Here is a 144,179-nt window from a genome sequence, read left to right as displayed (position 1 = left end):
GGCCTCATGTTCGATCCCCAGAGCCCAGGAGGGCAAATCCAATCTGTCAAGGACATCACAAAGCCCCGGGCACCCCTCACAGATGGACAGGGGATGGATCCCAGCTCTGTCACTGCTTCAGACTGAATTGTTGGTTTCCCTTCAAAATATCACATGTCAAAATCCTAATCCCCAACATGACGGTATTTGGAGCTGGGGCCTCTGGGAAGTAGTTAAACCCTACGGGTGGACCTCTTGTGAATGGGATTAATGCCCTTCAAACAGAGACCCCTCACCCCTCTGCCAAATAAGGTTACAGTGTGAAGACAGCATTCAATTAGGAAGTGGACTCTCACCAGAACCCGACTAAGCTGGCACCCTGATCTCATACTTCCAGCCTCCAGAACTGTGAGAAGTAAATTTCTGTTGTTTATAAGCCTATTCCATTGTAGCAGCCCAAATAGACAAAGACAGTCACCCTGTGTTAACCCCCCTCCTCCAAAAAGAAAAACATGGCTGGACCTCCCCCAAAGGGGGGAAGGATGATGATCATCCTTGGGCTCTTCTACTTCTCCCCCCACTTTTGGTTCATTTTCCAATTTTCTCTCTTCTACACCATCCTGTTCTCCACCAGAGTCTGGGGTGGGCGGGGACTGTAGCCAAGAAGGCAGCGTGCCTGTGGGGCTCCCTCTGGGCTTGGGCTTGGCCTCCTTGGAACACTGGCACAGTTTCTTGCCGGACTTGCCTCTGCCCTACCGTCCTCCATGGAGCCCTGTGGGGTCACGTGGAAAACCTGGGTTTGGAGTCAGGAGGGTCTGGGTTTGACCGTACCCGCTCACCCTGCTTGGCAGCTGACACAGGCAACAACAGTGGAGAAGGCCTTTTTGTTTTTATTTTTGTTGTTGTTGTTGTTTTTTGCGGTACGTGGCTCACTGTTGGGGCCTCTCCCGTTGTGGAGCACAGGCTCCGGACGCGCAGACTCAGCGGCCATGGCTCACGGGCCCAGCCGCTCCGCGGCACGTGGGATCTTCCCGGACCGGGGCACGAACCCGTGTTCCCTGCATCGGCAGGCGGACTCTCAACCACTGCGCCACCAGGGAAGCCCCGAGAAGGGCTTTGTTTAAGACCCAACCCAACTAACGCCTCAGGACACACCCCTCCAGAGCACCTGTGTACCCCTCCTCAGGACCCAGGCAGTGGAAGAGGCCCGGTGGTTGGGATGAAGCGGAGGCAAAGCTGAGATGGTGGTGGGGCCGGTGAGAGCGGTGGGCACAGGGCCGCCTGATCCTGGCTGGGCCTGGGACCCCTCAGGTGAGGCCCAGGAGGACAGAACGTGCCCTGAGGCCGGACGCCGCTCTCCTCCAGCTTCCCCCAGCAAAGTCACGCCTGACCGGCGACCGGCGAGGGAAGGGGGGAGGGGAAGAGCTTCCCCAGGCACCCAACGGAAGCATTCACCCAAAGCGACTGCATTTTAGTGAAGTCACAGACTTACCTCAGGTTGTCACAGTGTCGCTCTCTAGTGGAAACGGGGGCTGTGAGCCACGCAGAATTGTGTCGTAGAGAAGTAACAAGACTATTTTGATACACCCAAGTCCATGACGGTCAAATTCACGTCTGCCGCGTGCTGGGAAGGAACTCAAGCAGCAGAGTCGACGGGTGTGCCCGGGCTGACCACTGACTGCACAGAGGGTGGTCGGGGCACCGCTCGGAGGGGCACTACGGGCAGAGACCGGAACGCCCAGGGCTCCTCCGGCCCATGTGTGCAGGCGCTGCGGGGTCGGAAAATGAGAGCTGAACGGTCTGCAAGGGAAAGACCCACAGCACCAGAATAATGAAAAGTGGGGATTTGCTCATCAGCGGAGCCTGGGCATTGGAGCTGCTCCATCACGGACCGGCTCGTGTGCCCCAGGGACCTACCTGAGCCAGGCAGGAAGTGAAAGGGCCTGTGGGCACGTGGATGCCGGCCTTCCGGCGCGGAGGAGGGGCTTGGGGGGCACGCGGTGACCACGGCCCCGCCCACTCCTCCCACCCTCCCTGCCGCTCAGATGCGCAGCCTCTCAGGTGCTGACAGTGTTTGGGGCCTCAGGGGCCTGTGAGAGGGAGGCCCAGCCCTTCCACCTGAGTGGGAGTCGAGCATAGAGTTTGTGAACTCTGCTGGCCAATCCTGGGAACGGCACGGCTCAGCCTAGAATGGACGTTGGAGGCGGGCGACATCTAGAGGCTCAGACAGGAACTGACACCTGGAAAGCCAGGGAAGCCAAGGGCACAGAACAGAGGGCCCAGCCTCCTTTGCCCTAAGAGGTCGATCAGGAGCCCACGGGCTCTCCACGTGGCTCCCCGCAGAACAGGCCTGGAGTACAGAGGGAGAAGCACTTTGGAGTCATTTAGACCTGAGTTCGAATCTCAGCTCACCGCTTCCAGCCAAGTGATGTGGATTAAGTATTTTTTCCTCCCTGAGCCTCAGTTTCCACCTCTGTAAAATGGGGATAATAACACCAGTCTATAGATGTGGTCTCTGCCATACAAGTCACTCTGTGACAGCCCCTTGCACCCCTTCTCCCAGAAGCAGCCCTCTCCTGGCTAGTCACAGTCAGCAGTTCCTGGATGGCCCAATCAGAGCCCTCCCTTGGGATTCCCACACTAAGGCTGGAAAGCCACAATGCCCAAGGGCCAGGGAAGAAGCCCAGAAGTAGCTGTGTGAAATTGAGATGCCCCAGGGCCAAGTGCACAGCCCTGCAGGAACGTAGCATCAATCTGAAGGTCGTCAGAGGTCATCTGCAGATTGGCTATAGGCTACAGATGGGGAGGCAGGCAGAGACCTAGGGAGGGTGTCTGGTCCCCCAACAGATGACCAGCCTTCCAGGTTTTCCCAGGACTGAACGGACCTCTCGGGTGGTGAGACTTTCACTCCTAGAGCCAGGCCAAATCAGGACAAGATTGTCAACCTCTGGGCAGTCAGCAGAGCACTGTGCCAGGACCTGGCCTCTGGAATCTAATCACACAGAGATAGGCACTTGTGCACATACGGCTGGGGCATCTGCCTGCCAAGCAGACAATGAGAACCGTGCTGGCTGGGAGCCCTGACTTCCAGGGCCACCACGGGCTGACCCCTCACAGACCCATCCACAGGAGACCTAATGAGTTCCCGAAGCAGGACTCTGGGGACACACATGCGTCGGAAGCCTTGCAGCTGCCTCCTCAGCACATTAACTGGCAGAACTTCTAATGATTTTAAATAAAACACTTTATGAAAGTCAAATTCCACATTTTTGCCCACTGCTATCTAAAGTTTTAAATTCCACGTTATCATACAGTCAGATATATTACAACTGTAACCAGCTACTCGTCTAGAGGACGTTCACCTTTTTGTCGATTTTCTTGTTTCCATGTCCCTGGCCTTGTTTTTACAGGAAATGCTGTCTCTGGAGCCTTTGAAAATATAACCCATCATTTTTCTACAGATGTCAATGCTGAGGACTCTGGGGGGCCCTCAATATGCACCCCATCTGCACCAGGGCTTGTAAACTTGCTTCTCCAGCCCCTGCAGCCTCGGGTCAGAGGGTGGGGTCACTTGGTTAACTGCACGTCCCTCAGGGATTAAGTGAAACGGCATCTCCTCAGTGAGGCCTGCCCTGGCCTCCCAATCAAAAACAGAATCACACACACACCCTCACACAAGCTCCTCCTCTCCTGTCCTGCTTCTTTCTCTAGCACACATCACCATTTAAAGGTCCATGTATCTTCTTTTCTGTCTTTCCCACCAGAATGTAAGTTTCATGAAGGTAGGGATTTGTGTCTTTTTTCTCCATACTGGTGCATCCCTAACACCGTGAACTGGGGCAGACATAGAGCAAACACCTTAAAAATATTTGTTGAATAAAGAACTCCAGACTTTCACATAAAACACGGAAGAATCCCCCGGGAGTTATAAGACACCTCCCTGGTCCTTCACAAGTGGAATTCTTTTTTTTTTTTTTTTTTTAATCATGAATTGAAGTATTTATTTTTTTTTTTTTAGGTGAACTCTTTTATTTTTTATTAGTTTCTGCTTTATAACAAAGTGAATCAGTCATACATACACATCTGTTCCCACATCCCTTCCCTATTGTGTCTCCCTCCCTCCCACCCTCCCTATCCCACCCCTCCAAGCGGTCACAAAGCACCGAGCTGATCTCCCTGTGCTCTGCGGCTGCTTCCCACTATCTATCTACCTTACGTTTGGTAGTGTATATATGTCCATGCCTCTCTTCCGCTTTGTCACAGCTTACCCTTCACCCTCCCCATATCCTCAAGTCCGTTCTCAAGTAGGTCTGTGTCTTTATTCCCGTTTTACCCCTAGGTTCTTCATGACATTTTTTTTTTTTAATTCCATATATATGTGTTAGCATACGGTATTTGTCTTTCTCTTTCTGACTTACTTCACTCTGTATGACAGACTCTAGGTCTATCCACCTCATTACAAATAGCTCAGTTTCGTTCCTTTTTATGGCTGAGTAATATTCCATTGTATATATGTGCCACATCTTCTTTATCCATTCATCCGATGATGGACACTTAGGTTGTTTCCAGCTCCGGGCTATTGTGAATAGAGCTGCAATGAACATTTTGGTACATGTCTCTTTTTGAATTATGGTTTTCTCAGGGTATATGCCTAGTAGTGGTATTGCTGGGTCATATGGTAGTTCTATTTTTAGTTTTTTAAGGAACCTCCATACTGTTCTCCATAGTGGCTGTACCAATTCCCATTCCCACCAGCAGTGCAAGAGTGTTCCCTTTTCTCCACACCCTCTCCAGCATTTATTGTTTCTAGATTTCTTGATGATGGCCATTCTGACTGGTGTGAGATGATATCTCATTGTAGTTTTGATTTGCATTTCTCTAATGATTAATGATGTTGAGCATTCTTTCATGTGTTTGTTGGCAGTCTGTATATCTTCTTTGGAGAAATGCCTATTTAAGTCTTCTGCCCATTTTTGGATTGGGTTGTTTGTTTTTTTGCTATTGAGCTGCATGAGCTGTTTATAAATTTTGGAGATTAATCCTTTGTCAGTTGCTTCATTTGCAAATATTTTCTCCCATTCTGAGGGTTGTCTTTTGGTCTTGTTTATGGTTTCCTTTGCTGTGCAAAAGCTTTGAAGTTTCATTAGGTCCCATTTGTTTATCTTTGTTTTTATTTCCATTTCTCTAGGAGGTGGGTCCAAAAGGATCTTGCTGTGATTTATGTCATAGAGTGTTCTACCTATGTTGTCCTCTAAGAGTTTGATAGTTTCTGGCCTTACATTTAGGTCTTTAATCCATTTTGAGCTTATTTTTGTGTATGGTGTTAGGGAATGATCTAATCTCATACTTTTACATGTCCCTGTCCAGTTTTCCCAGCACCACTTATTGAAGAGGCTGTCCTTTCTCCACTGTACATTCCTGCCTCCTTTATCAAAGATAAGTTGGCCATATGTGCGTGGGTTTATCTCTGGGCTTTCTATCCTGATCCACTGATCTATCTTTCTGTTTTTATGCCAGTACCACACTGTCTTAATTACTGTAGCTTTGTAGTATAGTCTGAAGTCAGGGAGCCTGATTCCTCCAGTTCCGTTTTTCGTTCTCAAGATTGCTTTGGCTATTCGGGGTCTTTTGTTTTTCCAAACAAATTTTGAAATTTTTTGTTCTAGTTCTGTGAAAAATGCCAGTGGTAGTTTGATAGGGATTGCATTGAATCTGTAGATTGCTTTGGGTAGTAGAGTCATTTTCACAATATTGATTCTTCCAATCCAGGAGCATGGTATATCTCTCCATCTATTTGTATCCTCTTTAATTTCTTTCATCAGTGTCTTATAATTTTCTGCATACAGGTCTTTTGTCTCCTTAGGTAGGTTTATTCCTAGATATTTTATTCTTTTTGTTGCAATGGTAAATGGGAGTGTTTTCTTGATTTCATTTTCAGATTTTTCATCATTAGTGTACAGGAATGCCAGAGATTTCTGGGCATTAATTTTGTATCCTGCTACTTTACCAAATTCATTGATTAGCTCTAGTAGTTTTTCGGTAGCATCTTTAGGATTCTCTATGTATAATATCATGTCATCTGCAAACAGTGACAGCTTTACTTCTTCTTTTCCAATTTGGATTCCTTTTATTTCCTTTTCTTCTCTGATTGCTGTGGCTAAAACTTCCAAAACTAGGTTGAATAAGAGTGGTGAGAGTGGGCAGCCTTGTCTTGTTCCTGATCTTAGTGGAAATGGTTTCAGTTTTTCACCATTAAGGACAATGTTGGCTGTGGGTTTGTCATATATGGCCTTTATTATGTTGAGGAAAGTTCCCTCTATGCCTACTTTCTGCAGGGTTTTTATCATAAATGGGTGTTGAATTTTGTTGAAAGCTTTCTCTGCATCTATTGAGATGATCATATGGTTTTTCTCCTTCAACTTGTTAATATGGTGAATCACATTGATTGATTTGCGTATATTGAAGAATCCTTGCATTCCTGGAATAAACCCCACTTGATCATGGTGTATGATCCTTTTAATGTGCTGTTGGATTCTGTTTGCTAGTATTTTGGTGAGGATTTTTGCATCTATGTTCATCAGTGATATTGGCCTGTAGTTTTCTTTCTTTGTGACATCCTTGCCTGGTTTTGGTATCAAGGTGATGGTGGCCTCATAGAATGAGTTTGGGAGTGTTCCTTCCTCTGATATTGTTTGGAAGAGTTTGAGGAGGATGGGTGTTAGCTCTTCTCTAAATGTTTGATAGAATTCGCCTGTGAAGCCATCTGGTCCTGGGCTTTTGTTTGATGGAAGGTTTTTAATCACAGTTTCAATTTCAGTGCTTGTGATTGGTCTATTCATATTTTCTATTTCTTCCTGAGTCAGTCTTGGTAGGTTGTGCATTTCTAAGAATTTGTCCATTTCTTCCAGGTTGTCCATTTTATTGGCATAGAGTTGCTTATAGTAATCTCTCATGATCTTTTGTATTTCTGCAGTGTCAGTTGTTACTTCTCCTTTTTCATTTCTAATTCTATTGATTTGAGTCTTCTCCCTTCTTTTCTTGATGAGTCTGGCTAATGGTTTGTCAATTTTGTTTATCTTCTCAAAGAACCAGCTTTTAGTTTTATTGATCTTTGCTATTGTTTCCTTCATTTCTTTTTCATTTATTTCTGATCTGATCTTTATGATTTCTTTCCTTCTGCTAACTTTGGGGGTTTTTTGATCTTCTTTCTCTAATTGCTTTAGGTGCAGGGTCAGGTTGTTTACTCGAAATGTTTCCTGTTTCTTAAGGTGGGATTGTATTGCTATAAACTTCCCCCTTAGAACTGCTTTTGCTGTGTCCCATAGGTTTTGGGTCGTCGTGTCTCCATTGTCATTTGTTTCTAGGTATTTTTTAATTTCCTCTTTGATTTCTTCAGTGATCACTTCGTTATTGAGTAGTGTATTGTTTAGCCTCCATGTGTTTGTATTTTTTACAGATCTTTTCCTGTAATTGATGTCTAGTCTCATAGCATTGTGGTCGGAAAAGATACTTGATACAATTTCAATTTTCTTAAATTTACCAAGGCTTGATTTGTGACCCAAGATATGATCTATCCTGGAGAATGTTCCATGAGCACTTGAGAAAAATGTGTATTCTGTTGTTTTTGGATGGAATGTCCTATAAATATCAACTAAGTCCATCTTGTTTAATGTATCATTTAAAGCTTGTGTTTCCTTATTTATTTTCATTTTGGATGATCTGTCCATTGGTGAAAGTGGGGTGTTAAAGTCCCCTACTATGATTGTGTTACTGTCGATTTCCCCTTTTATGGCTGTTAGTATTTGCCTTATGTATTGAGGTGCTCCTATGTTGGGTGCATAAATATTTACAATTGTTATATCTTCTTCTTGGATCGATCCCTTTATCGTTATGTAGTGTCCTTCTTTGTCTCTTCTAATAGTCTTTATTTTAAAGTCTATTTTGTCTGATATAAGAATTGCTACTCCAGCTTTCTTTTGATTTCCATCACAAGTGGAATTCTGCACCATGGGTCAGCCTTTACTCTGGGCCTAGACCTGCCCTAGGTGTCTTACAAGAAACTCATTTCACCCCAGCAGTGCTGGAAGGTGTAGGTGGTGTTAGACAAGGATGCTGAGCTCAGATAGCAAGCCTGAGAAGCTGCCAGCTACTAGGAGAGCAGGGATTCAACCCTCGGGTGAGTCTAGGTCCTGGGACCTGCAGTGGTTAAGGTCAGACCCCACAGCCCTGTACCCCCTACAGTTGGATAGCTGTGGGCAAGCTCCTTAAGCTGACTGTGCTTCCTTTTTCTCACCTGTAAAACCAGGACCATGAGTACCTATGTCCCTGAGCAGGATTAAATGAGGTACCACGTGAGGCGTGGAGTGCTGGGCCTGTAGTGAGTGCCGGGCGCTGGAGCCGCTACTGCGCAGGCCCCAGCCCCTCTGTCACCGGGTCTGTACCTGGGCAGGGCCCCGTCGTCCCAACCTCTCCTTTGAGAGTCTGGAGGCTGATCCCCTGTATCACTCAGGACAGGACTAAAGGTCAGGAACCCCCGCTTCAGCTGTTAACTTTATGGCCAGCCCAATTCTCTCATCGTGCAGGCTCCCCAGCTGGGGGCAAAGACTGGGGCCCTGTGAAACACAGACAGAGAAACAGACCCATGCCCGGAGGCGGGGAGGAGGAGAGAAGCGGGGACCGCAGAGGGTTCCTGATGGAGCCCCCAGCCTGCCTGTGGTTCCCAGGCCTCCGCGGCGCCCTGTCTCCGGCTCTGCTGCCCACCCCGCCGCCAGGACGAACCCCCAGCACAGACCCCCGTCAATCTCCCCTGCACTTGAGAAGTACTAATTGGGCCCTGTTAACATTTTCCATCTCTCAACAACCCTGCAGCGAAAAGCTACTGTTCCCGTTCCCGGACGATGAGCGGGAACCCAGGCTGCACCAGCTGTCCCCGCCTGGGCGTCCTTGGAAACGAAGTCGGAGGAGACCTCCAGGTGCAGCGGCGTCCCCCTTAGATGCTCAAGGGATATCCCGCCCTGAAACAGGCGTACAAGGAGGGGGCCCAGGGACCCTGCGACCCTAACAGGAGTCTTCGTCGGTCCCCGGCCTGGCTGCCTTTCTGGCTACTCTCCCGACCCAGACCCAGACGCTGCTCCGGAACGGGAGCCGCGCGCCCCCGTGTGGCCATTTCTGGGAACGCAGGTCATGGAACTTGGCCACCCCAGGTCAGAACCGGCTGGGAAAATGCCCTGGGGAGCAAGCACCACCGGGGGTGGGGGGGTGGGGGGGGCAGGAGGAGGAAGAGGGGAGGAGGTCCCTGCAGCACTTCCACAGGCCTTACGCAAATTGGAAGACACTTGATGGAACAGGACCTCCTATGATAGCCACCCCCTGAGGAGCATCCTCTTCTCTTCCTCTTGGCCCTCCCATGAGAACTTTAGCCTAAGCTGGGTGCAAGGCCCCTCCAGGGCTGCCCTAAAGATGTGGGACAGAACAAAAGAAGTGGCCCAGAGTAACAGGCAGCAAGACTAGCACTGCTCACTCAGCTTCATCCCTGCAGTCATTCAGCAGGAATGATGGAGTGCCCCCCAAGAGCCAGTCACCTTCCTGGCACCAAAGCTGTGTCCTCTACAGGCTACTAGAGTCTTTTAGATCTATCCCCAAAATTCAGACTTACCAAAGAGGCAAGGCCCCACAGTGAATCCTGTGGACCTCAGCAGGAGGCTTCTCATCATTCCCTGCCCTCCTTCCAGCCCCAGGTGGAGGCCTCCTGCACATCTGGCTCCCCTAATGTGGAAACTCATATGTAAGGAGAAGTTACTGTGTGGGAGGCATACACACCCCTCCAATAACTCAGGTGGGCACTGGTCCTACCTAATCTTTTTTTTTTTTTTTTTTCTGCGGTACGCGGGCCTCTCACTGCTGTGGCCTCTCCCGTTGCGGAGCACAGGCTCCGGACGCGCAGGCTCAGCAGCCATGGCTCACGGACCCAGTCACTCCGCGGCATGTGGGATCCTCCCGGACCGGGGCACGAACCCGTGTCCCCTGCATCGGCAGGCGGACTCTCAACCACCGCGCCACCAGGGAAGCCCCCGTCCTACCTAATCTTATCTAAGATGGAGTATGCCCTTAAATGCATTAGGAGTAGACCAGAAAGTTTGAAGAAGTCCATCCAGGCAAGTTGCCATCACATTTTGGCCAGTCTGCCCAGGGTACATGGAAGAGGTTGATGCCATCTTTTGGATTTTTCCAGAGATTCCTGTTGTCCTGCAACAGCGCTCTAAAGAAATTTTGCTTCATTTAGTCATTATGCAGAGCATGGCACACTGGGATCTGTTGACATTCACTTGACGTGACTGTGAGGGTTTGTTACTGATTGGGCAGTCAGAGAAAAGCCATTGAAACTTCTGGGAAATTGACTCAATATTGTAACACATGATGTAGAAAAAAATGGAATCACAGTAATGATGAGCTCAGTTATGTGATTGGGGACTTGTGGTTCCTTCATGGTTGAAAGTGTGTGCACTTGTATGCACTTGGGATTTTTATAGTTTACTAAAACATTATGCTCGCATCTCCCTGACTCTAGCATTTTCAAAATCCAGAGGAAATCTGCAGAGATTGGCATCTTAAAGCTATAACCAATGCAAAAGCAAATCAGAGTGTGCTAGAGGGTGGAGTCCAAACCCTGGCCCCTGGACCTAGACCCTGAAGAGGACTCACCAATATATACCTGGAAACTGAAGAATATTTTACAAAGGAGAGACCTACTTCAGGTACATGGGGTTGTTCATTTTGGACTTCAGAAAAACAGACCTGCTTTCTGCTTCTTCCTCTCCCGCTGTTGGCAATACACCCACACCCCCATCCCAGGACTATTTACACACATACAGAGAACCAGATGTCCCAACTGACAGAGCAAAATTGTTTGAGACTACTGAACATTTTAGTCAAATTCTCCAACTTGAACCCAGCTTTGGTATGGTTCATATCAGGGTCTTGCAAATCCCCTCTGGAGCCAGCCTGTATTTGGAAGACAAAGACAAGTATTCTTCTCTTGATAGCACAGAAGATTCTTAAGAGTCCTGGGCATCACAGGGCAACCACACTGCCAAGTCCACCTGCTCTCTGGTAGGAAACAGGAAGAGGAGGGTAAATGGTCTGGACCAGCACTAACAGAAATGCAATGCTAGCCACATATGTGATTTTAATTTTTTTAAAAGACACATTTAAAAATTGTAAAAGAAATAAATGAAATTAATTTTAATGACATGTTTTATTAAACCCAATATGAAAAAATTTATTCCAAATGTAATGAGTATAAAAATTATTAGTGAGATATTCTATATGAAATCCGGATTTTATACTTACAGGACATCTCAATTCAGACTAGCCACATTTCAAGAGCTCAGTAGCAATGTGTGGCTCACAGCCACTTTACCGGACTGTTCAGGTCTAAAGTTCATTTCTGCGAGTCACGACACAACTGAGCACCATCATTGTCATTCTCCAAAGTCCAAACCAGGGTGTCAGGTCCTCAGTGCTGCTTCTGAAATATAACTGGGCCAAAAGTACCAAACCTGTGGGTACCGGGGCCTGTAAAATCTAGTGGATAGGAGATTGGTTCAAGATGGCGGAGTAGAAGGACATGCTCTCACTCCCTCTTGTGGGAGCACTGGAATCACAACTAACTGCTGAACAATCATCGACAGGAAGACACTGGAACTCACCAAAAAAGATACCCCACATCCAAAGACAAAGGAGAAGCCACAATGAGACGGTAGGAGGGGTGCAATCACAATAAAATCAAACCCCATAACTTTTGGGTGGGTGACTCACAAACTGGAGAACACTTACACCACAGAAGTCCACCCACTGGAGTGGAGGTTCTGAGCCCCACGTCAGGCTTCCCAACCTGGGGGCCCGGCAACAGGAGAAGGAATTCCTAGAGAATCAGACTTTGAAGGCTAGCAGAATTTGATTACAGAACTTTGACAGGACTGGGGGAAACAGAGACTCGACTCTTGGAGGGCACACACAAAGTAGTGTGCACATTGGGACCCAGGGGAAGGAGCAGTGACGCCACAGGAGACTGAACCAGACCTACCTGCTAGTGTTGGAGGGTCTCCTGCAGAGGCAGGGGGTGGCTCTGTCTCACTGTGAGGACAAGGTCACTGGCAGCAGAAGTTCTGGGAAGTACTCCTTTGCGTGAGCCCTCCCAGAGTCCACCATTAGCCCCACCAAAGAGCCGGGGTAGGCTCCAGGGTTGGGTCACCTCAGGCCAAACAACCAACAAGGAGGGAACCCAGCCCCACCCATCAGCAGACAAGCGGATTAAAGTTTTACTGAGCTCTGCCAACCAGGACAACACCCAACTCTACCCACCACCAGTCCCTCCCATCAGGAAAACTGCACAAGCGTCTTAGATAGCCTCATCCACCAGAGGGCAGACAGCAGAAGCAAGAACTACAATCCTGCAGCCTGTGGAGCAAAAACCATATTCACAGAAAGACAGACAACATGAACAGGCAGAGGACTATGTACCAGATGAAGGAACAAGATAAAACCCCAGAAAAACAACTAAATGAAGTGGAGATAGGCACCCTTCCAGAAAAAGAATTCAGAATAATGATAGTGAAGATGATCCAGGACCTTGGAAAAAGAATGGAGGCAAAGATCAAGAAGATGCAAGAAATGTTTAACAAAGACCTAGAAAAATTAAAGAACAAAGAAACAGAGATGAACAATACAATAACGGAAATGAAAAATACTAGAAGGAATCAATAGTAGAATAACTGAGGCAGAAGAACGGGTAAGTGACCTGGAAGACAGAATGGTGGAATTCACTGCTGCAGAACAGAATAAAGAAAAAAGAATGAAAAGAAATGAAGACAGCCTAAGAGACTTCTAGAACAACATTAAATGCAACAACATTCACATTATAGGGGTCCCAGAAGGAGAAGAGAGAGAGAAAGGACCCATGAAAATATTTGAAGACATTATAGTTGAAAACTTCCCTAACACAGGAAAGGAAATAGCCACCCAAGTCCAGGAAGTGCAGAGAGTCCCATACAGGATAAACTCAAGGTGAAACACACTGAGACACATACTAATCAAATTGGCAAAAATTAAACACAAAGAAAAATTATTGAAAGCAGCAAGGGAAAAATGACAACATACAAGGGAATACCCATAAGGTTAGCAGCTGATTTCTCAGCAGAAACTCTACAAGCCAGAAGGGAGTGGCATGACATATTTAAAGTGATGAAAGGGAAGAACCTACAACCAAGATTACTCTAACCGGCAAGGATCTCATTCCGATTCTATGGAGAAATCAAAAGCTTTACAGACAAGTAAAAGCTAAGAGAATTCAGCACCACCAAACCAGCTCTACAACAAATGCTAAAGGAACTTCTCTAAGTGGGAAACACAAGAGAAGAAAAGGACCTACAAAAACAAACCCCAAAACAATTAAGAAAATGGTAATAGGAACATACATATCGATAATTACCTTAAACATGAATGGATTAAATGCTTCAACCAAAACACACAGGCTGTCTGAATGGATACAAAAACAAGACCCATATATATGCTGTCTAAAAGAGACCCACTTCAGACCTAGGGACACATACAGACTGAAAGTGAGCATATGGAAAAAGATATTCCATGCAAATGGAAATCAAAAGAAAGCTGGAGTAGTAATACTCATATCAGATAAAATAGACTTTAAAATAAAGAATGTTACAAGAGACAAGGAAGGACACTACATAATGATCAAAGGATCAATTCAAGAAAAAGATATAACAATTATAAATATATATGCACCAAACATAGCAGTACCTCAATACATAAGGCAACTGCTAACAGCTATAAAAGAGGAAATCGACAGTAACACAATAATAGTGGGGGCTATAACACCTCACTTACAACAATGGACAGATCATCCAAACAGAAAATTAATAAGGAAACACAAGCTTTAAATGACACAATAGACCAAATAGATTTAATTGATATTTATAGGACATTCCATCCAAAAACAGATTACACTTTCTTCTCAAGTGCCCATGGAACATTCTCCAGGATAGATCACATCTAGGGTCACAAATCAAGCCTCAGAAATTTAAGAAAATTAAAATCATATCAAGCATATTTTCTGACCACAACGCTATGAGATTAGAAAACAATTACAGGGAAAAAAAACGTAAAAAACACAAATACATGGAGGCTAACCAATACGTTAATAAATAACCAAGAGATCACTGAAGAAATCAAAGAGAAAATCAAAAATTACCTAGAAACAAATGACAATGAAAACACGATGATCCAAAACCTACGGGATGCAGCAAAAGCAGTTTTAAGAGGGAAGTTTATAACAATACAAGTCTACCTCAAGAAACAAGAAAAATCTCAAATAAGCAATCTAACCTTACACCTAAAAGAACTAGAAAAAGAAGAACAAACAAAACCCAAAGTTAGCAGAAGGAAAGAAATCATAAAGATCAGAGCAGAAATAAATGAAATACAAAGAAAACAATAGCAAAGATCAATAAAACTAAAAGCTGGTTCTTTGAGAAGATAAACAAAATTGATAAACCATTAGCCAGACTCATCAAGAAAAAGAGAGAGAGGACTCAAATCAATAAAATTGGAAATGAAAAAGGAGAAGTTACAACAGACACCGCAGAAATACAAAGCATCCTAAGAGACTACTACAAGCAACTCTATGCCAATGAAATAGACAACCTGGAAGAAATGGACAAATTCTTAGAAAGGTATAACCTCCCAAGAGTGAACCAGGAAGAAACAGAAAATATGAACAGACCAATCACAAGGAATGAAATTGAAACTGTGATTAAAAATCTTCCACAAGTAAAAGTCCAGGATTAGATGGCCTCACAGGTGAATTCTATCAAACTTTTAGAGAAGAGCTAACACCCATCCTTCTCAAACTCTTCCAAAAAATTGCAGAGGAAGAAACACTCCCAAACTCATTCCATGGGGTCACCATCACGCTGACACCAAAACCAGACAAAGATACTACAAAAAAAGAAAATTAGAGACCAATTATCACTGATGAATATAGATGCAAAAATCCTCAACAAAATACTAGCAAACAGAAGCCAACACCACATTAAAAGGATCATACACCATGATCAAGTGGGATTTATCCCAGGGATGCAAGGATTCTTCAATTTATGCAAATCAATCAATGTGATACACCATATGAACAAATTGAAGAATAAAAACTAAATGATCATCTCAATAGATGCAGAAAAAGCTTCTGACAAAATTCAACACCATTTATGATAAAAACTCTCCAGAAAGTGGGCATAGAGGGAACCTACCTCAACATAATAAAGGCAAACCCACATAATACGACAAACCCACAGCAAACATCATTCTCAATGGTGAAAAACTGAAAGCATTTCCTCTAAGATCAGGAACAAGACAAGGATGTCCACTCTCACCACTACTATTCAACATAGTTTTGGAAGTCCTAGCCATGGCAATCAGAGAAGAAAAAGAAATAAAAGGAATACAAATTGGAAAAGAAGAACTCAAACTGTCACTGTTTGCAGATGCCATGATACTATACATAGAGAATCCTAAAGATGCCACCAGAAAACTACTAGAGCTAATCAATGAATTCAGTAAAGTTTCAGGATACAAAATTAATGCACAGAAATCTCTTGCATTCCTATACACTAATGATGAAAAATCTGAAAGAGAATTTAAGGAAACACTCTAATTTACCACTGTAACAAAAAGAATAAAATACCTATGATTAAACCTACCTAGGGAGATAAAAGACTTGTATGCAGAAAACTGTAAGACACTGATGAAAAAATTAAAGATGGCACAAATAGATGGAGAGATATACCATGTTCTTGGATTGGAAGAATCAATATCGTGAAAATGACTATACTACCCAAAGCAATCTACAGATTCAATGCAATCCCTGTCAAATTACCAATGGCATTTTTTACAAAACTAGAACCAAAAAATCTTAAAATCTGTATGGAGACACAAAAGACCCCGAATAGCCAAAGCAGTCTTGAGAAAAAGAAACGGAGCTGGAGGAATCAGACTCCCTGACTTCAGACTATACTACAAATCTATAGTAATCAAGAAAATATTTTACTGGCACAAAAACAGAAATATAGATCAAGGGAACAGGATAGAAAACCCAGAGATAAGCCCACACACCTACAGTCAACTAATCTATGACACAGTAGGCAAGGATATACAATGGAGAAAAGACAGCCTCTTCAATAAGTGGTGCTGGGAAAACTGGACAGCTACATGTAAAAGAATGAAATTAGAACACTCCCTAACACCATACACAAAAATAAACTCAAAATGGATTAGAGACCTAAATGTAAGACCGGACACTATAAAACTCTTAGAGGAAAACATAGGAAGAACACTCTTTGACATAAATCACAGCAAGATCTTTTTTGATCCACCTCCTAGAGTAATGGAAATAAACACAAAAATAAACAAATGGGACCTAATGAAACTTAAAAGCTTTTGCAAAGCAAAGGAAACTACAAACAAGATGAAAAGACAACCCTCAGAATGGGAGAAAATATTTGCAAATGAATCAACAGACAAAGGATTACTCTCCAAAATACACAAACACCTCATGCAGCTCAATATTAAAAAAACAAACAACCCAATCCAAAAATGGGCAGAAGACCTAAATAGACATTTCTCCAAAAAAGACATACAGATGGCCAAGAAGCACATGAAAAGCTTCTCAGCATCACTAATTATTAGAGAAATGCAAATCAAAACTACAATGAGATGTCACCTCACACCAGCTGGAATGGGCATCATCAGAAAATCTACAAACCACAAATGCTGGAGAGGGTGTGGAGAAAAGGGAACCCTCTTGCACTGTTGGTGGGAATGTAAATTGATACAGCCACTATGAAGAACAGTATGGAGGTCCCTTAAAAAACTAAAGATAGAATTACCATATGACCCAGCAATCCCACTACTGGGCATATGCCCAGAGAAAACTATAATTCAAAAAGACACATGCACCCCAATGTTCATTGCAGCACTATTTACAATAGCCAGGTCACGGAAGCAACCTAAATGCCCATCGACAGACGAATGGATAAGATGATGTGGTACATACATACAATGGAATATTATTCAGCCATAAAAAGGAATGAAATTGGGTCATTTGTAGAGACGTGGATGAATCTAGAGACTGTCATACAGAGTGAAGTAAGTCAGAAAGAGAAAAACAAATATCGTATATTAACGCATATATGTGTAACCTAAAAAAATGGAACAGATGAACCGGTTTGCAGGGCAGAAATTGAGACACTGATGTAGAGAACAAATGTATGGATACCAAGGGGGGAAAGCAGCGGGGGTGGGGGTGGGGTGGGGGGTGTGTGTGATAAATTGGGAGATTGGGATTGACACATATACACTGATGTGTATAAAATTGATGACTAATAAGAACCTGCTGTTTAAAAAAATAAATTTAATTTAATTTAAAAAAAGATCTAGTGGATAGTTTGCTAAAGCCTTCACAGGGCATTCCCATCCCAGGAGTGACTGCCTGAGGAGAGTAGGAGGCTGAGCCAGGGCTCCTATATAAACAGGCACACCTGTTCTATTGAGACTCTATGCTGGCTTTTCCAGGTAAATGAATGTCCACACCGAGGGAACCTCCAGCATTTTTAGTGCTGTTGTTGTTGAATTGCTGATGAAGTCCAAGACCAGTAAAACCCTTGTGATGTATTGATCTACTTTTTTTCTGGCAGTGAGAAAAAAGGAACACATGTAAGTTCCTCTCTTTGCCTTGGCTGCCAGGAAACTCAGAACCAAGTCTGCTCTCAGTTAAAAGATATTGCCTCCACCATTATCATGTAGTTGTTGTCCCTTCACTCTTATTTTAATGCTTTGGGGATTTTACAGGGTTTCTGTCTTCTGAAATATTAAGCAGCTTTGAAGTCTTTTGGAAACGGGGCAAGGCAATGTACGTGTAAGGATGTTTCCAAATTTTACCACTAGATGGCGGCATAATGCAATAAAAATATATTGGCTTCAGCCCCACCCCCCACCCCACCCCCCAACACCCGAACCAATTCTGCTAGTTAAATGAGTGTGTGGCTTTGGGCAAGTGACTTTTAACACCCTGAGTCTCAGTTTTATCACGTGAGAAAGGAAGGGCTGTTGTGAAAATGAACTGAGATGAAATATACCTTGGGAGGCGGTAATGGCCTTGTGATTAAATTGCATGGACCCTGAACCAGATGGCCTGGTTTCCAATTCTATTGTGCCACTTAATAGCTGTGAAATTCTAGGCCGCTTATTTAACTTCTCTGAGCCTTACCTTCCTCTCTGTAAAACGGAGATACTACTGCCTGCTTCATAGGATTGTTGCTAGAATTAAAAGAGTAGCACAGGGCTTCCCTGGTGGCGCAGTGGTTGAGAGTCCGCCTGCCGATGCAGGGGACGCGGGTTCGTGCCCCGGTCCGGGAGGATCCCACGTGCCACGGAGCGGCTGGGCCCGTGAGCCATGGCCGCTGAGCCTGAGCGTCTGGAGCCTGTGCTCCGCAGTGGGAGAGGCCACAACAGTGAGAGGCCCGCGTACCGCAAAAAAAAAAAAAAAAAAAAGAGTAGCACAGAGTGCTTAGAATGATGACTGGCACGCATAGGACACCAAGGGTTATTAGCTATCATGACTGTAATGGACACATACAGCACATATCAGAGTACTTGTCACAGCTATAAACTTTGTGTTACTATGCCTGTTAGTATCTAAGATGTTTGAAATAGGACCTCCACTTGGCCCACAGGCTCTTCTGTGTGTGAGGCTGTAGGATTTTTTTTTTTTTTTTGGTACGCGGGCCTCTCACTGCTGTGGCCTCTCCCACTGCGGAGCACAGGCTCCAGACGCGCAGGCTCAGTGGCCATGGCTCACGGGCCCAGCCGCTCCGTGGCACGTGGGATCCTCCCGGACCGGGGCACGAACCCGCGTCCCCTGCATCGGCAGGGGGACTCTCAACCACTGTGCCACCAGGGAAGCCCCTGAGGCTGTAGGATTGACTCCTGGCCCTGCTTCTGTAACACAACACTGCTATAATCCTATAACAGGACACTGTGAATTAAGACTGCTACCTCAGTGGCTGGGCCCCTGTAAACAAGACATCTATGGGCTGAAGTCAGAAAGGGAAGGCAGCTTAAGATAGCTGAGAAACCTCAAAACTAAATTTTGACCAAATCACCTATGGAAGAGAATGCAGAATACTTAAGACTATCCAGTACAGCTGAGAAAGGAGTTCTTGAATGAAATCAGGTTATTACAAAAGGCCAGGTTTTCAAAGGGGAATAAAGAACTGTAACCAAGAAAGGTAACACAGAAGCAAAGATGAGAATAGTGCAAGGGAATTAAAGCCCAGAATGAAATGAAAGGAGTGGAGAGGAGTTTTACTGTTATGCTCCGAACAAGATGATGAACTGGATGAGAGGGTATTAAAAACCACCTGTGGGTTCTTCGGCTCCAGGAGGCCGAGACCACGTGGCCTCCCTCTCTGCCCACCCGGCAGCCAGCACAGTGACAGCATACATAAGATACCCAGCAAAATTACTTAAACCCGATCAACACAAGAAGTTAGAACTTCTACTTGTTTTCTCTGTTGGGGAAGAAAAAGATTTTCAGAATGGAAAATGTGGGGAAAAGACATAATGGGAAACAAATGACTGCACTTGATGAAAGACTAAAAGGAAAAATTTTGAGTTAATCTAAGAGAATACTTGCTAACAACTCAGAGGGCCTTAAAACTGATATAGGTGTCTTAAGACATGGTAAATGCCATTATCACATTTATTACTAATAAAATTTCATTCACTCTTTTTCTGGCATTTATGGAACCATTTTCGGTAATAATGTGATATATCACTGAAGCAACTTCAAATATCCTATTATATAAAGTCTATCACATATAGCTAAATTAGAAAATAAAATAAATTATAAATTCCCTATTCCTTTTACTCAATCAGGGCTGGGAGTGTGGTGTGTATGCTGAAGGGAGTGTGTGAAATGATACAGAGTTTGAAAAAAAAATCAACGAAATGAATATTTTAGATCTTTGTGGAAAAAAAGGTATGAGAAAAAGTACACTGTGGACGTCAATGTTGAGAAGGACAAGGAAACTTTTATAATTATGAACTTTATTTTTATTTACTATGCCAACATTTTCAGGAAAGAGACTTTACATCCAGTTTTTGTAATTCATTTTACAAGCAAATTCTAATATACAGTATTTACTCTGAACTGGTTTTGTAAATCAGTGGGAAAAACAATACTGCAGACATTAAAGATGGTGGTGTTTCTGTTTTTAGTCAGCAGTGACTTAAGAGATTTTAAATTCTTAGGGTCAGTATTATTTTGTTACGGCGATGCTTTACCAAGGAGAAAGTGGGTAGCTTTCCCCCAACAAAGTTAAAACATATGACGTATCTTTAACAGCAAAGTTGTAGATTGGTGCTCACCATCATAATCATTTACCCAAACATACTCTTTCAAATTGCTGCAGCAGAAAAATTGAAGGGAGGTGTGGAAAGAAAAATTTAAAATATAATTCAGGCATCAGAATTAAGAAAAACAGCAAGGCCATCATCCCCAAGGAAAAATATCAGGTATCTGTATTACAGCTATAATTAATGTTCAAATGTGTGCATAAGCATGCAAACATAACCACCCCAACTAATTCATAAACACGAAAACTATTATGTAAGATTGAGAGTAAACTGAAACTATGCTGCAGTCTTAACTGCTCTTCACTGCAAGCCTATTTGATGATTCCAAATTACATTCTCAGTGCCCTAGAGGCCAGGAAACCATCATGACAACTCCGCTCAGAAATGAAGAGTGCATCTCTGTGTCTGTTACACCATCCATGCTACAGGAAGATTTAGAAGTGACAGCTCTAGGGAGACCATGTTCTCTCTGATGCATCTGAGTAAAATACTTAAGGGGACAATGAAACATTCAAAGCACTTAGTGCTTTAATGGAAAAAGTGACATGCTTAGAATACAACTGTGAAAGGCGGTACTTCGAACAGCAACAATTATAGAGAAATTCATTTCAACAAAGAAAGCCACACCCAATAGGAGGCATTTCGATATTTCAGGCACAACTCCAAGCAATTAAGCTCATTTAAAGTGCAAATCTGATATTTTCTTTCATATTCAGATTTTTACTTGTTAAAATACTTAGTAAAGTTCCCTAACATCTATATAAATATGATGAACAGTAGTCTATATGCCTGAAAATATTGCACAAATTAAAATGAGACTCCAAAAGAAAAATGCTAGAGGGTCTCAGTTATTAGAAACATTCTAAATGATATTACTATACAATCCTTTAATGCCTTAAAATCATCTGCACCTGTACTGATTAACTCCTTAGCCAAGCTGTCTTTAAGGAATTTTATATGCACCCCATTAACAGCCAAATGTATAATTCTACATACTCTATTTTCTCTTTCACCAATGTGAAACTTAACCAATGCCCGTAAGACTTCTTCCTCGGGATTTAGAATTCATACACTGCCACCATCTTCACCGAAATCACAAGAACCAAGGAAAAGAGTGATCTGAGTTCCTGTGCAGGAGGATTTGGCACAGAGTTGACTTACAGAAGCACTAAAGAGAGATCGAGCCAAATCTGAGAGTGAGCTCTGATTATTCAGGTGAGATACAGCCTCACCTCATTTCTGACTTAACACTTACTAAGGAGCAGACTAGCATAATATTTTTGCAGTTTTTAAAGAAAACTGCAGGCAAATACTTTGTTGTTTCATGCAAGCATCCTAGATTTTTTTCTCTTAAATGTAATAGTATGCTTCATAATTATATTAATGAGCCTTCTGCCAAGATTAAGGCTCAACAAAGGTACAGAGAAATTGAACTGATGGATTAACATTTCTGCAAATTCATCAGGGATAAAAAACAGAGCAGGAAAAGGATTAGAATAAACATATTGCAGGAGTCAACATTGTTAATAAAGACATTTCCCTCACACTAGGGGGTTAAAAATAAAGTAAAAATTTAAAAATTTTCCCCTAAAGATAAAGGCCTACTTGTTAATAATGTTTCACAAGAGTTTATATAATTTCTAAATAAACCAAGACCTACTAATCAGTATGTTTTACTTTAGGGAAACACCCCATTTGCAATATCTGAGATCAGTTTTCTTTCTCCTTCAAAATAAAAACCACAGGTACCCACTTACAGCTTCAGCTATTACTGCTTGTCCCTATGAAGAAAAAAGAGCCTTCCTGATAGGTCTGATCGCTTAGCATAGTAACAGTATCTGGACTATGTGAAAAACTTTCTCAACTTTAGTGCTTCTCTGGCAGAAGTGCTGTCAGATGAGAGTATGATACTAGATTTGTGTTGCTCACCTCTTACCAAATCCAAGAATGGCTGATAGCTGGTGAATGGCAAATTCACTCGAATGGTTCCTTATAGGTAAGGGAAGACTGCATCAAATGGTAGTAAACACTTTTCAAATTTCCGCTAGAGTACTTGCTGTGTTGTTCCTCTAAAATGGGGCGATGTACATTTTTTTAAAGGGGTCCCTAGGAATTTGAGTGACTGATTTTTTTGGCCATAAACCCTTTTGATAAATTTTTGGTCAGCTGATCACAACAATACTATCTGTGTGAAAGACATTAATTCTAACAAAAGCAGCAACAGTTGAACAGCCTAGAGATGCCATGATTTGGGAGAACAGGAGGGCAAATTTACTGAACCACCCGACAACCGGCCTGCAGCATAATTAGGTTAATGCATATGGTCCCTTGGCAGTTCCACAGCTACCTTCCTAGCACATTAAAATAAATAAACATATTGCCATTGAAATATCTTTTAATACCTTTTAATAAAACATAATTTCCCCTTTCTGATTTGATTTTTCTTCCCAAATCTACTTTCAAGAAATTGTCTTTCAAACATACACCAACATAAAAGGGAAACTTGGAAAACTCAAAAAAGCACAGCTATTATGAATTCCGGTTTTCTCAAGATAGTCTTACTTAAATTTATAATTATACTCAAAATACTTTAACTCGCTTTGCTATAGAAAATAGTTTTAAATCCCTATATATGGGATATTTATATCCCATCAAAGTTCTGTGCAAACATTTCAAGTCCATTATTCCAGTCTTCGGATATTAGCAGAAAGTCAATAAATATAAACATTACAATAAAAACTTAATTTAAAATATATACTGTGGAACCTCAAAACAGCTATCATGGATCCATAAGTCGATAGGGTTCAAAATGGAATTACCAGCAAAACTCTAGCACCAACATATGTTACAAATGAATACATCTTTACGTCAGGTTTCAAGATGTATCCTCACTCAAGCTTTCCAAAATTTATTCAGTAACAAAAACAAACACAAATGGGGTGTGTGTGTGTGTGTGTGTGTAAAACAAGATGTTAAAGCAACATATAATTGGTTTATATATATAATATGAAACATTTTTAGCCAGGGGAATTTGTCTGGTAAATAAATATTGAGACTATAGCAAAGAAAAATAAAACTTACATAAACTTCCCAATAAAAGCCTGATCTCCTGTATTCATCACAGAGCTTTTGCATAGACCTTTTAAATATACAAATCACTGGCCAGAACTCTACGTGCAGACTACCATCTTCCATTATCACCAAATCTTTAGTTAAAATAGTAACCATACTCACAGGAGGGATGAGTGAAAAAGGGTGAGGCTCTGACAACCACCATTAATACAGACCTTAAAAGGACTAAATCAGCAAAGCACATTTGTTGCTTGCTAAGTGGAATATTATGAATTTTCTGATGTGCAGAGGGATGGATAACATGGTTAGAGCCTTCTGTAGACCTCTGAATGGGTAAGCAAACTTTTGTGTTTACCTGAGACAAATATGCTCAAATACTATGTACTTCAACCAGGATATAAAATGGAAGAGCCAAACTAGTAGAAGCTTCCACATTTTAATTTTTAGATTTGCAAGCTTTCAATGGAACCTCCATCACAGTAGCAAACTGCACATAAAGCTATTACAGACTGTTTTTTAAAAAAAACAAATTGGCAGGTGATGGCTATGCTTAATGTATCTTTGGTTTAGGAAGTCGAGAATATTGATTAGAGGCCAAACAATCCCCAGAATTCAAATTGTCATAAGGATTCTGCATGATTTCTTTTCTTCTTGTTAGTGGCCTTGGGATGCTTGTCTTGGCCTGGAAGTTTTGAGGCTCTAGCTGGGGGCTGCTTATTTGTTTTTGTTTGAAAGAGCCAGCAGGGGGGCGGAGCTTAGATGCTTTTGGATTTGGATTATTTGCAAGATTTGTTTGACTAGATGTTGGCTGGAGTTTTGCAGAATTACATGGTGTGATTATTGGTGACTTCTTACAAGTGGGATTCCCACTTGGACACGTTTCAGGAACTGGAGGAGGTACCACAGAATTCAAGATGGATGGCTTAAAAAGCTTCAAGGACTTGGGCTGAGATGTGTAGCCCTCTGGTGAAGACTGATTTCTTCCAACTCTCTTAGCCTGGTCTACTATACTTGACTGGGGAAGTGTCTGAAGAGAAGTGGTCACAAATTGCATGTCACTAATTTGATTATTTGCCAAATGATAAGGCTCTTGAGCATTCATGGTCATGTTCAAGTCTGCTTCAGAAGGTGTACTCTTCACCACATCCTTAGTGAATTGTGGGCTTGATGAAAAAGGCCGGTCTTCCAGACCACTGCTGCTTTCTTGTTGCAAGCTGTGTGTAAAGCTTTCATCCAGAGGTGCAACAGCCTGATGTATGCCCTGGATTATGCACTCACTGTGGGCCTCGGTATGTTGTGGCTTTGCTAGTTTTCCCTGGGCGTGGTCTGTGGGTCTGGGAAGGCTGCTGGAAGGCTGTAGTACTTGAGGCTATTAGAATTAAAAACAACATTAGCAACAATTCATTTTAGAAATAACACCCAGAATTAATATAAGTTCCAATTAGGCTGTGTTGGTACTTATTATGTTTTAATATGAGTAGCATGTGGGGGTTTTTTAATTAAAAAATAAGTTGCAATACTCAAATAATTCATGAGACACATACAAGAGTGATGATGCAAACAAAAAATGGTACGGGCAGTAAACACTAAACAAGATCCAAAATCAAACAGGAGAAAAGAAAAATATTAAACTACTGATTTACTGTAAAAAATGATTTCTACCTTAATTGATTCATTAATTATTTAAAACTTTATATACAAGACAGCTTGACAGAATGATTTCTATAGTCCTTTGGTTTAATCTCCATATAACATTCAAATAGCAACTATGACCTTCAGAATATTACCCATTTTAAAGGCTTATTTTTTAAGGAAAGCTCTATACCACTTCAATACACTTCATCAGAGGAAGCATTAACTTCAAAGTGTCAGGTGCTGTACCTCTATCGAGAATTAAAATTACCAGCAGATAAACAATTTAGAATGAAGATTATATTCTCAGTTGATGTGAAATTCTAATTACTTAAAAAAAATAGGTCAACATCTTTAGCTAATGTTAACCTACCTTTAATATTCTTACTGAAAAGTTTCAGAATAAAATGTTTTCACAGCTTATTTGTTCTGTCTCACTGCCATTTGAGGGATCAACCAAGGTTCTGTTATGGCTGATATATGAAAAACAGATTTACCTTCCCCAAGAGCAAAGGTCCATTAATAAAACTAAAAATAACCAGCCTTTTGAATGGTGTCTGAGATTAAAACAGATTTCAAGTTGCCTGTAACTTGAACTAAAGCTCAGAAGCCTACAAAAGTAAAGTTCTTAAGGCTCACATGCCTTGCACACACTTCTCTGGAGCTTACTGTGTGATTATATTCTATACAAATCAGAGGAAACATACAATTTCCATTACTTTGGGGCATTCAGTAAAGAAATATGAATCTTAAAGTTATCTTTCAATGGCCCAAACAGTTAAAAGTTTATGGGGCAGAGCCTATTGGTCATATCATGATACAGGAATAGTTGCTCTAAATGTTTAAACACACACACACACACACACACACTCATATATACGTTCTATTAAATAATGTGGGCTGAAAATGTCAAAAAATTTGGCAAAGGGCTTTGAAACATGAATGTTTTTAAAATACCTTATTTTACTAATAATTTTTTTACTATGCTAATCCACAAACAAATCTACACAGTATCTCTAATTTCCCCAAAAGAAAGGGTGAATCTATTTATGTTGCATCATTTGTATTTTGCTCCTTTTTTCACCTCCTTGACCAGCACACTGGATGATGGCTACCAGAGTCAGAAATCAGGGATTAGATTATGGAGGGGTTACAAGTGACTGAGAACAAAGGTCACCAACTCATGGAGGGATGGTTGGTCGTGATGGCATGGGGTTGACTTGCTATTTATAAGAATAATAAAAATCAAGAAAATGACTACTCAAAGTTAATCCATGCAGAATATGTTACATTAAACTTTTATCTTAGAATATTTAAAATAAATAAGTCATCTCAGTTTTTGCTTCAAGATAAATGTCCTAGTTAAAGTCACTGGGCATTTTCACAATATATCACCATAGAGATGATTTAGAGGTACTAAAATCATCAAGGAATTTATTCAAGACTCTCCTTGGGATTCCCCAGAAAAAAACTGGCCATGCCAAAGTGATATATTCTTTAGAAAGATCAGTAAAAATATAAAGCAGGGCCCTATTAAGCAAACCAAAATCTACCTAAGGGAAAAAAAAAGCAACCAAGGAGGAGAAAAGTGCAACATCAAACGGTTAATTGAATGGGGATCTGTTTTCCCTTTTTACCTCTTTTCACCTTTAAAAACAATAAGATAGTCTAGTCTCGAGTTAAAAATCTTAAAACAATTTAAGACCTTTGAAAATATCAGTGACAATCTAAAAAAATGATTTTATTGCAATATGTTTATTGCCCATAAGGAAAAAAACGGTATAAACATGCACTACCAGCTCAAAGCATAAACAGGTATAATTTTCTAAGTAAGATCAAACTGATTATTAAGATAATCAAGCCTCCAGAAAAGGGGCACTATGAACCGTAGATAAATTATCCATGTGCATTGTTCTGATTACTTATATTACCCAAATGACCACTGCTTACCAGAGAACTAAATGGAAATACAGCAGAGTGTCATGTCAGAAAGATGTTCTGCTTGTATTAAAGGCAATAAAGCTCAATAACAAATATTAAAGAACTAGAAAATAATAAAATTTTGAGTCTTTTAACTGAGAGGAGTTAGACTGACCAATTATACAAAAAGTGTCCATACTATCACTTAATTACATTAAATAAATCAGTGATTTCTAAATGCTGAATAATATAGATTTTATATTTTTATTAAAAGTTTATTTTAAATAAAAATTTAATTTCCCTATCCCAAAATAAATGTCTTATTTTATTATTTATTTGAAAACTAGTTTGTAAATCAATTCTGCTACTTGATCTTCTGTCTCTAGAAGAAGATCAAGAAATGACTATAGTGAGGACCAAGGAAAGGCTTACTCCTGATTTGTGGAAGATTATGTAAAACTGGTTACCCACTAAAGACCGGGTTGCCGTTAATTACCTGTTGACAAGTAGAACAACAAGTTGCCTCTTAACATCTAGCAAGCAAAAGCAAAGATGTGTTCGGACAGCTTGCTGCTTGCAGTTCAATTCCCCAAATTCTAAACACTCAGCTGTATATTAACAATTCATCTTGCCCACGTTTAGTACTGCACTACCACAGGTGTTTTCAGAATGAATTTTAAATATAAAAAGAAAAATCCCATGTAATCAGGGATAGTAAGATCAATAGGAAGGAATATCAAAACCATTCATTCATTTAAAAAATGTCTGATATATCATGCACTGTGGTAGGTGTAGGAAAATATGAACCTGAACACAATGCTGTTCCTGTGGTTGAGAGGCCTCATAAGAAAGAGGCAGGTAGACAAATGATGAGACCATGTCTCAAGCATAACAAAATGTAGAAGCAAGAAGAAAATATATGCCTGATTAGAGAGGTCACAGAAGGCATCCGAGAATTGCAAACATCTGAACTGAGTTTTAAGATGAGTAGGAGTTTGCTGGGAAGAACATTCAGGGTAAAGGGCCAGTACATGCAAAACACAAAGGCAAAAAAACCGAACATAATGATGTTCTAGTAACTTCAAATTGTTAGACTGAATTGGCAAGCACAATGTTGGTAGGAAAGTGTAGGCAAGGGCCAACTCATAAAGGAACTCGCATCAGGCCGAATAGTTCTGACTCTGTACAGTAGATGATGGGAGACACTGATGAATTTTAAGCAGAGGAATTGTAAGACCCAATGTGTATTTTAGAATGTCACTCTGGTGGGATCAGTGAGGAATGTAACAGTAGGGGATGAGACTGTTAAGCATAACACCCTGGTAGTGCGCCATTGCTAACAGCCCAGGTGATAAATTATAAGGGTTTAAAATTAGGATATAGGAAAAAAAACTGGAAATGATTGGAAGAGTTTTGAAGGAGATAGAGAAATTTAAGATGAGTTCAGGTTTCCGGCTTCGAAGATGAAAGACGAGGTATTGCCCTGTATCAAAAAAAGACCTCTGGGGAAGTTGCCCACCAGCCCATTCATTACAGAGCCTCAGCTGCCCACAAGACTCAGAGGGCAAAAGGAATTCCCCCACTACTGCAGGGACCTCTGGAAACTCTCTGTAGTCACAAATTCGTAGAGCTTTAGTACTCCATCCTTGCAACTTGTAGAAAGGTTGGTTGCTAAAGCTTAAATATGTGGGTCCATTCCTAGACTGAAAGAACTCAGGGCTTCTAACTGGACTCAGCAACTTCAAGTCTTACTTTAGTAGTTAAATACATATACTTCAGCACACTATTCTGAGAATTCTCAGATGTAATGGCTACAGATGTTAAGGTCAAGAGTGCCAGCAATAGGCACTACTGGGTAATTATGCAAGGGATTGATAGGCATCTTCAATAATAACCTTAAATGTCTATTCTGTGCTGCTTACAAAGATAACCAGAGACTGCGCTTCTTAAGGCACGTACCGTGCTTTATTCATTTTTTGTTGTTGTAGTTGGTATCCTCAGTATTTGGCACATAGCAGGGATTAAATATGTATTTACTAGATAATAAATAAATGAATATTGGTAAGTGGTATATTCCAGCATGGCTTCTTTGGTAATAGACTAGCAAAATGATACTCCCCTATTAGGTCAATGATGCAGCACTAATTTAAACGAGTCTTAATAACTGATGGAAAAGAAATCTTATAATTAAAAAAATGTTTTCTCTAAATAAGTTTGGGGTCAGCTTAATGATTCATGTTTAGAAGCATAGCATGCAGGATTCATTACATGTTAGCTTGAACACAGCACCTCCCATTATGACCTGCACCTCCCATAATAACCCACCAGCTACGCCACAGATGTTTTTTAGTTGGAGACTCGACATTTCTGGATGAAATATGTTAGGGAAACTGTCTTAACAAGCATTCAACTATTTTTCATTTCTAATTCTAATAATTAAAAATGATTATAACATGTAAAACACTTAGGATAGAACCTCCCAGAGCACATCAAAATTGCTCAGTAAATGTCACTCACGATTATGAAAAGGTGTGAAAGTGATTAATTCAAGCCATTGCCTTTTTGTAACTACATCTTGTGGGGGGAAAGCAAGTTCTATAATAGTATTATAATAAACTAGTTGCTACAGATTGCAAGGTCTCTAGGCTCCAAATACATATCTCAATAATGTCAGTCATATCTAAATGTTTTAAATCCACAGGAGGCATATCTGATATGACACAGAAGTCAAGATTCCTCAAGTGTCCTCCTGGAGATAAACCAGAGCTAGGACATGCAAGGCACTTTAATGTTTAGAGAAAATTTACATGTGGCTACATGAAGGAGCTAGTACAACACAGTATTGAATCACTGAGCTTTTGAAGTCAGACTGATCTGGGTTTGAGTTCTGGCTCTATCTCTATCAGTGAGATATTGGGTAAATTATCTTACTACTCTAAGATGGAATTTTGTAACTTGTAAAATGAGGATAATAGTACCTACACCTCATTGAATTGTTATAAATCACAATTGATAACATGCAGATAAAGTGCTTAGTATTATGCCTGACACATTACAAATACTTGAGAAATATTATACTCTAGACTGTAAAAGAAGGGTTTCCCTTCTTTCCAATGGTAGACAACCAAACTCTACACTCACGTGCATAATCTCTAATTATCACAAGACCCTAGGTGGAAGGTACTATCTTCTTTTTGTAAATGAGTAAACTGAGGTTAAATGAAATTAAGTAGAATCTCCAAATTCACAGACTTTAGTAAATGGCAAAGCCAGAATTTGAACTGACAGAGAATTTAAAATGCAGCACTAAAATTTTATTATTCTGTGATATTTGGGTTAAGTCCAATGAGTTCACAGACTTTCAGAATATGCAATATAGCCAGATGATTGTTTTAAAAACTCAAAAAGACAGATTCAATACCAACATTCAGGTATTAACTTTCCTAGATAATGTCCTATTTCCTTCTCAGCTGATCTGTCCTACAGAAGATAACTCTCAGACACCAAATTCAAGCCACATGGTGAAGCAGTATTTCCAGGGAAAAGTGGTTCCAAGAGACCCACTGGAGGAAATATACTGAACACAAGGAAATGCAAATTAGCACTCATCACAAAAATTCTTCACCTTCACCATTTCATAGCACTTCAAAGATTTCTAGCATTAACATAAGAAAAAATAGTCATATCTGTAAACATACAAAGGAAGTTTCTGTAAACATTCTTGTTCTAAAGTCACCAATAGTAAGACAGCAGCTAGAAATATCAAGTCCTGATGGAGTAAAAATATGTCAAAGTGTGTAAGGTAGAAAGCAGAAAATGTTCTAAAGCATAAAAATGCTATTGCATAACAGACACAGGAATGACCTACTATTATTTTCTTGATACATACAAGTTTATTATCATTATTAAATACATTTCAAAGGTTAAAAGGAAGATGGTAATGGAGCCATTTGTAACATGCCTGTAATTTCATGCAAGCTCTGACATGCATCATGCAAACTGGGGGGAAAAAAGTTACAGTGAAGAAGGTGGTAGGAAAAAATCTGAAATTGTACTGTACCACGCTTTGTCAGAGAAGTAATGGACTAACTTCTCAACTCCTTGCCAATGGCATAATGGGAGAGCAGAGACAAGAAAAAGACAGGACAGTGGTGTCAGAGACCACATACAACACCAAGGAATAGCCATGACTGGGCAGCAGCAAACGGTATTTGCTTTTCTTTTGTTGTATTTTTCTAGGCATTATTATTTTAGTATATTTCTATAAAATGAAAACATTCTTAATAGATTTATACTTTCTTGCTGAAGTGGTTTGCAAGTTAATACAAATATTCATATCCACCGAACAGTGTATATAATCTTCTTACCCTTAAAAGGAATCACTTGAAGAATCTTACCAAATAAAATACTGAAAATAATTTTGACACAATTAATATTCATATTCCAAAGATCTAAAAAGGTTTAGCTGCATGTAATCCCTTATAAAGGAAGTAGAAATTATTTTTAATAATTTCAATCTTGCATATTATAAATACAACTGAATGTTAGTTTACTTTTAACTGCTGCTGCATTAAAGACCAATAAAAGAATAATCTGATTTTCACGTATGTCTTAAATATAATGTTCTACATTATAAGCAAGGCTCCACACATCACTATAGAGATGGAAGACAGGACTGGATCCCTAGTATAACTAGATTTCAAAGAATTCTGGTCTATAATTCACATGAACCCAATCAAAGCTTCCAAGTATTCCTGAGGACCAGGAATGCTCTTATTCCCTAGATCTCAGAATAGTGCCTCTAGATCTCAGAGAACTTAGGGAAGATATCTGACTGATAAATATAAATTATAAATAAGCAATTTCTGAAATAAGGAGTTCAATGACTTTTCTAAGTTGATCAGTTAACTGCTTTTAAAAACTATCAACACCACACTGTAAAGCAACTATACTCCAATATAAATTAATTAAAAAAATAAAAACTATGGACGTGAATAAGAGTGACTTAAGTAAGCATTTACTGCACAGGCATAATTAGTGTGAAATGCTTAATCTTCAAGAGTCTATATCTCTAAGACAAAGAACCCATCAGCATCTACCCCTGGGATGGAGAATAGTTCAGGGGAAAAAAAACCAAACTAAACTAAATAACATCATAATAGTACAATTCCACTAGTGTGACCAATATGCACGGTATATTTATCCAGAGTAGGATACTGCAGGCACTATAATATGGCAACAAATACAGCTAACAAGACAATCCCACAATCTGCAGAGCAGGCTGTTATAAAAGGCTTATACAGATAACAGCAATTGCTTTGTTTCTCATAAAAGCAAGGTGTTGAGAAAGAAACTAACCCATGCCTACGTTTATGGAACGGCCTCCTGGACCATGAGTTTGATGCACATTTCTAGTCAATTAACCAATGACTAATCTGCACTTGAATTAACTGCAAATATGGACACAGTGCCATATTCTATATCAACGACACTTAAAAAAAAATAGCTTACTGTAAAATCGAATTGTTCAGTTTTTACTGAGTTACTCTTTTCCACTTCATCAAAAATATTTTATTTTTATGAAAAGTCACTCTCAGAGCTAATTTCTCATTAAAGCACTGACTGATGCTATCTTTACATGTACAATTGATTACAGTCACATGGTGAAGCCAATCGGATTGAGCCATGTTAATGTATACCTTATGAACATGTTTGACAGTTCAACAATACACATCAAGCATCTCTAAAAAGCACACACCCTTTAAGAACCATCCTTCTAGTGCTGACACTGATCTAAACACAAGAATAAATTGCACTACAATAGTATCTCTGTTTAATAGGGGAAAATGGAAACAACATCAATGTCAAACAACAGGAAAACAGTAAATAAATGATATCATAGTCAATGATAATGTATTATCATGTAGCCATTAAAATGTTTTCAAGAAATATTACTATATAAAAAATACTCATATAATAGTATGTGAAAAAAAGCAAAACAAAAAATTGGAAAAAAATATGAGAGTATCATATGTCCTAAGAGAAAGTACTGTTTCATGAATCTTTAATCTGAATTTTAAATATACACACACGTGTGTCTTGGGTTGTAAATATATAGTTTCATTCAGTAAATATATACTGGGTTATGATGTAAAGTGAATTTGTCAAAAAAGGTTTGTGAAACAACCCCTGAAGGTTATAAGAGGAGGAGGAAAATATAAGACAATATAATTGCCATTCTTAATATAATTCTGGTGAATACAATTAGTGATTATTATAATATAAATTTAGAAATCAGGCAGCACTGCATCAAGAAACTGCTGGGCTGGATTGGGAGTTTGGGATTACCAATGCAAACTATTATATATAGGATGGATAAACAACAAGGTCCTACTGTATAGCACAGGGAACTATATTCAATATCCTGTGATAAACCATAATAAAAGAGAATATGAAAAAGAATATATATATGTATAACTGAGTCACTTTGCTGTACAGCAGAAACTAAATACAACATTGTAAATCAACTATACTTCAATAAAAAATTTTTAAAAAGAAACTGCTGGGCTTAATATGGCTATTAAGACATAAACATGTATTTATGTTATTTTTGTTGCTTAAAAACACCTTTTTTCTTCCAATTTAAGTTACTGTATGTGGAAGCTAAAGGAAGTAAGATTTCTAAATTCTTTCAAGAAAGGTGTTAAACAGCAAATTTTAAGTCTCTTTAGGCATGATAAGAAATAGGTATTATTTCAAGATATACTTTTTGAAAAGTCAGGTATTCCTGAAAGCATATGCTCTGGCAGGAAATGTTACTTGAGATTACCATTAAGGCTTTTACTTGCCAAAAGTAATTATTTTTATTAAATTTTCATACTGTGAGGTAGGTTATATATTTATCATTCCTAATTTTACACAGTTGGAAATCAGAAAGACTAAACCAATGCCAGTTAAGTCAGTTGGACAAAAGCTGAAGTGCCTACTGACAGCAGGAAGACCTTTGAATGTTTACATGTAGATATTTTCTGGTAACCTAGAGAAAATTTAATTTGAAACTGGAAGATAAGCATCATCAAGCAGAGACTAGTAATACACCTGAGAAAAGGAATGTAAGTCAAAATTTCCTGAGAAAGTTAAAAAAAAAAAAAACTTAGAAGACCAGGATTTTCCATTTATCTCCATTTTTTTAGAGTTATTCTTAAATTCACCAAGAACATCCTTGGCCACTGCAGCTTTCTGGAGTTACCAGAGCTAAATAGTCCCTGTAAACATTAGTTATTTCACTCTCTGCAATATCTAAAACAGGCTATCTCTTTATGCCTGTTTTATTAGGTCCACTACTCTTACACATTTTAAAAAACAAAACCAAAAACAGACTACCTTACTGAAGACTAATAGCCAAGTTTATCTGGCTTCTGCATTTACAAAAAAAGTCAGTTCGCTTAAGTTGATATTCAAGAGGGCATCAGAAAGAACTTATTATTGAAACACGATAATGTAGGAGAACTCTCTCAACTACACACCATCACTTACAGAATTAACCTCTCCAAAATTAAAATCAGCACTAGAAATCACAAACTGACTAAATGTGGAGACAAATATTGTTTCACTGAATACATAGCAGTTTAGTGCAGGAAAAGGGGACACCTATTCCAAAACTCTCTGGAAAACTACTGGATTTACTCCCATAATTTCATACCCTTCTCCTTCTCTATATTTTATCATTATCAAATAATAATCATTATTATTTTATACTCCTTTATATTATTATTTTTTATACTCCTTCAGGCGTTCTTGGGGTAAATTCAAAACAGTGTAGTAGTTTAAACATATTTCCTTTAAAGGAACCTTCAAAGCTCAATAAGAGCTGTCAAAAAGCTGCGAACAAGTCCTCTAGTTATCACTTTCCACAGAGTCCTACAAGTCTCAATGATCAAGTCTCAGGGCCAGTTCTCTTAGCTGCATAAGCTATGAGAACTTACCCAGTAAAAGACTCCAATGTATACACCTTCTCCTAGGTGGCCAACACATCCAAACTCTGGCAAACCAAACTTTCTTTTTGCTAACTTGGAGATGCAGAGAAAGCAGGTTTGATCTAGAAAAGCTAGAAAGACGGTTCTTGATAGTAGTGCTGAAGGACAGACGGTGCTGCTTCATAGTTGGAAATGAAAAAAATACCTCTGAACCCAAAGGAGAAAGAAGCATTTGGAAATGGAGAGCCAACGATTCAGGTGAGGGATAAGTAATTTCTAAAGCTATACTAATGAGAAACTAGTGAAATGGGTGCTCCTGGGAAACATGTTTTAAAAATAAATCTAAACTATTTGTAATACTGAATAATTAACCTTAAACTCCAATTCCATATTACATGTAGCTGAGAAGGAGAATGGGGAGAAGAACAGTGGAGAAAAAGAACAGGGACTATAAGGGGGCTTCAGAAAAGTTAAGGTAGGTGTGTAATTTACCTCAATCTGAGGTAAATCTGTCAACCATGCAGTATACTGGCTACAGCTTAAGAATACATTATCATTTGTTATAATTGCCCTTTGAAATTCAGATTAGTTCACTAGCAATTTAGTATAATTCTTTATGTGCTAGCCATCTTTAAATAGAGGAGAAAGCAACCTAATTGAAGCAAGGGAAGTAAAAAGGAGGACTTACAAAGGTGGTAGGAGATGGGAAAGGAGGAAAAGGGAGGAACGCTTTCACCCAACAAACTAAATTGCTAGCAAATAAACTTGATATAAAAGCCTATGCAAACTCTACTCCATTGTTCTTTAAAAAGTGCAAAAGGGAAGGAAAGGCATGATGGCCAAAAAATAAACTTCAAACCTTGTCTCAAATTCATGTTGATACTTTATAATTGACTGGTTCAAGAAATAAATTTTTATTTGAATAAATCACATTTTAAAATTTTAACTGCTTAAAATTTCCCCCTTTTGGACCTTCGATACTTCACATGATTTTGATAAGAATAATTTATGAAAAAATTGATATGAATCACAAATCAGGGCAAATCCATGGAGAAGGCATAAAAGTGACTGACAACATTTATATCTTTTTCATTAACATTAGCTTTTTTGGGGTGACTTTTCAAAAAAGATAAAATATAACCAACTTACCAGTTATATACTTAAGTACATAACACAAAATAATAAACACTGTTTTGGAAAGCAGATTTAATGTAAACAAAGATTTTTTTTGAAGTCAAACAATTACTAAATCATTAGAAATGTTAGTAAACCATGCATATTCAAAAGCCATTTCTTCTGTACTGTAAAGCAGCTGATAAATTACAAAGAAATATTAGTTATTAAAAAACACTCTTAAAATGATTTAAAAGATTTTTGTATTAGATGACAGTGAAACGCAATCAACACCTTTTGATTAGAAAATATTTAAAGAAATGTGCAATGGTCTAGTAAGCCTGCTCCCTAAACAATATGCATCTGTCCATTATACTACTGCAGATAGTGTATACATTTTTAACATGACTAGATTTAAAAAACAATTTTTATTCATATATCTCAAGGTCATGAAAATAGAAAATATATTAATGACAGATGCATGTCAGTAGGTATAGGGTCACTGGCAATAGGTTTAAACGGCATTAGAATGACATTAACTTCAGACAGCTTTCCTAAGGCTCTAAGGAGAAAAGTCTATTTACATGCAGTCAAAGGGAGTATTAATTAAGAGAGGAGAGCCCAGGGAGTGCTGGTTTAGCGTGTGCCTGCAGGTCACTCTGGAGGGAGAGGAGGTGCTGGGGAGGAATAGTCATGCAGAAGGGGAATACCATGAACGGGAAGCCAGAGCAGGATAGGAGTGAGAGACACAGACTCACTCTGTCTGCGGTGCGGTGGAACAGTCCGTGGGATGCCTTGGAAGGAGCCCTGCCAAGGAGAGAAGGAGGGGGCAGAATACCCACCCTGTGCAGAGAGAGATGGGGGTAGGGAGGTATAATAAAAAAGGGAACCAAAAAATAGAGAAACCACAGTCATACTTTAAAAAAAAAATAACAACAGTGTTAATGAGAAGACAGATTTCATTTTTTAAAATATAGGCAGCCCAAATTACTAAAAATACATCATAATCCAAAACTAGTTATTTTTCATATGTTAAGAAAAAAATTATTTTCCTCTAATATTTGTAGTTAATGCATATGAAATAATATATTTTTTCTGGCATACAATTACATTTATCATCATGTATCTCTTTGTAAAGTAGCAGATTCCAGTTTTTTTGCAAAAAATGAAAGCATTTAAAAGGGGAGATAGACTTTAAGTGTTAAACACACAGAAACTGCATCAATAATAAATTAGGCATTAAAAAATTACCATACAAAATTTTTTTCTTTTTTAACTCATAGGTTTTCAAAGGATTAGCAGCTAAAATAAAGAACATTATCTGAAGATAGCAGAACCAACAGAGCATTCAAAAGACTTAGGATGTTGTAAGAGTGAGTACTATATCAAGAATGTGACATACAGGCCACAGGTTACACATGCAAACTTTTTAATTTTATTAACTTGTGGCTTCTTAGCTTTACTTATTTTGATCAGATTATCAGAACTGGAAAGCAACAGAAATGTCATTTACTTCGATTTCCTCACATTCCAGGTAAAACTGGGTCTTCAAGAGAGAATTTGTTCACACAAATAGAACCAGATTGGGTCTCATGTCTCTCTGTTCCTAGCCTCCTCACTGATGAGATATATCCACACATAAAACTATAGAAACACTCATGATAGCATCAAGAAAAATGAGCTTGTAAATCATCATCACACCCAGCTCAATTTGCAAAATAAAGTATGCATAATTTTCCACACCAATTAATCTGATATAGAAATGATGTACTAGAAGATTACTAATGTATTTTACTGATGTTTAGATATTTCGAGAACACTGATCCAAATAAAAAACTTATGTCCACCCCTGTATCAACATTCCTTGCCTCAGGTTCAGTATAATCAGACACTTATTTAAATATAAGAATAATCCTACATTGCTCACTATAAAACAAAAACCAAAAAAAGATCCATTTTCTATGTTGATTAAGGAAACAAATAGCTACAAGAAACTAAATAAAATTAATGATCTTTAGAGTATCCTAGTAAATAAAGATCCTGTCTTTTGAAATTATTGTAACTTCTCCACTAATTTAGCCATGGATGTTTGTGAAAACACATTAGGAAATATTTAACAGGGTGATGACCCCAGGTGCTCTCCATAGATATTACCTGATACAACTCCATTTTGCTGTTTCCGAGATGTTTTGGTCCAAAACCTTTACACAAAGCAAGTCCTCAGCCAAGAAGGGGCATGTACTTTTCTCCCTATGGGTTTCACCAGGCAGGACCAGCTTCTACTCACTGCACTGGGTAAAGAAACTTTCAGATAGGGATTTTGTATATAAACTAAACCAGCAGTCAGAGATTCCTTCTCAAAGAAATAAGGTCTCCCTGGGGGTTTATGGAAATAGTACCCACTGGGAATCAAGGAACTGTGTTTTTCCTTGGATCTTCTAAGAGCCTATAACCTTGAGAAAGCCACTGATCTTCTCTGAGTCTCAGTCTCTTCATTTGTAAGATGCAGGATTGGAATGTGCTACAGACTAAGTCATCTGTGTCCCCGCCCCCAAGTTTCATATGTTGAAACCTACTGCCCCAGTGTGATGGTTTGGAGGTGGGCCTTTGGGTAGTGATTAGCTCATGAGGTTGGAGCCCTTACGAATAGGATTAGTGCCCTGTGAAAGAAATCCCAGAAAGCCCCCTCAGCCCTTCCACCATGTTGAGGACACAGGGAAAAGACGGCTGTCTACAAACCAGGAAGCAGGCTGGTGCCTTGATCTTGGAATTTCCAGCCTCCAGAACTGTAAGAAATAAATTTCTATTGTTTATAAGCCAGTCTGTGGTATTCTGTTATAGGTGCCTGAACGAACTAAGATAGAATGGTTCATCTCTAAGAAACGTCTCACTTTTAGTTGTAATTCAGTTGGCTCACACACCCCCACTCCAGAGTCATTGTTATCCTTTAATTTTATAACTCTATTTATATGGCACTTAATCAACTGTATTAAATTGTCTCTCATGATAAATCATTAGTTCTTTAAAATAATTTAAGTGAAAGTATCTGTAAGAATACCTAGAACCTGTCAGGAGTTTAAAAGATGTTAAATGTCCCACATTCTCTGCCTAACCGTCCCCAGCAAACGGGAGGCTCTGTTTACTGATTCAAACTGAATTAAATTAAGTTATTGTGTTTACCTAGAGATGAAGATATAACATCTGCCAGGCCTGGACACACACTACAAGCACCTAAAAATCTTAAAAAACAAATACAATGATACCCATTCTTTACTCCCCCAAGACCAACAAATCAATGAGATATCAACTACACACCTACCAGAATGGCTAAAATTAAAAAAATAATAATGACAACACTAAATGCTAGTGAGGATGCAGAGAAACTGGATCACTCATACAATGCTGATGAGAATCTAAAATAGCACAGCTACTCTGACAGTTTGCCAGTTTCTCTGAAAACTAAACGTACAGTTACAACATTACCCAGAAACCACACTACTGGGCATTTATCCTAGAGAAATGAAAATTTACATCTACACAAATATTCATAACAGCTTTATCTGTAATAGCCAAAAACTGGAAACTACCAACATGTCTATCTATTATAGACACAAGTGGTTAAAAAAACTGTGGAACATCCATATTATGGTCTACTACTCAGCAGTAAAAAGGAACAAATTACTGATAGACACAACTACTTGGATGGATCTCCAGGGTACTATGCTGGGTGAAAAAAAGCCAATCTCAAAAGCTCACACACTGTATAACACCATTTATATAAAATTCTTGAAATGACAAAATTTAGATATGGAAAACATTAGTGGTTGTCAGGGGTTAGGAATGGTAGGGGAAGAAGTGGTTGTGACTATTAAAAGGCAGCGCAGAAGAGAGAACTTTGTAGTGGTGCAATAATTCTGTGTTTTAAATATGGTAGCTGTTGCAGGAATCTACACAAGTGATAAAATGGCACAGAACTACGCATACTCTAAAGTCAATTTTGGTTTTGACACTGTACTACAGCTATATAAAATGTAACTGTTGTGGGATATTGGGTGAAATAAGGGATCTATTTTTGCAACTTCCTATGAATCTACAAGAATTTAAAATAAAAAGTAAAAACATAAATAGAGGAGTAAAAACAATGCACATTAGAGTGATACTGAGGAAAATTATTTGAAATGCTAATTGTATTGGTAGGATCATATTTTCTTGGGGAGAGAAGGAAAACATGTTTAAAAACCTTCTCATCTCTATATACTAAAGGTAATTTCCCTGATAATAAAAAGATAATTATATATTCCTTTCAATAGTAAAAAAAAAAAAACAACTGAAACAGCTATAAAACATGACTAACTAAACCTTGAGACCAGGCAAGTTCAGAGACAGCAGACATGTGAGCAACACCAAGCAGCAGCGCTAAGAAACAGCATGTGCTGGCTCCCCATGATTCCATGTCTACTGGAAGTGTTTCTACCAAGAAGGGAACTTGTACGGAAGACCCTGACTTAGAAACTTAGAAGACGTATGATTTAAAAGATGTAAGGAAAGGATGGGAAACATGATTTTGAGCAAAAAGACAGTATTAACAAAGAAAGAAAAAGTTCCCAGACGGATAGATCTCTTCCAGCAGTGAGTGCTGGAATACACTACACTCCTGAACTGAAGACTGCTGGAAGTCACGGCCACGTAAAGATAGATTTGAGAGCCAGAAGGTCTAGTCCCCATAACTGGAAGACATGTCCACCATCCTCTGGTCCAGAAACAAGGCCTCACTGTCCTATCATCTGATTTACACTTTGCTGACTGTCCATGAGTATCATAAACTAAGAATAAAGCAATGTCTTTTATTTAGTATCCAAAGCCCTTAGCACTGGGATTGAAATATAGAAAAAACTAGTCAAAGTTCAATGAATGAATGAATAAATGGACCTATGGTTTAAAACCTGAAGGAATTTTCTATTTTGTGTTTTTTTGGTCAATTCCTGCTACATAGTTCAGGTTTAAAGCCAAACCCAGTGACCTCCATTCAGAGCCGCACTGTCCAATATGGTTGCTAGCAGCTATATGGGGTTAAGCAGATAGTCTCAATCGAAATGTGGTATAAATGTAAAATACACACAAGATGTCAAAGACTTCATACGAAAACAAAAACTAGAATATAACGTATCTCAATATCTTCTTTATATTGATTACATGTTCAAATGGTACTACTGGGTTAAACAGAGTATTTTATTAAAATTAATTTTGCATGTTTCTTCTTGTTTTAATTTGGATACTAAAGCATTTATATTATATATGTAGCTCACATTACATTTATATTGGAGCACTAATTAGAGGGCAGGAAAGTGCATAATTCTTTCCTAGTTGATGCTGTGAAGATCACTAAGCTCTGCCCAGGAAAGGGCCTTTTGCTCATCTGAGTCTACTTTAAATCTTCTGCTGACTTTTAAGATGAAGATATGAGATGCTTTCTGCTGGAGAAATCACAATGGTTGTATATAAAAACAAAAAGCAGTAGGAATGCATATGAATATATCACATCCAAGGGGGAAAAAAATCTACTTGCAGGAAAACATAGGATATCTGACATATAGTTTAACCATATGCATAACATTCTAGTTACACTTTAAATCGGTGGGACAAAACACATACATATGCAAACAAACAAGAACAAAATAAAAGAATATGAAAACATTAAAAAACAAGAGTATATGGATTCAGGGTTTTAGAGGAAATTTCATTTCTCTCAAGATAAAGCCTAGGGAGACCAAGTAAAAACATCTTTCTGTGCACTCGAACTTTGTTGGGATAAGATAAAGAACAGTGAGCCAAGTTCTTCAGAACACTTGCAGCTCTTCCCTCAGCAGCTGCTTTTTCTTAAAGCAAGGGATGAGAACAGATGAGAGTTACCACCTGAGCTTAGAGGATGGAGAATTTTTAATCTTAGCACTGACGAGATAAAACTTTTCCTGATTCAGGAAGATTAGTTTGCTTGTGTCTCCCTCTCTGGGAGAGCTTAGGAAGCCTCCTGGAATGGTCTAATTTGCTCTGAAAGGGGTCTGTGGCAGTTGGCACTGTAGCACTGAGCTTCCTTAGTGGATGAAACTCTTTACTAGAGATTTCTGTCTTCCATAAACTCATTCCCACCTCCCACCACCCCACTTTGAATCTACATCTGTATCTAACTTCTCCGGCACCTTTCAAGTTCCAATCCTACATATTCAAACTCCTCTACCCTTCTGTCCTGCCAGAATCTCAATCTCAAGTGATTAAAATATATATCTAAAGCCTTTAGCAGTTTTCTTACCTAATAAAATCCCTTCTCTTGGTTCTCCTATTTTCTTAACTGACATGTCATATTCCCAGTCATCCACATTTGAGAACTTACATCCATCTTCTTCCCATTCATCACACCTTTTCATCTAATCACTTTTCAAGACAACAGATTCTGCCTCAGTGATTTTCTCTGCATCTCCATGAGAGATCAAAAATCATAGGTTAGCCTCATCTCCTGGGCTATTATAATAATCTTCTAAGTAGTTTTCCCTGCCTTCACTATGTTCTCACTGGAATTGATTCAATCCTACTGGGTCCTGTGCTAAGCCACTAAGCACAGATGAAGGAATGAGACACAGCCCCTGCCTCAAGACAATCACAGTTTCTCCTCTCACATTACTCTCCCTGTAACAAAATATAGTTAAGTCTGGCCCCTGCTAGAAACTTCTGGCTACAGAATTAAGTTGAAAGTTCTCAGTCTAACATCTAAGTCTCTCCATAATGTGATCCAACTGTAACTCTCCAAACTTCTCTCTTTCCTCATAATAATTCTTATGTAATCATTACTACTACCACCACCAATAACTACACTAAAACATGGCAAAGTATAGTAAATGATTTAAAAAAACAGAGAGGTAACAATCCAAATGTTACAGAGTTACAATAGTAAAAGAAATTTCATCTGGTTGGTAAATTTTTATTTAATTCATGCCCAGGTATTCCTTCTGAGAAAGATAACAAGCAGCCCCTAGTGCCCAGTGATCTCATAAACAATCTCACAGAACACCATGGTTACTCTGAGACCATGGTAAGATGAAACAAAATAAGGTCACTTCATAATTTTGCCTAAGTACAGATAAAGGCAAGGTCACACTGTGCCATCCAGAAAGTACTCTAGACTTTTCTACCTTCTGATAGTATCCAATCTGAGCAAACCCATGATTCTTTAGACCCTCCCTCAAATCATCCAAGAAAAGCTCAGATCCTATAAAAGGTTCTTCCTGATACAATCTTGGTATCATTTTTCACAATGTGTGTTCTCCCTGGCTGCAACAAGTAATCTACCCAACTTGTTGTACAGATATATTCCTGGTGGGCTTTGGCTGAAGGTACATTGACACTTCCCTGCTCTGAATGATCAGGATAGCTATATTTGCTTAGAAATTTTAGGACTAGGTAACAGAAATGGTATTATTTTCTGCTATATCAGGAATATCAATGTAACTTTTTGAAAGAACCCTCTGAGCATAATACTAAAGAGACATTCTCTAGGAAAAAAATTTAGTTACATCTGACATTTAAAAAATAGTAATTTTCGAAAACATCTGTAAAAATGTTTCTGTAATTACCTAAGAACAAGAGAAGTTAAAATGCTCCAACAAATAAAGGCCTAATAAGTTAGCACTCTGCTAGCATAAACTAAAAGAGGAGCAACTTTTATTACCTCTTATGGAAGCTGATTAATTTCTTCTAAAAGACTAATTTGATCATGCTGCTTCTTGGAAACCTAACAGGATCATCCATTTCTCACTGATTGCTATCTAACATTAAATTCTAAGAGTAAAATCTCTCTATGTGCTGCCTACACCCTCATTGTGTTAAGTCAGTAAGTTAAACCCTACATTACACACATGAAATGGATACCAGCAGTGGAAAACTTTGGTGCTGTTCTTTGTTTTCTAACTACTGTGCACACAAACTTTGTTTCTTTCAGTGGATATTTTATTTATTATTTTTTAAAAATTTATTTATTATTTATTTATTTATGTTTGGCTGCGTTGGGTCTTTGTTGCTGCATGAGGGCTTTCTCTAGTTGCGGCGAGCAGGGGCTACTCTTCATTGCGGTGCGCAGGCTTCTCATTGCGGTGGCTTCTCTTGTTGTGGGGCCCGGGCTCTAGGCGCGTGGGCTTCAGTAGTTGTGGCACGCAGGCTCAGCATTTGTGGCTCACGGGCTCTAGAGTGCAGGCTCAGTAGTTGTGGCACACCAGCTTAGTTGCTCCGCGGCATGTGGGATCTTCCTGGACCAGGGCTCAAACCCATGTCCCCTGCATTGGCAGGTGGATTCTTTTTTTTTTTTTTTTTTTTTTTTTTTTGCGGTATGCGGGCTTCTCACTGCTGTGGCCTCTCCCGTTGCAGAGCACAGGCTCCGAATGCGCAGGCTCAGCGGCCATGGCGCACGGACCCAGCCGCTCCGCGGCATGTGGGATCTTCCCGGACCGGGGCACGAACCCGTGTCCCCTGCATCGGCAGGCGGACTCTCAACCACTGCGCCACCAGGGAAGCCCGGCAGGTGGATTCTTCACCACTGCGCCACCAGGGAAGTCCCTTTCAGTGGATATTTTAAACAAAGTTCCAAAAATGCCTACTTCGGTTCTGGTATTTGGTATTAGAGGATACAAATTTACATACCCTTAAATTTACGACCGGATAAATCACTCAGCTGCTCTAATATCTATATTTCATTTGTCCCTAGCCTTGAAAAACAATTCCATTTTTCAGTTATTGGTTTCAGGTGCTATTGTTCATAAACTACAGTGTAAAAGACACACATAATAGAATTCCTGGTGTGTTGTCATACTCACATGCATGCTAAAATGGAATGTCTCAGTACAAAGATGGTTCCTATCAGCATTTAGCTCACTGAAACATAAGTCATATTCAATGTTCAATGTCTAATATTGATTAAACATTATTGCATGACCACTAAATATTACAAGTTTATACACCAAAGGATATAGATATTTCACTTAAAATACCCCTAGTGGCATATTTTAAATGTAAGTAATAGTGAATATAAATAAAGAGCTTAGCAAAGAAATAAATCCCTTAATTCCCTTTGGAAATATATATAAATAGTAATGTAACGACTCTCTAATTGGGAGAAAATGGCACATCTAAGTTTAAAATCAGGACATTAATCTTACATAAAAATTAACCAATAATACTGCCCACTTCCAAATCAGAAAGGCATGTGGTCTAAAAAAAAAGAGGACTTAGGAAAGAGTCCTTGAGACAAATCTTTGGGTTATATTGTTCCTTACATTTAACATTTCATCGTATCTCCCAGGCAAGGGAAAAAAAAGGAGCAGAGCTCTTTGCTAGCACATATACCATGACTGGTAGGACCAAGTAAATTCCTTCTCCTTTGGGAATTATAAACAATTGATTTTTGTGTGTGTGATATGTTTGTGATATATTTTTCTGATTCAATATTTTCTATTTTATAAATAGCTATAATAGGAACATAGTTGACTATGTACGACATTTTGAAATATATGTATGATCCAATAAATCTGAGTCATGTGAACCTAATTCTAAGCACAAAGGATTGCAAATAATGCTGATAATATTCCAATTCTTGAATTTATATAAATTTTATTCATATCTATTAAATATGCTATAAAGTGGATTAATCTGTGATTCAGTACTAGAAACTAATTCCAACAGAGCATTTAGATTTTATATAAAAGCATCTTTCTTAACTCCTTTGCTCTATATAATAAGAGTTAGTTCTTAAAATATGAGAGGAACTAGTATCAGGTCAAATTGTGCACAATCTGAGTTTTAACTGATCGGCAACTTTCCCATTGATACCAATAAAACAGTGTTTATTCCTACACTCAATTTTCAGAGTAATCCAGGTTGGGTCATTATGTGAATCCTTTGGGTCCATCTTGCAATCCCTTCTTTGAGATTCAAGGGCATAAATAATAAGCTTTTATGGTGTGAGTCTAGAAATGTATTCTGGTATTTTGTCTTCTCTAGTTAAATTAAGATGTTCAAACAAATGTTCTATAAAAGTACCTATCGTGAAAATTTAGAATTTACTTAAAGTGCAAAATAACTATTCAAATCTTCAAATACTGATGTTAAATGCTTTAAAAACGATATGGGAAATACATTTTAAAAACTTAAAATTTAGTCCAAGATAATATTATTTATAAGAACATGCTTGTACATGGATCAACAATGTCATACTATGTTTAAAATAAAGTTTTATAAGTTTATATGTTTAAAGTGAATCCTTATTTCTCACATAATCACCATTTTCCTGCATATCCCTAGTCTCTTCAAGTATTCTTGTATGAATGATTAGGCACCTTCCATGTTTTTATTCTTCTTTCCATGTTATCCACTTCACCATTTTATCTGGGCATTCTGTCCCTCACATGAGAACATTTGGTCAGAACTTGACTTATACATTCTTCTTCTGAAGGTACCATCCATCTTCTCCTACAACTCATTTTTACCTTCTTTCTCTCTTTTTTTCCACTACCTAAATATGAACTCTATCTTTTTTATTTTCTTTCATTTCTTCCAAAAATTGCCTTCACTGACTTCCCCTTATTGTTCCAGGTGGCTTTCCTATAATCCATCTAAGTCTACTTCATCATTAACTCTAGAGATGCTTTGTCCAATATGGTATCCACTAGCCATATGTGGCTATTTACATTTAATTACAATTAAATATTATTTACAGTTATCTTCTGCAGTCACACTAGCCACATTTTCAAGTATTCAACAGTCACATGTAGCTAGTGGCTACTGCACTGGACCTCAGGGAAACTCTATGGAAGAGTGCTGATGTAGAATAGTCTCTCATTCTCAATTCTGGAACTCATCTCTGTCCACTGACATCTTTTGCTTTCTATGATTCAACCACTACCTTCACCCTTTTCACCAAGCTTGATTTTTCCACCTGGACTTTCCCAATCCTTTAAACCTTACAGCACTTTCTACACTTTAACTATATCACATCATCAGTTCCTTTAATAAGCACTTGTTAATGGAAGAATCCTTATTTGTCTGTATATTTTCTTTCCCAATTCCCCACTTCTACTTCAAGAGGCTAATAACTGAGATGGGAGGGGCTCACCAAACTTTTGTTGAACAAATTAATTATTAGCTTTGTACTTTATACAGAGCATACAAAAAATAACTATTTATTAGATGAAAAGAAATAAGTATCTTATAAACTTTAAAGGCCTATAGCTAAGTTTAAAAAAAGCAGATTGTTGATTACACTAACCATTATAATTCCCTGTTCATTTGTGTTAACAAGGATTCCACTGCTTAAAATAAGGCAAAAGAAGAGCAAGGTTGGCTTATCAGGCATTCTCTTACCATGAAATACCTATTACTTGGCACCATACAATAGGATAACGATGACTGATAGCCATGATGACTCTCTGGCTCAGGCATATCCTGAGCTGAGTTCAGAAAGTGTATTTTTAACACTAAACATGTTTTGAGATGTAGTATTTTTGAAAAACAATGAAGAAGCACAGAATGCATGGTTATTTTCTACTGTTTAGAAGAAGCCATTCCCTACCGTAACTATGCCCAAAACATAACCTTTACTGTCTGTATCTTAATGCATTTATACTTCCTAATAGCTTCCATATTTGAGTAATTATAATAACTGAATATATTTGAAAAGTCTCGACAAATAAAAAGAACAGGCGACATAATATATTTTGAGAGTCATATGCTGCTAAAGAGGGAAGACTGCATTTTTGACTTCTTTTTCTTGTAGGGCATGGGGAACTACTACTCTCATAAATACATGCAATAAGAGAGAGACTGGACACTCAAATAAAATGACCTACAGGGTACAGAATGGAAAAGCTATTAAATGCACATTCATTCATATAAGACACAGAAGAGAAGCTTTAGAAAGCACAAAAACACCTAAGAACAAGAAAAATCCACTTACCTTAAAAAAAAACTGACAGCCATGGCAGATTCAAAATTATTAGAGTAAAAAGAGTAGAACAAAACATCAAAATAGTAAATGACAAGAAAAGAGGATAAGAGTGTTACTCACAGGAATTTTTCTCCAGGGTGTTTGGGTATATTTATCAGCATATGTGCGTTTTTCCTCTTTAGATTTTTGATGGCAGTTACACCGAGTTGCCTGAACAAAACCACAAATTTTTACATTGGTATAATTCTATATATACACATATACATACAAACAAAGTAATTAGGGTCTCTCTTAGGGGGTTAAAATAAAAAGGCAAACATCAAAATCTATTCAGTAGTCTCCCATCTTTTTCACAGACTGGATTTTAGATTCACCCAGCAAGGCAAAATTTTGAGTAGTCAAAATTACCCTTGGCAATCTCTTATACTGCCCATACAACACACTACTTATGATTTTATGTATATAAATATATGTGTTTATAGATGTAGAACATATACAGCAATATACAGTATATAAAGAATATAATAGCAAAACTTTAAATACCTCCCTAAACTATTATGGTACTACAATCACTGCAGCACAGTTTCTTAAAGTCCATTTTTGATGGGACTCGGCTATTAAATACCACCAGTCCACAATTAAGGTTGTCTCTTCACCCGTGAAACACATTTAAAAGCCCCTTTAATGATGTGTTGACTTTACTGGACTGGAATATTTTAAAGGATCTCTGCCCTTTGACAAGATCCATCCGACCATCTCAGTTCATAAATAAATTCTCTTCACATGACTTCACTCAGAGCATACTCATTCAGTAATTTATACAACACAAAATAATGTGCCTATTGTGTAAACTATGGTCTCTCAAATAAATATTAAATTTTTAAAAAAGGAAAAGATTGATAATGATAATTTCTCCTTGGTGTGAAGTTGGAATATAGCCATATTATTTATTAAACAACCCCACTGGAGGTAAATATGCTTTCTTGTAGGAAAACCTACATAACAAATTCTTGATTATTGCATCAAGCTAAAATGGTAAGTTTTTACTTTTAAAATATTTACCAATATTCAAATTTTTTCTTAATTGCAATCAGATCATCCCAATTTCCATAATCAAAATAAAGTCTAATCAAAACAAAAATCTCTGTAATACAGACTTGTTTCCCATTCTTTGTATTCTTAGTATAGACATATTTCCCATTCTGAAACACGAGACAGTCATTGAAACAAAATTCAATATATATGCAGGTCAATCGAGAGCTCCCCGAACTCAATATAATAGGACTTTGTAAAGAAGAAAACAGATAGTATAAGACATTTATCTTTTTTTTAAACATCTTTATTGGATATAATTGCTTTACATTGTTGTGTTAGTTTCTGCTATGTAACAAAGTGAATCAGCTATATATATACATATATCCCCATATCCCCTCCCTCTTGCAACTCCCTCCCACCTGCCCTATCCCACCCCTCTAGGGGGTCACAAAGCACCAAGCTGGTCTCCCTGTGCTATGTGGCTGCTTTCCACTAGCTATCTATTTTACATTTGGTAGTGTATATATGTCAATGCCACTCTCTCACTTTGTCCCAGCTTACCCTTCCCCCTCCCTGTGTCCTCAAGTCCATTCTCTATGTCTGCGTCTTTATTCCTGTGTACCCCTAGGTTCTTCAGAACCTTTTTTTTTCTTTTCACATTCCATATATACGTGTTAGCATACGGTACTTGTTCTTCTGTTTCTAACTTACTTCACTCTGTATGACAGACTCTAGGTCCATTCACCTCACTACAAATAACACAATTTCATTTCTTTTTATGGCTGAGTAATATTCCATTGTATAATGTGCCATCTTCTTTATCCATTCCTCTGCCGATGGACACTCAGGTTGCTTCCATGTCCTGGCTATTATAAATAGTTCTGCAATGAATACTGTGGTACATGATTCTTTTTGAATTATGGTTTTCTCAGAGTATATGCCCAGTAATGGGATTGCTGGGTCATATGGTAGTTCCATTTTTAGTTTTTTAAGGAACCTCCATACTGTTCTCCATAGTGGCTGTTCAATTTACATTCCCACCAACAATGCAAGAGGGTTCCCTTTTCTCCACACCCCCTCCAGCATTTATTGTCTGTAGATTTTTTGATGATGGCCACTCTGACTGGTGTGAGGTGACCTCATTGTAGTTTTGATTTGCGTTTCTCTAATGATCAGTGATGTTGAGCATCCTTTCATGTGTTTGTTGGCAATCTGTATATCTTCTTTGGAGAAAAGTCTGTTTAGGTCTTCGGCCCATTTTTGGATTGGGTTGTTTGTTTTTCTGATATTGGGCTGCATGAGCTACTTGTATATTTTGGAGAGTAATCCTTTGTCAGTGGCTTCCTTTGCAAATATTTTCTCCCATTCTGAGGGTTGTCTTTTCATCTTGTTTATGATTTCCTTTGCTGTGCAAAAGCTTTTAAGTTTCATTAGGTCCCATTTGTTTATTTTTGCTTTTATTTCTATTTCTCTAGGAGGTGGGTCAAAAAGGATCCTGCTGTGATTTATGTCATAGAGTGTTCTGCCTGTATCTTCCTCTAAGAGTTTTATACTGTCTGGCCTTACATTTAGGTCTTTAATCCATTTTGAGTTTATTTTTGTGTATGGTGTTAGGGAGTGTTCTAATTTCATTCTTTTACATGTAGCTGTCCAGTTTTCCCATCACCACTTATTGAAAAGGCTGTCTTTTCTCCATTGTATTCTCTTGCCTCCTTTATCAAAGATAAGGTGACCATATCTGTGTGGGTTTATCTCTGGGTTTTCTATCCTGTTCCACTGATCTATATTTCTGTTTTTGTGCCAGTACCATACTGTCTTGATTACTGTAGCTTTGTAGTATAATCTGAAGTCTGGGAGCCTGGTTCCTCCAGCCCCATTTTTCTTTCTCAAGATTGCTTTGGGTATTCAGGGTCTTTTGTGTTTCCATACAAATTATGAAATTTTTTGTTCTAGTTCTGTGAAAAATGCCATTGGTAGTTTGATAGGGATTGCATTGAATCTGTAGATTGCTTGGGTAGTATAGTCATTTTCACAACATCGATTCTTTCAATCCAAGAACATGGTATATCTCTCCATCTATTTGTATCATCTTTAATTTCTTTCATAAGATAGACATTAATGTCTTTTGTAAGACATTTATCTTAATGCAAGCACATTACTTGTTCTATCCTGACTGCTGCAATTCCAGAAATAATGTCCTGTCTGTAGCCTATGTGTTAACATATGAAGAACAATAACCAGCAAATATTTGAATTTTCCACAATTTGGAAAACCTAGTTTTTAGTGACATTTCAATAGATAGAAAACAGCTATTCAAATCACTCCCTCTCCATCTGCATTCTTTATTGCTGACAGATTCTGTTCAGATTCTCACCTTCTATGCAGTCCCATATTCAGGGAAGTATGTATCCTCTCTTAACCCAGTGATAGATTTTGATTAGTCTGAACCAATCTGATTCATCCCATTCCTCAGTGCTTAAGGGACAACGAACTCAAATCTAGTCAATAAGACATGAGGCAAGCCTGGGCTATTTCTAAGAAAGTGCTCTTAATTTTTAAAATTGGTGTGCTACAGAAAATAGGTGCTTTTCCTATCTTTGGGGACTACTGAGTATATGACACATAGAGCTATGGCAGACATCCTGTGACCATGAAGGGGCAGCCAAGAGGATTCCAAAAAAGCTACCCTAGAACTTTGCTATTACCCAAATGATCAATTAGGAAACCATGGAAGCAGATGGGACCAATATACTTTCTTGTTATTTAAGTTTATAAATGTTCTCATTTTCAAGTCACTTTTAGTTAGACTTTTACTTAAAACTTAAAACATCATTAGATATGCACTGATTTACTAGCTGGGTGATTTGGGGCAAATCATCAAATAAGAGTTATTATTTATCATGCACCCATGGGCCAACTGTAGCATTAGAGAGTATGTAGTTCATTTAGCTATCACAACCCTATATGGTCAGTATTATTTTTATTATCCTCACATATAGAAGAGGCTTAAGAGAAATTAAGTAACTTCCCTAAGAGAAGACGGCTACTAAGTTTCAGAGCCAGGATTTGAACCCAGGTCTATGCAGCTTCAGGCTGGTCATGGCTTCTCAAATATATTACATTGCTAACCTACTTAAGCTGAATTCTACTTTCTAATGTCTCCACAAAGAAAATTCTACACAATAATTTCATAAGATTATTCTGAGGACTCAATGAACAAACGCATCTAAATTAACTATCATTCAACTAGTACACTAAGATGAAAATAAATGGGCATTCTCAGCATTTTGGAATAAGGTTCAAATAATCATGTCTCTATACCTTTCAGTTTCATTTCTGGAGCACTACAATCTGATTTTATACCTGTATACTTCACACAAAATATGAATTTAACACATCATATTGTCACTATATTTTTCTTAAAGTTTGCATGTAAACATAGGTTAGAGCTGAGTGCCTATTTTTGAAAAAAGATAAGAAGTATAGAAAGCTAGAAATGGAAAAAGACTGAAATCATATAGAAAAAACTTCACATTTTTGATAAAGAAAGCACTAGAGACTGATGGAAAGTGCCAATGTCATTCAGCTAATTAATACTGAAGACAAGAGATTCAGCTAATTAATACTGATGAAAAGTTATCTAATTCCTATTCCATGGCTCCTCTGATGTCATTTTGCTATTTTTAAGAAGAGCAAATTAGGGATACAAGGAAAGAAAAAAACTGTAAAGAGAAAGGCAATTTTAATTTTGGTAATCTGAAAAATGCTCTTACCTATCTCTACTTTCAGTGGCTTATATCTCTTTAAATTCTCTTGATTTGAACAAGTGACTTTCCAGTTCCACAACTAAACTAAAGGTAGGTGATGGGATCTTCCAAGATAAATACGATTTCTAAGTTTAATGTATTAAATACAGAGAATTTCGAAGCACATATCGCTAAAGAGTAATGTTTTCACTTTCTTTGCTTTTCTTCCTTTCTTTAGGATTCTCTTAGATATTTCTAAAACCTTTCTAAAAGTTATTTGTAAGGTGAGATATTGTTAAGGATAACTGGCCCAGTCTCTTCAGTAAGTCAGTACAATTAAAAAAAAGAATAATTCTAAAGTAAAAGAGACTTAAGGAATAACTAGATGTAATGTACAAATGTACAGGATATTTTTAGAACTGCAGAAATCTGAATATGGACTGGATATTAGAAAATATTAAAAAATTACTATTAACTGGTTAAAGATAATAATATTTCAGCTAGGAAGAGAACATTTCTTATTTTTTAAAGAGGCACACTGAAGTTAAAAAGAACACTATTAAAACTTCTCAGCATAAAAAGCTATATCTTTCATTATTTATTAATCATATATCAATCTAAAGTGACCTCTTTTCATAATTTTTTCAGTCTTAGATTTCTTCTTCTAATTTTAATACTGCAACTTCAGTTTTTTAGATGAGAATAACTTTATGCTGTCTCACCCAACCTTTTATATTCAGCATTATTGTGCTGTTTTACTTTATCTAAATTTCCTTTATACAAAGAAATTAATGTATTTTGCTTTAAATCCTCAACAAAGCTCTCTCCATGAGATAAGGCCGCTTGCATTTACTATTATATTTATTACATTTGGTCTAATTTCTGTCACTTTACTTCTGCTGTTTTTAGACGTCCTTGGTATTTCTCTACTTTAGATGTCTTTTTACTTTCATCTTTTGCAAGATACATTATTCTAATCTAATATTAGTTATCTTAAAGCATTTCACAAACATTTTAATTTATCTAAGTATATAAAAAGAATAATTCTAGCTACCCATTTGTAGATAAACAATTCAGTACTACTGACTTCTTCAGCATATCCCTTATCTCTTTTCTCAAACCTATTTTATTTCATCTAAATATTTACAAAAATTAATAGCAATTTAAATTTTTAATTAAAAATTTTTTATTTCTAAACATGTTTTAATTAAATTTTTTTAACATTAAATGATATACAATTACATAAGATTAAATAATGAGCATTAAGTTTTCTCCCGTTAGTAGTTGGGAAGTTTATCCCACCTAATCTCTCTAAAGATGGTTTTCATTTCACCACTCATTCATTTTAATCTTTACTTCTTGAGTTATTTTTACATTTCTCTCTCAAGCATTTGGGATGCATTATTAAATAATTTTACAAAGATAACTGGGTGGCATATTTTTCAATATGCTAAAGGTCTGAGAATGTATCTTTGTATATAAATAAAAATGCATTTAGCTATAAAATGTGAGGGTCATAACCGTTTTTTCTAAAGTGCACTAGATACAACTTTTGTGCTCTGTAATAGATTTTTGCAAAATTTGAAGCTTAATTTCCTAAAAGTACCTTTTCTTCTCCCTAAAAATTGGTTGGGTTGGGTTTTGTCTTTAGTTTTTAAATACAAACACTGGTCTTACTCTTTTCCTTTTTAATCTTATACTTGGTAGGCCCTCAATTTGCAATATTCGGTTATTCTTTTTTCAGATTCATAAGTTTTCTGATACCCTTAATCATAACATCTGATCCATCTGTTCTTACTATTTATTCATAAGGTGGATCTCTGATCTGACCCCAACGGCTCAGAGCTCAATATATTATATCCTTTATATTCTGAGTGAGATTACTCCTTCATATTGCTGCATTGCTTTGCTATGTCAAAACAAGTTTTGACTTCCAACAAAGATTTTCTTTGGCCTCTTGTGATTGTTATGCCATTATATTCTTGTTATCCTGGACTTTTATTATTACAAACCAAATTATAATTAAATTCAAGAAACAGCACATACAGTTTTCATATGGTACTAACATTTGATATCATAACAATTATAAAATTATAAAGATTCAGACATATCTCTGAGAGATCACTCAGTATCATCCATGGGCAAGAAACATTTTTTTTAGAACAGCCATTCTAACAGACAGCCATTCAGATTCCTAAGACTAAACACCCGGTTTCATTCCTCAACAACATGAATGTAAATTGGTGAAGTTCAAATACTCAAAACAGAGGCAACTGAAAATGGATTGAGTTTTTCACCTTGAAAACTTATTATTTAGATTGAAAGTTAAACCACATACTTTAAGAGTGCATGTAACTTAAAAATAATACAATAGTGCAATCTCAAAAGCTAAAAATAAAATCCAGTTTCAATTCTGGCTAGTTTTATTAAAAATATACATATTGCCCAGTTTGAAAGGCCTGCACTTTACATACTACACTATAATACTTACAAGCTGATGTTCTAATAGTTGGATTTTTTCATCTTTTTTCTTTATTTCATCTTTAAGTTGTTTTATTTCATTTAATAAATCTTCATTCTGAAATATTTTAAAAAATTTAACATGAAGTATTTAATTGTATTTAAAAACACTAATGAGAAGCATTAAATCAATGATGAAGACTGAGTAATGAATTGGTTGTTTATTTAAGGGGAAAATTCTCCTTAAATATGGCAGCTATTAATCCATTTAAAAAAAAACCCATTTTGGTCTTCTAAGAATTCATAGTCTAAGGAGCCTGACACGTAAACAATGAACAATAATAGCAGCAACAGCTAACATTCATTGAGTATTAATCAGGTGCTAAGAACTAAGTACCTTTTAGGTATCTAAGTAGTTGATTCCAACTGCAACCCTGAGGTAGGTACTATTATCCCCATTTTACAGACAAGAAAATTGGGAACTAGGCCACATAGTAAAATAAATTACACACAAAACAGTAACTTCAGCTAGATTTCAAGGAATGTATAAGAGTTGCCTGTCAGAGGAAATGAAGGCCACAAGTAGAGAAAACTGTGTAATTAAAGGCACAGAGTCATTTCATAGCTGGTTCAGAAATCAGCAGAAAGATAAATGTGCCTGAAGGATAACAAGGAAGATTCCTTTTCCATGAGCTACTTTCATGAGAACTGCCTAAATCAAAGAGTAAATACTCTGTCAACTTAGTCTATAAGAAATTCCTAATAGTATTAAGAGAAACCTATTGTCAAGGTTAGTAGGAATCCAGTTACATTTCCAAGTATAAGGTATCATTACCCTATAGTTAGCCCATTTTGTTTACTGCTATTCAATTATCCAGAAGTATATACTGATGAAGTAATGCAAGCAAGGAAATTACAGTTGACCCTTGAACAACACAGGGGTTGGGGCACCAAAGCAGGGGTTAGGGGCACCGAACCTCTGCAAAGTCAAAAATCTGGGTATAATTTTTAGTCGGCCCTTGACATCCACAGTTCCTCCATATCCACAACGCTCACATCCTTGGATTCAACCAACTGCAGATCGGTGTAGTACCACAGTATATATTATTGAAAAAAATCCGCATGTAAGCGGACTCATGCAGTTCAAAACTGTGTTGTTCAGGGATAACCTGTAGAATATATATGTGAATGATACATCTTTCCAGAGAGAAAAGTAAGTAAGCAAATAATTATAATGTGTTGGTCATGAGCAAAGTACACACTCTTCTTCAGATACATTGGGAACAAAAAACAATATTGCAGTCTCATTAACAAGAGATTGGAAACAGACATTTTATGAAGGCTTTCACATATAAATAAGCATCGCAATGGGGAAGAAACATAGGGAAGAAAATATTTTTTAAATGCTGTATGTACACCACAATTGGGAAAAACTAATTATTATATATAAAAACTGACTTCCAGTTGAATTTAAAGAGTTTAGGGACTTTAAAAAATAATAAATCAAGACTAAAAAAAAAAGATGGACTGCAAATCATGAAGGACATTTTTTTTTTTTTTTTTTTTTTGCAGTACGTGGGCCTCTCACTGCTGTGGCCTCTCCCGTTGCAGAGCACAGGCCCCAGACGCGCAGGCCCAGCGGCCATGGCTCACGGGCCCAGCCGCTCCGCGGCATGTGGGATCTTCCCAGACCGGGGCACGAACCCATGTCCCCTGCATCAGCAGGCGGACTCTCAACCACTGCACCACCAGGGAAGCCCCATGAAGGACATATTTTTAAACTAAGTGGCAAATTAAGCTATCAAGAAATGATAAATATATTTGATTATATAAAAATTTAAAGCATCTATACAATTAACATTAAAGTTAAAAGCTGGTGAAAACCTATGCTAATATGACAAAGAATTTATAACTCAAGTATATTAGGGGACTGTTCAAACATATAAGATCATTTCCAGGCCCCAATAGACAAATAGTCAGTTCTCACAAATATACATATAACTGGAAAAATGTTCTATTTGACTTATTGAAGAAATACAAATTAAAGTATTAAAGGTATTGTTTTACAGGTATTAAACTGGGGGAGGAATACTCAATGTGATTAACAAGACTGCAGCAAAAATGGTACATTATCAGACATAACAACTGACGTTTCTGGACAAACGTATGCCTGTATATACAAAAGTCATAAAAATTACTTGCATTCTCTGATTCAGTTATCCAAACCCTATGCCAAAGAAATGATCCTAAGTATGAGAAAACCTATAATAAGATATTCTCTTAAAGTTACAAATTTAGAATTGTCCTGTAAGAGGACAACTGAAATACAATGCAGTAAGCGACTTGATGGAATACTACACAGCCATCATTCAGTCATGGATAGGTTCTGCTGGTGCTGGAGGAAATGGACTCAAAGCTGAAATCAAAACACAATATGGTAATAACATTTATAGCCGACATGCATATAGCACTTACTTTAGAATAGGCACTGCTCTAAGGATTTTACACATAAAGACAGGCAAAGAAGAACACATCAGGAAATGGGTAATTCCAGTGGAGTCTTAAAGGATAAGTAAAAAGTTCTAAGGACACAAAGTGTGGCAGGCTTTGTATTTTAGGGTAAGGAATTCTATAAGACAATACAGAGTTGGGGACAAGCATAGCATATTTGGAGAATTACAAGCAGTGATGCTGTCACATGAAGGCTGTGGTATACAGTGGGGAGCAATGTGGTTAGTAAATTAGGCAAGGGCCAGATCATAGAGGGCCTGAACATCAAGTATGGCTTCAGCCAGGGAGTAACAGATAGATCTGCATTTGAGATGGCTTTGACAGCTGTTTGGAGGATATACTTGACAAGGACAACAACAAAACTAGGCTAGGAAACTGGTTATCAAGATGTAGTATGCCAGGTAAGAGCAGGGGCCTGACCCAAGAGAGTGATAATAGGGAGGAGAAGAAACAGGAGAAAAGGAGATGTTGGCAATTCACTGCATATGAGAGAAGAGCACAGAGAAGTAGTCAAGAGTGACATCTCCGTTTCTAGCTTAGATGATATAGTAAATAGAAACAGAGAAAGAAGGAGGAGAAATATGTCCAAAGAGAAATATATATATGTATATTGGCAGCATCGTGCAGCTCATGGGATCCCTGAGTAGGGATCAAACCTGGGCTCCTGGCAGTGACAGCGTTGAGTCCTAACCACTGGACTGCCAGGGAATTCCCCAATGAGGAATATTTTTGAGTTTTAAATACATTGCTAGAGGTACACACACCTCTTGAGAGGTGTGTTAGAGGTGTTCCACCTGTGAGTGGGACACACAGTGGAAATGTCCAGTGGACAACTGGATTACCAAGTATGAGAGAGACTGATTTTATGTGTTATCAATATATATGTTATATGTGAAATCATGACAGTAGAAAGTTTGATGAGGACTGGACTAAAGATATATCTACATTCTAAAGAAGAAAAGGAACCTACAAATTAAATGGAGGGGGGCGATGTTAAGGGGTATATAGGGAATCCAGACAGAAGTGACACAAAAACCAAGGGATAAAGCTTGTAGGACAAAGGCCATGCCAAATGTCTATTTTCCCAAGTTTCCACATTAACTGGAAAGGTAGTTTAAGGAGAGTCAAGAAAAGGTTTAGGGCTTCCCTGGTGGTGCAGTGGTTGAGAGTCCGCCTGCCGATGCAGGTGACACGGGTTCATGCCCCGGTCCAGGAGGATCCCGCATGCCCCGGAGCGGCTGGGCCCGTGAGCCATGGCCGCTGGGCCTGCACGTCCGGAGCCTGTGCTCCGCAATGGGAGAGGCCACAACAGTGAGAGGCCCGCGTACCGCAAAAAAAAAAAAAAAAAAAAAAGAAAAAGAAAAGGTTTATTCGATTTACTGAATTTAGGATAGGTAAGATACAGGAATTTATAAGGTGAGGATGAAGGGGAAGTTGAGAAAGCACACTGAAGAGAGATGAGAGAGGAGGTCTTTAACTGCAGCAGGAGAGTCCAGAACACGAGAAGAAAGGGTGGTCTTCCACAGCACAGCGGTCACTTTTCCCTACAACTGGAACAAAGTGATTGAGAGTGACATAGACACAGACTAAGTCGGAAGGCAGGCAGCAGAAGATCTTGCTTGAAAAACACAAGGCTACCTGCAGAAGTTGAGAAGAGCAGCTGAGAAAGAGGCTGAGGAGAGTGGCCAATGTCTGGAACAGCTCATCAAGGGAACGGGAGAGAGAGCTGTCCTGAGATAAAGGAGAGATTTTAGACATGGCAGGTCCAGTGTAGATTTTAGACCCTAAAATTGTAATGGTATAAGTCACCATATTTGTATCATTTGAAACTGAACTGCGAAACCATCTTGAATAAGAAGATGATATACTTGGGGATTTGCTGATGAAAGTGAAGGACAGTCTAGTGTACTGGGCTGAGACAGTGTGAGCTATTGCATCTCACCTTGGAAAGAAGGAAGAAAGACTAGGAATGATCTGCCTGAAAGGAAGGCATTGGGGACAAGAAATAAATACATGATATGTCTATCATGTAGTATTAAATTAATAGACAAACTCTGTAAAGGAAGATGGACAAAATGAAGACATTAATTCTATTAAAAAGTTGGAATTAAATTTTTTTTAAAAGAATTTCTTTACATGTAAAAAACTTTTCACAAAAAAAGAATTCAGGAAAAAAGTCAACTTTACTTTTAAAATATCAGTCACAAAACTTAAAAAAACTGAGATAATCAGAAATCATCTAAATCAATGGTTCTCAATTGAGTATGCAAGTAAAAGTTTTTAAAAAAGAGATGTCCTACTGCAAACCTATTATTATACTCACAATAGGATGGAAGCCCAGAGACAGGAAGAAATTTATATAAGAACAGGTAGGTAACATGTTGAAAAGCCAAGATTAGATAACCAGATGTGACTACTATCCTATATTCTTTTGATTTTGTGTTTTATACATAAATTTGTTCCCAATAGGTCACTCCACATCCTATGAGAAAATTACGCTTCTCTGACCCCTAATACCAAGTGTGGCCACTTGACCTGTTTTGGAAACGACATATGTTACATCCAAGCAGAATCCAATGTTATTATGCCAATGCTTTCCCTCAGGTACAAAAAACATGTCCCAGGATAAGGGCTGATCCTTCAGCCTGGATCTCAGAATGAAGAGGACACGTGAAGTCCCATTCATCTACAACCAAAATGCAACATATTGAGAAATAACAAGAAATAAACTTTTGTTATTGTAAGCCACCAATATTTTGAGGTTGTTACTACAGATAAGTAGCACACACTGACTATCATACCTTGAAAACAGAATGTGAAAGCAAACAATAATTTTACTCTTAAACATGAAAGACATCAAGAATACCTGTATGTGCTTAAGAAGTAAATATGTGATTCAGGTAGATGCAAAAAACAAAAAGAGCTTTCTTCAACTAAAAATAGACCTCAAGATGAGAACTATAAAAAAATACACCTTCAAACACTAACCTGCATCTGCATTCTATAATTATATCATTAAACATGAAAAAAATAAATTAATATCATTTTCATTAATATTTCTTCAATGTTGTGATTATATAATGAGAAGTACCTATTAACTGTTTTAATTTTTGTTGGTAGTCATATTTTAAAAACTGTTATGCATAATTATAAAAAAAGAATTTAACGATTTTTATTTTTTTAAAAAGAATCCTATAGCAATATTAATACAGGGACAGATGATTATCCAACTGATAAAACAAACTCAAATTAAAGCACCACAGTGATATCATTTTAACTTAATAAGGTAGTAAAAGTTAAAAGAAATCTGATTAAAACCCAAGACAGCAAAGCTGCAGGTTTTAATATATTTATTATTAAATGTTTTAATTATTATTGCTTTATAATTTTAGTAATAAAAAATTTTTTTTGAAAAATTCAGCATGACTACCTAGTCATCATACCTTGTATATCTGATCACCATCTTCTGGTTCTGGACTAGATGACAAGGAGAGTTGAACATCATGCAATGAACCACTTCCATCATGCTGTCAGAAAGAAGAAAAAGAAAACGTAAGATTAATACAATTAACTGCAGACACCGAGTTCAACCTGAATTCACCCCAGGCCAAGTATAAGCATGGCAAACAGGAAATAAGATTTTAGAAATCTCCTTTTCATCTCTGTGCACTGGTAGAAAGAAATGTGGAACAGGAAACAACAGAGCTCAGAAAAGAATATTTTGTGGGAATAAATAACATACACTATACAAGTCGATGATGCAGAAAGCCACTGAAAGTTTTAAAGTGGGAAAAGGAATATGGGAAATTTCCTTAAAAATTTTAAGACTACCTCATCTATGAAAAATAAAAGTCAAATTAAATCTGATTTGAATCAGCTGTGGTGTTCTGAGTATAAAGGAGTCAGAAACAATAATATTAAATGGCTCAAAAAGGTTTGACCACAAAAATCATTTGATTAAAAATACTAGAGACATATTGCGTGACTCTATTTATATGAAGTTTGAGAAAAGGCAAAACTAATTTATGGTGCTACAAATCAGAAGAACAGTGGGTAACTCAGGGGAAAGGGGTTATTGACAGTAAAGTGCATTATAATCCATAAGGATGCTGGAAATGTTCTATGTCTTGTCTGTATGGCAGTTACATGCATACATACAAATGAAAAGTACAAGCTTTACACTTAAGACTGGTACACCTTAAGCACTTTACTGAATGTATGCTATACCTCAATTTAAAAATTTGAGAAAATTAAATTTTTGTCCTTAAACCCAGTTTTTAAAAAATGACAGAATAGTATTATGTCCTACCCCTTGCTGAAGTGGTTTAGGAATAACCAGCTGAAAAATGGCATGTTCAACGATTCATGGACAACCTTAAGAAAGATGAACCAGAAAAGAATACGCCTGGGATGATGGTGAGGGACTGAGTCCCTGACCAAGGCAGTACAACTGCAGCTCGATACCTTATTTGTTCAAATGGTACCTAGCTGCCTTGGGACACCCACTGAGTCAACAACCTTCAAGGAGTACTGCCATAGCAACCTTCCTCAGACCTATGTGTCCTGAAGGAAATCTCCCAGACCACGGAAATGTCCTGTATTGAAACAGGAGTGCTAAAATAGGAGACATAAGTATGTAGATCATTTTCTTCTTTACTTATTGTACTGTATACCTATAAAATCTGAATCTCTAGCAATGGGGCCTAGGAATGAGTATTTAGAAAAATTCAACAGGTTAATAGTGATTGACAGTGAAGTATTAGCAGTTGTCAAATTTCCAGCAGAGATAAATTACATTTTTATTGGTGATGCCATACAGACATTAAGAATTTGACCTGAGAGAGAATGTAACATCCTAATTAATGAAGAACAAATGTTCTCAGAAAACATTAAAAAATATTTTTAAAAAAAGAAAAAGAAATTTTACAAGATTCATCTCAGTAAAAAGTTTATCTCTGCCTTGACATATAAAAACAGGGCCAGTCCTACAAACAAGTATATATTTGAGAAAAAAGGGACTGTAAAATTTAACTTATTTCCCAACATCCACAATAACTTCCCGCCCAGTGCAGAGCAGGAACCTCGAAGAAGAGGAGACAACATAAACTCAACTGCCTTGGACATGGGGGTAGTTGTGGGAAGAAGCAGAACAGGAAAAATAATACATCAGTTTTCACTGTACAGGAATAAAAAGGTGAGCCCAGGGAAATAGAAAATACCAGGAAGTCATAAAGAAAATGACTCCAGGAAGTTGTATGTAAATTACTAGGTTCACCACTCCTGAGCACCACAGTTGCTTGGATCTGATCCTAAATAGCATTTCAAAGACTTTGAGAAATAAACTAAGACTATGCCCAGGTCCCAAGCTAGCCTTTGGAAGGTGTACACTCAAAACAGACGTGGCAAGCATGGCAGAGGCTTTGGAAACAACTGATATTACAATTACAATCCAAAGGTGGCTAATTAGAACGTGCAGTCTGACCCCAACCAGATCATTTGTCTGCTTTAAAAAAAACCAATATTCTCCATAAGATTTAAACAAGATCCAGAGTCTCACAACACAACATTCGAACATCAAAATGTAATCCAAAATTACTCAATGTAAAAACAACAAAGAAAATCTCCACTCACACAGAAAAAGATAATCAACAAACATCAACTACAAAATAAAAGAGAAGTTGAAATTTTAATTAGAAGAGATTTTAATAGAGCTATTATAAAAATTCTCCAAAAGTAAGGATGAAATCTTAAAGGGAATGGAAGGAGAAAGTCTCAGCAAAGACAGAATATACAAAGTGGAAACAAATGAAAATTTTAGAACTGCAAAGATTGAATAACCAAAAATTTTAAATGCACTAGATGGACTAAATTTCAGCATTTGAGGTAACAGGGTGAACTTGAAGACAGATCAACATAAATCATCCACTCTGAACAATGAAGAGAAAAAAAACAGAGCCTGCTGCAGGAGCTGTGCGGCAATAACAAAAGATCTAATATTCATATCATTGAAGTCACAGAAGGAAGGGTGTGAGGCAGAAAATATTTGAAGAAATAATGGAAAATACACCTCATATCTGGTGAAAGACATGAACCTACATATTTGAGAAGCTCAATTTAAAAGAAGAGAAAATAGAATGTGCTCTCTGAACATAAGGGAATTTAACTAGAAATCAATAACAGAAAAATTATCTTCAAACACTTAGAAAGTAAATAACAAATTTCTTTGATCTGTGGGTCAAAAGAAGAAGTCCCAAAGTAAATGAGAAAATATTTTGAATGGAAGGAAAATGAAGTCACCACATATCAAAATTTGTGGAATGCAACTAAAGCAGTGCTTAGAAGGAAAAATTATTGTATGAGATACTTATATTAAAGCAAAGGTGTCAGCTCCATAACTGGAGCAAATTACAGCCAAAACAAACAGACAAAAATAATAGACAACAGAAATTAATGAAACTGAAAATCAAGAAACAGAAATCAATAAAACCAAAAGCAGGTTTTTTGACAATTGCAAAATCATTAGCAAAACTGCAAAGAAGGCAAAAGGTATTTATAAAGTGGCTTTTAACAATAGCAGCAACAAAAATAATGATAATGTGTAAGTCTAGGGTTTTTAACTGACTTCATTAACTCACAATTGTAAATACTTTCCCAAAAAGCACATTCCATTTTTTCAATATTCATTTATCTCATCATTTATACCTCATAAAGAACTTATATATAAAGAATTATCAAAAATCAATAAAACAGACAAAATTTTTGTTAATAGGCAAAAGAATAGACACTTCACCAAAGAAGATATACAATTGGAAAATAAGCATACAAAAGATGCTCAGTATCATTAGTTATTATGCAAATGCAAATTAAACAGTGAGATACCAACGTATACCTATGGGAACGGCTTTTGAAAAATATTGACAATACCAAGTGTGGACAAGGATGCAAAACAATTGGAACTTTCATTAATTGCTGGTGGGAATACAAAATCATATAACCACTTTGGAAAACAGTTCAGCAATTTCTTAAAAAGTTAAATATATACATACCATACAACCTTGCAATCCCCACCCCAAGGCGAGAAATGAAAACAACCTCACGTGAAAATTTGTGCATGAATATTTACAGTGGCTTTATTCATAATTGCCAAAAACTGGAAAGAGACACAAATATCCTTCAACTGGTAAACAGATAAACAGACTATGATATATGCATACAGTGTAATACTACTCAGTAATAAATAGGAAGAAACTACTGGTACATGTTACAGCATGACTGAATTTGAAATGCATTACAGTAAGTAAAAAAAGCCAGACTCCAAAGACTAAAAAATATACAAGTCCATGCATGTGACAGTCTTGAAAAGGCAAAACTGCAGAGACATAAAACAGATCAGTGGTTGCCAGGAGCTAGCAGTGGATATAGGGATTGACTTTAAAGGAAAAAAAAAAAAAGAAATTTTAAAGTGTGATTATAATAGCTGCACAACTGCATGCATTTGTCAAAGCTCACAGAACTGTACAACAAAAAAGACTGAATTTTACTGCATGTATATTATACCTCAATAGAACTGTAACAGGTTGAATAGTGTCCCCCTAGAAATTCATCTAACCCAGAACTTGTGACTATGACTTCATCTGGAAATAGATCTTTGCAGATATATTCAAGTTGAGGTCATAACGGGTTAGGGTGGGGCCTAAATCTAATATGACTGGTGTCCCTGTAAGAAGACAGAAATTTGGAAGCATGGGTCATGTGAAGATGGAAGCAGACTGGAGTGATGCATCTACAAGCCAAGGAATGGCCAGGATTGCCAGCAACCTCCGGAAGCTAGAAAGGCAAGGAAGGTTCCTCTCCTAGAGCCTCAAAGAACACATGGCCCTGATGACATCTTGATTTCAGATGTCTAGCCTCTAGAACTTTGAGAGAATAAATTTCTGTCGTTTATGCTGCCCAGCTTGTGGTACTTTGTTATGGCAGCCCTAGAAAACTAATGTAAGGCCTGACTAATAAAACAAAAGCAAACAAAAAGAGAGAAACACCAGATAAATCTCAACAATCCTAAGGAAAATAAAGCTGACACAGCAATATTATTATAACACGCGGGTTATAATTAAGGTATAATTAAAGATGAAAAGTATTAATGAGGATAAAGAAAGGCTTTAATTAATGACCACAGGAACAATCCACCAAGAAGATGTGCCAATCATAAAGATTTATATACCTAATAAAATAGCCTAAAGATACTAAAAGATTAATATAATAGATATACCACTACATAAAACACAGAGAATATATATCCTATTCAAACAAACGTAGAACAGTCACAAAAACTGACCAGGCTCCAAGCCAGGGGTTAGTTAACAAACTATTGTCCACAGGACAACTCCAGTCAACTGCCATTTTTATTACAATCCATGAGCTAAAAATGGTTTCTACATTTTAAAATGGTTACATTTTAAATGATTTTATTAATATCTACATAACAACATCAATTTTGCCTCTCAGCTGAAAAGGCTAAAATATTTACTACTTGGCCAAGGAAAAGTTTTCCAACACAAAGGAAATATCAACACATTCCAAAGAATTTATATCATATAGATATTATTCTTTACTATTAATGTACTAAAATTAGAAATTAATTAAAAAGCAAGCCTCATATTCCAAACCAATGTTTTTCAATACTGAAAAAATTCTTCTAAATAAAATAAATTTATAGTACAGCCCAAGACAATTGGGGGTCATTAATGTTTAAGTTATTTCTATGTCTCAAAGGAAATAAAAAAGCCTTCCAATTTTTTTTAACAGACTAGTAGTCTAGATTCAAGAGATCAAAGAAGGAAAAAGCTATTATTTCCATCAAAGCACAAGAGCTTAAAGATCATGAATATAATCTCCAAATCAATCAATAATAAAACCACCTACCCTCCAAATAACTTTGACCCTAAATAATGGTAGTACGCGCTATAAAACCTTGACTAGGATGAAAAGTGTTCAGGTCAAACATTTTGAGACATTAGGAAACACTTTGAGACAAGTTTTTTTAAGCATTAGAGGGGGGAAAAGCATAAAATGTACAGAAAACATTCTCTTTTTAAAAACACTGAATAACAACCATGCATGCAATTTTCATGCTTCATACTACACATACTAAGGAGTTAACAGTTATTGACCAGCGCTGGGAACTGTTCTAAGGATTTTACATAAACATATTTAATAAATACATAGATACAAAAATAATACATAAAAACTGTAAAACACCACTGCACAAAAGTAAGCAATTCATAGTTAACTGATTATCGAAGCATTCTGGCTGCTTTACTAAGCGAAGTGTCTTAGTGGGTTCTAGTTAGGATTTTTGAACTCTGAATGCAATTAACCTTAAGTTGATTAACTCTTATGTCATTAGCATTTTACTAAAGATTCAAAGATACCACTTTTCTTTTTGACAAAGCAGAAAGGTAAACTTTTGTTCTAATATTAAACTCTTCACATATTAACTTGTTGGAAAACCCTATAACAAACTCCATCTTACCCAAGTGGTTCTTCCATGAGTTTGCAAAAACTGGGATCTTCCTATGAGTTCCAGAGCAGCTGCAATGGACATGGACACTTGAAATGACTAACCAAAAGGTTTGGCAGCACTGACCAATCTCTGCTGACAAGCAGCATCAGTGATGTCAACAAAACTGCCTTGTGTTTCAGATATGCTACAACACAATCACAAGAGGCATCCTAGGAAAGGGAGTAGAGGAAGAGGAGGGATTTTTTTCATTTTCTTTTCAAAACTCACTTTTTTAAAAAACAAAAGTATATACGGATGAACATCACATCACAGAATGTGTGCGCTAAGAATAGTTTTTTGAGTAATACTGTAATTCACCTATAGGACTTAAAATCTAATGATTCAAGCTACATTTGTAAAGATTTTAAAGATATGGAGTCACAAAGCCTGATTTTCAATAAGTGTTTCAAAGATGAGTTGATCCTCAAAGATGGTTTGGGGCAAAGACATTTTCAAAACAGAAAAATCTCCCCAGCATTCAAATTGACTAGAACTTTGTTATATATGGGTAAAGTCTGTAATATTCTAAGCAAACCTTACTTACAAATATCTTGTTTAAACTTTTTTTTTATTAAACCTAATTATTTAATCTGTACATATCTGACTCAGGATATCCTTTTCTATAGGTTTCTTTTGTCACTTAAAAATATTAGTTGTAGATTTCTTCTACTTTTTCTACATTAAAAAAAAAATATTTAGGGCTTCCCTGGTGGCGCAGTGGTTCAGAGTCCGCCTGCCGATGCAGGGGACACGGGTTCGTGCCCCGGTGCGGGAAGATCCCACGTGCCGCGGAGCGGCTAGGCCCGTGAGCCATGGCCGCTGAGCCTGCGCGTCCGGAGCCTGTGCTCCACAACGGGAGAGGCCACAACAGTGAGAGGCCCGTGTACCGAAAAAAAAAAAAAATTTAACTCTTCAAACCACCTGAGTTTACTATAATATAAAACAAGAAATTAAATAATTCCTTCTATACTACTGAGTTTTCCTCAACATTTATTTCAAAACCCTTCTGTGTCCAACTGATTTTAGTACATACTTCAGCACATATTTCTGGGTTTTCTATTCTCTTCCACTGCTCTATGTTTCTATTTGTGTCAATATTATAACCTCCTCTAAAGGGTTTTTCCCTCCTTCTCTTTTTGTCTTTCTTAATGTACACAAACCTTACACTTTGGTGTTAACAATTTTGGAGTCACTTTGATTAATCCCCAGAATAAAACTGTTGTGATTTTGGCTGAAATTGTATTATATCTACCAACAGTACCAGGAAGAACTATGGGCTCCAATCACACACTCAGATTGTATCTTATCTTTGCTCTTTCAAACACATCGTTCTTCCCAGCCACCCAACACCCACTCCTCACACCCCCACCGTGGGAGATAGAGGTCTCCCATGTGCCTCCCATGGACTAGACTCCCTGGCAATGCCTCGGAGAGAAAGGCTAAGGAGTTCCCATGAAATCCGGCTTCAGGGGAATTAGCAACTCTGTTTAGGAGCTGGATGGACCCTAACAGTACAGTGTGTCCCCCAGAAGTTCTTGCATATGGCCCAGTCTATCCCTACATGGGTTGGACCTGGAGACTGATCCCAGGGAGCCTGGATGTCAAGTCAGTGTGACACGCCAACACATCATTCTTACAGTTATTTAATACTCATATGTTCTCCTAGACTATAAGGTAGTCTTGGTTACTACATTAATATCCATGGATTAAGATAATTTTTATAATATTTAGCCTCCCTATAGAATATAAGTATCAATATTTTCTCTAAATCTTTTATACAAAGTTTTGCAGGGTTCTTTATGAAACACCACAAATATCTCTCAGATTTATTGATGATTTAATGTTTTATTGATGCAGTGGTTATTTCATTATTTCCAATTTAAATCTTTGATTTATTATCCTTGAAGTCTTGAGTATAGTACTGTTTACCTGTTGGAGCAGGTTTTTTTTTTGGACCATGTCCCATAATAAGGAATACATTTTACATCATAACCATGTACATATATACTTGAATATGTGTGCATGCATGTGTGTGCATGTTTGCATGCATGTGTCTAAAAAAGATGGTGGATGGATAGGTGGATAGTAGACAGACAGAGAGATACAAATATCACACTAAAAACAAGTTTCACAAAACAATATTTGTCCTTATCATGCGTACGTGATGCCCCCTAATAGTTTCTATACCATTCTACTTTATTAGGAAAAAAGTCTAGTTATGATGGACAAAATTTATTTCAAAACCCACTAACCATTTGTAATGTGTAGTTTTAAGAACAATGTACTAGATATAGGACAGGATTATGTCTTCTTTCTTTTTATCTTCATTACTACCACAATCCTTGATACTCAACAAGTGCTTAATAAAGTATACTGAATGATGAAATAACAATACATGGATACTAAAGTAAATGGAATTAGCTTTTCGGGCAGCTACATAAAACTGTAAGCAATGCAAGCAATTAAAAACCTTTCACATTTTTACCTTTGTTGATGTTGCTATTGTCAGTAAAATAACAGCTAACACTTACTTATTAACTGCTTTCTATGCATCAGACACTATGTTTAGCACTTTATCTGAATTTCCTCATGCTTTCTTTATAACAGTCCTGAGATAGGAGCTATTATAATCTCTATTTCTTTTATGAGGAAGTCTAGGCATAGGAAATTTAAGTAATTTAATTTATCCAAGATAATTTATCCACAACAAACAAGTGGGAAAAATGGCCTAAATTCAAATTCTAATTTTTTGAATACATCTATTATTATTAACTTTCATCATTATTCTAGAGATTCGACATTACCCCAATTAACCCACAACTAAAAATAACTCAAATGTCTATCAACAGGTAAATGGATAAAAATGAAATTGTGGTGCATACATGTATAATGGAATGCTATTCAACAGTAAAAAGGAATGTACTGAATGAAACTCACAAAACACAGATGAGTATCAAAGCCATTATGGTGAGTAAAAAAATCCAGCAACAAAAAAAAGCACACATTGGATGGTCTAGAAGAAGACAAAGCTTTTAGATGAAATTCTAGAAAGGACAAAGCTTTAGTAACAGAAAGCAGAGCAATGGCTGCCTGGGCCAGGTTTGAGAGAAGACTGACTCCAAAGGGACATGAGAGAATGTCAGCAGCAACAGCAGTGTTCTATACCTTGATGGTGGGGCTGGGGGTTTCACAACTGTGTCTATTCATCAAAACTCCAGCTGCATACTTAAAATGGGTACACTTTACTTGAATACAAATTCTACCTTGATAAAGTCAATAAATTTTTAAAAATTTGCTTCCTCTTCCTCCTCACTTTCCTTTATCTTCTTGAATAAGCCATCAGGTGAGACAAAAAAAGATAAGTCTCCACCCAAAACGACAGCCCAGCATAGGGTTTCAGAGTCTAAGTGGGTTGAGCAACATGTCCCTGCAGGGGGTCAGCTTACCAAGGCATGTCAGAGCCAAAAGGAGTGAAAAGGGCATCCACAGAAAGGATGGGGGAAGAAAGATTCCAGTGTCAAACCTGAATAGAATGAGGAGGGCACATGCACACAGGGGCAGCCTGGTCTGGGCTGTCAGAGTCTAAGCTGAGTGGGGTAGGTGTACTCCCACAGGAGGGCCTGGAGAGGGCTACCAGAACTCAAGCAGCATGAAGAGGGCATCTATGCAGGAAAAGGCCCAGTGCCAGGTGTCAGACCCAAGTAGGGTTAAGAGGGCATCCATGTGCAGGCATCAACTGACACGTGGTATCAAGCCCAAGCAGAGTGAAGAGGCATCCACAGGAGGGGGAGACTGGTGTGGGGTGTCAGAACCCATGGGGCTGACAAGGAGTCAGAGCCCAAGTAGGGTGAGGAAGGTGTTCACAGGTGAGCAGCCAGGCATGGGGATTCAGAATCTTAGAGGGATGAGGAGGGCAACTGCACAGGACAGGTGGTGAGAAGCTGGTTACAATCAGGAGAATTGGTCAAAAGAGTAAGTATATTAAGGTCATCAAAGTCCAGAGAAAAGTGAGGAAGTACCACAGTTCGAAGACATCTACAGAAACATGACAGCTAAAAGCAATGTGTGATTCTAAACTGGATCTTTCTGCTTCTGCTATAAAGGACACTACCGTGACAAATGGTGAACAGGCTCTAAGGATTAAATGGTAGTAATGTGTCAATGTTGATTTCCTGATTTTGAAATGCAGAATAAAGCCACAACTAAATATCACTAGATTCCCATCACATGACAAAAATTAAGAAGTTTGATAATACGAAGTGTTGCTCAGATGTAGAACAATGGAAGAAAAAGCATCTACTTGAAGGGAGTGAAACAGACTGAACAATTTTGGAAAATAGTTTGGTATTTGTAGGGTGGAATATTTCTATGCCCCATGATTCAGAAATTCCACTCCTAGTTAGTTACTCCAGAAGAATTTTCACACAAGTATACCAGGAAAACTTCATATCAACATTATTTGTCATAGCAAAAAAAAAAAAAAAAAAAACTGGAAAGAAACAAAATGGACATCAGGAATAAAATGGAGAAAGAAATTGTTCACAGAATTGGACAGTGCAAAAATGAAAATTAATGAAGCAGAACTAAACATAAATACGAAAGAACCTTAAAGAAATTGCTGAATGGAAGAAGCAATTCACAGAGAAATACTTACAGTATAATTTCATTTATATAAAGTTCTAAAAGAGGCAAAACTAATATTCATGAGGACACAAACAGAGACAGTTAAAAATTAACTGAAAAAGCAAGGGAAATACTAGATCCTGGTAAAGGAAGGCACTACAATCAGGAAGGATCACATAGGGAGCTTCCTAATGTCTCGTTTCTTAACCTGGGTGGTGAGTACAAACCTGTTTCACGTTATTCATTAAGGTGTACCCTTATGTTGTATATGCTCTTTTTATGTATATTTCATAAAAACTTATTTCTCCTGGAATGAAGAGAAAAGTCTGGGGATAGAGAAGCATAAGTTCCCTGACTTTTCTATGGTTCTCTGCCACCAAGTGGCAATCATTCAGCAGCTCCTCAACTCTTAGTGCACTCTCCCAGGATGCTGCTGCTGTAAATATTTCATCCACCTGCCACTGAACCCATGCATCCACTCCCCCCATACAGAGACAGAGAGATAGACACACAGGAACAGAGAGAAAGAGTCAGAGGCAGAGACAGACAGACAGACAAGAGAATTATGTGAGGGACAAGTTACTGGTTTTATTCTCAACACTGGAGCTGAGAGGAAATAATAAAACAAAACATTTGTATATCATACTTGACAGTTCATAAAACACTACTATATACCTCTTTATTTTTATCCCCCAAAACAGGTAGACAGGGTATGAATCATCAGGATCAAATATTTTGCACTCCTAAAGAAAAATGTCAGAAAAAGATACCATCATGCTCTTCCCATTACTCCACCTTAGATATGCCATTTCTCACTCCAAGGTCAAAAGAGATGCTCAATGTGATAATACAATAAAAGCATACATGGAAAATAATGAAATGAGAGTGAAGAAAATGGATGAGCATAACCTCCCTGGAAAACCGTTTGACAGTATCTACTAAAGCTGATTCCACTCACAGGTATATACCAAACAAAACTGCACACGTATGTTCACCAAAAGACATATACCAGAATAATGTAGCAGCTCTATTCATAATAGCCAAAAACTGCCTAAGTGCCTATCAACTGTAGAACAAATGAAATAAATTACGGTATATTCACATCATGTAATACTCTATAGCAATAAGAACAAATGAAAAAAATGAAATAATTCACAAATGTAATATTGAGCAAAAGGAGCCACACACAAAAAGGAAATATAATACATTCCCTTCATTTATGTAAAGTTCAAACACAGGCAAACTCATCTATGTTTTCAGAAATCAGATAGTCAGCATTAGAAATGCAGGTTAATGACTGAAAGAGGCTTCTGTTCTGGGGTCCTGGTAATGTTCTTTTTCTTGCTGGGTGCTGAGTCCATGGGTATTTTCAGTTTGTGAAAACTGACTGAGATAGACATATATGAATTGTACCCTTCTCTATGTGCATATTATGCTTCAAGTGGTTGAAACAGGAAGTAGAGAATTCAAGTAAGGAAATGAGACACCACTAAAAATTTTTTTATTCTGTATGTGCCCATGTCTTCAGATCAGGATCAAAAATTCTTATTTAAAATTCTCTAAATTAGGTAATACAATATGAGAAGTACTATGCTAAAATATTTCAAAAGCCTTGGGTTTAAAATACATTCTGCATTAGTATGCAACCAGGTGACCTTGAGAAACACAATAAATCTGGGAGTCTCAGTTTTCTGACCACTAAAATAGGATCACTGCCATCCTCCCTATCCCACAGTGCTACTGAGAAAGAAAATAAAGTTCACAAAGGCGCTGTTTAAATTGTGAAGTACCCTTGAGCTGCATTAACAAAAACAAACACAATTGTTTACAATTTTTAAATTTATTTGTGTGCACTGAGAACTTTGTTCAAGTGAACTCTTAAATACAGAGGCCTATTTAATAAACGATTGTTCTGGGTTTGGCTGAAGGGATGCACGGCGATGATGAGGAGAGTGCTAGAGGTTGCCTTCACACTCTCCTCTTCCTGTTGTACCCCAGGGTATCTCCTAGAATGCCGCTGTGTGCAGCAGGCCTTGGAGTCCATATAGACTGGGGTAAAAACTCCAGTTTTGTCAATAATTAGCTCTCTGAGTCTCAACTTCTTCAACTGTGAGATGAAACCAATATCACCCACTTTTCAAGAACTAGAGATAATATACATTACAGAACCTAGAAGAATGCCTAGTACGAAATGTATGACCACTATGTAAAATTTTTACATACATCTCTGTAAGACATACAGGAAAGAGAAGACTTTTTAAAAACTTTAAGCTAAAACCTGGATGTCCTCAACAGCCACCTAAATATTATGACTTAAGTCACTCTCTCTGCTATTCATTTCCCACAGATCCCTTCAAGTAATATTTTTAAAATACCAATTTGGCCATGTCACTAATCCCAGCTTATTACTGCCTACAGAATAATGCCCAAGCTCCTTCTGTGGTACACAGACCCTTTACAATCTGCCCTAAGCCTATATATCATTCCTGCCTCTTCCCTAATACTCTACATTTTAACCATATCCAATTTATAACTAATCTTTAAGTAGGACACATACTTTTTCAATAGCCTTTTATTTTTTCCAAAACAGTAAGTATATATTGTAGAAAATCAGGAATTAGAAAATGTAAATTTTTAAAAAAAGATCACATTCTCACCACCCAGGTATCATCACTTACCACCTTAGTGCATATCCTTCTGGAGATATAGGTATACAGATATATAAAGATATATGATCATAATGCACATACTGTTTTATAACCTGCTTTTCTTCAGTCAACAATCTTTCCATTTCAGTAAAATTCCACTTCATCTAATACATAGGCCATAGTCAAATTTCTCCAACTGACCCAAAATGTCCTCTATAGTTATCTGTCCAACCAGTATCCAATTCATAATCTCACATTGCATCTAGCTGTGTCTTAAATTCCTTTTAAGGTAGCACTGTCACCTCCCTGTACTAAATTTTTAGGACACTAATAAGCTGAAGCGACGTCACTATCTTTCCTACAGAATTTCCAACCATTTGAATTTCTTTGGTTCCTTCCTTTCTTAATCTTCTATCATTTGTTTCTCCTATAAAAAGGAAGCTGTAAATAATGACTTGAGGAATTAAAATTAAATATTTTTGCCTAGAATATATTAAACATAATTCTGTGTATCACATGAGAAGATACACACTATCTGGTTAACGCAACTCAGTAGTGATGGGAAAACTAATCACTGGATTGGGGTGATGGCAATTTGATCTCTCCAATGAACAATTATGTGTTTTTCTCTTGCAACCATAAAGTAAGTCATACAACGTTACTTTGGCACTATAGGAATTGTCTGGGAAAGCATCACTCTTTCACCTAATGGGTGTAACAATAATAATCTCGGCATAAATTTCATTTACGGAATTTCATTAGGGTTTGTAAAATGATGTTTCTCTAATTGTATCACACTTTCTACATTCATTTGCTGGCACTCTTCAGCAGAGATGAATTATCTTTCATGAAGGATCTCTTTAGTTACTGAAATATATATCCTACTATGAATGCAGCGTAAGTGCTTAATTATTTCCCATTAATAAACTTTTTTAGAGTAAGAAGTTGTACTAATAGTCACCTCAAAGTGTACCAAGCGAGCCCTGATTTTTCTGGTTTTCTCCTTGTTGAGTATCTTAGTACTTGTGGGTTTTCCCTCAGTCAACACAGCTCCTAAGAACTTATGCCTTTGCACGTGCCAACTCCACTGATCTCCCCAGAATTCTTCACCTGATAAACTCAATTTTCAGGAAGCAAAATATCAATGTCTCTATAATGGCATACAGTGAATCTCTTCATCTCCATTCCCAGGGCATTTTCTCTCCTGCATACTACATAAATATACCTCTGATATAACATTTGGCTGCATATCTTTTTCATTCCCTTCATGTTTCTTCTACAGGTAAGGACAGTATCTTACACCAGTGTTATTCACAGCTTGATCTGCAGAACGCTTCTGGTCCACAAACTGTTTCCTGTCTATGACACAGTAAAAAGCTTGGACCAGAATATAAATAAAGTAGTCAGTAAACATACTGTTTAATTTGGCTCAATTTTTTTCCCTGGTAGCAAGAATTTGTGGAAGAAGGATGAAATGTGTTGACGTCTATTCTGGCAAGAGCTACTTTAACTCTAGTGGACCAGGAACAGAAACTTCATGTACAAGTTACTTTGAATAGCACTGCTAATCATCAATTTACCGTTACTACCAGAAACACAAAAGGAATATAAACAACTGCTGGTAGAGAAAGAAGGCAGTGTAGCAGGAGTGGGGACCATGGGCATGTCAAGATATCCCTTCTAAGGTAAAGTGTAAGTTGTTGAATCTGGATCTTCTTACAACCAAAAAAAAGATGTACAATGCCTAGTGGACCTCTTTGGATTTTGAATACAATATGTTCTTCATTTGGATGTGTTATTTCAGCTCATTTACCAAGTGACTGGAATAGCTGCTAGTTTTGAGTAGGGCCCAGAAGACTCTGCAACAGGACCAGGCTGCTGTGCAAGCTGCTCTGCCACTTGGGTCACATGATCCAGCTGATCCCCTGGTATTGAAGTGACAGTGGCAGATATGGATGCTGTTTGGAGACTTTAGCAGGCCTCCACTGGTGACTCTCACTGTAGGCCCTTAGGATTGTGGAGCAAAATCCATCCATCCTCTGCAAATAACTACTCTCCTTTTGAGAAACAGCTCTTGTTCTGCTGGTTCTCAACAGTGACTAAATGTTTAACCTTGAGCCACCAAGTTACCATGCTACCTGAGCTGCCCATCATGAACTAGTATTATCTGACACACAAAGCCATGAAGTTGCATGTGTACAGCAATATTCCATCATCAAGTGGAAGTGGTATATATGTGATGAGGCCCAAGCAGACCCGGATGATACAAGTAAGTTACATGAAAAAGTGGCCCAAATGCCCATGATCCCTACTTCTGCTATACAGCCTTTCTCTCTCAGCCTGTACTATGGCCTCATGGGGAATTCCCTATAACCAGCTGATAGAGTAAGAGAAGACTCAGGTCTGGTTTACAGATAGTTCTGTACAACATGCAGACAACAGCTGAAAGTGGACAGCTACAACACTACAGTCCCTTTCTGGGACATCCCAGAAAGACAGTGGTAAAGGAAAATCCTCCCAGTGGGCAACTTCAAGCAGTAAATCTACTTGTTCACTTTGCTTAGAAGGAAAAATGGTACAGTTATATACCAATTCATGGGCTGCGACCAATGGTTTGACAGGACAGTCAGGAGTTGGAAGGAATATGAGTGAAAAATTGGTGACAAGGAAATGTGGTGAAGATATATATGTGGATAGACATCTCTGAATAGGCAAAAAATATGAAGATATTTGTGTCTCATGTAAATGCTCACCAAAGGGTGACCTCAGTAGAACAGGATTTTAATAATCAAGTGGATAGGATGACCCATTCTGTGGATACCAGTCAGCCTCTTTCCCAGCCACCCCTATTATCATCCAATAGGCTCATGAACAAAACAGCCACAGTGGCAGGGATGGGGAATATGCACGGACTCAGCAACATGGCCCACCTGGCTACAGTCACTGCTTAGCGCCTTACCTGCCAGCAGCAGAGATCAACACTGAGCCCCTGATATGGCACCATCCCCTGGATGATTGGCCAGCTATCTGGTAGCAGATTGATTACACTGGACCACTTCCATTACTGAAGGAGCAGTGTTTTGTCCTTATTGTCCTTACTCTGGATATGATTTGCTTCCCACACTTGCAATGCTTCTGCCAAAACTACCATCAATGTGGACTTCCAGAATGCCTCCTGAATGTGGGTGGGCCTTATCCAATCTGCTGAGGGACTGAGTAGAAGAAAAGGTGGAGTAAGGGAGAATTCACATTCTCTCCATCTGACTGTCTTTGAGCTGGGACACTGGCTTCTGGATACTGAACTTACACCATTGACTCTCCTGGTTCTTAGGCCTTCAGAATCAGACTAGAACTTTATCATCAGTCTCCTGGGTTTCCAGCCTAATGACTACAGATCTTGGGATTTCTCAGCCTCTATAATTATGTGGGCCAAATCCTTATAATAAACCTCTTCATATATTACATGTGTGTGTGCATGTAGATAGACAAATACACACACATACACACACTATTGGTTCTTTTTTCTCTGGAGAACCCAGACTAACACAAAAGCAATTCCTTCAGACTGGTAATAGATACTAAAGGGAAGTCTACAAAATGTAAAGGTGGTTTCTCATTCGTCCTGTCAAGTAGGGTCTCTTGATCAGGTCCTGGATGTCAAGAAGACAAAGACAGTAATGAGAGTCCACTGGATTGATGGATAACAAGCAACTAAGGCAGGTAAGGTGCGTGCAAAATTATTTGATTAAAATCAATCTAACATACATTTAATGAGTACTAAGTAATAGAAATTTTATGTATTTATATGTAAAGTTCTCAGAAGCTCTATAAAATTCTGTTGTTTCCAATAAGAATCGGGTTGCAGAAATCATTTTTATGCTATTTTTCATTCATCATTTTTCTTTAGTATTCTTATATAAATTTAATTCAACCTTATAAGGGAAATAGGCTAACTAAACTTTGCTTAAAGTAATCAAGGAAAAGAATTCTGTTGGAGTTTAAGGAACACTGCCTTAAGCCACTTAGAGAACATCAAAGTAAGAGAACAAAAGAGATTATGCAACTACCTCTTTCTAAGTGGACATTCTTCTTTCTGAGCTAGTATTCAGTCAAATCTTGAAAAGCTTCATGTTTCATTGAAATAAGGGTGACTCCTCCCTATAATAGCAATCTCTTATGAGAAGCCCCAAGCAAATACTGGCTGCCAGTGTTTATTTACAATTCTTATGTTTGCAAATGAATACAAAAGCCAGTGTTTATTTACAATTCTTGTGTTTGCAAATGAATACAAAACGTCACCTCTCTACTGGCAAATCCAGCAAACAACAACAGGCAAGGATTACATAAAACTTGAGCTGTGACACATTAAAGTTTCATAAGTAAGCATTCACACAACTAAAGTATTATTTAAATATTTTTCTCTGTATTTTAATTGATAAGAAGTAGAGGGCTTTTGATTAGAAGATATTTTTATCTTTCTTTTAAACCGATACTAAAATGAGAGTAAAGAAATTTAAAAAACATATAAACCATAATGATAAAGACAACTGAAGAGTGGACATAGCAGACAGAAACTCTAATTAGTGATTTAGCAGGACTGGAGGAAGACACAACTACAGTGTGTGTAGACAAGGAATACGAACAAAAAGAGAACCAATTTGCCCTGCAAAACTCCAAAGAGGGTCAAAATACTAGATATGGGAAAAGGTAAGTATATGACCCATTAGGGTTAAAAATATGGGAATTAACTGGAAGTCTGCATAAGGCAAAAATAGATTCTCAGTCTTCTACCTCTACTCCAAGCAAAAAAAAAAAAAAAAAAAAAAAAATCAGAGGTTTCTTCTCTGTATAAACTGTAGCAAAACCTCAGAAGGAAAAATCCTCCACTTAGGAAGTACTGAGGGTCCACTGACATCCATCCATCACTGTAAAATGAAGCCAGCCAGTTGACAAGCCCAGCCCATGTATAAAGAGTCCTGAACCAACTTTTTCCCCCCTCACTCTTAAATATTAATAAACAACAAAGAATCATTAGACATTTGAAGAAATATTCCAAAAGAAAGAGAAACTAAAATAAACACAAAGAACAAAATGACCATTTAGAAAGAGATAATAATGTAGGGAACCTGAGAAATCTTAACAAAAAAGAACAGAAACAAGCTACTTAATACAGTTTACTGACAAAATAAGAACTGAATGATATGAATAAGGAAAGGTATACAATAAAGAGTTCTTGGAAACTGGAAATACAATTGCCAAGATAAATAATTCAACAGAAACAGGGAGCTGGAATATGAAGTTGAGGAAATATACCAGAAACATAATCAAACTCAAAGAAAAGGAAAATATGCAAGAAAAAAACCTGAAAATTCGTAAGTTCTAGTTTTGACTACCAAGAATTCCAGAAAGAAACAGAAAAAAGGGTAAAGAAAATAATCATAGAAATGACTTAAGAAAATTTCACACTATATGAATCTTCAAAAAGCTCACTAATTACCCATACATTAAGTGGAAAACAAACAAACAAAAAAATCCCAGGATATCACTGTGAAACTGCAGAATGCCATAAATAAAAATCTCCCAGAGAGATTAAAAACAGACAAAACAAAATGTAAAATGGATTAGAATGTAGCAGACTGTTCTCAGTGGCTAAACTGGATCTTAGAAAAGCAATGCCTTCAAATTTCTAAGGAAAAACTCACTTCTATCCCAGCCATACTACTCCATCCCTGCCAAACTATTAGTATCAATTAAATGTGAGAGTAGATAAAAAGAGATTTTCAGTGACAGATGAATTTTAAAAAATTTACCACCCATTTGCCCTCTCTTAGGAAGTAAATTAAGGATATACTCCAGCTAAATAAGGGAGTAAGCTAAGAAAAAAGAAGATATGTTATCCAGGAAGTAACGGTCGAAATCCCAGAATATGACAAAAGAAGTCCCTGTATGATAGTTCTAAAGAAGCTTCAGATAGTAACCTGTTCAGATCAGAAAAGGCTGACTGAAGTGGGAAGAGGGACAGAAATACTGTTTTTTTCATTAAGCCTCTTGATACTACGTGATTTTTTTAAGCCATGTATATGTATTACACTGAAGTTTTTAAAATTTAGTAACATTACATTTTAATGTTACTAAATTAAAATTTAGTAACATTAAGAGGCAACTGGACTTTCCTGGTGGCGCAGTGGTTGAAAATCCACCTGCCAATGCAGGGGACATGGGTTCAAGTCCTGGCCCAGGAAGATCCCACATGCCACGGAGCAACTAAGCCCATGTGCCACAGCTGCTGAGCCTGCGCTATGGAGCCCGCGAGCCACAACTACTGAAGCCCATGCGTCTAGAGCCTCTGCCCCACAACAAAGAGAAGCCACTGCAATGAGAAGCCCGCACACCGCCACGAGGAGTAGCCCCCACTCACCGCAACTAGAGGAAGCCCGTGAACAGCAACAAAGACCCAATGCAGCCAAAAAAAAAAAGAGGCAATTATACAAAATATTGGACTAATTCAGCCTTTAACTTCTATTAGCATTTTGGGAAACTTTAAAGATGTCTTAAAAAGACAATTTTCTTCTCATAATTTGTTTTCACTGCGTAAACAAAGGACAAAGTCAATCTGATCAATGTGTACTATCTAAAATTTCAGAGGCCATAATGACAGAAAAGAGCCATTAAGATATTCACTGTTTTTCATAAAGTGTCTCAAAGAACAGTTTTCTATTTTTATGGTACCTATGGCTGGTTACCAATTCACCTATTCTCTCCTGAATTATGCCACTTTACTCATTATTAGAGGTTGCCTGGTCTTAATTAGATGATATTCAATCATGCTTCATGTTTCAGGGCAATACACCCAGACACAAAAGAGGCTATGTGGTAAAGCTAGTACAACAACTAACTCCAAGTAGATATTTAACATATTTTAGCTATTTACCACCTTTTCTACCTTCTCTTTCTTTTGTCTCTGAAGCTCCTGACAGAAAATCTTCTCCCAGGACCAGCAAGAAGAGAAACACTATGAAGAGAATCTATATCCTAGTTACAGTTAAACTAAGTTGTAAGCTTTATGTCTGGGTGTTTCAATCACTGAATCTCTTTCTGCCTCTAGAGGAGTCCAAGAACCTCAGATCCGAAAAGGATCCTCCACTTTCTTGCTCCCGGCCTTAGCACAGAAAAGTGTCTTTTCAAAAGGTAGTTAAATATCTACCTTTTTGAATGGAGAAGAATAGGGACTTCCCTGGTGGCACAGTGGTTAAAAATCCACCTGTTGGTGCAGGGGATACGGTTTGATCCCTGATCCAGGAGGATCCCACAAACTGCGGAGCAAGTAAGCCCATGCACCACAACTACTGAGCCTGCGCTCTAGAGCCTGTAAGCCACAACTACTGAAGCCCGCACGCCTACAGTCCATGCTCCGCAACAACAGAAGCCACCACAATGAGGCCCGCGCACCGCAACGAAGAGTAACCCCCGCTCACTGCAACTAAAGAAAGCCCGCACGCAGCAACAAAGATCCAACACAGCCAAAAATATAAATAAATAAATAATTTTAAAAAAAAAAGAATGGAGAATAGTCCAGAGAATCCATAATTGAGTAATATAAAACAACTTACATGACTAACAGGATATTCACACTAATTGTAGTTACTAACAGAGGAGCCACAGTTCACTTCAAATAGCCTTTACTGAGTATCTATCTTGATACTAGATGGTTAGTTGCTAGATGGCTGCTAGATGGTTTTGATGGCCACCGGAAATTCTAAGACTTGGTCCCTGACCGTAAGAAGTTAGAATATACAATCCTGAGGAAGGTAACTCAGAATGTAAACTGAGCAGAAATTCCAGACTGTTCTTTCTCAACCATAATTTTAAGTTAAACTTGCCCAGTCTACAAAATACAAATATAGATTTAAAACTAAACAAAATATATTCCCGATTTAAAATGAGTATTTTATTCCTTAGCTTTCTGCTTTGCATTGGACTTTGTCTGTATGTGCTCTGTTCAAACAAAGAAAGTGCTATTGAATCAGAAGCCAGGTTCTACCATCAGCTCACCATGTGTCTTTGGACAACCACATCATCTAGCTTTTCTCCAAAAAAAATGAGAAGACTGGGGATGATTAAACTTGAAGGTTTCAAATAAAAGTGAAATTATATGATTATGTAAATTGCTATTCCTTATTTCTCACTTAGCTGAAATTATAGTAGCAGCCACTGAGGACTGAACACCTACTATCTTTCTGGTATTAAATCACTCAATTTACAACTACTAACTCTAACTCTCTCAACAAACTTACAATGTAGGTACTATAAAAACGAGGAAACAAGCAGAGAGTTTACCAAATATCACATAGCTCATAAATGCTGGGGACTGTATTGAGACCACCATGCAAAATCACACATTTTTTTCCTCTCAGAGAAGTTCCTATTATGTATTATTTAAACCATTATTTCTCCACAAATCTAAGTAGACATTAGAAATTCAACTATACTTTAAAAAAAAAAGTAAAGTCAAGCCATTTTGCAATTCAAACTATCAGAGCTGAAAATGTTAACTACATACTAACCTGATGCAGCAGCCGTTTCAGTTTGAGTAACTGAGTTTTTACAGCGGTGCAATCCTGAACCATGTGCCGGAGGGTCATCTCATCCAGTATCACTGTATTTTCTGGCACATCTACAAACATCTTCTGAGCCTGGAAAAAGGGGGTCCCTCCATAGCTTTCAAAATGACCCAAAGGAGATTCTCTATAGGGAGAGGCTCTGGAAAGGCAGGGAAAGAAGTTGGAGGGAAAAGATATACAATATAATTTCAGAAAGAAAGGTTATAAAATTATTACAGTGATTATTATAAATCATTTATCATTATCACAAAGCCTTTGACTTTTACTCAATTCAGATATTGAATTTGTTTCCACTGAAAAGTTCAATCAATCCTAGTTGTCATTAACACAATTATCATCTGCACTCCCTCCTCTTGTGTAGTTTACACATTGGTTAAGTACATCTTATTCCTTAGGAACTAGAGTAGAAACAAAAACCTCTGAGGAAAGGTCTTGCCTGGAAAAAATTATACTTATTTTACTTTTCTGCACTGATAGTCTGATCTTTAGCTTCTAATTTTAATTACCCTCTAAAACTTCACAGCTTTTTTAGCTGCATAACTATGCTACCCTCATTAATTCCCAGTTTGGACACACCCCTGGACTCCTATGTCCTCAAAGTGCCAGCAGACAGTTAAGACAGATACACTGTTATTCTTTTGTTTTTACATTGTTGATAAACCATCTTTTCCAATAAAGATTAAACAAGGTTTTACAAACTCTTATACACACCACATATTTCCTAATCTTAAACTACCTTAAAAAAAATCTACTCTAAAAACATTTAAGCTTCCCTTTAGTTTCATGCAATAAACATACATGCTGAATAAGAGGGGGAAAAAACCCAACACAACTAGGGATAATGTGTTTCATGGACGTGAAAAACACAATGTTTTAACTGGAAGTCATAGCTATAGCAATTTAAAAATTACTGCATTCACATTACACATAATTCCAGGTGGTTTCCAAGACAATAACTTGTTATATGTGTGAAATCTCAATATTTAAAGTAATACAATGAAAAAGTATTCTCTCCAATATAATGGCTACTTTAACATATTAGGATTAAAGTTAAATTCATGGATGCATTAAATTTCAAAAGTAGAAATACAGTTTCTATTAAATTTTCTAGCTTTTAACAAATATTCCCAAATCTCTAAATTTTCAAATATTCAATATGAGCTTGGTTTTCATAAGATTATTTTTCTCTGAAGCTACTTCTCATACTTGATTTCAGGCCTGATTTTTCTTTTAACCAAAGAAGAGATTTTTTAAGAACCTTTAAATTGCTGATCCATAGATAAGAATTTGTTCACATTTAATTGTTTTATTTTTACAGATTCAAAATATAGTTGAATTATTAAATTTCAAGTACTGATCAATTATTAGTAGGAATTTACCATCCATAACTAAATAGAGAAGCTATACACAGAGTGATGAAAATTTTTTTAAATAGTAAGACAAAAAGATAGAACCACCTGGCAAATGAACAGTAGAGACAAGAGTTACGTTTTTGGAGAAAAAGTTGACATACTTTGGGAAATTTTCTTGGGTAGGAAAGAAGCTGGGATGAACTATAAAGTGCGAGGTTTGAGTTGGACTGAAATGAAAGGTAAAGTTTTCTAGAAAAAGAAAATGAAAATAAATGGCACAAAAGTGCATGTTTTTCAGGGACAAGGAGACTCTTATACATGGCTTATGAGACTACAGACAGCCTAAATACAATTTATTCTTCAACTTCATCCCTCAATATACCTGCCTCCCTCAGACTGATTTATTAATCCATAGCCAATTACCTGAGGCTGCCAAAGCACATGACAATCACCCTCATCTCCAAACCCATGTCCTCAACCTCTCTGTACTCTTGGCCAATCTACCCATTCTGCCCTCCACTGCACACTTGATCTGGAGAATGAAAACTCCTCTTCAATTTAAATTAGTTAGCTCTTCCTCAGGGAAAGTTTCCTTAATCCCCTGAAACAGCACTTGGTACTTCCACAGGTGTCCTTACAGAGCCTTCTGCTGGACCCCATCACAGTACTTGCCGCAATACATTGCATTCATTTGTAATCCATGCCAAATGACAAACTCCATGAAGACACAGACTGTGTCTTCTTTTTTCTGTCAGGAATAACTTTTTGTTTCTTTATTTTTGTTGTTGTTTTTATTGAATGAGTAACAAGTATGAATTTTAACCACTAGGTTGGTTTTTCTTTTTAAGCTTCCGTCTCTGAGATTCTAAAATTCTCTAGCTGTGACACGAAAAAGCACTACTTTAAAATTATAATCTGTAAGCAGTCATGTTAAAAAAGTTCCAGATAATAATCAAATTAAAATTACTTTTTATTTTACCAGGTAAGTAAGAGAAAAAGCAGAGAGGGAAGAGACTGAAGAAAACTGGTCTGTAGTCTACAGCATGAGAATCAGGAATACAATAATGGCTTATATTAGGTTTAGGCATAAATATGAACCACATGCAAGGGACTAACGAATTAAAAACATTTCAAAGGAAGTGTCAACAGGTCTTGATCACTAACTGAATATGGGGACAAAGAACTGGCATCTAGAAAAGCCACAATAGTATAAAAGAGACAGCTCTGGCTTAGGGCTGAAGTTTATATCTTGGCTGACAGTAACTAGCTATTAAAAATACTTAATATCTTCGGGCCATAGTTTCTTTAGTTCTCAGTGTTGTCCAGTGCCTACCAAATAAAGTTCATATGCCTTAGGCTGCATTTCAAATACTTCCACCGTGAGACCCAAAACTAAACTTACATCTTCTCCTAGTCCTGATGCCCCTTAACTAGCTAAAACTGTTTTACGACGCTTAACTTCTTTCACAGCATAAGTGAAAGAAATCTGCATAAATATCACCTCTAACTTGATGATAACCTGAAAACAGGGACTTATTCATTTTTATATTATTCAATTAATGCACAGATTATCTGAGTTCAAAACTCAGCTCTGTCACTCACTAGCTATATAACACACAGGGCAAGTCACTTTATCTATGCTTCATTTTCCTGAGCTGTAAAATGGCGATAACAGTATTTATCTCATTAGGTTGGTATAAGGATTAAATGAGGTAATAATATGTTAGAATGCTTGGAATGGTGCTTGACTTACAATAATTGTTAAATAAAAACCTATTACTATGAATTATTATTATCAATAATTTCTAACTTCTCTACATTGAAAATTTTTTCTAACATAAATGTCAAAAGAATACTATAATGCCATATACCCTTCGCCTAGATTCCCCAATTGATAAATGTTGACACAATGCTTTATATCTATGTGTATATTTGTTGCTAAACCATATGACAATAAGCTGGAAATAACATAACACCTCAATGAGGGCCATTTTAAGGTTGCTGGAAAAAATGAATATAATTGAGAAGGCTCAGAGGCAGAAGAAGACAAAAACAAACCAGAAAGCAAATACATAACGGAAATTATTTTCAGAAAATAAAAGGACACTGTTAAAACAGGAGAAGAAACAAAATAAGATAATGAAAGACAATAAAGATTTTGAAATTTCACATTCTGAGAAGATGATGCAGTTCACATAGGAAAACCTGAACCTTTGAAACAGAATGAGAGGTAAAAACATGAGACAAAAGAGGAATTACTGGATGGAGGTTCCTTAAAAAACTAAAATAGAACTACCATATGACCCAGCAATCCCACTACTGGGCATATACCCTGAGAAAACCATAATTCAAAAAGAGTCATGTACCACAATGTTCATTGCAGCACTATTTACAATAGCCAGGAGAGGGAAGCAACCTAAGTGTCCATCGACAGATGAATGGATAAAGAAGATGTGGCACATATATACAATGGAATACTACTCAGCCATAAAAAGAAACGAAATTGAGTTATTTGTAGTGAGGTGGATGGGCCTAGAGTCTGTCATACAGAGTGACGTAAGTCAGAAAGAGAAAAACAAATACCGTATGCTAACACATACATATGGAATCTTAAAAAAAAAAAAAGGTTCTGAAGAACCTGGGGGCAGGACAGGAATAAAGATGCAGCCATAGAGAATGGACTTGAGGACACGGGGAGGGGGAAGGGTAAGCTGGGATGAAGTGAGAGTGGCATGGACTTATACATTCTATCAAATATAAAACAGATAGCTAGTGGGAAGCAGCCGCATAGCACAGGGAGATCAGCTCAGTGCTTTGTGACCACCTAGAGGGTGGGATAGGGAGGGTGAGAGGGAGACACAAGAGGGAGGGGATATGGGGATATATGTATATGTATAGCTGATTCACTCTGTTATAAAGCAGAAACAAACACACCACTGTAAAGCAATTATACTCCAATAAAGATGTTAAAAAAAAAAAAAAGAGGAATTACTGGAAAAATACCTCATGTTAGGTTAACAGTCATAAATTTGTACTTTTGTACAAATTTTAACAATCATGGACTTCTAGTAGAGAAATTAGATCATGAAAGCAACAAAAGACTCCAAGCTGCTTTGGGCAAAACACTGGAAGGTTGGCAGCGTGTTTGCAAAGGCAGAACCTATGTGGCCAATCATAGGCCAAGACGGCTAGTGGATATGAAGAATTGAACGAATACAGGTATGGATGAAGGCAAAAATTATTTCAGTGGTTACAGAAGCATAAGAATGAAATGCCCACTATCATTAATATTATTTAACATTGTTCTATTAAGTACAGCCAATAAAATCAACAAGAAAAACAACACAATCAGAATAACTACAAAAAGGAATTTTTAAGAAATAAGCTTTTTTAAAACCAATTCAAACTTAATCCATATACAGTAGCAGCACCTGATATTCAACCCACACACCTAATAATCACTTATTGCAGTTTTAAAGTAATCTCCCCAAATTATATGGCTCTATCCTTATATTTATACTCTTCACCACTACTATCAGAGCTTCTTGATTACTAAGATGTGTGATTTTTGTGCAAATCTTAAGATTTGTGATTCATAGGTTAGACTGGTGAATGGAGATTGTGTGTGTGTGTATGTGTGTATGAGAGACAGAGAGACAGAGAGAGATTGAGATTTTTCTTCCTTATTTATTTCCTATTCTGAGTCACAGTTTGACTTCACAAAACCTTTGTTTCTTTTCTCACCATTAATAAAAATCGTATATTAAAAGTTAAACATATGTATTTTTAACTTCTTGGTTACATTTTTTTAATGCTAGATTCAACATAATCTCAATTAAAATCCCAGCAAGTTATTTTGTGGGTAGCAACAAAATAATTCTAAAGTTTATATGAAAAGGCGAAAGACCCAGAATAACCAATACAATACTGAAGAAGAAGAAAGTCAGAATACTGACACTATCTGACTTACAGATTTACTCTATCAAGTGACAGTAATCAAGACTGTGGTACAAAAAAACAGATCAGTGGAACAGAATAGAGGGTCCAAAATACACCCATACGTATGTATGGTAAAGGAGCAATGGCAATTCAAAGGAGAGACGACAGTCTTTTCAATAAATAGTACTAGAACAATTAGACATTCACACCTTCCACAAAAATTAACTAAACATGGATCAAAGACCTAAATGTAAAACGTAAAACTAAAAAATAACAACGAAGAAAATCCAGGTGACCTTGGCAATAAGTTTTTAGATATGACACAAAAAGTACTATACATGAAAGAAAAGATTGACTAGCTGTACTGCATAAAATTAAAAACGTCTGCTCTGTGAAAAACATCATTAGGAGAATGAAAAGGCAAACCACAGGCTGGAGAAAATATTTGTAAAGTATGTATCTAATAAAGGACTGGTATCTAAAATATATAAAGAACTCTTAAAATTCAACAAGAAAACAGATAACCCAATTTAAAAATGAGCAAAAGATCTAAACAGACATGTCACTAAGAAGATACACAGATGGCAAATAAGTATATGAAAAAATGCTCAACATCATATGATTAGAGAATTGCAAATTAAAACAACGAGATGTCACTACACACCTATTAGAACAGTTAAAATCCACAACACAACACCAAATGCTGAGAAAGATGTGTATCAACAGGAGCTCTCACTCATTGCTGGAGGAAATGCAAAATGTACAGCCACGGCAGTTTCTTATCAAACTAAACATACCCTTACTATATGACCCTGCAATCGTGCTTCTTGGTATTTACCAAAATGAGTTGAAAACTTACCCACGTAAGTGTTTAGAGCAGCTTTATTCATAATTGCCAAATCTGGAAGCAATCAAGAAGTCCTTCAGTAGGTGAATGGATAAACAAACTGTAGTTCATCCATACAATGGACTTTTATTTAGTGGTAAAAAGAAATCACTGTTCTTTAGTGATATAAACCCATGGAAAGACACAGAGGAACCTTAAACACGTATTGCTAAAAACAGCCAATCTGAAAAGGCTACATTCTGTTTCCAACTATATGGCATTCTGTTTAAAAGGCAAAGCTATGGAGACAGTAAAAAGGTCAGTGTTTGTCAGGAGTGTTGCCAGGGGGTAGGGATAGGGAGGAGAAGAAAGGGATGAATAGATGGAGGATGTGGGATTTCAAGGGCAGTAGAATTATTCTGTATGATACAGTAATGGTAGATATACATCATTATGCATTTGTCAAAGTCCATAGAATGTACACACAACTTATTGGTTCAAGGTATTTAAAATGAAACCTAATATAAACTATGAATTTTAGTTAATAATAATGTATCAACACTGACTCATTAATTGTAACAAATATTCCACACTAATGCAAGATGTTAATAATAGAGAAACTGTGCATAAGAGGTGAGGGAATATATGAGAACTCCCTGTACTTTCTGCTCAAATTTTCTGTAAACCTAAAACTGCTCTAAAAAATAAGGCAATTAAAAAAAAATCCATGACAAAAGGAAAAGAAGGAAGTACTTACAGAATGGCAGAATAAAAGATCTCAAAAATCCACTCCTCCATAAAAGCTCTGAGAATACTGGCAAATTTGTCAAAATCATCTTTTTCAGAGCTCTGGAATCGCTTGCAACAACTGAAGAGCACTTACTGAAAAAAACCAGCTGAATCTCATGAGAAGAACAAACTCTGTGACATTTTAATTTATTCTATTTCCCTGCCTATCTTCCTAGCTCTGTGTTGGCTTGAAAAACAAAAGCTTTACAAGTACAATAGCTGTGAAATGCAGCAGTCTCTAGGGCGTGGGATGGGAGGTAAACTGGGACTGGAACTCTCCAAAAAGCACCATTTCTAGAGAATTGTTACTATTTGACCTAAATGGCACCTCACCAGAAAAGGCCCATTCTCAGCAGTTGTTTTATTTGGCCTCATTCAGAGCTCCCTCAGCGGGAATAGCCTTATCTCTAGTACGTTTGTTTAAAAAAAAAAAAAAATCAGTGGCAATTGTTTAAAATCTCTGCTGCCTATGATGGCAATACCACTTGGAACAAACAAGAAGGTGACCAAAAAACTTAAAAGGAAAACCTGAGGAATGAGGTGTACACAGGAGGCTTTGGAAAGCTCCAACATATTCCTGGGCATAGAGAAGGCCATACACATGTGAAAGCCAAGGAAATACCTGAGAAGGTCTTAATCTTACCTCACCTTTTGCTAACCTTGAGCCTCTGAGCAAGCAGGAAATGAAGCTAAGGAAGTGCTGCAATCTGCTTATCAGTTTGCTGAAGGCACCCCTGAACACACACACACACAGAGCCCCTTGGCAAAAGGCTGGGAAACTTATTGGTGCAAGGCATTTAAGGAAATCGCTTTCTAATCATTAGCTCAACAAACTCCAAAATGTGATAAACCAAAAGAGAGACACATCATAGTTAAACTGTCAAAAGCCAAAGAAAAAGTGAATCCTGACACTGCAAGAAAAAAGTGATTTATTATGTAGAAGACATGCTCAATAAGATTAAAAGCTGATTTTTCATCAGAAAGCATAGGGATCAAAAACGTTAAAAGAAAGCCTATCAACCAAGAATCCTATATCCAGCAAAACTATCCTTTAAAATTAAAGAGAAACTAAAACATCCCCAGATAAACACAAACTGAGTGAATTTCTTGCTATCAAACCTTCCCTACAAGACATACTTAAGTTGGAGACTTTAATACCTCCTTCTCATTAATGGATAAAACAACTAGGAAGAAGGTCAGCGAGGAAACAGAAGACTTGAGCAACACTACAAACTAAGAAAACCAAAGAGACATCCACAGAATATATGAGATTAAATTAGTAATCAAAAAACTCACTGCAGGGCTTCCCTGGTGGCACAGTGGTTGAGAGTCCGCCTGCCGATGCAGGGGACATGGGTTCGTGCCCCAGTCTGGGAAGATCCCCCATGCCGCGGAGCGGCTAGGCCCGTGAGCCATGGCCACTGAGCCTGTGCGTCCGGAACCTGTGCTCCGCAACGGGAGAGGCCACAACAGTGAGAGGCCCGCATACCGCAAACAAAAAACAAAAAACAAAAAAAACTCACTGCAAAGAAAAGCCCAGATCCAAATAACCTCAATGGTGAATTCTATAAAACATTCAATGAAGAATTAACAAAACTCCTTCACGAACTCCCTCAAAAATAGAAATGAAACACTTCCCAATTCAATTTATGTGATAATATCAAAACCACAAAGACATCTCAAGAAAACTACAGACCAGTATTTGTTATGAATGTATACAGAAAAATCTTCAACAAAATACTAGCAATTTGAATCTAGCAACATCTAAAAGGATACCATCCATGACCAAGAGGGATTTATTTGAGAAATGCAGGGTTGATTCAACATCTGAAAATCAAAGTCATACACCACATGAACAGAATGAAAGGAAAAATGATTATCTCAACAGACACAGCAATAGCATTTGACAAAATCTAATACCCGTTCGTGATTAAAAAAAACCTCAACAAAATAGGAATAGAGGGCTTCCCTGGTGGCGCAGTGGTTGAGAGTCCGCCTGCCGATGCAGGGGACGCGGGTTCGTGCCCCGGTCTGGGAAGATCCCACATGCCGCGGAGCGGCTGGGCCTGTGAGCCATGGCCGCTGAGCCTGCGCGTCCGGAGCCTGTGCTCCGCAATGGGAGAAGCCACAACAGTGAGAGACCCGCGTACCACAAAAAAAAAAAAAAAAAAAAAAAAATAGGAATAGAAGGGAACTTCCTCAACCTAATAAAGAGTATCTATGAAACCCACAGTTAACATCATACTTAACAGTGAAAGACCAAATGCTTTGCTCCTACTATCAGAAAGAAGACAAAGATGTCTGCTCTCATCACTCCTTAACTTGTACTGGAGATTCTAACCAATTATGCAGGGGGGGAAAAAAAAAGGGAAAGTATCCAGATTGAAAAGAAAAAGGTAAAACTATCTCTAGTCTCAGATGACAGATCTTTATAAGAGACTCCTAAGGAACTAGGTAGTCAGAAGGTTAAATGAATCATGCACATGAACATTGGAGGCTACACTCAGAGTTGTAGCAAAGCTTACAATGAAGAGGGAAAGTGAACCAAGGGCCAAGATTTTTGTGAGCTAGGGATTGGGACCATTAAGGAGGAGTTGATAAAGCCAAATGCCCTAAGTGTCAAATGAAAGAGGCTTAAGAACACTTCATTTAGAAGTAACAGTGAGGAGGGAAGACAAAGACCTCACCCCTAAACAGCACAGTACTAGAGTGCCTGGAAAATAAGAATCCTTCATATAAGAATGCTACTGAGGAATTAGTACATTTAGGAAAAAGTTACAATCAGGAGAATGTAGGTGAAGAAGTCAAGGATATGGGTTTGTTAAGATGTGAGAGAATTACATATGGTTAATGGAGGGTGTAGGGAAAAGGGGAGGTGTGGGGAGAAAAGAGGAATAAAAGGATAGGCCAGGTGAAAAGAGAAACAGTACTGACAAAAATACAGAGAAAGTAGATCAGTGGCTCTGAACCACCAGTCCCCTGAGTTACAGATTAAGACATAATCCTGTAATTAATTATGACAACGATGGGAACTGAAGGACAGACAGGAAAGGGAACCAGCAACATTCAAGAAGTCATAGAATGGGAAAAGGAACTTTTACACATGTAATATTAAAAGGCCCTGGGGTTAGTGCATCCAAATCTTTTAAAATCAAGGTATAGAAAGAAAATAATAGTTTTAAGGTTTGCTGGAGTAAGGCTTATCTTGGATGAGATTTCTCTCTACCACCCATCCCCATAACTGGCTCTGAGAAATCTAGAAGTCCCAAACCTCGCATAGCCACCCAAAAGCCTGAGGGAATCCATAAACTGGTTAACCTATAACTAGTCATAACAAACCAGTATGTGTCAGTTCACTTGTTGGAAAATTCTGCGCTGAGTCAGATTAGCAACCGCCAAGAGTTCTGTGCATTTCTCTCTCCTCATCGAGATTCACAAGTGTGGATGATCCACAAATCACTAGTCCCTCAAAATACACTGTGTAGAAGGGATTTGTCCTCATGTTTTGGCAAATGGCTACATATTTTCCTGTACCACCTTTTGCAACATCACAGTACTATAATTATATATTAAAGGCACTGCAGAGTCTACTATTTAAAAAAAAAAAATTAACTTCGATTAACTTGTTCTTCCTATACTCATCTGATCAGAGTCTCCCTTTTCTACACCTATTGAAATCCAGGAATACAGTTTTTGAAAAATGTTGCTTAACTTTTCTGACAGATAAATAATCAGTCTCATTGATCTCTTGATCATTCCCAGGGGCAGAGATTGCTATCTCCAGGTAATTCATTCCATTTTGGATATTCTGATTAATAGTCTCACTAAGCTGAAATTTGCCACCCTTTATCTTAAAATGCATAGATAATTTTGCTATCTACAGTTAGAGATCACATTTATTCATTCCTCCAAGTGAACTACCAATTCAGCTAGGAACCTAAGAGCAGTTCTCTGAAAATGTCACACTGTTTCATACATGGTTTTTTGCACATGCTATTTTTTCCATCTGAATACTCATCCTTCTACAGAAATTGATCCTCTGCAATTGCTACAGTCATAGTTATCAGTTCAACAGTAACTTTCTTTATGCATCACTATCCTAGACAAAAACCTGTATGCTCCTGGAGTCCTGCATACAACACTTTGAGGCACCTCTCATCATTACACTGTACTAATACTGCATTATAACTATCTGCATACCTGTCTCTCCCATACACTAAACACCCTGGCAGCAGGAAGTATTTATTACTCATATTTGTATGGGATGGAAAAGGCACAAGAGTCTTCTACCTACCTGATAATTGCAATGATTCCAACTGACCTCACACACTGCATAATTCTTTTTAACCTCCTCAAAACAATACTCTGAGAAGCCACTACCAATCTACTGCTTTCACCTCTCACACCATCTGCAAATTCATTCCAGCTTGAGAATTTAGCACAGAGCTCAACATACAGGTTCTCAAAAAATACTTCTCAAATGGTTGAATAAATCTTGTCTTATAAGCAAAGGTTCATATTTTAGGTAGGCTTCTAAATTTTCATAAGTTGGCCTTAAATTTACCTTCTTATAAACCAACCATCAAAGATGAAGGAAGCATCATCTTCATTATTAGCAATGAAGACTATCTTTACATCAGATTCCTGCCTGATAATACCAACTCTCTGATGTCCATTCCTTATCAAAAGCCCAGATACGAGAAACAGAACAGCCAAAATAATGCCTGGAAGGGTATGTACTCCATACATTCTTCCAGATCTTCTAAATTTTATCCTGGCATCAAATTTTACCAACAGAAGGATCTTTAGTTGGACCTCACTGTTTCATGACCCACTGTACAACTGCCTTTTCTCACTTAGAGTTTTTTGTAGCATAGATTGAAGAAAATAAAGAAAAAACAGACTTAAGGAATTTATCATTATTTCTACTTTGGGAAGCTGTCTGAGACCTGTCCACTATATCACAAAGTAGTCTCCTTATAAGAACTCATGCAAAGCAACTGCTTTCAGGTTTCTATCTCATAAAAGCAAATTAATTGAGAAACATACCCTTTATCTTATGTATATTATAAATCTTGTAATGGATCAAGTTTTGTTCTTTGCTTTTGCTGCAAGGAATCTTAATTTTTTTTCTTACTTCAAGAACTATACAGTGTCTTAAGTTTCCCCCCTTCCACTATGTCTTTATCCCAATTTTATTATTTGTATTGTAAATGTGCTCCAAAAGGACCTCAAATCCCTAGGAGAATGAGATGACAGAGTAAAAAGGAAAAAACTTAATAACTGCCATCGGGTGCTAGTAAGTCAGACACTGTTCCAGGTACTTTTATCCCTGATCCTTGAACACTGAGAGAAAGGTATTATTAAGTATGTTTTACAGATGGTAAACTAAAGTAGAGAGGGGTTAAAAAATTATCTAAGCTCACAAAACTAAGCTGTACCAGGCCAGGGTTTGATCCCGGGTTTGAATGACTACACAGCAACACTATACATAAGGTCTGACCAAATTAAAGACTATGCTACACTTCAAAAAGAAAAAGAATTCTAGTATAGTACTTGAGGAATTTTAAAATTTCAATTTATTATATAAGTAAAAGAAGACAAATCACTTGGCACTAATTTTACACATTAATATCTTAAACATAATAAACTTCAACAAAGTCAACATCTCTGATCATTCCCAAATAAGAACTAGAAAATCACACAAAAATTTAAAGTTCAAACAGCAGAAATAAATATTTATATTCAAGACAAAGCTAATGAAAAAAGTTTTGAGCCAAAAGAAAAGAATCAGACATATTATCCCAATTAGTACCACATATAACTTGAAATGTTTTTTGGTGCCTCTAAAAACAAAGACGAAAAACAGTTTTAAGGGTGGGGGGAAATATGATTCAAAACTAATAAGGTGGAAAATAAAATTGAAATTAGACTCACCTGCTCAAGTCACTTTTTCCATAGTGATGATAGTGGTCAGGATGGCTAAGGTGGTAATGTTCCTGTCCACTCCACCTCTGGGGTGGCCTTTTCCAAAATCCTTCTTGAGACTGCCGAACATTTCTGTCTGATCGGTCAAAGCGGTTCATATTGTCACACTCCACTAGACAAATTCAAAAGCGAAACACTAGAAACATGTACACACACTCTATAAAAGCTAACTACTTATAGCTCAATAATTAAATGCTGCTGAAAATATAAAAGTAATATTCTAAAAATACCAGCCATTTATGTTAGCTAACCACGAAATCAAGATTTTCAGAAGAAAAATGACTAGTTCTTTCAGTGAAAACCAAACTTTATATTATTCAAACTGAAGTAAATTATAGAACTTTCATTATCACAGTCACTTAAGTAACAACAGTCCCACTGTCTTAAAACAGGCAAATTATCCTTGAAATCAACATTATACATTTTAAACACCAGTAGTCAGTTTTAAGTGGTTTTCATCATTATCAGTAGTTGGTTTTGACTTCAGAATGAAAATGACAAGAAACAGTAGAAGATTTTAAGTCTGGTTGAGAACTCATTCCTAAAAATGAATGCCACAATTAATTTTTACTGATTTCAAGAAGCACAAATTAACTCTTCATCATAAACAAATCATATTTTTTAAATTAAGCTCACAGTTTTAGAAAGTAAAACGCTCCAATCTGCCGACAGTGGAGCTTGTTCAAAAATTCTAAAATGCCACTGAAAACAAAGCCAGCACTTTGCAGCAACAAACAGTACACTCCCTGAAATCCAAATGCCACAAAAACATGAAAAGAATTTCTTTGAAACACCCCAAGCTTCTCCTTCACTTACCCAAACACTTTTTCCTCACATATCTGAGCACTCACTAAGAGAGTTACTTTGTACGAGGGAGACATTGTGTCGCTTGCTGCCTACTCAGACATAGTTGCATACAAGGCACTGACAAACAGGCCTTCCTTCCTGCTCAACTCCCAGCCCTCCCTGTGGGAAGCAAGCCCAGTTTACCCTGTGACTCCATCTTCACTCAGTGCTTACATAGCCTCTGAGTTAAGACTGTTACTAAAAATACAACTAAACACTAACCCAAGGCAGGAACAGGAAAGGTTTCTCTAGTCTGAGAATTACTACATGAGAAAGTTCAAATCCTGCATGTTCAGAATCCCTTGTGATAAGAAAGCTTTAGAAATCAACATAATCCTCCCCAATTTAAAAAAAAAAAACAAAACTCACTATTTAAATGATTTTTTTAACTTAACCTAAGTCTGAATTTGATACATGGCAAGTGTTTAATTACAGTATACCAGATAAAAACAAACTTCCCCACTCCAAAAAAGAGGCTGATATAGTTAAAGTGTATATGTTCAATTCTAATATACACTGAACTCACTGTGAACACATTACTTGTATATGAGTAACAATTTAAATAAGGTTATAAAAGACATTGCAATTTTGTTTATTAGAAAATTTCCATTAGAGAAATCAATTTGGGGAAGAAAACAATAGGTTTTATAGTTAAAAAAAATTTTTTTAAGAAAAATTTTTAAAAGAAGACTTACATTTGAAATTATTTCTAACAATTTCTCATCATCTTATTGGGATAAATTAAGATATACATATTTTTTTAAAGTTCAATAAAGAAAACCGGACTGTTATGTAAATAAAGGCATGGTGATCATTATGCCTCAAAAGTAAGGAGGAGAATATAAGACGGCAAAAGAAAAATAAATTGAAAAATAATCCTAAGAAGGCTTAAAAATGCTTTTAGTTGACATTCACATTATATTCATAGACTCAGTTAAGTTCCTTAAGTATTTGTACATGGCGTTAAAATATTACTTCAGGTTAAGGAATTGTGTATAGCTGAGGGATAATCTATACCTACTTTTAAACCTGAATTCACATTTCCTCTTAATTCACGCAGGTAAAATTCCATTCACTCCCCAAAAAAGAAATTCTGTAATAAGAATCTGATATATAATTAGTATATCATCCACACAGTGCACTCAGAGTAATAAGAAGCACACTAACCAGGAAAACAGGTCAGGAGATGGGGTTAAATGCTGTGGGAAATTATAATGCAGAAAATGATGTGCTGCTTTTGTATTTACTAAAGATTGTTGGTACTACACACAGGCTCCAAATAAAGCACTTTCATTGAAACATGAACTCAACCATCAGCATAACGACAAACAGGCACCGGAAACAAATATTTTCCATGACTACAAAACACTATTGTTAGAATTGGGACAGAGCGGGGCTTAAACTCTCAGAAAAATGTCTCCTCCAAGACTCTGAAGGAAGGAAGGGTCCTGCTTATACTACTACTGCAGTACCCATCAATCATGTTTTGATACACTTTAAAATGTTACTAAGAAGAGAATGCGAAATAACATTAGTAGTGGTTTCTTAGAAAAGACTAAGGGCAGAGAGAAAGAAATAACATAGAAAATAAAATGGAAAGCCAATTAAATTACAAGATGGAGTTAATTTAAAGCCAGTTTCCAGTGCCAATGAAGGAACAGGACAAACCAGACTAAGAAAGGAAATAAATCCTTCTGAATGTGTAATATCATAGGGAAGGATGAGGCAAACCTAAAGGCTTTCCAAAAAAAATTTTAGGGCTTCCCTGGTGGCACAGTGGTTGAGAGTCCGCCTGCCGATGCAGGGGATATGGGTTCGTGCTCCGGTCCGGGAGGATCCCGCATGCTGTGGAGCGGCTGGGCCCGTGAGCCATGGCCGCTGGGCCTGCGCGTCCAGAGCCTGTGCTCCGCAACGGGAGAGGCCACGACAGTGAGAGGCCCGCGTACCGCAAAAAAAAAAAAAAAAAAAAAAAAAAATTTTAACCAATATGCTGATCAAAACTATCTACACACCAGATTTGACCCTAATTATGAGTTTAGGAAAAGAGAATAAATAAACGCCTTCTGAAGGTGCTTTCTAGTTCCCAAAGTAAAAGGCAGATTTTAGTAGGTATTTTACTATGAGTAGGAGACAGAATTTTCAGGACTTCTACCCTGTGATGAGGGAAAGAGAATCTAACATAGCTAACTGAAAGGTATGGGATATGGAGATGCCTATGTCTAACACTCATCATACCCATTTCTTCTGATTTGATAAGGAACGAAATATGACGCCAAATGTACCCTATATTCTTTCTAATAACTTAAAGTCCTAAGAAGATAATGGCTGACACAGGTAGTATTCCTATCAATGACTAACAACTGGCTATGAAGATAGCAGGAAGAAATTACACATCAGAAAGTCTGGAAAGAATGTGTCATGCAGGAGGTTTTACAATCTGAACAAGAAAGTTTTTAAAATGAAATTTGGCTTGAAAGGAGAAAAGCTCATGTTAAAAAAAAAATCATGAAGTTGATATTACTAAATGCCATTAGTACTGAAAAAGGAAGATAAATTTCCAGAAGAAAATACAGTAATTGGAAAGTGGTAAAGGCAATACTACTGACCTCAAATGACTATATCTCAATAAAATGTTTAGCAAAAAAGTGGCCTTAGGAAATAAATATATTAATAACATGAAGTAAGTGCAATTTAATAGGAACCATAATTTGATGGGGTAGGATTCAGGAAGTAATTAGAAAGACATCTTTTTCAACAGAGAAAAGTTTAAAACAGAACGAGTAGAAGAAAGATCACACCTAAGAAAATGTATACTATGGAAATTTCATAAACCTAAGGATGATGCTATGAATGTGCCAAATGCTAGGCTTTAATCTGTAGGCAATGAGTGACCATTAGAAGTTTCTGAGCAAGAGAATAAAACAATACAACTATGCCTTTGGTATAATCAAACTGTTTATATGAGAGACACTTTAGAAAAAAAGCAAGCAAATCTCAGATACCCACTGGTCCGCTAAAAGAAATTCAGATTCCAAAATTTCCTTAAGACATTCCTTCACCAAGGTAAAAGAAAAATATAAAAGAAAATGGTCTCTCTTTTTAGATCCTCCTAAATTGCTACTCAAATCTGAAGTCCTTTTTCCTTTTATTCCTCTTCCCTCATTCTATATTCAATTTCCGTCCGTTCCATCTCTCCCTTTAACCTCTTTCCCTACCCCTCAAGCTGACCAGAAACCTAAAAAACTCTATACCTCTTAGTTAACCTTCCTTCAGAAGATGGAAAATTCCCTTAAGGTTGACTTGGCTCTGGTCTCATCCTGAGCTGACAGCCATAGCTACAGACTTTCTAAGGTCTAAACAAGACGGGGAGAAATTTCCAGAAGAATTTAGAATACTTTTAGCAATTGATAATCCAGGACCTCCAGATCTATACCAATTAGTTCATACATTAGAAGGAAATCTAGGTGCATAAAAACAGAATAGAAAAAGCACAGTGTGAAAAACCTAAAGTTGACTTAAGAACCCACGACTGTGTAGAGGAGGAAAGTTTTTCTCAACTCTCTTAGGGCCTGAAAATAAAACTGACAAGATAGATTAATGGGAGAAAAGCATACAGATTTATTTAATATGTGACATGGGAGCCTTCATGAGGAAATGAAGACCCAAAGAAACAGTTAGACCTGTATATTTTTATGCTAGGCTTGATGAAGAGTAGACAGTCAAGGAGGAATGTGACAGGTTAAGGAGTCTAAGTGTGGTAAAATGGGGGAAACTTTAGCAAGGCCTGTTTGTTACGATCTTCTTGGTCTAACTTTGTCTTCAGAGATAAGGATGCTCCTTTCCTCTAGGTATGGGGAAGGCACCTCTCACATGACGGTTTTATGACCTGTTTCAGGGAAGATGGGCAAGAGGGGGAGGAAATCAGAGTGACTTTTCTGCTTCTGCCATTTTCTCAAACTCCTTCAGCTTAAAATATTCAATACGCCAAGGTGCCATATTTTGGGGTCATGTGTCCTGAACTCCATCAATTGCAGAGGAAATCAGAACTTAGAAAAGGACTTTCAGAGGCTGTCAACAAAGTCTTTTCTGTGAACGTAGACTGGGCTCTGATTCAGTTCTGTAAGCAAAGGAAGAATAAATCCACTAGAGAGTTCACAGATAGACTAACACCATCAGATAGCATTCAGGAATAGATTCTGAAAGAGATGTGACCTCGTCTCCCTCCTCACTTGCCAGCCTTCCAGTGCTTGGCAAGAGACTTAGAAAAAAGCAGAGTAAGACTCAGAATAAAATGATGTCCTTCACATATAACGAGATGCCTCCACCCCAGTAAATTAAACACTGGAGAAAGGAGTCTCTTGATACACTTATAGATAAATAGCAGGGCACTGAAAAACTGTCTTGCATTGCCTAAGAAATAAAAGAGAAAAAATAAGTGGGTGATTAGTCAAAGTGTTCTGAGGGAAAAATCAAGCACCCAATTTCAGGTTTTACCCTTAAACTCAAAGATAAAATTTTCTAAACAGTAAAGGACAACCCTGCAAATATATTATTGATATAGGCACTATAATATCAACTTTAAACCCTGTAACTATTAAATAACCTCCCCCTCAGTGTCACTAAACCACCCAGTGTAGCTATCTCCAATAACTCAGACAGTTCCCAAGTCCTAGCCCATCACTGTCCAAGAAACATTTGACCAACAAACATTCTTTCCTTGTCTGTGCTACCACATATGCTACCTTAATAGGTACACAAATCCAATTGCCAGATAAATATTCTCTTCATGGCCTTTTCCTTGAAATCCCAGATGACTTCCCTATTCATAATAAAGTCACAGCAAACTTGTGTCCAAATCATACCCAAACTAAAGATCTCAACAAGGTGCCAGTCTTCCTGTTGACAAAAATTCCACTGATATTGGCAGAATTAGTGGGGCTGAACCCATAAAATCCAGAGTGATCCATCTAAAACTCTACCCAAATTTGCACAGTAGCTTCAAAAACCAGAAGCTAAAGGGAACTAAAACCAATAGTCTAAGTATATTAGAAGACTCCTTAAACCTTGTACTAGTCCTTGTAACATTCCTATCCCGCCAATAAAAAAACTCAGCGGCAGTGGGTATAGTCATTCAGGACCTCAGACCTATAAAGAGAATAGTCATTCCCTCCTTCCCAGTAGTACCAAATCTAAATACTGTTTTATCTTTGGTGCCTCTGAAGGCTACATATTTTAGATCCAGGTTCTGCTTTCTTCAGTGTTCAATTAGCTCAAAATAATCAATACTTGTTTGCCTTCTCCTAGGAAAATCCATAATATATGTGAGATGTTATACCTCAGGAGTTCCCTCCTACTTTTCACAAGTCCCCAACCAAGACCTCAGAAACTTTAAATTGCCTTGAGATTCTACTTTTACCTAATATATGGATAACTTTTTGTTGTGCTCTAAAGATGAGGCAGGCTCTAAGACCAATGCCATCTCTCTACTTCCTGGTTTAGCTAAGGTTTCCAAAGAGAAGTTGTTATAGTTCTGTCAAAGTAAAATGCATTAGATAATTTATTCCACGGAGGTAAATCCTCCATTCCTCACTACCAGCCCTTAAAACTTCACATTAAATCTCCTGGATCATAAAGTCTCATTATTTTTTCCCTAATAATCATTAATGGTTTATGTTTTTCTTCTGTGTTCTAAAATACTTTTCCACTTGATCTTCCAGGCCACTAATTCAGATTTCAACTATGCTTTCTGTCATCGATTGAACTGTTTTGTTGGGAAATCTTCTTTTATAATAAGCTCCAGAAAGTATTGTGCTGCAATTGAATCTCTCTAAGTGCTCTCATTATTATCTCTTTCGGCCACTCTAATCCCGGGAGTTCTGTGTTTTCCCTGCTCCTCTTCCTGGGTACTGGCTGTGATTTTTCTTTCTCAGTTGACTAGAACTCAGCACTGATTGCTAGAGTATCCCAAGTGACAGCAGAACCACAAGAAGATGCAACAGTCTCTATCCCTGTGGTAGAGTAGATACTCTTCTCAGCTCTACACTCTGTCCTTCAATAGACTTATACATCCAATGTTCTCTGACGCAGAGATTCGCACTGTGAATAGAGTATACTTCCCAGTCACACTGGTCTTAGGGTTGGCCATGTAACTTGCTTTGGCCAACAGGATGTGGTTAGAATACTAGTGTGCTGGTTCTAAGTGAAGACTTTAAGAGGTGCTATATGCATGTTTCTCCTCACCCTGTTGTCCTTCTGCCATCTGCCATGAGCACAATCTGCTCCAAGGAGTCCTGGTTTCAAAATGAAGAAGCAAGGAGTAGACCTGAACTCAGTCCCACAGCCTGAGCTGTCCCAGCTAATACAAAGATCCATGAATGAGAAAAATAAATGTTTATTTTGAAAGCCACTGAGATTCTAAGAGTGATTATTATACAGCATCCTGGCAGCAGGGGAGAAGAAAAAACAAACAAAAAAACCCTGACCAATACGACAAAACTGAACAGCAAGCAGGCTCCTTGTACCTCAATGAAGCACTAGAACAACCAACCACCCTCTCTGAAATATCCTTGCATTTTTCTAGCATGATGTATAAAAAGGACTTCACTACCCTTTTTCGTTCATCCCTGGCCCCTGGAAGGCCTAAGAAACCTGGCAAATGTTGACTAACAAACAGGGAATCCACAGCTCTCTGAGATTCTTCTTCCAGGAGGATCCTCATTTCAACCCTTGCCCCAGAGGATTTCTAGGCTGGTCTCTGGTTCCTGACAAGTCTTTAAGACAGAAAATGCTTCAAATGCTATGGCAGTGGGGGCAAGAGCACCTAGGCCCCTCTTGCACATGGATTATCTAAAGCCCCACTCCAGCAGTTACTGGGATCCAGAGACGAAGACAGACCAGATTTAAGAGTAAAAAGGATAGAATGAATCATTCAGGTCACCATTTTCCCAGAATTGATTTTTTAAAAGTATTTATTAACTTAATGGTTTTTGCTGCTGTTTTACAAGTCAAATGATATCTCTTTTTCTCTAAATTTATGTTTTCTTAAAATCAAAATGAGACAAAGGAATAAAAAATTGGATAAGACAAAGGGAAAAAAGGACAAATCCTATCTACCAGATACTTTAGGATTTAGGTATACAATCTTATTGGATCATACAGAGTTATACCTAAGACCTACAAAGTCAGGTTTTAAACATTTAAATAATTTTGCAAATGAACCTGTTTAACCTCACTTAAGATAAATTCTCAGCCTGAAAAGGCTACCACCATAGAGATAAGGAAGTCTGTAAATAACAAATACCAAATTGGATATAGTCAAGTAGTGCAACTATATACTTCTGAAGGTTCAATATTGTCCCCCCTACCATTCTCAAGAGGTGCATCCTCAGGCAGATCCACATCAAGCATAAGGTCATCATCCTCAAGGTCACATGATTCAAGATTATTCAGAATATCCTGTAAACAAAAGCAGAAAAAATGCTATAACCTAGCTCAGTGTAATCATTATTTTTGAACATCACTATATAAGAATCTTATTTTACTCAATGTTTATGTGGTTAAGAATAGATTTTAAAGATAAAATTTTTAAAAAAATAGATTCAACTGGTTTACTTGGTTAAGCTATTTGTAACATCCTTTTCCTAGTCTTCTTCCCCACCAGTAATTTTTATTTGTATTTTTAAAAACTTACACAGTGCTCACTATCTGCAAGATATTGTTCTAAGCACTTCACAGATATCAATTGATTTCTTTAGTCTTCACTATGATTTAGTGACTAGTATAATCTCCATATTATACATGATAAAACTAATGCACAGAAAATCTAAATACCTGGCCAAAACAGAATGTGAACAAAAGAAGGTCAATCTCCTGAGTCCACGCTTTTAACAACTTCCCTGATAACATGAATAATCAAAAATGGTAAACAATCTCACAGGATGTATTCATATTTGGTGTGGGAGGTGGTATTTTATTATCTCTAGGGATCTGACTACTTACGTAAATTAATGAAGTGAGTCTTTAATGATGTCATTATTACATTTCCTTTCCTGAGCCAAAAACCGCTGCTACTACTACTTTCAGCACCACTACTACTTCCTTGGTTTATCTTAATTTGTTCTTTCTCTACAATAGGACTGGACTACTCAAATTGGTTATAAGCAGTCCCTCCTGGGTTCTATTTGCAATCTTGTTAGCTACTATCTATCCTTAGAAAAGTACTGTTTTGCTTTAGAAGACTCTTATTCGGAAGTCTAAATAACTAAATAAACAAAAACTAAGTTTAAGGTAATGAACTCAGTTTGACCTATAGTCCACTAGTGAATCCCTCCAATCCAAAAACTGATCTAATACTGCAAGATCTTGCCTTAGTATATACAAGTAAAAAGATCACAAATTCACAAATCTTTAAATGGGACCGAGAGATTATGACCTTGAAAAACACTCACAGAAGGGGAATATCTACTTTATTACAGATAATATGAATAAAATTAGAAGTGTTCCCTATATTGGATATTCCACACAAATCTTTTCAATTTTGTGTTGGGCCTTCCTTCCAGGGTCCACTGAGAACTAAGAGTAATTGGAATAATTGTTATTATTTAAAATGAACAAAAAACTGCATAATTATTTAACCTTCGCATAAGAAAAAGGTATTTCGCAGAACCTCTTTCCATTATGAAATATTTTCTGTTCTTAAAACAGTCTTCCTAAAAAAAAAATCAAGGAAAAAAATGAATATGGAAAAAAAAAAACTGGCAAAGGCCATAATGGACAATTCACAAAATAAATAGAAAATAAATAGATAGAAAAACGGCCAATAAATACAATGTAGGAAAGAATGCTACCACACCAATGTGGATTTATCATGATTTAGAGGAATCTAGTATTCATACAAACCATCTGGAGGCCAATTTGTTAAAATTTAGCTAAAACCTTTTTTAAAAAGGCAAAGTCTTCCCTCCTAATAATTTATCCCTTAGAAACAGACAAATGCAAAAAATATATGTATAAGTGTGGTGACTGTAGCATTGGACAGAATAGCAAAAAAAGTAGAAATGAGGTAAATGTCCAACAACAGAAAAATGGTTAAACAGGAAGTATGATATAGTCATACAACAGAATATGATGTTGTTCTTAAAAAAAGATAATAAAAATATATTTACAGACATAGAAAGATGTTAATTGGGGAAAAATACGGACTAGTTTGTTTCCAATCTTTTGCTCTTACAAATAATGTTTCAACAAATCCCTATATGTCAACATTAAATTGAAATAAATGAATCTGTATATCAAGTTGATGGTATAACACTCAGAGGGAAACTATTTCAAGTGGGGGAAAAAAATCCTCAAACTATTTTCAGTAATTACATTACAGTTGGTAATAATGGTGTTGTTATTCTGAGACTTGTGTATATTGGTATTTGCTGAAAAATGGATTCTCATCTTAGGAAAAAGAAAATAAAGACGTAAAAAACAATGAAATTAAGTAAAAATTCTATGCTATGTTCCTGAGTATAAGTGGGAAGTATCAGTATGAACACAAGCTGTTTTTCATCTTAAAATAAAAGATACATTTCTTCCACTGAAAAGGCCTACATGTTAACTGGAAAAAAAAAAATCACGTCTCTAAAACAGCATGTACAGAATTATCCATTTTATGAAAAAAACATTGTATAATATGCATTGGAAAAAACTTAGAAGAAAACCAAAACACAGGTTAACTATTTTAGGATTATGAGATTTTTCTTTTTCTTCTTCTTTTTTTTTTTTTTTGATTAGAGGACCTGTATTTTCTCATTTTCTGCAATAAGTATTATAACTTATATAATTTAACTCCTAAAATCATATCTTCAATTAAAAAAATTTGACTATTTGTATGAATATGTGTGAAACAAGATGATATTGGGCACCCCAGGCCAAATCTGACAACTAAAGACACAGCAAAGAATCAAAGGCAATAGAACCTCATTTTCTAAGTCCAAAGCAGGGCTTGCTGAGATGCACCAGTCAGCAAAAGGAGCACTGTCACCACTGCCAAAAAGGTGTTCAACTTTTAATAACTAACTAAACTCTACATATGTTTTGTAGGGTTTTCTGTAGGTTTCATTTTATAACAAAGATTTAAAAACATAGTCTTAGGGAATGGGAATGAACCTGTTCTAATGAATTCAAAAGTGGTAAAAAAAAATTGTATCACTTTGAGAAGTTACTAAGAAAGCTCAATGGAAAAGGAAGGGGGACACAGTTAGCAATAGTTACAGAAAAGGGAAACCATCCATATTTATGCTTCAAGTTAACACTCATCAATAAATCATTATATATGATATTTCAGAAATTTATCTAGATACATGGAAAGATGCTCTGTAAAATGGTGGGTGGGGAAGCAATTATATATGTACAATATGACTTCATCTTTAATGCTGAAAAATACATTTAAATGTCTGAATGGTGATAAACCAAAGAATTGTTATTATTTTCCACTATGTGAGACAACATGTGCTTATGTTCTTTGTATTCTTTTTGATTTTGACTTGTTACACTTTTTTTGATTTTGTAATAAGGACATACTGCTTTTATAATTAAAGCAAAACTTCACACTGAAAAAAGTGAACCTCCCTTAGCAACAGCAAGGAAGTTCAAACCACACAAATCTAGCCTGCATGTGGGAATCCTCAACCCAGCCCATCCCCTAACCACAATAATAACCAGAGCCACCTGCCTCTCCCCTCTTCACTCGAGCCATTCTGTACTACTTTGGGTGTCTGTCCTGGTGTTCCCAGAAAGTCTCACTATGTGAATAATAAATGTTTTCACATTCTCTTGATACATGTGTGGCACCATCTTTCTCGACACTGAACAAATCTGGGGGGAGGGGAGTTGATCCTGCCCCCATGTGGCAACCACAAGACATACCATCAAAAATTCAACACATATGAAAACCAATATATGCAACGCACAATTCTGGGTACACGATATATTCATGTAAAAAGACAATCCCTATCTTGAGAGTCTGCTAAACTACTCCATGATATTGCTGCCTTGGCATCCATTTTGTGTGACCAAGAAGTCTGCAGGGGCCTGCCCTAGATAACACTTCCAGAGTCACAAGCAAATGTAAATTCCTAACAGGACTTCTCCAGCAGCCCTTGTGAGCAACAGTCTCCTCTGCCTCCCAGGGACTGTCCCTTGTGAAACCTTAGATAAGACCACCGCTGAGCTTACCAAAACCCTGCACTTCTTGGTTTGAACTGCCCAATCAAGCCTTAGCCCAAGAACCCAAAAGCACTCCAGCCATGGACCCTAATAATAAAAGCATGTGCCCCAGGTTCCTGCCACTCTGTTTGCCCTTGTATGGCTCCTCGAGGCATGCCACGTTTTCCCATATGGCCCCTGCAGGCATGCCATGTACTTCCTCCAGGACCTGAGAGTAATAAACTTCTCTATTTCTGTTTCCCTTGTTGTCTTTTGTTGAATTGGGGTTCACCAAACAACACCTTGGGGCTCTACTTAACAAATGTTAATTTAACAAAGTCACAACAACCCTCCAAGCTTACTTGTCTCCCCTCAAACAGACAATTCCTTCACAGTATGGTATTCCCAAGTGCCATGAGGGTATATCACATGGATATATATTTTGGCAAATCAGAGCCAATCTAAAACAAATTCAACTGCAACAAAAAGAATAAAATACCTAAGAATAAACCTACCTAAAGGGACAAAAGACCTGTATGCAGAAAACTGTAAGATACTGATGAAAAAAATTAAAGATGATACAAATAGATGGAGAGATATACCATGTTCTTGGATTGGAAGAATCAACATTGTGAAAATGACTATACTACCCAACACAATCTACAGATTCAGTGCAATCCCTATCACACTACCAATGGCATTTTTCACAGAACTAGAACAAAAAATTCCACAATTTGTATGGAAACATAAAAGACCCCGAATAGCCAAAGCAATCTTGAGAAAGAAAAACGGAGCTGGAGGAATCAGGCTCCCAGAGTTCAGACTATATTACAAAGCTACAGTAATCAAGACAGTATGGTACTGGCACAAAAACAGAAATATAGATCAATGGAACAGGACAGAAAGACCAGAGATAAACCCACACACATATGGTCACCTTATTTTTGATAAAGGAGGCAAGAATATACAATGGAGAAAAGACAGCCTCTTCAATAAGTGGTGATGGGAAAACTGGACAGCTACATGTAAAAGAATGAAATTAGAACACTCCCTAACACCATACACAAAAATAAACTCAAAATGGATTAAACACCTAAATGTAATGCCAAACACTATAAAACTCTTAGAGGAAAACATTGGCAGAACACTCCATGACATAAATCACAACAAGATCCTTTTTAACCCACCTCCTAGAGAAATGGAAATAAAAACAATAATAAACAAATGGGACCTCATGAAACTTAAAAGCTTTTGCACGGCAAAGGAAACCATAAACAAGATGAAAAGACAACCCTCAGAATGGGAGAAAATATTTGCAAATGAAGCAACTGACAAAGGATTAATCTCAAAAATTTACAAGCAGCTCATGCAGCTCAACAGCAAAAAAACAAACAACCCAATCCAAAAATGGGCAGAAGACCTAAATACACATTTCTCCAAAGAAGATATACAGATGGCCAACAAACACATGAAAGGATGCTCAACATCACTGATCATCAGAGAAATGCAAATCAAAACTACAATGAGGTATCACCTCACACCAGTCAGAATGGCCATCATCAAAAAATCTACAAACAATAAATGCTAGAGAGGGTGTGGAGAAAAGGGAACCCTCTTGCACTGTTGGTGGGAATGTAAATTGATACAGCCACTATGGAGAACAGTATGGAGGTTCCTTAAAAAACTAAAAATAGAACTACCATATGACCCAGCAATCCCACTATTGTGCATATACCCTGAGAAAACCATAATTCAAAAAGAGACATGCACCACAATGTTCACTGCAGCTCTATTTACAATAGCCAGGACATGGAAGCAACCTAAGTGTCCATCGACAGATGAATGGATAAAGAAGATGTGGCCCATATATACAATGGAATATTACTCAGCCATAAAAGGAAATGAAATTGAGTTATTTGTAGTGAGGTGGATGGACCTACAGTCTGTGATAGAGAGGGAAGTCAGAGAAAAACAAATACCGTATGCTAACACATATATATGTAATCTAAAAAAAAAAAAAAAGGTTCTGATGAACCTAGGGGCAGGACAGGAATAAAGACACAGATGCAGAGAATGGACTTGAGGACATGGGGAGGGGGAAGGGTAAGCTGGGATGAAGTGAGAGAGTGGCATGGACATATATACACTACCAAATGTAAAACAGATCGCTAGTAGGAAGCAGCCACATAGCACAGGGAGTTATCTTCTTGCTTTGTGACCACCTAGAGGGGTGGGATAGGGAGAGTGGGAGGGAGACACAAGAGGGAGGAGATATGGGGATATATGTATACGTATAGCTGATTCACTTTGTTATAAAGCAGAAACTAACACACCATTGTAAAGCAATTATACGCCAATAAAGATGTTCAAAAAAATTAAAAATTTAAAAAATAAAATAAAAAATATTTAAATAAAACAAATTCAAGTCAAGACAACCTAAGAAACAACAAATTCAGCCTCTAGAACGTGGAGGAGGAGACTACATTCTGCATAAACAGTATGGTAAGGGCAAGGAGGCAAAAAGCATAATCTATTCCAAACGTTGGCAGAAACTTTTTTAAAAGGTGAAAAGTATTTTAGATTTTGCAAGCCTACAGAGAAAATCAAGTATATTATGTAGGTACTTATATAACCATTTAAAGTGTAACCTCTGGAAGTGTAAAAAACATTCTTAGTTTGCAGGCTGTGAAAAAAACAGGTGGTTGGTCAGATTTCGCTTACAGGACATAGTATGCTGATCTGCTCTATTCAAATAACTTCAAGTAGCTCATTAACACTTGTTATGGACTGAATGTTTGTGTGTACATCCCCCCCAAAATTCTTATGTTGAAGCTCTAACCCTCAATATGAGGATATTTGGAAATATGGCCTTTGGGAGATAATTAGGTTTAGACAAGGTCATGATGGTGGGGACCCGATCATGGGATTAGTGTCCTTAGAGGAAGCAAAAGAGACCAGAGCACACAATCTCTCTCCCCACCATGTGAGGGTTCTGTTAAAAGGTGAAGAGGGCCTTCACTAGGAACTGAATCTGCCAACACCTTGATCTAGGACTTCCAGACTCCAAAACCATAAAAAGTAAATGTCTCTGTTCAAGCCACTCAGCCTACGGTATTTTGTTACAGTAGCTAGAACTAAGACAACACTCAGAGTGTAAGGGGAAGGGACAGAAATATATCTACATCATGAACAACTATTTCAGCCATGTTAAGGAGTTTGGACTGTATCTCAATGACAGGGATATGACTGTTGAGTTTTAAGAAGTGACAAATTGAGATCTGCATTAAAGAAACATTATTCTGGTTACAGTGTAGACAATGGATTTAAATGGGGGGGAAAAAAGCAGTTTTGTAGCTACTGCAGAATCCATGTGACATATGACAGCAGCCTGATATTAATTAGTGTCAGTGACAATGAAAGAATAGCAATTATAAGACACACTGAGGAGTTAGGATCTAAAGAACCAAAGTTAACTAAGAAGAAAAGAAAGAGCCATGAATGACTCCTTGGTTCCTGGATTTAGAAACAGGTGGGTGATTACCATTCACTGAAATAAAGTACTGAAAAAGGATGACCAGATCTGATAGGAGATTAAAAAATTAATAAATAATATTAGAACCTGACAGTTTTGACATGCCTGCTGCATCTTCAAGAAGACATGTCCACCAAACAACTAAATATACAGGGGAGTGGAGTTGAGGTGTGGGAGTCACTACCACATAGATGACAACTGAAAGTTGTTGAATAATGAGTTTGACAAGAGACACAATGCTGACTGAGAAGACTGGATTCTAATATCTGTCTTAGACAGTTTTTCCCACATTCCCATAGAAGGTCTCTGTTTCTCCAATATCAGATTTTGAGAAGAGTTGTATCAGAGATATTATTAGACCTTTCAGAAATGATTCAGGCAAAGAGATAAGAAAAAAAATCATTATAATTTTTCTTCACTAGGGTAGAAATCTGTCACTTGCACAGCCTAGGAAATGCATTATTATAGGAAGAAAGGAAGCCATGTAAGCATGGAGACTGCTTAACATGGGAAAGTGTTTCTCTTCCATGTTTGTGATGGTGGCAGGCTCTTCGTCTCACTGGCAAGCCTGCATTTGTTGGGAGCCAACATCCACATACACCTGGGAGATGATCTAGCACAGCCATTAGCTGGGAGTATGACAATGAAAACATAAATCTGTATACTGTCTGGCTTCCAGAGGCTTCCCACACATCTCATTGGAATTAAAACCCTGACTAAACACATATAAGCAGAAGTGCCACAGAACTTCCTTGGTCTCTGAGAATGCTTTTCCATTAAAAAAGAGTGAACTATGAGATGGTGGGCCAGTGCTTCCTTAACGAGTTTCTCCTTCAGTAATACATTGAAGAAAGCCTAAATGTTTCTGGCAAATAAAGGACTTCATCACAAGTTTGTATTCATCACCATGCAGTAAAATTAATTTTTTCTTTTGGCATACAGTTTATGAATTTTAAAACACATATAAGTTTGTGTAATCACCAATATAATCAGGACACATAACAATTTATTCACCCAAAGAAACTTCCTTGTACTATCCAGTTTTAATTACACCCTCTCCCACCCATCACCCCTAGCAGACAATGATCTGTTCTCCATCACTATAGTTGTGTTTTTTAAGAATGTCATAACTGCAATCATACACTATGTAACCTTTTGGGACTGGCTTATTTCACTCAGCAGAATGCCTTTATGATTAATCTAAATCACTGAATATATCATTAACTCATTACTTTTTACTAGTGAATAGCATTCCATTGCATGGATGTAACAGTTTGTGCATCCATTTACTCACTGAAGTAAACTGGTTTTTCCAGTTTTTAGTTATTATAAATAAAGCCACTATGAACATTCATGTACAGGTTTTTGTGTGAATATAAGATTTCATTTCTCTAGAGTAAATACCCAAGTGAGTAGGACTGTTCGGTGATATAGTGAGTTTATGTTTAACTTCATAAGAAGCTGCTAAACCATTTCCCAGAATTGCTGTAATAATTTGCATTCCAATTATCATTGAGACCGGCCTTTCCCATATGCCCCTCCCCAGCTTGACTGCAGACTTAAAGTAGACCTTGTTCCCAGTGTGGGGCTCTGCTACCTGGTTCCAAAGGGCACAGTGGCAAACTTATTCAAGAAATACTGTGTTTGTCCGCTCTAACCTGTCTGGGGTTACCTGAATGACTAACACAAAGTGCTTTTCTTTGTTTTGCCCAACTTGGAATTCACTCAGGCAGAAAACCTGTGGGCACTGCTCAAAACCACTGTAAGTGAAACAAACAATCCACAATCACCCTGGGGCAAAAGATTATAGTTGATATAACAGAATACTAAAAGACTGATAAAAAAGGCTGGGGAGAGAATTTCTTTGGGAAATTAGGTAATTCAAAAGTGCCATGTATGTTGGGAATTTAGAAAGCCACAAAAATGCCCAGGGCAGAATGTATTCTCAGTAAAGACCTAAGAAAGCCCAAAGCTTTCACCTCTGGCTGATCTCTAGGCCCAGAAAAAGTAGCAAGTGAAGGCTAAGGGTAGAACTGTAAATGGTCAGGCTAAAGATTGAAGGAGTGGCCCAACAAAGAGCCAATATGCAGACAGAGACACTGAATGTTTTTTTTTTTTAATTTTGACTGTAAGATCTTTTAATCATCCTTCCTTTTAATTCTTTGCTCTTTCTCTACCTCCTTCTATTCTTCTTTCCCTTATTCCCTTCCTCTTCCTCTCACTCTTCCTCTCTCCCTCTTTTTTTCTTTTCTTTCTTTTTATTTGCCATCTGGCATTCAAGGAAATCTCTGCATAAAACACTAAGTAAACACAAGCTAAAGTAACACACACTTCATAGACCACACATGACAAGAAGAGAGACTTTGGAAAAATAGTTTAGAAAATTCACTAAAAAAAAAAAGGGGGCACTTCCCTGGTAGTGCAGTGGGTAAGACTCCATGCTCCCAATGCAGGGGGCCCAGGTTCAATCCCTGGTTGGAGAACTAAATCCCACATGCATGCTGCAACTAAGAGTTCACATTCCGCAACTAAGAAGCCCACATGCCACAAGAGTCCACATGCCACAACAAAGATCCTGCATGCTGCAACTAAGACCCAGTGCAACTAAAAATAAATAAATAAATAAATAATAAAAATTTTTTCAAAAAACAGCTATAGCCTAAAAAAGTTAACAAAAACAAACCCTAAGGAAGATGAAGGATATGATTTCCAGTGTTGCTGTATTAAAATATTTAAAATGACTAGTTTTCAACAAAACCTTAGGGACATGCAAAGGAAGTATCATCCAGTCACAGAAAAAAATTAAAAATTAACAGAAATGATCCCTGAGGAAGCCCAAGCACTGAACTTAATAGACAAAAGCTTTAAATCAACTATCTTAAATATGCGCAAACCTCAGGCAAAGTATATCTAACCAAGTACAGAATATCAGTGAAGATATAAAACATAAAGGAATGAAAAATAAAAATTCTGGAGGTGAAAGTAAAACAATTTAAGAGAAAAACTCCTAAATACATAAAGTAAGTATTAACAAACACAAAAGGAGAAATTGACAGTAACACAATAATAATAGAAGACTTTAAGACCCCACTTGCATCAACAGACAGATCATCCAGACAGAAAATCAATAAGGAAACACTGGCCTTAAAGAACGTGTGAGACTCATTGAACTTAATAGCTATCTACAGGACATTCCATCCAAAAGAGCAAAATACACTTTTTTTTCAAGTGCACATAACACATTCTCCAGGATAGATCATATACTAGGCCACAAAACTAGTCTCAAATTTAAGAAAACTGAAATCACATCAAGCATTTTTCCCACCACAACACTATGACAACTAGAAATCAACTACAAGAAAAAAAACTGAAAAAGACACAAACACATGAAAGCTAAAGAATATGCTACTAAACAAACACTGGATCACAGAAGAAATCAAAAAAGAAAGAAAGAAAAAAAAAAACCTGGAGACAAATGAAAATGGAAACACAATGCTCCAAAATCTATGGAATGCAGCAAAAACAGTTCTAGGAAGGAAATTTATAGCAATACAAGAAAACATCCTCAACAAAATACTAGCAAACCAAATTCAACAATACATTAAAAGGATCATACACCTTGATCAAGTGGGATTTATCCCAGGGATGCAAAGATGGTTCAATATCTGCAAATCAATCAGTGTGATACAACACATTAACAAACTGAAGAATAAAAACCATATGGTCATCTCAATAGATACAGAAAAAGCTTTTGAGAAAATTCAACATCCATTTATGATAAAAACTCTTCAGAAAGTGGATACAGAGAGACTATAATAAAGGCCATATATGATAAGCCTAAAGCTTATATCATACTCAGTAGTGAAAAGTTGAAAGCATTTCCTCTAAGATCAGGAACAAGACAAAGATGCCCACTCTTGCCACTTTTATTCAACATAGTATTAGAAGTCCTAGACACAGCAATCAGACAAGAAAAATAAATAATAAATGGAAAGTAAGAACTAAAACTGTCACTGTTTGCAGATGACATGATACTATATATAGAAAATTCTAAAGACACCACCAAAAAACAGAATAAATGAATTCATTGAAGTGTCAGGAAATAAAATTAATATACAGAAATCTGCTGCATTTCTATACACTAACAACAAACTATCAGAAAGAGAAATTAAGAAAATCCCATTTACAACTGCATCAAAAAGAATAAAATACATAGGAATAAGACTTTTACTCTGAAAACTGTAAGACAATGATGAAAGAAATTGAAGATGACACAAACGAATGGAAGGATATATGTCCTCATGGACTGGAAGAATTAATATTGTTAAAATAATCATACTACCCAAGACAATCTACAGATTGAATGCAACTTCTATCAAAATACCAATGGCGTTTTTCATAGAACTAGAAGAAATAATTCTAAAATTTGTGTGGAAACACAAAAGACCCTGAATCTTCATGACTTTGCATTTGGCAATAAATTCTTAGGTATGACATCAAAAGCAGAAGTAATAAAAGAAAAAATAATTTGGATTCATCAAAATTAAAAGCTTTTGTGCAACAAAGGACATTATCAATAAAGTGAAAAGACAACCTACAGAATGAAAGAAAATATTTGCAAATCATATCTAATAAGACTCTAGTATCCAAGATACATAAAACCACAAATAATCCAATTTTTTAAGTGGGCAAAGGACTTACATAGACTTTATCTGAAGAAGATATACAAATATCCAACAAGCACATGAAAAGATGCTCAACATTATTATTCATTTGGGAAATGTAAATCAAAACCACAATGGAATACCACTTAATATCCAGTAGGTTGACTAAAAAAAAAAAAAAAAGACAGTAAACAAGTGTCATCAAGTATGTAGAAAAACTGGAAGACTTATACATTGCTGGTGGGAATGTAAAATGATTCAGCTGCAATTAAAAAAACAAAAAAAACAGTTCAGCAGCTCTTCAAAAAGTTAAACACAGAATTACTACATAATCCAGCAATTTCACTCCAAGGTATATACACCTCAAAAATTTAAAGCAGGTACTCAAACAAACACATATACATGCATGTTCATAGCAGCACTATCCACAACAGCAAAAAGGTAGAAACTGCCCATATGTCCTATGTCCATTAATGGATGAATGGAATGTACATATGATGGACTATTATTCAGCTTTAAAAAGGAATGGACTCCTGATACATGCTACAAAAATGTGGAAGAACCGCAAAAACACTAGGGTAAGTAAAAGATCTGGGCACAAAAGGTCACATGTTGTATAATTCCACATATGAAATATCCAAAATAGGTAAATTCATACAGACAGAGAGCAGATTGATGGTTTCCAGAGGCTGGGGACGGGTGAATGGGGAGTAACTACTTAAGTGAGTACAAAGTTTACTTATGGGTGATGAAATGTTTTGGAACTAGACAGAGGTAGTGGTTGCACAGTATTGCAAATATACAAAATGCCACTGAAATGTTCGCTTTAAAATGGTTAATTTTTTGTTGAATGGAATTTCACTCAAGAATAAAAAAGAGCTTTTGAAAATTAAAAAATATTGCTCAAATTTCTAAGAAAATTAATTGTACATTTAACTTTGATCCAATATCACCATTCTATATATCTATCCCCAAAATACAAAAAGACAAGGCTATTTATTAAAGAACTAGTTGTAATAGCAAAAGCATAATATATATGTTTAGAAGCTGAGGGGTGGTAAATATATTCATATTTGCTTACTTTTTCTTAAAAAATGAAGTAATAAAAATTAATTTAAAACTTTTAAACAAATATCTGTATTTTCATACTCCTTCCCCTACCTTAGCCTCTATAATATGCTATTCTTATGTAATATGAATGTTATTTGGGTGTTTGTGTTGTTTCCAATATTCTACTATCGCAAATAATGCTTAAACGAATCCCTAAAAATCAAAAGTAAAATAATATACACAAACCTGTGTATCAAGTTCATGGAATAACCATTCAGAGAGAAACTATTTCAAATAGAAAAAAAAAAAAAAGAAAGAAAGAAAGGAAAAAAATCCTCAAGTTGTTTTCAAGAATTATATTGGTGGTGGTGGAATTATTGGGTTGGCCAAAAAGTTTCTTTGGGTTTTTCTGTAACATCTTACAGAAAATTACAATATTATTCTCAGACCTTCATAGGACAATAATCCCATCAACTTTGCATTCCTAACAGCCTCTATTAAAATTTCACCAAACAGTTTTGCTTCACAATACTAGATAGGGCATAATATCCTTTTCCATAAAACATTCAGCTAAGAAGACCAACTACTTCACATAAAGCCTGTTTAAACTTTCACTTGAACTTTCATCTTAATCCTATCAACCAATGCATTACTATTTTCTCTCGGTCTAAAAGTGGCCCCAGTTAAGACATGTTCATCAACATGTTTTGATACCAAAGTACATGGGGGTCTGTGTCAAGGAGTCCCAGAAAGGTCTCTTCTGCACCTGGTGACCATTTTACCCACTCACATACGTAAGGCCTTAGGTCCCCAGAGGGGAAGAGTTAAGAGCCAAGGGACCCTATCCCTTCTGTCAATCTTCATTTTGACTAATCTGCCAGACCATTGTCCCAGGTGATTCCAGGTCAGGTTTCTCAATTTCACCTTTGCCTTTAAGCTTTTCAAATTCCTTCAAACTGGGATAAATACAGTGGTATTGCTGAGGCCCCTTTAAAGTTGTAGAACCAGCATTAGCTCCCATTGGTACACTCAATCTTCAACACTGCTGCATTAACACCTTTGTCATCAATGTCCAATATATTCACTACATTTCTCATAAACATCGACCCCTGATGGGACGAATCCCTTGGCTCTCCCCTTCTGTTTTCCTCCCTTTTCTTGTTAATGACTTTTTTTTCATCTTTAACATCGATAAGGGAAACTGAGACAACAAACCTAATAACGTTTCTCAGCTGCCTGGTTTTACAACAGTATTGTTTCATGAGGTGCCCATGTAAAAGGGGCCCTCTTAATCACAAGAGATACCATGACCTGGTTATGGGGCATATTCAGTAGATAAATAACCTTCATAGGACAATCATCACGTCAGTCCAGCATGGCTTGCTATGAAGTGCACAGGCTCTTCATCTATGGTGTTCCACTTGGCATTTATAGAAGAAACACAGTCTCTCTTCTCAGATAAACAGACTTTACAGCAAGTTTTATCCAGTCCACCAGGCTACCCACTCCCTCAGGTAACCTACTATGGACAGCCATTTGTGATTGTTCTACAGTGAGCTGTGGGTCTTATGTCAACCCAACATTCTCTTCCACTCTGTAGCATTCTAAACCAAAGATACTACCCCTAAATTAGTCACTCTCGCAATCCATTTTACTAAAAGTTCTTCAGGAAGTTGATGACACAGATCCACAAAATAAGACTACTCCTTGGCACTATAACTCCTGGTTTCAGTAGTTTCTTGGGTTTTCCCTCTCCCTAACTGGACCACCTTCCTGGTAACCAGAGTTCATAACAGTACTGCCTTTTGTCCTAGAATAATCTCTCTCATTAGGGGTGGCTTTAAAGCTATTAGTGGTAGATCAGACTGACTGAAATCTAAGCTTGGCCCAGCATCAGGATCAGCCCCAGCACTCTATATTACTTTCACTTTAGCTATTACAAGTAACAATAGCCAACACATTATATATTTAGTTTGCTTCTTATTATTCTGCATTTCCTTCTGTAACCAGTGAGCCACCTCATTGGGGATTGTGTCTCCCACCATTTCTAAATTCTATTCCATAACTTTTGCCTTTAGTAATGGATCACAGCACAGCTGCAGTTTCATATCATGAGCAACTAGATAGCCATTCAAGAATCAAAATTTCTTCATCCCCAGTCCTTTCATCCTTTCTCTTCCCACAAGCTTCAGTGAGGCAGGGTTATCTAGCATATTCAACTTTTTCTGACACCAACCACAAGGACTTTTGACACTAATGATCCAGAGTTAGGACAAACTTCACAGGTTAAGGGCACAGTCTTCCACAAGACTGACATTAATTCAGACATCACTGGCCAAAAAAGCTCAGGGGTTCCCAGGTCCTGTATGTCCTACTAACTGCCTACAAATGCAGAGGTTCCTATGACTCCCTCAGGTTATTCACTAGAACAACTCACAGAACTCAGGAAAGCAATATACTTTATGATAAGCTGTATTATAGCCAAAATGGTATAAATCAGGACAAACCAAAAGAACAGACACACAGGGCAAAGCTTAGGATGGTCCCAAACACAAAGCCTCTGTGTTCTCTCCCCATGGAGTCAGAACAGGTCACCTCCTTGGCACACGGATCAGCAACATATACAGAAAGTATGGTTAACTAGGGATGTTCACCTGAGATTCAGTGTCCAGAGTTTTTATAGTAGTTTCATTACAAAAGCATGCATGGTTGAATCATTGGCCACACGACTGAACTCAATGTCCAGCCCACTTCCCCTGCTCCCCAGAGATCAGACTAATAGCAGAGGGCTCAACACCCCAACTCTCTAATCACATGTTTGGTTTTTCTTGCACGGCCTACCCTGACCCTGAGCCGCCCTGTTAGCATAAACTATTAGGGCCCACAGTGAACAAAAACACTCCTATCACTTGGGAAATTCCAAAGATGTAGAGGCTCCCACGCAGGAACTAGGAACAAAAGCCAGCTGAATTCTTCGTTATACAACACAAGACTTACTATAAGACATAACAAGACAGTAATTAAGACAGAATGTGACTGGCAAAAGAACAGACATGTAGATCAACAAAAAAGAACAGAGAGCTCAAAAGCAGACCCACACAAATACACTCAACACATTCTGACAAAAGAGCAACAGCAATTTAATGCAGAAAGGATAGTCTTCTCAACAAATAGTGCTGGATCTTAGACAAAAGTTTATGCAAAAAAATTAACTCAAACATAGGTGTTACACAAAAATTAACTCAATATGGATCACAGACCAAAATGTAAAATACAATACTATAAAACTTCTTGAAGTAGAAAAACAAAGTAGAAAAACTACATGACCTTGATCTGTGAAAGAAAAAATTAAGTTGGAATTTATTAAAATGTTTGGTCTGTAAAGGACACTTTTTTTTTTACATCTTTATTGGAGTATAATTGCTTTACAATGGTGTGTTAGTTTCTGCTTTATAACAAAGTGAATCAGCTATACATATACATATATCCCCATATCTCCTCCCTCTTGCGTCTCCCTCCCACCCTCCCTATCCCACCCCTCTAGGTGGACACAAAGCACCAAGCTGATCTCCCTGTGCTATGTGGCTGCTTCCCACTAGCTATCTATTTTACATTTGGTAGTGTATATATGTGAAGGACACTTTTAAGAGAATGAAAAGACAAGGCACAGGCTGGGAAACACATGCAAAACACGTATCTGATAAAAGACATATCCAAAATATACAAAGAACTCTTAAAACTCAACAGTAAGAAATGAATTTTAAAATGGGCAAAAGATCCAAACTGACACTTAAAGATACACAGATGACAAGCATATGAAAAGATGCTCAACATCATTTGTCATTAGGGAATTGCAAATTTAAAACGATAACAGGATACCACTATACACCTATTAGGATGCCTAAAACACAAAGCACTGACAATTGCTGGTGAGGACACAGAGGACCTAGAACTCTCACTCACTGCCAGTGGAAATGCAAAATGGTACAGCTACTTTGCAAAACAGTTTGGGAGTTTCTTATAAGGCTAAACAGTCTCACCACGTGATTGAGCATTTGCACTCTTTGGTATTTTCCCAAATGAGTTGAAAACACCTGTCCACATAAATACCTGCATGTGAATATACAGCACCTTTATTCATAATGGCCAAAAATGAAGCAACCAGCATGTCCTTTGATAGCTGAATGGATAAACGAACTGTGGTACAATGCAGTATTATTCATCAATAAAAAGAAATGAAGTAGCAAGCCACAGAAAGACCCGGATGTATCTTAAATTCACATTGCTAAATGAAAGAAACCAATATGAAAAAGCTATGTGCTGTATGATTTCAATTATATGACATTCTTAAAAAGACAAAATTATAGAGATGGTCTACATATTAGTGTTTGCAAGGGGTTCACTGCAGGGAGGGATAAGCACATAAAATATAGGGGACATTTTTTGGATGATGAAACTATTCTTTATGATACAAGACATTAAGCATCTGTCAAAATTCAATGATCTTTATAGCACAAAGAGTAAATCTTAATGCATGCATATATTTTTTTAAGTTTATGAAACAACCTCACTGAAGGAGGTGAGGGGAATAAAGCACTGTCCAAAGTGATCGTGGAAATGAATGGAGTCTGCAAGACTAAAGGCAAAGGAATTCTATATAAACACCTTGCTTTAATTGATAAAGGTGTTTCCTATGGGGGTACAAATTAACAGTTCTGAAGTGACTAATCATTTAGGTTAGAACAGCAACTTCAACAACTCCTAAAATTCATAAAAGGCATTTAACTCCTCAGCCTCAGTGTCCTAAGTATAACCAGTTTATAACATCTATCTGATTCAACTCACAGAATTCAGTATCTTCTCCATAAATATTACAAACTATGCATCTACTCTATGCCAGGTCCTATGCTAGGTAAAAGGGACCTGGTAGTGAACTAATTACTCTTTTTTTTTTCTTTAACAAACTACTTTTATTTTTTTTAATTCATTTTTATCAGAGTATAGTTGATTTATAATGTTGTGTTAGTTTCTGTTGTACAGCAAAGTGAACCAGTTATACATATACATATATCCACTCTTTTTTAGATTCGTTTCCCATATAGGTTATTACACTGTACTGAGTAGAGTTCCCTGTGCCATACAGTAGGTTTTCATTAGTTATTTTACATATAGTAGTGTACATATGTCAATCCCAATCTCCCAATTTACCCCTCCCCCACCTTTTCTCTCTTGGTAACCATAAGACAAACTACTTTTAAATTCACTAACTTTTTCTCTGAAACACAGGCTTTGACCCAGAAGGAGTTTAGACAGTCCAAGAATTCCATTTTTATGAAAAAAGAAAAAATGCTCAGAAAAAAATCCTCTACTCATGGTCCCAGTACATAGAAAGGAAGTGTGTATAAAGATCTGAAATATAGATATTGATATAATATTTAAATTATATCTTATTCTAAAATCTGATTTGTAAACATCACTTGTCTTTCTGAATTGAGATACAAGATTTTTCTTCCTTTCCACTTTATTAATTCCACAGCTTCATCTCTAATTACTCTCTACTTCACACTTTATACTATTAGTGTGCAGATATTCCTCTCATACATCATGATTTTGTGATCCCTCCAGGTCACTGTACATGCTATTCTTTACACCTAAAATGCTCACCCTCCCTTTTCCTTGACCAGTTGGTCAACTTTGTATCCATTTTTCAAAACTCAACTCAGATGTCACTTCCTCTTAGTATATCACGCACATGCTAACACAGCATGCATGATATCACTTAAAAATTATACTATGATTATCTATTTATATTTGCCTATCATACTAGATTTTGAATTCATAAAGGACGACAGCCTTACTCATATTCAGTAATTTCAGCACTTAACAGTGTGCCTGAGACGTAGCAGAAGCTCAATAAATAATTACTGAATTGAACTTCATATTAAACAGATTTAATCTACAAGAAACAATATAGAGTGAAGAAAAACATTATGTTTAAAGGGTCACAACAACCATATGTGATAAATTTAAACTTTGTTTTTAAACCTACAAGTTACATTAACAGGCTAAAAAAGAAGCTATGCTAGTAATTAAATGGACATGGGAGATTCACTAGTCTAGCTAAAAAAAAGGAAATTAAGAAAAATTTAGTTTCCTCATATCATTCCGTCCCCTTATCTGTAAAATAGTTAAATGAGTTGGATTAGATCCCTTCTATGCATTCAAGTTCTGTATTCTGTATCAGAGCATACTGAAAATATTAATGTCAGTTTGAGATTTTCATTTACCTATATTAGGACTCAACTTTCTGTAAGCTGTCCCTCCACTATCACACCTATGCTAATGTCACATTTTTAGTTACTTGCAACTTGCTATTATGACACGTGGTACCTCAGAAACTTTGTAAATAGGTTATGTCACAATGTGTATGGAAAAATACTGAATAATATTAAGCATTATATTTAGTTTAAGGGTTTCCATTTATTTTGAATTAAATGGCATATCATGGCACCCATCTCAACAAGTATGTATTGAGTCTTTATTTAGTGCCAGAAACCTAAAAGAGTGATGAGAGAGAGAAATATCAATATTCAAGACATGTAGTAGGAACTGGAGATTAAAAGCAACTAGACAGACCTGTATAAAGTGAGAACAGACCATGGAGAGCCAGTCAAGGAGTTTACATTTGACATTATAAGGAATGGGAAAATCATCAGGAGAATAACAAGTCAAACTGACAATTTAGGATGATTCTGGCAGAATGAATGAGAGCAACAGTACTAATCATAACTTCTAAATGGGAGGAGGTGACACTTTTCTCCCCTACCATCAATGAGTAACTGAATTTCATCAGCTGTACCCTCTAAACTCTTTTTCAAAATTGCTGACCCCACTACATCTTCACTCTGCCATCACTTTAGCCCAAGCCACTACCACCCCTCACTTGAATGACAGCTTCCAGCATACTTTCTCTCTCTCTTCTAACTCAATCATTTATTTTTTAATTTATTTATTTACATTTCTGGCTGTGTGCGGGCTCTCTCTAGCCGTGGCTACTCTTTGTTGCGGTGCACGGGCCTCCCATTGCAGTGGCCTCTCCTGTTGTGGAGCACGGGATCCAGGCGCACAGGCCTCAGCAGTTGTGGCCTGCAGGCTCCAGAGCACAGGCCAAGCAGCTGTGGCGCACGGGCCCAGGTGCTCCACGGCATGTGGGACCTTCCTGGACCAGGGCTCGAACCTGTGTCCCCTGCATTGGCAGAAGGATTCTTAACCACTGTGCCACCAGGGTATCCCCCTAATTCGATCTTTATACAGAGCGTTTTTAAAATGTGCATCAACTTATGTCCCTTTCTAGCTTAAAGTCCTCCAACAGCTCCCCTTCAGTTTTTAGGATAAAGATTCAAACCCTTTGTGCTCCATAAAAGCTCTATACTAATAGCCTCCTCTCTCCTGCCACTCCTCCCCTCTGTGTCAGTGCTCAGGCCATACTGGCCTTCTCATATTTCCCCAAACACTCCATGATCCCTTCCTACTTCAAGGCATTTCCATATGCCGTTTACTAAAACACCTGACATTCTTCCAATTACATATACCCTTTGTACCTACTGTATCCCTGGGCCAACTAAGCCTAAACATCATTTCCTGGAAAAGCCTTACCTTACACTCACACCAGACCAGGTTTTCCAATAATACACTTTCACACTTTGTAATTCTCCTTTGTAGCACTTTCTCCACATATCGATTGAAGATAATTAATGAGTTAGCTGAATATTTCAACTGCATGTGCCTTAACAGAATATAAGCCTGAAAACAGATCCTACAGCTGTCTTGATCACTGTATCCTCAGTGCTCTGCACATGATGGTCACTCAAATATGTTAAATGGATTGATGGATACGTTCCACTGGGGGTCAGAGGAAGAACGGCGTAGCAATGACAACAAAGAGAAAACTAAATGCCTAAAAATTTTCCATAGATTTTTCATTGGTTTAAAAAGTTAACTTCTGAATCTTTTAAATTATCTGCAGTGTTCTAATGTAGGGGTCAGCAAACGTCTTCTCAAAGCCCAGATAGTAAATATTTAGGTTTGTGTGCAATAGTCTCTGTTGTAACTACTCAATACTGCCACAATAGCATGAAAGCAGCCACAGACTACATGTAAATTAAACTTTACATATACATAAATTTACTTACAAAAATGGGTGGGGCTTCCCTAGTGGCACAGTGGTTGAGAGTCCACCTGCCGATGCAGGGGACACGGGTTCATGCCCCAGTCCGGGAGGATCCCACATGCCGCGGAGCGGCTAGGCCCGTGAGCCATGGCCGCTGAGCCTGCACGTCCAGAGCCTGTGCTCCGCAACGGGAGAGGCCACAACAGTGAGAGGCCCGTGTACAGCAAAAAAAAAAAAAAAAAAAAGGGTGGGCAGCCTCAAGGCTGTAGCTTGCTGGTCCCTGTTAATATACCCCAAAGAAACAGGAAACAGAAATTAAAGCCAATAAAACTAAATACGAAAAATAAAAACCAAATTTGATATTCTAGTATTCCTCTGCTACATTTCTAGACCACAGGAAATTCCAAAATTCAGTGCAAAAAAACCTATGGGAGTCCTATTCCCACATAAATTACTGCTAAGAATATTATGATATTCAGCATACATTTAAGTCTCAATAAAGTCTAGCAACGTCAGCCACGAAGGTAGAAACCCAAATTTAGCCAGCTGTTGCCTTAGTAAAACACAGGTAAAAAAATGTGTAATAAAACGTGTTAGCATCATGAGGCATAACTACTTACTGATGTGTCAAAAGCATTCAAGCAAGAATTTGAATCTACATTTCAAAGTAAAAAAAGTTCTATTTAAATGATAAGGTTAAACCTGCCTACTACGTGAACATAAGTCAAGGGTGATAAAATAGAAAAATAAAGCTAGACACTTTCAGGGAAAATCTGGTTCAACCACTTCTTTAGCCTTCCATAAAAATCCTTCCAAAAACAAAAGCACTCCATGTGATGATTTAAAATTATCAATCCCTAAATATATCAGTGTTAGGAAATCAGTCATTGTGACATTGTAATTCAATTCCTCTGAAATGAGAGCTCTTATATTGGTCACAGCACCACAGCAAAGAGGGTTGCAATTCGCTGTACAACAGTGGAAAATGTTTTTGCCTCTAATTGTTCACATACAATATGATTCGGACAATATTTACTAACAAAAAAATGCTGTATTTCATGTTCAAAAAAGTTAAATGTCGACTAAAAGTTTCCTGAGTTTTAAAATGCTCAGTTATCCTGAGTAGATATAAGGCTGAAAAACAAGAATACCAGACTGAGAGTACAACAGTCAGCAAGCTAGTTCCCAACCTATCAATATCAGTTTACTCAACGCATCTAAACTCATCCAAATCTGAAGCAAGAGTTAGTAACTGGTCCATAGCTACTTCAAAGGATTATTATAAAAATATAAAAGATGATAAATTAAAAATATACTTACTGCAGCGAACAAAGATAACTTCGAATCAGTACCTATGTCAGAGTCCTCAAGACCACCCCCGGGTTAGATGGTTCACAAGAAGGACTCACAGGACTCAGCAGTCATAGATATTCACAGCTAAGATTTGTTCCAGCACAAGGACACGAAACAAAATAAAAAAAGGAGAAGGTTGGGGCTTCCCTGGTGGCACAGTGGTTGAGAGTCCGCCTGCCGATGCAGGGGACACGGGTTAGTGCCCCGGTCCGGGAAGATCCCACATGCCGCGGAGCGGCTGGGCCCGTGAGCCATGGCCACTGAGCCTGTGCATCCAGAGCTTGTGCTCCACAACGGGAGAGGCCATAACAGTGAGAGGCCCGCGTACCGCATAAATAAATGAATAAAATAAAATAAACTTTGGAATATACCTTCATAACTTTAGAGTAAACAAGAAATTCTCACAGTGCAAAAAGTGTTAATAATAAAGGAAAAATGTTAAATTGTTAAATTCTACTCATCAAAAGACACTATTAAAAGGTTTTAAAAGCAATCCATATATATAAAAATGTATACACATATGTGTATATGTGTGTGTATATATATAAAATTTATATCCAAAATATATAAAGGATTTTTACAAACCAATTAAGAAAAAATACATAAAGCCCAACAGAAGGCACTTCACAGAAGAGTATAAACTAATGGCAAACAAGTAGTTACCACAAACCACAGGACAAAAATCTCAATGCAATACTACTATGCCCCCACCAGAATAGCAAAAATGCAAAAAAAAACAGACAACATAAAGTATAAACTAGAAAGTGGAATTTCTGGAATGCTTATTTACTGCTAGTGAGAGTTTAAACTGATACAACCACTTTGGAAAACTGAAAGCATCCAAAGCTATAGACATAAGTATACACTATAATCCAGCAATTCCTCTCCTACGTATTTTGTGAACAGAAATGCATAAATGTTCACCAAAAAACATGTTGCAAAATCTTCACAGCAGAAGCAGTAGCCCAAAACCAGATACAATATAAATGTCCATCAATAGCAGAATAAAATAACTTATAATATATTCACACAATGGATTATTATGTAACAAGAAGAATGAGCAAACAACAACTAACAAATATGCATATAACATTTATTGGAAGAAGCCATATATAAATAACACGTCTATAATTCTACTCATATTGAATTCAGGAATAGGCAAAACTAAGCTAAAGCAATTGAAATCAGAACAGTGGTTGCTCCTGGGGTGGGGTAACAGAATGACTGAAGAGCACAAGAAATATTCTGGTGTGCTGGAAATATTCTATATCATAAATGTGGATGATTGTTAAACAAGTACACACATTTTCAAAATTCCCTTTGCTATATGCAAAAGACTTGTACATTTTATTGTATTTAAATTATACCTCAACAAACCACTGTCAATATTTAAGCAAAAAAAAAAAAGCCTAGATTCTAGACAAGTGTTATGCAAAGTAGTCCGTCTACAACTGTTAGGACCTATGACAAGATAAGGAGCTTGCACCAGACTGCATCAACACACTGCTTTCTTCAAAGAGAAAGTCAGCTGAACTAAACAATGGATTTCAACGAAACTGTTAGTTGTGGACAAAGCTGACTCACATTCTAGTGAAGGCTCCTAACCTCAACCTGGACCGGAATGAGCACTGTTGTAAAGAACAACCATAGTGGTGCTTGTGAAGAAGGACACAAGATTAGGAAATGTCTTTCGTGAGACAAAGGAGGCAATGGAGAGACAAAGGAAAATGAAAACAGGCTAAAGTTCTTTTGGGGTAAGTTAGATATACTATTTTAGAAAAAGGAGAAAGAAGAAACAGAAAAAGTGAGATAATTTAAATAAAAATATAAGATAACAGAGTTAATTCCAAGTATATCAATAAATGCAAACATAAAGGACCAAACTCACCAGTTAAAAGCAAAAGACATTGCATTTTTTAAAAAATAATAACCTATTTGTTATATATCAAAAGAGCTGATAGTGAAAGGATAGAAAATATATAAATAAAACTGGTAAAATATACTAATTCTGAAAAAAAAGAGGCCTTAAGACAAAAAGCATAATGAGGGTTAGAGAGGATCACTAAACAATGACTGAAAGTCCAATTCACCAAGGAAACAATTCTAAACAGGTACACATGTAACAAAATTAATTTAAAATAGAAAAAAGCAAACAGTTGATAGAATTTTAGAGCATAAATGGTAAATCCACTATCACAGTAGATCTTAACACACTCTTTTCAACTTTTACCATCAATTCTCCATCCTTTCTCAGACTATCTTCCTCTTAGATCCGAAGAGAATGACACACAGACACCATTCCGTTCCAAAGCACAGAATGAACACTTTTGTAGTCTCCCGTCCCATATACACAAGCCAAATGTTCAAGGAGGAAATTCATGGATCTTAGAGACTAATGGTCAATTCAGATGTGTACTGAAGTCTTCCAGAGGCTATTTCATCATTTATGTTACAAGAACAGTGAACTGAGAAATGTCAGGTACTGGGCGCTGACTGCTGCCATCTACTGGACACAATGGTCATTTCAACTTCAATCATATTCGCTTAAGAAGTCCTAGTAAGAGAGCACATAAGGCCCTAAACTGTAATCTTTTCTGAACTTCCTTTATCTAACGAAATAAGAGATGCTGCCTCTAAATTAAGGATGTGTCCTCTCCATGTCTGTGCAATTTAACAAGCCTCTGGTAACAACGTTTATTTTTTCCAAGTCACAGGTTTATATGAATAAACCTGTGAAAATTACATCACCTGAAGTCTACCTGGAATTTAATATATCCACAAAGACTACCAATTTCCCATACAACTACAGGAAAATTGATTTTATATACTCAGTAACTACAGGGAATAACTTTAATCACACCAACTATACTTTACTCACATGGCATATAATCCACATTACTTGCAATTTTTCTTAAAATATGCATGTATAAATATATGGTAGGTCCTCTAGTGCTCATTCATATCTGGTGCCCTTGCCTACCAGGCATACAGGAAAATTACACTTCCTGCCCACTCAGTACATAAGATTAGTTCCGGTCAGTATGTTGTGAGTAAAAGTGCCATATGCCACCTGCAGGCCACAGCAGTAACTGCACGTGTGAGACCCTCTGGCAGTAACCGCATGTGTGAGATCCTTGTTACCAGGGTGACAAAGGGTCTCAAAAGAGCCCCAAGATCAAAGCAGCTTGGAACACTGAAGACAGTTGCCCTAGAGAGTTGTCCAGACCTACAACAGACATTTTAAGAGTAAAAAATAAACTTTTATTGTGTTAAGTCACTGAGAGTTGGCACTGAGAATGTTACCTCAGCACAGCCTAGCCCAGGATTTCTCATCAGCAGCAGCACTATTTACATCTTGGGCTGGATAAATCTTTGTTGTGGGTGCTATCCTGTGCATTACAGGATGTTAAGCAGTATCCCGGTGTCTACCCATTAGTTGCCAGCAGCATCCCTCAATGTGACAACCAAAAATGTCTCCAGACATTGCCTTCCCCTACTGAGAACCACTAGCCTAGCTTAACCTGAACAGTACAGTGTGTCCATATGAATATGTGTGTGTATTTATTTACATACAGCTGACCTTTGAACAACATGGGGTTAGAGGTGCTGACCCTCCACACAGTCGAAAATCCATGTTTAACTTACAATCAGCCCTCTATATATACGCTGTTCCTCCATACCCGCATTTCCACATCCGCAAATTCAACCAACCACAGACTGTGTAGTACTGTAGTATTTTTACTATTGAAAAAGATTCACATATAAGTGGACCCTCGCAGTTCAAACCCATGTTATTCAAGGGTCAACTATATTATGAATATGTGTGTATGAGAACATATTTAACTCGTGCTATATTATACAAATATATGCTTTATTATGTATTAAGACCAGATGTTTTGTAGGCTTTTAAGAGATATGAATTCCCATTTCTCAAACTAGGAAAGTTAGTTCATAAACTTAAAAAATTCAATCAATATCCCAAGTCTCTCTATAGCAAAGGAAACAAAATTTTCCAAAATGGTATATAAATCCATACATACTATGCTGTTCATCTCAGAGGACTCATAGCTCCCAACTGGGTGGACATTTCCAATGGGCTCCAAGCCCTCTTCATCCCACATGTACGTTCCATCAGAGCTATCAGATGGAGAGAGTTCAAATGAAGAACCAGCTCTGTAATCTGTATCTGGTGAAATCAAGTTGTTTCCAGAAGCATGTTTTGAACATTCACTCCTGTCTTCAGTTTATTTTTTAAAAGAGAGGGAAAAAAAAGTTATTAATTCACAAAAATATAATTATTTCTCAGGTTCAAAAAATATAAGCTTTAATAATTTGATATATTATAGCAAAAAAGTTGGCAAAAAAGTATTCATAACTAGCATCTTCTAAATCTAAACAATAAAAAAATCAAGATGCAAAATCTTAAAAATAACCTACTGAAATATTTCCCAATAAAGAAAATTCATTGAGCCATCTTTCACTTCTGCAGTATTTCTAGAAATGTACATAAAGCCCCATATTCTTTGAATATTTCCTAAGATATTTATTTTTAAGCACTGCCCAGGAAACTCTTTACTCTGTGTATATCATTTAGCCTTGCAGTTGACTCCTTATAAGGAAATAACTTGCTCCAGCAGTCACTCCTAACTAGAAGACCCTCAGGCAGTCAAGGGTTTATGCATATCTCCAGGGACGGCCTAGTCCCTCAACCAGACTTCATGCCTATATCCAAACCATCAGTTGTTCCTTTTTCAGGCCAGATGGGCACAGAGATATATTTTCTCCAGTATTTAGCACCAGGATTACCAAGTATAAGAAGAAATGTTTAACAGGTGCTATCTCACTCTCCTCAATTAAAAAAATAGAGCTCCTCTGAAAGTTTAATTATTAAGTCTACTAAGCAAGAAATCTAACTCTTCCTTTAAAAAAATGAAAATTGCCTAGGATAAAAAAATTCATTAGATTGGACATAACCTGTATTAGTCCATTTACCCTTTGGTACAGCTTTACTCTTAACAAATAGTAGTGATCTACTACCCTAAAGGAAGAGATGGTTTAAAACAGGCTGCCACTGATTGGAGGAAGCAGGGAAAAAAAATAATTTTGAAGCAAGCAGGAATAAGCCTGTGTGTGACAAAGAAGAGCAAAGGTAAAATACCATAAGGGAATGAATATTTTTATGGATGTTCTTTTAGCATGAAAAATAGAACAAGGGACAAAAGCCACAAGGAAGGTAAATGTTGCCCCATTCTAATTTTGTCTAGATCCATCCTTCCATGAAATTGTTAGTATCCTGGTATTAATCAGAAGATAATCCTAAGTGGAAATTCAGTTCTATTATCTAGGAGAAAGCAAAAAAAATTAAGGACATTAATATTTACCAGAGACACTTATATCTATCCACTCATCAGTTTTACTGAAGGATTTTTCATTTTCCTTGGGGGAATCATATATATCCTTTGGTGGTACATTGTCACACTTTTCTTCTTTGAGAGAAATTTCCTCTGGAGTTACTCTAGTTCTGTTGGAATCTTCTATATCTATAAAATCATCACTGAAGTCTTCACTTAAATCATTCTTATCAGAAGATGACAGAGAAGACAATGAAATGTCATCTACATCATCACCCAGGTATCTAATTTTAGCATCATGCTTCATGGTCTGGTCATTTTCTGTTCTATAACTATCATTTTCAATTAGTTCTTGGTCCTTATCCTTAGCTCTGTCCTTAGCCACAAGTGCAGCATCTTCCTCTATACATGTGTCAGCCGGTGAATTTTTATTACCATCAACTGTGATAGTCCCAGAAAACGGAGGTCGGCCAGATTTCAGTAGAGAGGGATGAACCATCCTATAACCCAAAGTGGAAGTTACACCTGGGCCATTTGGTAAAGCCAACTTCTTTCCACCAGCAGCATAAGGCCTATTAAATCCATACCTTAAATGTTCATTCCCATTGAGTACTTCTGACTGCCGAGAATTTCTTGTTAGCATACTTGACCTCAGAGGCACTCTAATGGGTAGCTGTTGATTCTGATAAGGCTTTGTAAGATCTGCAGCTCTATTGAAGGAATGTGATCTGGTTATAGATGAAGGTGGAAGGAATGAATTCTGAATGGAATGTGAAAAACTCTGTGACCTAACCATTTTTTCACAAGCAAGAGATTTAATATTATCTAGGGATTGTGCTAAGCTTTCTCCAGAGCTGCTTCTGGTGGCACAGGAGTTTGCTCTAGGACTTTGTATGCTACCAGCTGATCGGTTTCCATAAAATCCATTCAACTGCGATTTTGGAGCACTGACTGAAGCATATGAAGTCCTTCCTAATAATGTGCCTTTGGTGAATTTACCCAAATTAGACGGTCCAGACAAAGACTTTTGGTTTAACTCTTCTGCAGATGACACAAACATAGTAGATGTCTTTGCTAACTTTGATGTGAGTAAAGAAATACTTTTCAAACCTCCCTTCATCCCATTTTGATCAAACATTCCTTGAGCAGGTACATGTTTTTCAGGATCAATTTCTTTATCATGTGAACTCTGAGTACCGTTAGGCTCTTCAGGGCTTTGTGCACTAAACTGGTATTTATTTGCCGTTCTCCAATTAAATGAATGGGACAATGAACAATCAGAGCCATTATTTTTGATGTAACTTTTGGCATTGCTACTCTTGGAAGTTCCCAATAAATTAACAGGTTTTCCATTTGGCATTGGCTGCAGTGTACTTCTTACAGGTTTTGTTCCATACTTTGGCAACTTGGAACCCAAAAAAGTCTTGATTTGTGTTTTTTCTTCCATGAGCTATATGGTGCATTTGTTCTTAAAATTTGACAAAATCTGAGGAGACAAAAATCAGATTAAACATTTCTAAATAAGGATAATTACATGGATTATTACACAATATGAATGCATATTCTTAATTAAATGCAGCAAAAACCAAAAGTTACTCATAATTCCTACAGAACTCTTAATAAATACTGATTACACTAATTAATAATTTTATGTTAGAAGAAAATAAACATTTTTATAAACCCTTTTATTAACTTGGGCTATGAATGATGATAGCAAAATCCAGAAATAATAAAATTAGACTATCAAATTTGTATTAAAAAATAACATTTCTACAGCACATCTTCCTTTTTCCAATCCAAATTATTTTTTCCATTTTGGGTAATATTATTTCCTTCAAAAACAAAAACGTGACTTTGGGTTTTTTTTTAAGTGCACTTGATCTTATAAAAACTGGAATACATTTTAAAACTTTCATTATTAAAGTTATGGGAAGGATGTAGATAAAGAATCCAAAAGCACCAAAAAAATTCTTCTGGCATCAAGGGCTGAAATATCAGCTGTCATTTTAAGCAAATATCTCAAAAGAATTTCTATCCAGTAATATAAACATACATTACAGTTAGTGCCAGGGGGAGAAGTATAATGATTTAATAACATTGATTAGTCCATTAATCTCAACCTCTCAAATTTATTTTTTTTAATATTATTTATTTGGTTGCACCGGGTCTTAGTCGCAGCAGGCAGACTCCTTAGTTGTGGCATGCGAACTCTTAGCTGCAGCATGCATGTAGGATCTAGTTCCCTGACCAGGGATCGAACCCGGGACCCCTGCATAGGGAGCATGAAGTCTTACCCATTGCACCACCAGGGACGTCCCCTCAAATTATTTTAAAGGTAATAAAAAACAACAAAAAGGTTCAATGAACACAAAAGAGCATAAAAATAAAAAGTGGCCTCTATTTGAGTAACTTTAATAAATTATCTCATCTGATGAGATTACAAAAATGAGATAAAAATATTAAAATGCCCTAACATTAACAAAAATATAATTGGTCACTATATGTTCACTGTAGTTATATAAAAATGTTGTAACACGGGCTTCCCTGGTGGCGCAGTGGTTGAGAGTCCGTCTGCCGATGCAGGGGACACGGGTTCATGCCCCGGTCCGGGAAGATCCCACATGCCATGGAGCGGCTGGGCCCGTGAGCCATGGCCGCTGAGCCTGCGCGTCCGGAGCCTGTGCTCCGCAACGAGAGAGGCCACAACAGTGAGAGGCCCGCGTACCGCAAAAGAAAAAAAAATAAGAGACAGACTAGGGTTTCCCTGGTGGTGCAGTGGTTGGGAATCTGCCTGCCAACGCAGGGGACAAGGGTTCAAGCCTTGGTCCGGGAAGTTCCCACGTGCCACGGAGCGGCAAAGTCCATGCACCACAACTGCTGAGCCTGCGCTCTAGAGCCCATGAGCCACAACTACGGAAGCCCCGTGCCTAAAGCCCGTGCTCCTCAACAAGAGAAGCCACCGCAATGAGAAGCCCGCGCACCGAAACAAAGAGTAGCCCCCGCTCGCCACAACTAGTGAAAGGCCGCGTGCAGACCCAAAGCAGCCAAAAATAAATAAATAAAATAAATTAATTTTTTAAAAAAAGAGACAGACTACACATACGTGTGTGTGTGTGTCATGTTTCAGCCAAAAATCCACCAGCTACAGTCAAACAAGAAAATGCTTAAACTAAAAATCTCTAAACTTTAAAAAGTAGGGGCCAGAAAAAGATTCTGCACAGTGTGATCTGGCTCCTAGCCTGATTACACTGCCTAGAAGCAATAATGAGAAAAATTGGTGAGTTAATAAAACTTGAAATTTTTAATATATAAATATTTTAATAAATATCCTCCGGCTTCGATGGCGTGCCCTAGAAAAGTCCAGGAGAACATCTTCAGCACAGAAGCTTTAAAACCTAAGCTGAGACCTGCAGCGTGGCCACCAGAACCTGTTGACTTCAAAGGCATTCTTCTGAGTTAAGGAAAGGGTCTGAAGCCCCTAGAAATGTACTACACCCTCGGCAGGATGGAATAAGGCCAGTACAGGACACTTAACAAAATCTACAGAGACAGGAGAGCCTGGAGCCCCAGAAGAACTCTCCCCCCACCACCACCTTATATCCTTCAACTACAGAGAAGCAGACAGAGAATAAAACACACTGCTCAAAAGATGTATTGAGCGGGTACAGTAAAAGGAGGAGACAAAGTCACAGCTAAGATGAGGATGGCATCAAGGAGAACTCACCCATGTTATATCAGGGCAGATACAAAGTCTTGACTTCGCTATCCAAGTCTTTACCTAGCAAGATATAAAGAAAAGGCCATGCAACGGTATAAACAAGAGGGTGGAAGGAAGAGGAAAGAAAAGAAGAACCTAGTCTGAAAGAAAACATAACACAGGAAAATAAGGAAATCCCCAGTGAGTTCTTTGTAACAGAAAACAACCTAGTAAGCACATACATTTAATAAATCAAAAGCTCAAAGATAAAAAGGCAAAACAGGTAAATTGAAAAGAAAAGCTATGGAGCTAACAAAATCAATTAAGAACAATGAATTTGAAAAAAAAGCAAGAAAAAGAACCAAACACTGAAAATCAAACTAATGGCAAGAAGAAAAATCATAAGATAACCTAAGTACCAAGGAGAAAAAAAGACAGAGATACCAAGGCAATCAGATAGAATAAGTAGGACAGAGACTAAACAGAAAGATACTTAGTATCCCTGAAGTAGAATAACTAAACAAATAGAAGAGAAAAAGCAGGTAGACATGATAGAAAATAGCCCTAAAATAAAGGTAAAGAAAATCTACAAAGGAAAGGAAAAATACAATAAACCATAGATCCAAATACATATCTAAATTAAATTAATAAAACATCAAGGATAAAGAAATAATTCTCTGGGAATGCAGATTGAAAAAAATCATTTTGTAAAGATAATTTTAAGACTTTTGAATAAGCAAAAAAGATCCTTCTGATGAAATGTTGCAGCTTCTAGGGCTAATTTAATGCTATAGGAATTGTCATTGGACTATTTTACCACTCTGTAAAGACAGAGGTTAACATATAGAAAACTAATGGTAAAGCACACAATTCTTGTCTACAGACATGCAAATAAATTCTGCCCATTTCAGTTGACTTCTCTCCACCATGATGGAAGAAGCCAGCTTTGCAAATTCACTTCAATATTCCTGATCTATAAATGTACGTGTCCTTTGCATTCTCCCTTGAACCAGCTATAACATATCTCTGACTCCCTCATTAATGATAAGATAAATAAAACCCTTAACATGTTCATTTGATATCTGAATAAGAGGCATGATTTGATTCTCTTCTAAAATTTATCCTTAGTAGTTTTGGAAATTCCACCAAGATACCCAGTGGATTCACCTGACAGAGCTAGGTAACTTCTTTGCCAGAATAGTACACCTCACAGGTATCTCAAGCCCAGACATTTCTTGTCTCCCAGAAGTGAACTAAGAACAGCAATAGAACTTTGTTAACTGTGCTTTCTATTTTAACTTTCCTCTCTTCTAATTTTGTTTTTGTTTTTAGCTTATTTATGGTCAATAAGTTATTCTCTGTTGTGATAACAATGATTCAGAATTTGATTTTATGGACTGTCATTCAGTGATCTCTGTAAACAAATTAATGGTTTATACAGATCTGTGTTGGGTGAGAGAAAAAGAAGAATCTGATTCATTAGTCACCTGTTCACTTATCATTTTTGTTTACCTATCTTTTTTTTTTTTGCGGTACGCGGGCCTCTCACTGTTGTGGCCTCTCCCGTTGCGGAGCACAGGCTCCGATGCGCAGGCTCAGCGGCCATGGCTCATGGGCCCGGCCGCTCCGCGGCATGTGGGATCTTCCCAGACCGGGGCACGAACCTGTGTCCCCTGCATCGGCAGGCGGACTCTCAACCACTGCGCCACCAGGGAAGCCCCCATTTACCTATCTTGAGCTCAAATCAATTAAGAATTTCATGCCAACCAGGAAGGAGAATAGCTCTTCAGTATCTGGAAAGGTCAGGGTTTGTGTTTGTTAACTCTGTAGCCATGGCTAAAACTGGAGAATTGGAAAAAGATAAGCTCTCTCAGTGTCTGTATGGCTATGTGTCTATTAATTCAAAAAAGTCTTTACCTCTTATTTTGAGTACATAATGCTTTCCTACCCTCAGAGGGTATTAATAAATTAGATTATAAAGTCTCTTAAAGCAGCTCTGTTCCGACTGGCTTATAGAGATAAATATGCACTATTTTTATAAATTGAATATTATCAAAATTCCAAGAAAATAAGCAAATTGATCTTCTAATATTTTAAATGTGTTATATTTTTAAAAATTATTCTTACAGAAATTAACTCAGAAAGGTTTTAAGAACCAAGTTCATATAATTAAGGTAAATGGCAAACAAAAATAGTTTAATAAAATAGGTTTATCTTCTGCTTTTTTAAATTAATGTTAAGTATAATACAAGCATACATCTTTATTCCATTAGAGTAACTTTCTAAAACATATATAGGCTTACTGATCAAATAAGCCAGTATTACTCACACACAATGTTTAAGACTATGAAAATGTAAAACTGTGTTTAAATTGAATGACTATTCTGACAAACTTTTCATTTCAACAGTAATTATGTTTTATAGTATGTCAACTTACAAATAATTTCCAAGAACTTTAAGGTAACAAAAGCTTAGACTAATATTAAACTGAATTAATTAGTGGATAATCACTGGCTTGCTAGATCATTTCTAAGTAAGAATATTAAAACTTCGGTTACTAAGCATAATTTCAAGTTTATATGCTTTTGCTTCTTGTTATTGTGTGCTACAGAAAGACTCTCTTTGGGATATGTAAATGAACATGTTCGTTTTTGCTACTCTGAGAAATTGTACACTAGATCCCATTTTTATAAAAGTAACATGCCAGATAGATAAATAAACAGACAGACAGAGAGACAGAAGATATCACATAGAGATGTGCGTGCACCTATATATTTAAACACACAAAGTGTTAATAGTGATTACCATTAGGGAAGTAAGAATTAAGTGAAAAGAAGACTTCGTCTCACCTTTAAATCGTTATTGTTTAAATACTTTAAATATGCCCATATTTTTGCCATTTAAAACATGTTAACTAAAAAACTGCATTTAAAAAATTAAAAAAATTTACTCAGTATCAAACAAGACTCTTAAACAGTTTAATCTTACCAGATAGATAGACACACAGACACAAGATATCACATAGAGATGTGCGTGCACCTATATATTTAAACACACAAACTATTAATAGTGATTACCATTAGGGAAGTGAGAATTAGGTGAAAAGAAGACTTCTTTTCACCTTTAAATCGTTATTGTTTAAATACTTTAAATATGCCCATATTTTTGCCATTTAAAACATGTTAACTAAAAAACTGCATTTAAAAAATTAAAAAATTTTATTCAGTATCAAACAAGACTCTTAAAACAGTTTAATCTTACCAAAAAAATTATTTAAAATTAAGTTTAATATTACAGAAAATATACTTAAAAGACATAAAAATAGAAGTTTGGATAAAACACAAAAAAGGATTTTTTTAGTCAACAGACATTATTTTTTCATAAATTACTATTTCAATTTCTCCAGACTTCAACCTCAATTTATTGTTTCACTTATCAATTTTATCTTTAAAACCTTATTCTAAATTCACCATATCCATTCCACAATTCTAGTTCTTACCCTCATCTCTTTCTACATTATTAAAAAGGCTTCCTACGTTATCAAGATTCCGACTCCACTTCTATTCAAACTGTCAAAAGTTATTCTCTCAAAGCACAGATCTGATCACGTCATTCTATAGATTAAAAACCACGTGTGGCCCAGGAACAACAAAATAAAATCCAAAACCCACTGTACAGAGATCAAGCTTCTCTCTTTGCTTCTACCCTATCACTGCAGTACTATACATTCTAGCCAAGAAACATTGTCTATCATTCCCCAAAATCCATCCTATATTTTGTACCTTCTATGCCTTTGCTAAAGCTGTAAAGACCACCTTGAAGATCCTACCCTCCAAGTCCAAAATCATTACACTCACAAACCTTTCCAGTTAAAATTAATTTTGCATCCTTCTCTATTCCGTTCACACCAATAATAGAGCTGAGTCTGTCTTATAATTGTGTGCATGTTTATTTGACCCATAAGAAAGTATGAGAGCATAAACTGTACCTGCTATAGGATCACAAATATGATAGATCCTCAACTTTTAAGTAAACTCATAATCTTAGCGCAAATTAATTTAATAAATAGTAAGCCAAGACTGAAAAGTAATTTCATTTTGTGGGCCTGTGACTGATTGGTAGTAGCGGCCTTGAGCAATACATTGAGGACTCTGAGGTGAAATCTAGACTCTGCAGTAAAGAATCTTGATCAAACAGCAATATCTGCCAGGAGCAGGAAAAGGGACAGCATATCCATGCCAGATGACTGCCATCCTCATTTTCTGATAATGACCTTTACCACAAAACATACTCCACACCTACAAATACTTTCAGGGTGACCATAAGAAAACTGGTAATGATATTAGATATAAGGGTCATTCTGCAAATCATTAAATAACACACATTAAAGATTCTGTCCTCTGGTGAGTCACCTGTGAGTCAGAAAGGCTTTAACATTTCCCTGCCAGTCACAAGTAGACTGAGAACAGAACACTCTATTCTTTCACTTCTCTATGCTTCTACTTGACTGTCTGAAATGAGGGTAATATATGTTATTCCCCAAGAACATCTTAAGTATTAATAACTTAGAGGCACAAGATAAGCCCACAAGAAAGACACACTGTTACTACAAAATGTTTAGGGTGCTATCACGTGGGGGGGAGAAAAAAGAATAGAACCTGAATGTACTATTTCCTATCAAGATTATTTACTGATTTCTAAATGCACAAATAACTGCAACATAATTGATATCAATCATCTTGGACTGTGGTCTTAAAACTAAGCTAATCTGACAGCTCAACTCTATAAAGTTTCCATATTTGCTTATGTTATGAATATTGTCACTTCATTTGTTGATGAGCTACCTTCTGTCTTTAAAAAGACAGAAACTTTCTGTTTCTGTCTTTTTAAAGTTTCATTCATGAAACTTTCTCCTATACTTATTTATAACTCTTAAGTGAAATAAAACAGACATTGTGAATCTGCTTCATTTTAGTAGCTGTGCTGTCTTTGCTACACTTTACCTGATATGCAGTCAGTTAACCAATTAAAAAATGCAGTCATGCGGCTTCCCTGGTGGCGCAGTGGTTGAGAGTCCGCCTGCCGATGCAGGGAACACGGGTTCGTGCCCCGGTCCGGGGGGATCCCACATGCCGCGGAGTGGCTAGGCCCGTGAGCCATGGCCGCTAAGCCTGCGCGTCCGGAGCCTGTGCTCCGCAACGGGAGAGGCCACAACAGTGAGAAGCCCGTGTACCGCAAAAAAAAAAAAAATGCAGTCATAAGTCTGAAAAAGTACATGTTGACTACATCATCTAATGATATAATCTTCTCTGAAATACTTTAACATTGTCTGTGAGCTTTAGTTTAATGCTGAACTAAGCATAATGCCTGGTACAGGGCCTGGAAATATCTGAAATTTTGAGTTACTTCCTGTAAGAATAATTTTTTTAAGTATAGCACATTTAAAGTATGGTAGTTCACATTTGAAAGAATTTTCAAAACTGCTTATAAATTCTTTTTTTTTAATTATATATCAAAGTTTTTTGCTTTTAAAAGGAATCCACAATTGGATAAGGGGAAAGAAGGAGCAAATATTACTGAGCACTTATATATAACAGGTAACATCCTTACCACTTTGTCCCTGTTAATTGTTTAATCTTCCTAATATTATAAGGTGGTAGATTTCATTCTATTTTAAACAGATAAACCAAGATTCAGAAAGGCTAAAACACTTGTCCAAAGTCACAAGTTCATAAATTACTTAAGAGAATTCAGGTTCAACTCTACCTGATTCCAGGATCCAGGCAGACTGCCTTCCTGACAAAGGAATGAAATATTCTGAGAAGTTTACTGATAGCTAGGGACAACAGTGAAGGAAGGAACTGGATAGCTAAGGTTAGAGGAGAAGCATGAAGACTGCAAAGAACCTAGGTATTGATTAAAGAAGTTTTTGCAAAGGAACAAGTAAGAGCTTCCTCTTTTTCAAATTCCTTTCATATCAATTACCTTACCATCTGAGGAACCACCCACTCATATTCTTTTTTTTTTTAGTTTTTCAAATAGCTTTTTAGAAGGTATGAAATGCATACATTTTAGGGATTTTACATAGGCATAAATTCACTACTGAGTCCAAGAGCAGTTAACTGAACAACAATGCTGATGATTACATGCCCCTACCAGTCACTTCTTGAAACTTGCTTTCTCATTCAGATAACTACATTTAATTTAAAAAAAAAAAAAATTTTTTTTTTTACCTTGTGTTACCCAACCATTTCCCTCATATCCTGTTCTCCCATGTTTTTTTCTGGCTGTCATCTATGTCAAGTTGATTCAAAGCCTTGATTATAGCAATTAAATAAGTAAAAATAACACCTTCAAAAGTAAAGGTTTAAAACAATACAACTTCATTCCAGATTCTTCACGGTTTTAAAGAGTGCACACCAAGCACAACCCAAAACCCCATTTCATTTTTTTTTTTAATCAAGCTGACCTTTTTGTCCTCTAGCTACAATTTTTTACTCAGGCAGATGGGGATCAAAGCAACTTGTGAAAGTTAGTCTCAAAATGAATTTGTGGTTTAGGAACATTAAATGATGTTATTAAATGCAGATTCAAAGTATATTACTTCCTGAAACTTTAATTTAAGGAACAAAGAGAATACTAGCAGCTAAAGAAGAACTGGAAGCTCCCCTGGCCAACCACAAAAGCTCTCTCTCCAAATTTTATTATTTAGTTCAGGTAAAACTCAATAACTGCGTAGGGCATTCAAATGAATGTGGACTCCTATTTCTTGTCAACAAGCCAAGAAGCGTTCCTCAGACCACTCCAGGTTTATGTTCCCTTCACTGGAAACCAAGTTCTTTGAGAATACAAACTATGCCTTTCACTCTTCTGTTTCCTCACTGTGGCCCTAGGACATAGGCTCGCACATAATTGGCATTTTATAAATGCAGGTTGAAAGCAAGAAAAGCATATCCCTTAACAGTGATTTTCTGAGAATTTTGTTAGTTTTACCTCAAATCAACAATATAAGCATTTAGGGCTTCCCCGATGGCGCAGTGGTTGAGAGTCCGCCTGCCAATGCAGGGGACACAGGTTCGAGCCCTGGTCTGGGAAGATCCCACATGCCACAGAGCAACTAAGCCCATGCACCACAACTACTGAGCCTGCGCTCTAGAGCCCGTGAGCCACAACTACTGAGCCCGCGTGCCTAGAGCTCGTGCTCTGCAACAAGAGAAGCCACCGCAATGAGAAGCCCACGCACCACAATGAAGAGTAGCCCCCGCTTGCCGCCTAGAGAAAACCCGCGTGCAGCAACGAAGACCCAATGCAGCCAAAAATAAATAAATTAAATAATTTTTTTTAAAAGCAATATAAGCATTTATATGTATAAAGCATAACACAGCCTGACACAAGTACAAGCTTCTGTTTATAAACTCCTATTTTCCTAGGTAAAACAAGTACCCAAATTCATAATACTGATTTTTTTCCCACCCCTCTACAAACCACATTGGGTTATTAAACCCAATGAAAAAGTCAATCTCCTCCCTGGTAGCTTTCTTGCTTAAGAATTTATTTCTAATTTGGAATCTCATTCCCTATTCATGGTACATGGCACCTAACTCTTTAAGTTTTTTCCAAGAAACCTACAACTTTTGGCATAAAACATTATTTAAAAAAAATAAATTACAAAAGAAAGGGGACATGACACAATCTCAGTCTGATTGTGCTCTTTATATGTTCTTTGTGTGATTTAATTACAAAGTATTTTAGATAATTACTCTGCAACTTTTAATAGAACTAGGATACTCATAGTTTAACATTTTTAAAAAGTAAAAATCCTTAAACTAGTTAACAGCATTTAATCAGTCCCCAGAGGTATTGGCACTGAGAATCTTACTGATTTTGTAAAAATCAGAGTGATTAAAGTTAGGTACAATATTTGCATCTATAAGTTGATCATGATGTAGGCACATTGCTCAGGGCTCTAGCCCTGGGAACACTGGACACTACCGCAGGCTCCACTCACCCACCTTAGTCGGGACTGGCTAAACCTGCAGGATGTGGGAATTGTGCTTGCAG

General features: G+C 37.2%; 1 protein-coding gene across 4 annotated transcripts; it reads right to left on the bottom strand.

Moving 5' to 3' along the window:
• Positions 1–23,958: 23,958 nt before the first annotated feature.
• Positions 23,959–133,868, bottom strand: CCSER2 (coiled-coil serine rich protein 2; the record flags this gene model as incomplete). Of its 4 annotated transcripts, none has more annotated exons than XM_079720651.1 (11): positions 24,706–24,907; positions 31,151–31,190; positions 36,890–37,022; positions 48,283–48,372; positions 55,435–55,521; positions 61,358–61,441; positions 83,312–83,507; positions 96,212–96,374; positions 104,473–104,563; positions 131,111–131,307; positions 132,452–133,868. In XM_079720651.1, the coding sequence occupies 11 exons, from the start codon at positions 133,866–133,868 to the stop codon at positions 24,844–24,846; spliced, it is 2,562 nt and encodes an 853-aa protein (XP_079576777.1). In that variant the 3' UTR covers positions 24,706–24,843. The 4 variants fall into 4 exon arrangements, with proteins under 4 accessions (XP_079576776.1, XP_079576778.1, XP_079576777.1 ...); XM_079720653.1 differs by having other exon boundaries at positions 36,938–37,022; XM_079720652.1 differs by lacking the exon at positions 31,151–31,190 and having other exon boundaries at positions 24,694–24,907; positions 36,938–37,022.
• Between the last annotated feature and the right edge of the window lie 10,311 nt (positions 133,869–144,179).

The sequence above is a fragment of the Hyperoodon ampullatus genome, assembly GCF_949752795.1.
Source record: "Hyperoodon ampullatus genome assembly, chromosome: 1".
Classification (NCBI taxonomy): Eukaryota; Metazoa; Chordata; class Mammalia; order Artiodactyla; family Ziphiidae; genus Hyperoodon; species Hyperoodon ampullatus.
Note: the sequence above shows the minus strand (reverse complement) of the source record. Positions and strands in the feature narration are given on the sequence as shown.